General features: G+C 39.5%; 5 protein-coding genes and 3 pseudogenes across 14 annotated transcripts; 3 read left to right on the forward strand and 5 right to left on the reverse strand.

The window, feature by feature from the left end:
• Positions 1-5,587: 5,587 nt before the first annotated feature.
• LOC308518520 (ras-related protein Rab-9A-like) lies at positions 5,588-6,196 on the forward strand (annotated as a pseudogene). Its single transcript has one exon. The product of its transcript is annotated as a ras-related protein Rab-9A-like (transcript).
• Positions 6,197-17,817: 11,621 nt separating this feature from the next.
• LOC308517538 (large ribosomal subunit protein uL1m-like) lies at positions 17,818-18,933 on the forward strand (annotated as a pseudogene). Its single transcript has 2 exons — positions 17,818-18,753; positions 18,846-18,933. The product of its transcript is annotated as a large ribosomal subunit protein uL1m-like (transcript).
• A 15,822-nt stretch (positions 18,934-34,755) lies between these two features.
• On the reverse strand, positions 34,756-49,111 carry CDO1 (cysteine dioxygenase type 1). Its single transcript, XM_081088735.1, has 5 exons — positions 47,845-49,111; positions 44,432-44,509; positions 42,569-42,723; positions 36,537-36,706; positions 34,756-35,651 (listed from the first exon to the last, which is right to left on the reverse strand). Exons 1-5 carry the CDS (start codon positions 48,012-48,014, stop codon positions 35,622-35,624), a joined length of 603 nt encoding a protein of 200 aa, XP_080944861.1. The 5' UTR covers positions 48,015-49,111; the 3' UTR covers positions 34,756-35,621.
• A 396-nt stretch (positions 49,112-49,507) lies between these two features.
• LOC308517543 (H/ACA ribonucleoprotein complex subunit 3) lies at positions 49,508-49,702 on the reverse strand (the record flags this gene model as incomplete). The annotated part of the gene is made up of 1 exon (XM_081088739.1): positions 49,508-49,702. The coding sequence occupies one exon, from the start codon at positions 49,700-49,702 to the stop codon at positions 49,508-49,510; it is 195 nt and encodes a 64-aa protein (XP_080944865.1).
• A 702-nt stretch (positions 49,703-50,404) lies between these two features.
• On the reverse strand, positions 50,405-51,604 carry LOC308517542 (large ribosomal subunit protein eL39-like). Its single transcript, XM_081088738.1, has 2 exons — positions 50,953-51,604; positions 50,405-50,804 (listed from the first exon to the last, which is right to left on the reverse strand). Exon 1 carries the CDS (start codon positions 51,487-51,489, stop codon positions 51,199-51,201), a length of 291 nt encoding a protein of 96 aa, XP_080944864.1. The 5' UTR covers positions 51,490-51,604; the 3' UTR covers positions 50,405-50,804; positions 50,953-51,198.
• Positions 51,605-56,162: 4,558 nt separating this feature from the next.
• ATG12 (autophagy related 12) lies at positions 56,163-67,624 on the reverse strand. Of its 2 annotated transcripts, XM_081088736.1 has the most exons (4): positions 67,315-67,624; positions 62,354-62,490; positions 58,141-58,203; positions 56,163-56,775 (listed from the first exon to the last, which is right to left on the reverse strand). In XM_081088736.1, the coding sequence occupies exons 1-4, from the start codon at positions 67,475-67,477 to the stop codon at positions 56,716-56,718; spliced, it is 423 nt and encodes a 140-aa protein (XP_080944862.1). In that variant the 5' UTR covers positions 67,478-67,624; the 3' UTR covers positions 56,163-56,715. The 2 variants fall into 2 exon arrangements, with proteins under 2 accessions (XP_080944862.1, XP_080944863.1); XM_081088737.1 differs by lacking the exon at positions 58,141-58,203.
• On the forward strand, positions 67,558-120,806 carry AP3S1 (adaptor related protein complex 3 subunit sigma 1). 6 transcript variants are annotated; one of them, XR_013995850.1, is made up of 8 exons: positions 67,558-68,018; positions 88,690-88,781; positions 93,781-93,892; positions 109,546-109,617; positions 110,784-110,891; positions 114,356-114,396; positions 118,743-118,790; positions 120,186-120,806. XR_013995850.1 is itself a non-coding variant. In XM_081088732.1 (7 exons), exons 1-6 carry the CDS (start codon positions 67,950-67,952, stop codon positions 114,389-114,391), a joined length of 489 nt encoding a protein of 162 aa, XP_080944858.1. In that variant the 5' UTR covers positions 67,558-67,949; the 3' UTR covers positions 114,392-114,396; positions 120,186-120,806. The 6 variants fall into 6 exon arrangements, 5 of the variants coding, with proteins under 5 accessions (XP_080944858.1, XP_080944857.1, XP_080944856.1 ...); XM_081088732.1 differs by lacking the exon at positions 118,743-118,790; XM_081088730.1 differs by lacking the exon at positions 114,356-114,396 and having other exon boundaries at positions 67,822-68,018.
• LOC308518069 (cytochrome c-like) lies at positions 97,330-97,738 on the reverse strand (annotated as a pseudogene). The gene has a single exon. The product of its transcript is annotated as a cytochrome c-like (transcript).
• Positions 120,807-144,179: the final 23,373 nt, after the last annotated feature.

The raw sequence follows: 144,179 nt of genomic DNA on the forward strand, positions 1-144,179 counted from the left end.
GGTTCGGGGGAGGGGTCAATCGGGGGAAAAAGGAGGCATATGTAATACTTTAAACAATAATAATAATAAAAAAGAGTAAATGGGCTCTGCTGAGAACTATTGGAGTCTTTCCGGAAATACAATGCACGGTCCGAGTGAACTTAGGGGTTTTCATTTTGGGGTCTTCATTTTGGCTGCTCTGATGCCTTTGTGATTCAGCTCTTAGGTTATAGCTGAATCTGATCTTTGACTTTATATGCTGATTTTTTCCCATGATAATCCTGATGTACTAAAGAAATATATTAATCGTGTCCTCTTTATTCTCAAAAGTGTCCCAGATAGGGTCATAGGTTAAGTGGTCACCCTAAAGATGAGTGATCGCATGATTATACACTGTAGTAATTTCTTCTCCAAATGATCTATACATCAGGATTATACTCAGGATCACAATTTTTTTCAAAGAAAACATAAAAATAGGTGAATAGTAGAGTTCATTCTAAATATTTCTAGATTTTTCTGTCCAACAGAAAACTGAGATGAAGGAAAAAAACTAATATTAAGTACCAATTGTTTACTTTGCCCTATGTTAGACATATTCACATTTACCAAACTTGTTTAATCCTTAAGACAGATAAAATTTCATTTTATGTAAAAAGAATTAGTAAACATTAGGGATGACATAAAGGAGAAAAGATAAGTTTTATACCACAGATAATCTGATGTCAGATTCTTTCATTCCATTTCCAACCACATTGTATGTTGGTTCATACAGCCAACTGGAGTGCCTCTTCCTGCTAACATTATAACATTGCCTTCATACTTGGTTAAGGGACAGAAATATGATAGGGGGAAGAAAGGTTAAATTTAATTCTAAAATATTTAGAAAGCCTTGTTTTGGAGGAAGTGCTGAGTACTATCCCATAGCTTTAGTTAACTGTAAACTCTACCTGACGAATTACTTCTCTAGTTACTAAGGTTTCAATCATTTAATGAGTCATGTTGTTTCCAAGGTTCCAAGGTCCCTTGGTCTGTCTTCTTTTCTCAACCTTTTAGAATATTTTTACGTTTGTTTGATATATAATATACAGGGATTTGGCTATACCTAAGGAAGGAATAGAGAGAAATGCTCTATCTTCCAGTCATAATCTTTTAACCCTTGTTATGTACTCTCAGTGTCCAAATATTTTGAAGTAACTGAGCTCCAGAAAGTTCTACAACCAACGTGGATATGTGGATTCCCATGTCAGCTGGTTCTTTCAACTATTCACATATATTTGAGTTGGTATTTGTGAGCGGGGATTTTGAGAAGCAAACTGACATCCGCTGACTTACCTTGGTCTAAGTTGCTTTTACAAATTGCATTCTGCCAAATCACTTATGGCCTGATTTCTTCCTTTTCCCAAAACATGTGTAACTCTTCAGGCTAAATCCCTAGTCTTTAATCTCCTGAGTATATATTAACTTTTATCCTAATTGGTGAAATAATTTCAGAAAAGCTTGCTTTGGGTTTAGAAGTGAAACTGCTTCCTCTACTCTCAAATCTCATTTCAAATATAAGCTCCATTTATAGAGTTTACCTGTGAGGTGTGGCTGCTGAGTAAATTTCAGGGTGTTACAAGTTCTTTTTCTGGAGATCATAAATCTTGCTATCAGTGATGTGGGTCCTGAAGTAAGGCAGCTCAGGTTGAAGACCTAGAATATATGCCTGGATGCGGTCTAGGGAGATGGCTTTGGAAAAGGGGATCAGAGAAAAGCCCAGGTGATGAGGGTGCTAGCAGATGACAAGGAAAGGTGTGCTTATAGGGGCGAGAGAGCAGAGTAAGTGTAGTCAAAGCCTCAAAAGCTAGAGAAAGGAGGCAACCAAAAGCGGCATATTTCTGAAGGTGAGTCAACGTGACTGACTTTGTCTAACAGGGTGGAGAAAGCCAGATATTTTGTCCTGTATTATGATATTCTGATGAACTATGACTGCAAACTTGATGTCTACAGGGACCAGGGTGATGACATGGTTATAAAAAATACTTACCTTTCTTCTTAGGTTTACTATAATAAAATAAATAACTCTAGCATAATTATAATTAATAAAACCATCTAAAGGCTTCCCATCTCACCCAGTAAGTGACAGACACCCTTCAATAGTTTATAGGACCTCACACCATCTCTACCCTATAATCTCTCTGACCTTTTATCTTATGTACCCTGCTCTAAACCAGATTAACTTTTAAAATCAAATTAGAGAGAGAGAAACATCGATTTGTTGTTCCACTTATTTAGCATTCAATGGTTGTTTCCTGACCAGGGATTAAACCCACAACTTTGGTGTATCAGGATGACACTCTAACCAACTGAACCACCCACCTAGGGCCTAAAAAAGACTAACTTTTGATTGTAGACACTAGATAAACTCCCTGTAGTCTTTCTCTGGAATGTTGCTTCTGGCTAGAATGCTATTCCCTGGGAAGTCTATACAGGGTGGGGCAAAAGTAGGTTTACAGTTGTGAGGATGTATAACACAGTTTATTCTTGATTATTATTTATTAATTATTGTGTTATTTTCCATAGGAACAACTGTAAACCTACTTTTGCCCCATCCTGTATATATTTTAAGAAGTGCATGTATTTATGTATGTATTGACTCTCTCACCCCTTCAGGTGAGTGGACTGAAGTAAAATACTAGTATACCAGCAGGCCAGATTCAGGCTATGGCCAGCCGGTTTTTCATAGATGCCGAGATTCTGTGTTTTTCTCTTTAGAAGTAGTGTGGTTCTTTGGCTAGACTGGCCCTTTGAGATTTGATGCCAGATTTTGTGTGTTCGCCACCCTGAGATTGTGGAGATCATAATAAGAGGCCATAATTTGAGCTTGGTAGTGCTCCCCTACCCAGGGATCCTCTGCAGGGGTTACTGTAAGCGGGTGACCCTTCCATAGAGAGGTTGGGTTCTCGGGATGGTGAGAGGGTATATTGGCACATCTTCTCTGATGGACTGGAATTGACAGTGCAGTTGTCATAAGTCTACTTGGGGTGCTTGCTTGGGGGACTTCTGTCTGGTTCCCCACCATCCGCCAAACAAGCAGAGTGGGAGTCAGACAGGCTTCTGTCATTTCTGTGTGGGTGGTCCGGCCAGGCTGTTAGCTGCTCCAGGCAGCCTCCGGGCCTGTGGTGACAGTTCCAGGAAGGAAGGGATACAGGGATCCTTTGTTCTCTCTGGCCTGAGATGGAACGAAAACTGCAAGACTGGTTTGGACATTAAGCCTTGTTTATTTTTTAATCTTTCCTTCCTATCAAAAGCAGAGAAAGGGAGAAAAAGGTCATTACTTGCTCTGGAAAGTAGCAGTGTGCTCTGTGGCAGTTGCAAAAGGGAAAGTCAATAGAAGAAGGTCAATTTGGGCAAAGATAGGGGTTGGTGGCCTTGTGAGACCTTCAGCCCCTTAGCTGAGATGCTGGTGGGCACCCCCCGGCAGTAGTGTAGGGGTCTTTGAGAACCATGTGAGGAGGGATGCCCTTAGGCATGCTGGCAGGAGATATCCCCACAGAGGCAACAGCAAATGGGAGACCAATGTGGTAGCTAATATTAGCAGTGCTGAGATCCCCCATCATGAATGCTTCCTAATACCACTACAGCTCCTCAAACACTTTGGGGTGAGTTTGAAGGCACTGGGTTTCTGCAGAGCTGGTGCACACAGATCCAGAGAAATACTGCTTTGTCATTAGTATTATGCCTCTATCTTCAAAACTGAAATAACTGTATTGTTTTCTTATTATAATAGTAGTACATGCTTGTAAAAATTTCAGAAAATTCAAAAAAGTTTGAAGAAGATTGTAAAAGCCATTTGAGCCTCTGCTATGCACAGATAGCCATTGTTAACTTGAAAAATAGCTTTCTAAATTTTTAAATATCCAGGGAGCCAGGGGATATTTTATACATACACATGCTATTATAAACACAGACATATTCGTGTATATGTATATATACTTATATAATATATCCATACATATACATATCTAATGATAAAGATAAAATTTTATTCTATCACCTTTCTCTTGGGGCCAGATGTTGGCTCGCACCAAAGCTTCCAGAATCAGGCAGGATAAAGTCTGAAGACCTATTGAGATAGGAGTCTAAGTAATCAATACCACACGTTTAAACCTTCAATAGTCAGCAAAAACTCACAAAAGGCTTACAGGGAACAGATTTCTTGAGAAAGGACTATTTTACATATGAGTTTTATAAGGTGAAACAAATCAGTGTACAAGGGTATAGAAGTACAGAGGCAGATAGGCACATTAAGAAGTAAACCTCAGGGGAGGGTGTTGAACTCTCAAAGGCCTTTGGGTTGGTATTAGTCTTATCCAGGCCTCATCAGATCTAAAGCCAGTTCACCACAGTATTAATATATATTACATTAATATATATTAGCATATAGTATAGCTATGTAATTTTAAAAGAATTCATACCCATTGTTGTGCTGTATAATGTGCTTCCTTAAAAAAAGAAATTATTATGCAAGTTGCTGTGTAATGTGATTTTTTTTTTTTACTGATAAAACTAGTACTGGAGAAGGGGGCTTGTATCTGTGGATGAGCTTCCTAATATTGGAACCAGAATTGGACAGTCCCTCTCCCATGGGCAGGCTGTCCTCTGCATGTGAGGAGGAAGGCGCAGGCTCCCTTTTGGGCAGCTCACTCTCAGAAGGCAGGGAAATGAGGAGTCTATGCTCTTTGTGCCCATTTTCTCCTTCTCAACTCATGGGTCTGATAAATAAGGGAGTGGAAAGCGTTATCTAATGCATGTCCTTCACATGGGAGGAAACGTCAGGAGTGTTTCCCAAACACATTCTTTAGTTTTGTGTTCTATTCACCATTAATCCTGGGGTGCAGCCACCCCTGGGAGGGAAACATTAACAGTTCTGAGATCCCCCATTATGAATGCTTCCTCATTGAATAGCATCCTGGAACCACTGCTGAGACAGTTTTAATTTTGCCTCCAAAATAACTCGATCTTTAGTTCCTAGGGCAGTTAGCCCAGAACAAAATTATATTCTCCGAATTGGATACTTAGTCTAAACCAAAAAGAGTTGGCAAAGACACTGCAGGGACTCAGTGGCATTGAGGAGAGGTAGATACCTCCTTGGTTTGAGCTGGATCCGTTTGCCAGAGTTTATGCCAGTTGTCTGGAGGCCATGGCCTATGAACTTCAAATCAATTGGGAAATAGTTATTGGAAAGATTTTTTTGGACTATGAATTTTCTAGATGGGGGCAGAAATCCATCTATGCATACTTTCTCCTCTCAGAAAAGGACATTGAAGATATTGTTGCTTGACATTGTTCCCTGGGCACTGGGTGGGGGCAACCCCGCCACCTTGTCTAGCCTGCCGGGTCCCCAACCCTCTCACTTTTCTCATTGCACTTGGACAGGCCAGCTGGGAACTCCCAGACGTCCTCTGTGTGGCCAAGAGAAACTTCCTGTGTTCCTACAATGAGGGTGGCACAATGGTGAACTGCTTTCCTCTGTGTCTCAGTAAATCTTCCCAAGAACCCTAGAGATAATGATGATGCTTGAACTGAACAATTAAAGGTTCTGAAATCAAAGATCTTGAGGTTAATAATGGCAGGAAAATCACCACTTTTAAAAATAATTCTTCTTGGGGATGGTGAAGTTGGGAAGAGTTCTCTAATGAATAGATAGGTGACTAATAAATTTGGTACCCAGCTCTTCTATACAATAGGTGTGGAATTTTAAAATAAAGATTTGGAGTTAGATGGACATTTTGTTACCATGTGAATTTGGGACGCGGCTGGTCAAGAGCAGTTTAGAAACCCGAGGACACCACTTTACATCGGTTCTGACGGTTGCCTGCTCACGTTTAGTGTCAATGATTCTCAAAGCTTTCAGAAGTTGAGTAACTGGAAGAAAGAATTTTTTATTACCAGATGTAAAAGAGTCTGAAGGCTTTTCTTTTGTGATTTGGGTAACAGGGTGACATAGGTGATCGGCAAGTATCTGCAGAAGAACCTAAGCCTGATGAAGGAATAATGGGGACTACCTTTACTTTGAAACAAGTGCAAAAGATGCCACGAATGTCACATCTGCCTTTGAGGAAGCCGTTGGAAGACTGCTTGCTACTGAGGATGGGTCAGACCACCTGATTCAGACAGATATGGTCATCTGCACCAAAAGCCCAAGCCTAGCTCATCTCGCTGCTTATCATTATAGAGGCTGCTTGAGCCTTTTAACAAACTCACACATACACACAAGGTGGAGAGAATTAGCGTTTGCAGCAATGGGTCATCTACTCATAAAATTGCACTAACCACACTGCTGCTTCATCAGTGGGTGGGAGAAGGGACGCATCCACTCATGGACAAAACCATTTACTCAATAATGGTGCCTTACATTTATAAATTGTAACGGTTGTCTAATTACATTTAATTTAAATATGTTACAGAGCTAATAAATGAGATGACTAAGACTTTAATTACAACAAAATACTTGAATACTCAAGAAGTTATTGTTTTTTGTCCCTGGGAAAATGGAGAACTACTTTTTATGCATGTATAGTGTGTCCCAAAATTCACGCAAGATTTGCAATTCAATTCAATTGCATATCTTGCGTGAATTTTGGGACACCCTATATATTTCTATGTAAGTAGTGCTCTATTCCTTGTTCAGGGAAAAATTCCTAAAGCAATAATGCTGGATATTAAAGATTAAGATCTGCCCTGGCTGGGTGGCTCAGTTGGTTGAAGCATTGTTCCATATACACATGAAAAAGATTGTGGGTTTGATTCCTGGTCAGGGCACATACAGGAGGCAGACATGCTTCCCTTCCCTTCCCTTCCCTTCCTTCCCCTTCCCCTTCCCCTTCCCCTTCCCCTTCCCCTTCCTCCTCCTCCTCCTCCTCCTCCTCCTCCTCCTCCTCCTCCTCCTCCTCCTCCTCCTCCTCCTCCTCTTCTTCTTCTTCTTCTTCTTCTTCTTCTTCTTCTTCTTCTTCTTCTTCTTCTCTCTCTCTCTCTCTCTCTCTCTCTCTCTCTCTCTTTCTCTCTCTCCCCTTTCCTCTCTAAAATCAATAAACTTATCCTCAGGTGAGGATTAAGAAAAGATTAAAATATAATGCATTTGGGGGAAAAAAGATATTGACACTTGAACATAGTCTAGTAATTTGACCTGGTGGCATCCCAGTCTTATTTGAGGTTCCATTCTTTCCCATCAAGTATATTAAAAACCTTCTAAATTTCCAACTCCCTTTTGAACTCCACATTTCTAGTGTTAAAAAATATTTCAAAAGTAGAAAAATCAGCCTGGCTTGTGTGGTTCAGTGGTTAAGCATCGACCTATAAACCAGGAGGTTGTGGTTCAATTCCAGGTCAGGGCACATACCCAAATTGTGGGTTGATCCCTATTGGGGGGTGTACAGGAGACAGTTGATCAATGATTCTCTAATCATTGATGTTTCTTATCTCTCCCTTCCTCTCTGAAATCAATAAAAAAATATATTTTTTAAAAGGAGCAAAATCATGACATATGTATATATAAAATAAACATGTGCTAGTGATTTTATTTAACTAATTGATTCAATGGAAGAACCAGGCAACTGGATCAAAGGAAAAATCAAAGAAGCACAAATTTTTTTGGAGTAAGGAATGTTGAAATGAATGTGCAAACAAATGCAAAACTGGCTTTTGCACAGGATAGCAGTGTAAGGGTTGTCCCTCACAGAAGGAATCTTTTCCATGTCGATACACAAAAATTACTTTGCATTGCTATCAGTTATTTTCAACTTACAGAGTTGTAAACTAGCTCCCATAGAATCAGAATCAGGTAACTACGAAGAGTGTGTGCTAATCTAGATGTGACATAGTTACATCGTTTCCCATACGTTTTCCCTCACTATCACCCCAATATTGAGTTGACTGTAGGCCCCAGTTAGTTACATAGCATTCACATTCTTATGTATCTTTGCTGCCTTTGCCCATAGAGACTATGTTTACTACCTCTTGCTGCTGGTTCACTAGTCCTGAGAACCCAGCCTTCTAATCTGAGGTAAATGAAGATTACATGGTGAGGAGTGATTCTTGATTGCACAAGCACTGTGAATGCAGGGTTAGCTGCTTCACACGTCACAGTTCATCCTGGATGCAGATCAGCTGGTGCTCCTACCAAGGTCGGGCACTAATAATTGAAACCTCTGTAACACACACACACACACACACACACACACACACACACACACACTCACACACCTCAGATGCATTGCATTATAAAAGCAGTAAAAGTATGATGCTTTAAAAGCATGTCCTTTTTTCCCTAAAACTGGAGACTGCCTCAGCTCCTCCAGCTATTAATCCCTCTAGGGCCCACTGGTGTTCCAAGAAGCCCAGGAGGCCAGAGCATGCTTGCCTGTGTAATCCGAGGACAAGCTGCAGCCTGCACAGCAAAGCCACCCCTGGGGAACAGCACCTTTGCTGAGGACAAGGCCAGTGTCTGCCTGCTCACCAGCCCCTCATGGCTGTTTGCTGAGACCAACCATGGGCCCCACGCATTTGCTGGGTCCTCCTCCATAAAAGACAGACACTGACCTGTGAATAGAGAGACTCCTAATCAGAAGTAACCAGCAAGTCAAAAGTCCTGCGTGGCCTGAGGGAAAGAAGCTCTGGCCCAGGCTGCATCAGTTAAAAGTTAATTGTACAGCTGTTCAGACTGACTGCGTCAAACCTCCACGATCAAAAATCTGGGAGACCTGGCCTCACCTAAAGCTCCATCGAAGACAGCCATTTGGGTACCCAAATTAATTCTACTCCTTATCTATTTCTCCAGGTTTGCTGCAAATGCCTCAATGCCCACACTCACCTGGCTTCCACTCAACCCTCCATACTGCAGTCCCAAGGAGACTAGGCAAGGCAGGCTGAGTGTCTGCAGGCTGTCTCCTGCCTTACTCTACAGCTGGGGACGTACTCCTCCAAATGGGAGGATAATAGGGATAGAGAAAGGCCAGACGCATTCAGGGCTAAATGCTATCGTTTCACAGCCTCCACAGGAAATATAAGAATGGGAAATAACGGCTCACCCAACACAAAGTAATGCCATTGGTTTAAGATGCATTTCTGTTTCATGTATTACCAAGACAGGAAGAAGACGCTGTCCATTAAGCATGTCTACAATCTAATGTAAGATATATCCCAATTAAAAAGCAGTTCAAAATTAAAGAGAGAAAAAAGTAAGCCTTAGAATTAATGAAATATAGTCGTAACCACAATAATTGCTAAACTTTGAGGATAGTTACTGTGCACCAGGCACTGTAAGCTCTTTACTTGAAAGGTCTCATTTGATCCTCACAAGAGCCTCGTGAAGGCAGATACTGTTAATACTATTCTCCCCGTTTTATAGAAGGAAACCCAAATGGCATGAGAGTAGTTCTTAACCAAGGCCACATAGCTATTCAACAGTGGAGACAATTTGTCTGAGTCTAAATCCCTACCCTTGCATCATTTTAGCTCATTCGGAAATTGCAGAAAGTATATAGAAGCAGGAAAAGGTAACTTCTTAAAAACAATAGAAGCAGGTAAAGGTCATTTGTTGTCCTACCAAAATTTCAAAAGACAAAAAATTTCTGATATTTTTAATGGTCAGTATTTTTGAAGCTACAGTTTTTATAAGCACCAAATGGAACTATTAATAAATAGCACCCTGAAATTTCTGTCCAACATTTTGGAATAGTCTTACAATGAGTCTTTTAAAGAAATATGTTTTTATTGATTGTTTTGTTGTGGTTTTTTTTTTAGAGAGAGAGGAATGGGGAGGGATAGAGAGATAGAAACATCAATAATAAGATCATTGATTGGCTGCCTCCTGCATGGCCCCTACTGGGAATAGAGCCCACAACCTGGGTATGTGCCCTGACCAGGAATCGAACCGTGACCTTCTGGTTCATAGGTTGAGGCTCAATCTCTGAGCCACGCTGCCTAAGCCTACAATGAGTCTTTTGATTTACAAAGTTTTTGTTGGGAGTCCCAGCCAATCCTCTCCTTGCTTTGCCCTGTAATGGGTTAATCCAAACCTTCCCACGGTTTTCCCCATTTCCAAAGGGTACTTGAGGTCACCCAGCAGTGTGTTTCTCCTGTCAGTGTCAAGTGCCACTCTTAGACCCTGGACACTGTAACATGATTCTAATGATTTCTTACAGAAAATGATACCAGACCCTTTGAGGCACCATATGGCAAGTAACCAAATGTCATCACAAAAGCATGACTCAGAGTTCTGGGCAGCCAGCAATCTCAGGGGACAAAGCTCGTCTAAGGCCATTGGAGCCCTTGTAACACCAGTGACTAGTTGGAATGGGTATCTCCAGGTCAGAGAACCCAACCCAGAAGATGCCTGGCATTTAAGAATGCAAGTGGGGCTTAAAAGCTTGTGGAAAACAAAGTTGAACTCCTTGCCTGTGGCTATGACATCAGCCATCCACACACACACAGCAAACCCAGACAAATGGAATGCAGATTAACTGTATTTTACAGGAACAAGTTGAAAGCTTTATGCTGGGTTTTTTTCCCCCTTCAACTCACACAGGAGGAAATACCAGTAGGGTGGTGCTTTACATTCATTGTCAGGGCCTCAAAAGACTCCATATGTGATTGGGAATTGTTTTCTTTAGAAATAAAATTGTGGCTGGTATAGGTTTTCTCTAACTGGGAAGGGGGCGAGAGGGACTTGCTACATTCTTAGAGGCTTAAAAGTTTTGAGAGGAATTTTAAATGTTGAGTTTAGATTTTAAAGATGGTATAAAAATCATCTTGTTATAAAAAAAGGTAAGTCATTTGCACTGATAATTCACATCTGGAAAAGATTTTTTTGTAAAATAAGACTTTTATTTCTTAAAATAGTGTTTCTCCCACTGAAGAAATGGACATATTTTGGGGACTTTATGAGAATTTCTTTCTCTGAAAAAGGTTACTATAGTTCTCAAATTGGAGAAACATTGGTCTGGTACATTAAACAAAATTAAAACTATAACACTTATCAGAGGGGTACTAAATTTATTGGAGTGAACACATTATAAATTATATGAATGTCTAATCACTATATCATAGTGATTAGAAGCTAATAATTGTCAACCGTAATTGGAAAAAAACCAAACACTACAACACATAACTATAATTCAGGATGAGTCTGTATTTACCTCAGTTTCTCTGCTGCATGGCTTCTTCCCACCCATTCCCTTAAATGAGATGTCAAATCTTGTGGAATGAATATGCGGTAACTCTCTCAGTGGAAAGACACCCATAGGAGGGCACTAAATGTTTCAGGCATAAATATAGCTCTGAGTAGGAATGCAAAGCACTACACAGATAAGAAGAAAAAAAGTCATTCTTACCCGGAAGCCTGTGGGGAGCGAAGGCGAGACAATGGAACACATGCTCAGAGCCAGCTGGTCGGCTCCTTGGGCTCCTCCGCAGGGCAGAGCATCCTGGGCAAGGTCGGCAGGGAGGTCCTCAGAAGGAGCAGCAATGGGCCTCAAGTGTGGCCAGATAAACAAGGTCTGTTTATAAACAAGGTCTGTTTATCTGGCCATGGAGAGGACTGTTAACAAGGCGCAGGTGAAAATGCGTGTAAAAGTACAAAGCAGGTGCTCCCGATGTGCTTGTTCATTCTGAATCTTTAATTTCAACAGTTTGGCTTGACCGAACTGCCGTTTTGATTTATATTCTCAATAAGCTTTTGTATTTTACTTAAGCTTGCCTTGGGCACAGACCAAATGACCATATTCACATTTGACAAGCTTATAGTGGATATTTACCATCTGCCAGACACATGAGTGATGTGATTTTACAGATGCAACCCCAGTCTCTCCAAAATCCTCCAAACTCCTAGTATCAAACTGTTTACTAACACCCAAATAAAAAATTATAGTCCCAGCCCATATTACCCTGGACGCTCCAAACCCAGAGCCTCTGGGAGGAAACCCCCACTCTCCTACAGTGCTCTGCTCAGTTCTCTGTATGCCACGATGCGAATGCAGCCTCTCCTCCATCGCTCCCCAAAGCACACTCTGTGGGGCTGTTGTGACCTTAAAATGAATTCTGCGGCTTCTCTCGAAAACTGCCTCTGTATTGGAATTCTTATCCCGAACTCCAAGAGTGTCTTTCCATTCCTTACCCTACCTTGAATGCCTGGCCCCAGAAAAATCATGCTGCCTAGAAGGAGAGAAGCCCTCTCAGGCCAGCCTGCTCAGTTTTTCTTCTTTGAAAATCCTCACCCAATGGTATTTTTTCCATTGATTTTTAGAGAGAGTGGAAGAAAGGGAGGAAGAGGAGGGAGAGAGAGAGAGAAAAACATCAATGTGAAACACATTGATTGGCTGCCTCCCACTTGTGCCCTAAGTGGGGACGGGGGATTGAACCTGTAACCAAAGTATGAGGCTTTGAATCAAGGTATAAGCCCTTGACAAGGAATCGAACCCGTGACCATTTGGTCCTCGGGCCGTAGCTCTAACCACTGAGAAAAATTGGCCAGGGACAACCTGCTTGCTATTGGCTCTATATGTAGATTCAAAATGCTGGATACAGATTCATTCTGACGCCTAAATAAAAATTAAGGAGTGTCAGAAATGAGAATTGCCTGACATCTGACATTTTAAGTGTTTCTATTATAAGGTTCTATCGCAGTTACTTCATTTTTGAAAACAAAGTACTGTTTGGGTAAGCACCCTATCAATACTAATTTTGGCTGCTTGTAGAAGTCACTTGATGGGCTTAGTTAAAAACAAAGGAAAAAAACAAAATCTAACATAGATTTAGTCATTATTCCTGCTCATATGACTACACAGTTATGATTAAACATTATTGTAAACAAGCCTTTTAAAATTTACTTTTAAAAGCCATACAGTATGTAGTTAAATTTTGGCAATCGGGGAAATACACACCTACAGAAGGAATGAAAACCAACATTTGCATTTGCTTGCTGTGATGTGAATGTGTATTTGTGGCTTGCTTCGGGAATAATTTCAGCTGCATGTAATGGAAGCCTGACTACAGTGGCTTCGTCGGCAAAGACTCAATTCTTCTCACACGGCATGGAGTTTGGATATAAGCAGCCCCAGTCTGGTATAACAGTTCAACAATCCCATTAGGAATACCAACTTCTTTTTACTTTCCCTTCACCATCCTCTTGATGTGGCTTTAGTTCTCCTGGTTATAGGAAGACAGCTCCACTTGTCCACAGCTTCTTGTCCACATTCCAGGCAGAAGTAAAAAGGCTAGGACATGATGACAAAAGTAAAAAAAAAAGTGCAAGCAAGCCAAGCTTTCCTTTTATGAAGAATTTTTCCTAAAGCCCTCATCCAGCAATTTCTGCTTACTTGCCATTTTTACTCATGGAAGTAAAAATTATGCTGTCGCTGTGACAAACATCCATATCTTTAGAGAATTCTTATGAGTTTATTTGAGCAAAACTAACAACAATTGCTAGGAAGCAAAATCTCAATGGATTGAAGGCAAGAGACATCAAAACAAGGAAATCTCTGGAACTGGATAAAAACTAAAAAGAAGAGAAACATATTTATTTCTTTTACATAATTGGGTATAGGATAGTTAGCAGTTAATAATTAACACAATAACAATAATAATGAGGGGTTCTGTGATCTCAGGTTCTGGTGCAGTGATTGTGACATGAAGGGTCTGGTAAAAGAAAATTACCCTGACATTCCAAAGGTATGTCATCTTAGATGCAAAAAGATAATAGACAGGTTCAGTTAAGGTAAAGATTGACCTTTGTCAGGGCAGATACTGCCCTAGGACATGACTACCTGCCATGACTCACTTTTAGTTAGAAAGTTTTAATTTCAGACCATCCTATGTAGGTTTTTTGGGGGAGGCCTCTAAGTTTGTAAGGCCACCATGCTGGCCTCCCCTGAGCTTGTCAAATTTGGTATGTGGCCCCTTTTTCCTCCACAATGTATCCTGGAAAACAGATGACACTAGTGATTACAAGACACTTCTGTAGACCAGTGTGCACACCAATCAAGTGGGGATCTTATTAAAATACTCTGTCACTTACTTTAAGTCTCATAACCCCTCTGAGCACCGATGGCCTTATATAAAATGGGAATCAATAACTGTCTCTAACCCATGATGAAGTTATTTGAAGGTGAGATAATATATGTTAAGTGCTATGGAAAAACACAGATCAATGGAGTTGGTATTGTCAAGAGAGCAATGTAAAATGGAGCTGAGAGGCCTCTGGGAAGCATTGAGCTAACTCACCGCCCCCCCCCCGCCCCCTGCCGCCCCTTATATGAGCCTGAACTTTTGAACTGAGTTAAACCAAATGGCTACATTCTGATCCAGTTCCTGGAACTGGCTCTGCATCACTGAGCTCTCTATCAAAAAATAAGTTTTTACTTAGCAAAAGGCATAAGCAATTAACCACGTATAGAGCACAGTGTAAGTCTGCTTGCCAGCACCAAATAACAGCTCTTTCAAAGCAACTTACATAATTCTTTTGGAAGCCCCCCTTTTCTGTCTTTATAAATTTGGTTCCCTTCCTCTCCCCTTGGAATATAGTTGGGTTTCTACCAAAATCTGTGTCTCCCGGATTAGCAATTCCTAAAAAGACCTCCCAATAAAGCTTTTGGCCTCTCATTTCTGTCAAAAGTGATTGACGCTGCTTTTCACATAGTAAGAGCTCAGTATACATTAACCACAATCATGATAATACTATCATCAACATTGTTAGATGATGGCTGTGATACTGTGATTTATAATAACATATATGAATTTGGTCTTCCTGCCATACACAGCTCCTAAAACCACGGTAATTTCCTAAGTAATAAGAGAAGTGGGAGCATCTTTTGTGCTTTTGGCCTAGTTCTAGAAGTGAAAGGAGTATCTTTTGTTATTCATAAAGAGCCCCTCAACCGCAGCTTATGAGTTTATGTCAATTAGGTGAATTTTGGAAAGCCCCTAGATGGGGACTGATAGCCAGGGAAACCAACTTGAGATTGGAGGGTTTGAACTCTCAACTCCATCCTCCAACCTCCCGGGAGGGGGCTAGGGCTAGAGGCAGAATTGCCACAGGCCAGTGATTTAATCAATCATGCCTTTGGAATGAAGCCTCCATAAGCATCCCTATAGTATGGAGCTCAGGGTTACTGAGCATCCAGGTTGATGAATATGTGGATGATGAGCCTGGAGAGGACACGGAAGCTGTTTGCCCCTCTCCGCTTGCCTACCTTTTGCATCTTTTACATTCAGCTATTTCTGAGTTGTACCCTTTCATAATAAACTGCTAACCTAAGAAGTCAACATTTTACTGAGTTCTGTGAGTCAGTCTAGCAAATTATCAAGGCTGAGGAGTGGGCTGTAGGAACCTCCAATAGATAGCCAATCATTCAGAGGCTCAAGTAAGGAACTGGACTTGCAATTGATGTCTAAAGTGAGTGGGCAGTCTTATAGGACTGATGCCTTTAAGCTATGGAATCTGAGGCTAACTCCAGGTAGATAGTGTCAGGATTGAGTTAAATTGTAGGACACCAGCAAGTTTGGGAGAATTGGTCAATGTGAGAAAAAACCCCACACATTTTGTGACCAGAAGTGAGGTATTGAGAGTAGTGTGTGTAGAGAAGGAAAACATTAGTTTTCCCTTTCAATAGCCACAAACATTCGTACGTATATCAGTACAGGTCACAGGGAAGTCCACATTGCTCACTCAGGTAGCAAAGTGAAAGGTGCACTGTGGGCAGAGAAGGAACTTTCCTTTACCCCAAAGGATCTTCTGGCTGTTCTAATAATCACATAGACATGAGGCAGATTAGCAAGAGAAAATAACCAAGTTTAATACATACATATGTTTGGGAACTCTGCATACTTGACACAGTCAGAGACACCACCTGCACCAGAGAGGTTTAGGGACAGAAAGGGAACATGGTATATAAGACATTCTGAACTAGGATGAGGGAGGGTGCCTTGGGGACTTCAAAGGGTCATTACAGTATGATAAGAAAAGCAGATGTTTAATAAATAGAAGTTTTTCCTGGCCTACAGACAGGTCAAAGAGGTGATTTCTGATAATCTCCCATTATGGAAAATTCGAGTTCTTCTAGGTAGTCAGGGAAGGGGCAGAAGCTTCCCCTGAGCCCACAGCTCAAATCGCCCTTTGCTCAAAACAATCCATATACCAGAGCAGCACATCTAGTTCTGACCTCTCACCGCACAAAGCTCCTCATTCCTTCTTATATTCATAGAATGATAGAGCTGCCCATCTCTTGCACACCTCCCCTGCCCTACAGATAACACATTTCAGCTCTCTGTATTTAACAGAGTTATTCCACACTTCTAAATCTTTGTACAGGCTCTTCCCTCTTCCTGGAATACTCTTTCTGTCTCTTCAATACTTTACCTAACTTCAACTGATTTTCCTTTTCTCAATAAATACATTGATTTGTTGTCCTATGCATTATCTTTCTCTCTTTTCTTCTTTTTCCTCTTTCTTTCCCTAATATATGTATTTAGCCCCCCCCCTTTTATTTCATTCATTCAGCAAATATTTACTGAATGTCAGTCATGTGTCAGGAAAAACATTGTCTTAAAGTCACTGTCCTCCTGAAACTTATAGTTTAGTGAGGAGGATAGATATAAGTTCCTTCCCCATCCCAAATAAGTACCTAAATATATAACACATCATGTGATGATGACTGCTGTGAAGAAAAATTAGCAGGTAAAGAGATAAAAAGTTGTGACATGGGGAGATATTTTAGTCAGAATAATTTAAATAATTTAAATATATTTATCTTCTTCATAGCCTGTGAATACCTCCAAGTCAGACATAAGATCATTTACCTCTATATCTTTAGTACTTAATGTGACTGAAGCCAAGATGTTTAATATTTGTTGAGTAAAAGAATGAATGAATGAGTAAATGTTAGATTTTAATATAAACCCCAGATGAGAAAACAGACCCCGAGAAGTTTGGTTTTCCCAAGATCAGAGAGCAAGAAATAAAAATCTTATCTCTAAAAACGCTTGCTTCAAGGACAGCGCTGCTTTTACTGTGTCATATTATGCATGCCTAAGACATCTCTATTTTAATAATGTTCCATCTGTTCTTCTTTCAGTGTTGACTAAACTTGGCTACTTGAATGAAATTCTGAGAGCTTGTTTTTCAAGTTGTTTTTTTAAAATTTATTTAGTCTTCATAGAAACTATCACTGTTTACTCCTGAGTAGACAAGGGGCTTCACCAAAGTCCCAATAGTATATTTGTTTACCTGGTCAAGCAGTTAATTGGTCATAAATCACAAAGATCAGAATGTACAGTGGATCCAGGATGAGGAGAGAGTTTTCATTGCAATCCTCTAGGATTCGTTTATACAGGAAAAATACAGATGCGACAACAGTCCTCAAACTTTTTGGCTCAGGACAACTTTACTGTCTTACAAATTATTTAACATCCCAAACAGCTTTTGTTTATGCAAATTATATCTGTTGATATGTGCATCATATTCATTCATATTGGATATTAAAACTAAGTAATTAAAATATGTTAATGCTTAATTTATTTTAAAACAACAATATGTTAACATAAATATCATTTTTTATGAAAAATAACTATTTTTTAAAACAGAATATATATAATGAGAAGAGTGGCATTGTTTTACATTTTTAATGTCTACCTTAATAGAAGAAAGCTAGATCCTCCTACTTGTTTCTACATTCGGTTTGTTGTGATGTCACTCATCAGTTAGCCTCTGGAAAATGCCACCGCATATTCGTAAGAGAATGAGTATAAAAAAGTCAAATGACATCTCCCTATTATAAAAAAAAGGAGTTTGGAACACAATCCCAAATGGTCAATGTGGCAGCAGCCCTCAGGTCCCTTGGTAGAGTCTTGATACCTCAAAGGCAGTCTTCCCAAGATGGCTTATCAGACACCTCTTCATCCTTGTTCTGCGTGTGTTCATGTGCCTAAAAGGCATTTTGCTGCTGCTGCTAGGAAGCCTGAAAAGAAAACAAAGAGAAGGTGCCAAGGAAAAAGCATCAAATGAAAAACGAGATAAGGTAGAAAAAATAAAGTCATACCAGTTTATGGAAAGCAAACCCGAAGATGATGTTTACTTAAAACACTCATACCCAAGGCAGATATACGAGGTGGAGAAAGCTATTCATTTACTTAAGAAATTTCAAATCTGAACTTTACATATCCAAAGCAAAGTTTTTTTTTTATCTTGATTTGACACTGGATATGGCACTGGGGAAGAAGGACAAAGGGGAGCCATTTGCCAGTGTTATTAGCTTGCCACGCCCTTTCTTTCAGAAATCAATAAAGTTGCTGTATTTACAGGGCAGGCATCAGAGAGTAAAATAGCAGAAAAACATGTAGCTGCGTTTTCAGGAGGAACCAATTGGATTCAGAAGATTTTCGGTGATAAAATTAAACCTGACTTTTATGTAGCTGAACCAGAAATAATGTCCGAGCTTAATCCATTAAAGAAGTAAAAGAAAAAAGATTTCCAAAGCTTACTTGAAAATTCTATTGGCCATGACATCCCAAAATGCTTGAGCTATTCAAAACTGGAATTGAAATTAAGGTAGACGAAGAAAGGGAGAACTTTCTCAAGACCAAAATAGCAACTCTAGATATGTCAAGTGACCAGATAGCTGCCAATCTGCACACTGTTATCAGTGAAGTTTGCAGGCACAGACCACAGAATTTGGGAAAGAAACAAGATTTTAATCATGTCATGAGAACAGTGAAACGTGATCAAGGTGTGGTGGCTGTGCAGTATCCTGGGCACACGTCCAGCACCCCTATCATTGCATACATGCCACTCATTCCTTCCCGAGGACCCTTTGTGATATGAGCTTTCCTTATAGTTCAACAAGCAAAGGCTTGTTACTAAAGATGGAGCCATTGTTGCCTAAAGAAGTGGAAACCAAAGAAAGTAGCAGAGAAGCTGCCTAAAAGTGTTTTATTGTGAAATTATTCGTAGTGAATGAAGAAGCAACAGAGAAAATCATAAAACTGTATAATTTCTTTAAAAAAATGTTTGACCTGTGGACTCCATGAAAGATCTTGAGAACTTTGAAAACTGCTAGTTTTACCCAGCCAGTGTGGCTCAGTGGTTGAGTATCGACCATGAATCATGGAGGTCATGGTTCAATTCCCCGTCAGGGCACATGCCCAGGCATGCAGGAGGCAGCTGATCAATGATTCTCTCTGATCATTGATGTTTCTATTTCTCTCTCCCTCTCCTTTCCTCTTTGACATCAATAAAAAAAGAAAACTGCTAGTTTCAAGAGCCATAAATTTATATTTAAAACCCCACAAGGAAATTAAATGAAGCTATGTTTTAAGTTTTTATTCTAAAAATGTATGTATTTTCATATTCCTATAGCAGCGTTCCGCAACTTTTAGTGCATGTACTTAAAAATCATTTAGGAGGCACATTTAAGCTGCTGATTCCAGGCTTCCATCCCCCATTAGTTGTTGATTCACTAAGGTTCAGTTAGGATTTGGGAATGCTTTTAGCAAGTCCAGGCTCCAATTCCTCCACCCCCAGGTCATAATAATTCATGGTGGATTGCTTGAGAAACACTGGTTCTAGAGCAAAAATAAATAAATAATAAATAAAAAGCTTGGGTATTTTTAAAAACTGAAGCACATTTCAATGAGATTAAAATTTTAAAATTGGAAGTGAAAGCAAATATGAATCAGAGGCAGAGACCAAGAAAAGAGAGACCTTTTTCTTGCAATGCACCTGGGCTCCTTCTGTGGTTCTTGCACCAGGACCTGGGAGGACAGACTCTGCCAACCTGCTTCCACGTGGCCCAGGAAAAACTGCTGGGCACCGGGGCACCCAGCTCACCAGGGACACAGCCTGCCCTGCTCTCCTTCCCCGAGGAACGCAGCCTTTACTGGTGCGAAGGGTGGAAACAGAAGGCTCCTCGCTGGCTCTAGATCAAGGAAGGGTCCCAGTCTGCCTGCTTGTCCAGCACAGGGCCACCAGAGCAAAGACCACTGCAACTGCAGTGTCACTCACTCTATCATTTTGACTAAAACCTCAGGGGCAGACAAAGCCAACAGTGGACAAAGAAATGGTCTTGGGCAACCTAGCAGGGAAAAAAGAATGAATAGCAACCAGAACACCCAGAATTGGGTTAGCTTCTATAGTAGTAATTGCTAGAGGAGACAGAAGACAATATAAATTTAATAATAAATCAGCACTCAAAGAGATTCTATTACACCATCCAGGGGACTTTCTGGGCCTAAAAGGGATTATTTTGAAGCTCAGTAATTCAGTGAAAAAATGGAAAAAGAGGAAAGGTGAAACTGATCATCTAATTAATGGTATGATAGTCAAGTAGAAGAGGCATCTCAAATCAAAGGACAACAGTCTGGTTTAAATAAAGACTGAAGTCATCACCTTGAAAAGGTGTACTGAGTTCCAGGTCATCTTAGAAAAATAAGTACTATGCCTATTCCTAGGCATATCTCAAAAAACAGGAATTGGGAGAGGGTGGGAGATAAGAAAGGTAATTGCATTCTAAAGCTGTCATTTAGAGAGTGAGGAAATAAAAACGCCACCAGGTTAAATAGAAAGGCAATAATAACCCTTTGTACCTTGTTTTAAATAATAATACAAAAATATCTATTTTATTAGAAGTAGGAGAAGTTCAAAAATTACCGTGAGCGGAATGGAAAAATAAGAACTTTTAAAATAAGGGCCATTTGCCAGGGGAATTTGGAGTCTCAGCTTTATGCCCAAGGGCTCAGTTTGCTGGCTCTCAGCATCAGAACAGATCAGCCTGAAGTCAGGATACTCATCAGGTCTGCTCAAGTGTGAGAAAAACCTGCTGGAGGGGCAGAGCACACACTATGGAGTCAGGCAGAACTTGCTTCCAATCAGAAGTCTGCCACTTTGCAGTTTGCTCTGGGCCTTTGATATCTTTAGCTGTAAAATGAGGATTAAAAACACAACCTTACAAGGTTGCTGTGAAATGGGGTGAAATAATATGTGACCATGCCCTAGAGCCTGGCATAAGTAGCAGTGCCAGGGGCCAGCTGGGCTCAGCTGGTCAGCCAGGGGCTTTGATTTCCATCCCTTGGTCCCTCTTTTAGCTCTTCCCTATAGGACTTGGGTCTGCAATTCCAAAGCCACCCTCTTATGCTGAGACTTTCCTGGAATTTCACCTCCTGCCTGGAGAGAGACTGGACTGGCTTCTCGGACCTCTTTTACTTGAATCTTTAAAATAGCCGTAGATAAATTTATTCATCAGTTTCTTCGCATTGTGTGAAGTGAAGAGAGGGTAAAGGAACCAAAATGAGATCATTTTATGACTATTCTGAAAAAGTATGTGAAAATTATAAAGTGAAGGAGTCCTACATTTCCAACCTGCAGACAGGCTGGAGCATAGAGAAGGAACTCAGAGATGCCAGTGAAATTGCTCTAGCAGTGGAGTGAAGTGCTTCATATGGAAAAACTTTGTACGTATAATAATAAAAGCATAATATGCAAATCAACCAAATGGCTGAACAGCTGAACGACCATCTGGACGACCTTCCAGATGACCTTCTGGACAAAGCCTGGGCTGCGAAGGCCTACTCTTGCATGAATTTCATGCATCGGGCCTCTAGTTGTCTTTAATGTCTTTAAACAATGTATTTTTTGCCAATACTTTATTATGAAAAATTTCAAACATATAGCCTAAAACAATTCAGCCTGTTTATGATTAATTAGAATTCAATGTTTGCTTACATATATTTTTTTGAGATAAAATACAAAATGTATTTATATTAGTACAAGTTTGGTGTTGTTTTTTTTTTGTATTGATATAACACTATGCTCAAGAGATTTAAGGACAGTAGCTTTATCCTTGCTTAGACTGAAGTGTTGCAGAAGGAGCAGCATTTCCTGGGGCCAGGCTGGGTGATGGCAGCAGGAAGTGGAGTGGAAGAGTCTCACGAGAAAGTAGGACGGATTCGGGGCACAGAATGAGAGCTGCTTGGCCTGGTCTTCTGCCATCTCACCTGGAGATACTGCCTATAATAAATCCAAATAACTTCTCACCAGCCTGCAACTGTAATCTTAGATGACCACATTTCTATTAAATACCTTCATGATGAAGTTCCAGAACCCACTAGTAAGATTTTGGACCCCAGTCCTTGCAAAGAAACCCCTAGGTATTTTTGAGAACATGCAGGATACTGTCTCCTGTGGGTACAGCAAGTCCCCTTGGTTCTTCGCTGCCTAGCCTAATGCTGCTGACCATGATTCTTGGAGATTACTGGCCCTTGGCCCCATCACTGCATCCCCAACTCTGACCTCAGGGAGAGGACTCCACAGCCTCTTTGCAAGCCCAACTCAAACCTTCCCTTGATCCCTCACAGCCCTGCAAAAACTAAGTGGAAATGAACAAGACATCACCGCGGGTTTGGGCACAGTGAAATGGACTTTACATGGTACAGTGCCTCATCATACTGCTGCATGTGGCTCCCCTGAAACTCCAAACTCAGACCTGCTCTGAGGTCCCTTAGGCTGCCTCCTGCTTCCACCTGGAGGAAGCAGCCCTCTCCCCTACAGAAATGCTCAGACGTGCTCCGCATTTTATGCCCTTCTGCTGGGGAAGAAGAGATTTTTCACCCCCTTCTAGTCTGTGCCCCACCTTGTCTTTCCCGCAGCCACAACCTGCCTCTTCTCAGAGTGACTGAGAGGAAACATGCAGTCCCTTCAGCGAAAGCCTGCCAACCCCATCCCTCCCTCTATCTCCTGATGTGATCTGGCCTCTGGCTCCAGCAGGACACACAAAGAAACACAGTCCACCTGCATTACCAGAAGCGTGGCATACTCTGTCTTGAACAACACCGAGAGAAAAAGGCCTACAAAGTCTTGTCAAGCCAGGCCAGTTACCTCCCACCCTTTCTTCTGCAGAGGGAGGTGACTGTGAGGCTGTCTTGTCTCTCCTATAGTCTCTGTAGCTAGTCTCCCATGGGCCCCAGCTTGACCATGCACGCCATCTATCCAGAGAAAAGATCCATTTATTCCAAAGAAACAACAAAGTCTGCAGAGACATAAAATCAATTTTCATGATCACCCAGAGCATTTAGCTTATTTATCTCAACATCTGTATAGAAATAAATGATAGCATCCCAGTTTTCCCAAAAGCGGGGGGGGGGGGGGGGGGGAGGGTCCCTTGATTGTCACTTATGTTATTAAAAGACTGTCTGAAAATATTTTCCAAAATAAAGAGTTATTTTTTTTTTGCAAAAGTAAATTCACAAAGTGCCTACATTTTTAAAAAATCATTATTTTCTCATTTTTTAAAACGTCATCGAAGTTTCTAAAAACACCAAGGCATCCCATAACACTTATTCATCTCCTTACCTGACAAAGATTTGAAGGCTTCTATATTTAACATATGTTTACAGGAGGTATACAACTACTATATTTGTTGATGACGGTGTAAAATTTGAACCTCTGATAAGTGTCTATTGCCTGCCAGGGACCAAAAATGACTATTTTATAAGCTGCCATAATGCAGAAGTGCACATTTTCAGAAGAAGGCAAGGCAAAGTGCAGCTCTCAGCTCCATAGCCTGCAGGGGCTCAGCTAACTCCTGGATGACATCATCCTCTGTTTTTATATTATTTGTCTGTGCTCTTGCTCACAATTCAAACCTTTTTGAGTTAGAAACCCAGTTGCTCCCAGCAGATTCTTACCCTGTGGTTCAGTGGAGTGTAAGTCTATGAATCGGAACTAAGCTTGAAAGAAAATCCCTTTTGAATCAACACAACAGCCGGGATCTTATGAAAGATTGGAAGCTGTATTATTTTATTTCTCTGTGAACCAGATTAATTCCAAGTCTTGGCCAATACCCTACCTGGTGGGAAACTCAATGTTAGTCTTTATTGGAGGGGCTTTCTTCCCCCTCTCAGGGTTACACAAATGTCTGAGAAGCTTATGTGATGCTGAGGAAGTAAGTGCCTCTAGGTCAGTTCACCTTGTAGACACGGATAAGCTTGTTGCTTAAGTCTGCGTGGTCCTTGGAAAGATCCTGCTTTGTGCCAAAGCTGACACCAGTTCTCAGTACAGCCCTCCGAGGTGTACCACAAGTTCACTCTTTTCCAAATACTTCCAAGTCCTTTCCATTCAGCTACCATCCACAAAGGCATCTAGGAGCCTGCCTCCCACCCTACCCAGCCCCTGAACACCTACTATCATCTCTTCCTTTTAAGCCTTTGAAAAGAACAAAACAAGGGGAGGTGGGGTAGAAGAGATTGTTCAGAAGCCCCTGAAATCAGACAGGGAAATATAATCAGAAAAATTTTTTTTTCAATGGCCAGTATTCTTTCTGATTTCTCTAAAGTAGCAAAAGAAAGACACAAATTAGTACTCTTTAAAAAGATGTCTTGCTACAACACACTACAACAAGAATTAGCTGTGGCCCATTGAATGGGCTCTGTTTTGGGGCTGCCCAGCATCTGGGGCATCTGTTATATCAGCAGTTCTCAACCTGTGGATCGCGACCCCTTTGGGAGTCGAATGACCCTTTCACAGGGGTCGCCTAAGACCATCGGAAAACACATATATAATTACATATTGTTTTTTTGATTAATCACTATGCTTTAATTATGTTCAATTTGTAACAATGAAAATACATCCTGCCTATCAGATATTTACCTTATGACTCATAACAGTAGTAAAATTACAGTTATGAAGTAGCAACGAAAATAATTTTATGGTTGGGGGTCACCACAACATGAGGAACTATATTAAAGGGTCGCGGCATTAGGAAGGTTGAGAATCACTGTGTTATATGGTGGTAGATCAAACACAAATTTCTGTAACCTAGAGCAGAAAGTGGCAAGTGCTACAATAAAGTTAAATTTCATGGAAGCCCCAAAATGAAGAGATTCCCTCCCACTGGGAACACTTCTGAAAGGATTTTTGAGCTGGGCCTGAGAGAGGAGTTGCTATTACCCTCAGAAGGCAGGGTACTGGGGCAGAGTGTATTTTAGGCAGGAGACAGGAGAACAAAACCAGTGAAGTGGGAAAGTGTTATTTGGCCAAAGCACCAGGAGGCCTAAGATCTGAATGGAAAATCTGGCTCAGCTGGGGAGGGGGAGGGAGGATTGGATTGAGGAGTGGGGGGTGGAGAGGGGCAGTGGGCAGGAGACATAAGAGGTGTGGTCATAGCAGGAGCTGGAATGTGATTCTAACAGGCTAAATGCAGTCATATAGATTCAGGAGAGGGATTTGAGTAACTCACAATGGCAATGCAAACTCCAACTCCTCAGCCCTATCTTATGCAGGCTGGGGAAGAGTGATGGGATAGGGTTGCTACTAGGACAACAGGTCTGCCAGCTCCTAATAAACCCTGAAGGGAAATTCTTACTCCAATCTCTTAGAGACTATGTCTATTCTCTTTAGAATATGGGAGTATTTGACATCTTTTATTTTTAACCTTATGATTTAGCTAGATTCTGGGACAATGGGAAAGCCTCACTTGCCTCCTATGCACAGAGCTATAATTCTAGTGGAAGAATCTTGACATGGGTTAGAACTGATGGTGGTTTCCTTGGGTGTGTAAAGTCCTCTGTTTTTTGGAGTGATAGGGTGTTTTGTAAGTTTCACCAGTAAGACAAAGAAAAACTGCCCTTGAATTGTTTGAAATAGTGTTATTAGGAATAAAAAGGTGATTTCGTTTCTATGATCTTTGATTCATTTCTTCACTCATTAACTTAACAAATATCTATTGAGCTATTCAGTTCCTATGTAGTAGAAATCTATTGATTTTGTCTGCCTAGCATCTAATCGGCCCCTCCCTATTTCTTCTTATAAGAGATTCTGATTTTCCTTGGTGACCCCTCACACCAACCCATCTGATTTGGTAGGCTGTTTCCACTCCTGACTGCAGAGGCAAACACATGACTTGGGCCAGAGCAAAGATCATACCCTGTTGGCCATAGTGGGTGCATCAGGGATGGGAATGTGATACAATCAGAGCCCTTATTGCTAAATTCCTAACTTCTATGAAAACACTGTGAAGATATAGCCCCTTATTGCACCAAAATTGAAACTAAAATTGTAAGCCTGAAGATATTGGGAGTCATCTTAACACCACAAGGGTAGACTTTAGAGTCAAGAAAGGTGGAGAGCAAGACAGAGTCTTAAAAGATGTTTGAACCCCTCAAGCCACCCTTGCTTGAGAATCTACTGAACTTTATAGTTATATGAACTTGTTTTGGTCAAGCTAGTTTGAGTCACATTTTGTACTTGCAATTGAGTGAGTCCTAATCAAAACAATAATGAACTGGTGCCATGGGGTAGATCTATGAACATAGTCCCTAAGTTTATAACCTGTGCCCTGTCAAATAAGTAGGAATAAAAGCACAGGCCAGACCCAAGCTCTGCTATGACATAATAATTAATTGGATTCACTCAGGAAAAATAAGACTCTTCACTATTCCATTCAGCCTAAGTACTTCTTGAGGAATTTTTTAAACTATGAAGTCAGGAACCAAATGATGGATTTTAGATAGAAAAGCCATAGAGGTACCATTGCACTGGTAACATTGTTGACTTTCTGTTCCTACTTAATAATTTTTTCTCTTTTGCCAAAGGTACAGTGTGTCCTGGGCAGAACCAACATTTATTTGGGTTTTTCCATTACCTACTTGTGTGTCCTAGGGTAAAATATGTCATCTACATGTGCCTAAATGTTCTCATCTCTGAAATGAGGCAGGGAGAAATAATATCCCTGTCTTACCTCAAAGGATTTCTCTGAGGTGACAATAATGTATATCTATATATACAAAAGTAACTTAAAAATTCAGAAGTCCAATAAAAATTAAAAAATAAAAATGTATATTTAAATAGACCAGGCAAACCCTGTCTTTATTTTTTTTAATACATTTTATTGATTTTTTTTTTTTTTACAGAGAGGCAGGGAGAGGGATAGAGAGTTAGAAACATCGATCATGATCAGCTGCCTCCTGCACACCCCTTACTGGGGATGTGCCCACAACCAAGGTACATGCCTTGACAGGAATCGAACCTGGGACTCTTCAGTCCACAGGCCGGCACTCTATCCACTGAGCCAAACCGGTTAGGGCACCTTGTCTTTATTTTGAATTGGTTGAATAGCCTTAGATAAAATGGTATGCTGGCAAATGTTTGACAACAGACTCCCTGGGGAAAGAGAATTACCCTGATCTGTAGCAATGATAGTTTCCCACAGTGTAAGCCCTCTCAATAGGGCCAATTTTAACCTGCCAATCAGCTTGCAAAATTCCTGAACATCACCTCCCATGGGGTTGTATGAACCTGCACTAGCACAACGTTGCTCAGGTATGTTGGTTTACCTTAACCTTACCTGCCTCAATTTCTTCATTTATCAAAAGGCTTGTTTGGCTAAATGCTCACTCAAGTACATTTCATCTTATGATTCCATAATATGATTATTTTATATTTATCAGTTAGACGAATCCTGCATAAACTCATGATTATCCTACAGCTTTTGCTGAAAGGTACATCACAGTGATCTATTTTTGTAATGACAATTCTTCTTGCTATGATATGCCTAGGAGGGATCTTGGCATTGAAGGCTAATCAATCTTCAGTTTCATTAGATTATTTCCTAGTTCTATAATATTTCTACCTGTCATGTGCAAGGAATTTTTCTGGTTGTGCTTTTAGGTAAACATTATACATAGCACTATAGTGTATAGATATAAGTATTTTAAGTAGGTGACCATTTCCTTGAGCTTATATATAGATACAGTGGGGCCTTGACTTACGAGTGTCCAGACTAACGAGTTTTTCGAGATACGAGCCATCTCTCGGCCGATTTTTTGCTTTGAGTTGCGAGCTAAAATTCGGGTTACGAGCCAGCTTCAGACACCCCACCGATAGTTGGCGCAGCGAACGTTACAGTGAACGCCACATCAGCCCAGCATCACGTGTCTCACTTGTTCACTTTTGATTTGACATACGAGTAATTTGAGTTACGAGCTCCATCACGGAACGAATGAATTAAACTCGTAAGTCAAGGCCCCACTGTATCTCTCAGACTGATACAGGCTTAAATCAGTGCTCAGAACCATATTCAGTAGATCTCTGTGTCTCACAGCTTCTTTGCTGTCTCTGTGTGAATTATTAAAAAAATAAACAAATGCCCCTCATTAAGCAACCTCTGAGGCATTCTTTCAAATAGCACATGAAGCTGTCTGCCACATCTTCAACCACCCAAAAAGCTCAGTGATGAAAACAAAAACAGGAACGCATAACTTTTCTACTGAGCACGGGCAGAACTGCAATGTGACCATGACTACATCATTAGTTTTGTCACAAACACATGGACTTTCCCTGGGCTTTCTTGCAAGCAATAACTAATCTCTGTGAGTATTAAGCTTCTGGCAGCCTTGGAGGGCTCACAAAACACGCTTAATTAAGTAATAAGCAGAGTGGAAATGGTTGAATTTAAGTAGAGATGACATCAGGTGATAGATTCTGCACAGAAGGGTTACTCTTCAGCCAGGATGGCTTGCCATGACCTTCTCCCATTACCTCATTTCCTGGGGCTTAGTTATCTTAGTGGTTTCATAATAAAGAAATGATCAACTGACATTTGTGAAATGACATTATGTATGTGGTTATTCATTGCAGAATTGTTTGCAATTGGAAAAGGTTGGAAATCACATCAAAGTCCATCAGTAGAGGACTGGTGAACCGAACTATGGTACGTTCATACCACACAGCCAGCAGGACACAAGAATGCAAAAACTGTTTGTATTCTGATATGGAAAGGTCTCCTCATAAGCATGAAGTTTAGGATGCTACACTTTGTATACACACTGGGAAGGATACACGAGAAAACACAAGAAACTGGTAATACAGGTTTCCTCTAGAGAGGGAAGCTGAGAGCCCGCAGAGAGGAGACTTTTCGCCATATGCCTTCTTACCTATTCCATTTTCTATGATAGGTCTTTCCTATTCCAACACAAGACACCCACACATCATATGTACACTTTCTCCCACGTGTACCTTTTTTAAGGAAAGAACCTTTTTATGGTGGGGAAAAAAATATATATAACATATTTATCATTTTAACCATTCATAAATGTACAATCTGGTGTATCAAATACATTCACAATGTGGTGGGCCCATTACAACTATCTATACCCAAATTATTTTAATCATCTCCAAAAGAAACTCTGCAGCCATTAAGCAAAAACTCCTCCCACCCCTCAACCCCCACTGCCCCAGTAATCACTAGTCTACTTTCTGTCTCTATGGACTATTTTAGGTACCTTGTATAAGTGGAATCTACACTAATAAAAGAGAAACATGGTAATTGGCGTACGACCGCTACCCTTCCCATTGGCTAATCAGGGCAATATGCAAATTAACTGCCAGCCAAGATGGCGGCCGGCAGCCAGGCAGCTTGAAACTAACATGAGACTTGCTTGCTTCAGTGACGGAGGACTCCAACGTTCCCCGCCTGCCACTGCAGGCCTCTGAGCCTGCAGTTTCAAACATTGTAACAAATGTAGATGCTAAACAAAACCCCAGAAACCAGCTTTCAGCCGGCTGGGATCTCAGAGCTGGAGTTGATACAGTTTCGAGAACCAAAACAAACCAGATACCTGCTTTCAGCAGCGGAGGCCTAAGAGCTGGAGCCTCAGAGCTAAAGCTGGCCGAGAATAAAAAAAAAAAGAAAGAAAAAAAGGAGCAGTTGGGAGCTTCAGTCCCAGCCTGAAAACAGCCCTCAGCCCCTCACCCAGACTGGCCAGGCACCCCAGTGGGGACCCCCACCCTGAAGGGTGTGTGACCAGCTGCAAACAGCCATCATCCCCTCATCCAGGCTGGCCAGGCACCCCAGTGGGGACCCCCACCCTGATCCAGGACACCCTTCAGGGCAAACCAGCCGGCCCCCACCCGTGCACCAGGCCTCTATCCTATATAGTAAAAGGGTAATATGCCTCCCAGCACTGGGATCAGCGGAGCTGAGAGGCCTCCTGGCACCGGGATCAGTGTGACAGGGGGCAGTGCCCAAACCCCCTGATTGCCCTGTGGCTCTATGTGTGGCAGGGAGCAGGGCCACAACCTCCCTATCGGCCCTGGTCTGTTCGTGACAGGTGAAGGCACCCCAACCCCCTGATCGGCCCTGCTCTGTGGGTGATAGAGGGCGGCGCCCCCCCCCCCCATGGGCCCTGCTCTGTGTGTGATGGGGTAGAGCCATAACCTCCCCATCGGCCCTGCCCTGAGTGTGACAGTGGCGGCGCCCCAACCCCCTGATCGACCCTGCTCTGTGGGTGATAGAGGGCGGCGCCCCAACCCCCTGATCCGCCCTGCTCTGTGTGTGACAGGGGGCTGTGTGCCAACTCCCCTATCGGCCCTACTCTGTGAGTGACAGGGGGGAGCTCCCCAACCCCCTGATGGGCCCTGCTCTGTGCGTGACAGGGGGTGGCGCCACAACCTCCCCATCGACCCTGCCTTGAGTGTGACAGGGGGCGGTGCCCCAACCCCCCAATCGGCCCTATCCTGAGCGTGACTGAGGGTGGCATCACAACCTCCCAATCCGCTCTGCTCTGTGCATGACAGGGGGCGGCGCCCCAACTCCCCAATTGGCCCTGCTCTGAGCCCAACCAGGGGCTGCACCTAGGGATTGGGCCTGCCCTCTGCCACCCAGGAGCAGGCCTAAGCCAGCAGGTCGTTATCTCCCAAGGGGTCCCAGACTGCGAGAGGGCACAGGCCGGGCTGAGGGACTCCCCACTCCCCCCCGAGTGCACAAATTTTTGTGCACCGGGCCTCTAGTCATATAATATTTGTCCTCTGTATCTGATTTATGTCACTATTCCACATACACTTTTTTAAAAAAGCATCTACTAAGTGGATAAATAATATTATGAAACATTTTTTTCCTGAAATGGTTTTAGAAAGACAGAAAACAGATCTTGTGCAATGTGTGGACGTGCCTTGGACAAAGTAGCAACGGTCTCTGGTGTTTCCTAGAAACCCTGTTGTAACATTTAAAAGATTAACTAGTTGCCCAGCTTGCTAATGCCCTCCTATTTCAGAAAACGAAGTGAAATAGCCACCAGCTACTTCCCATACATCTTGACTCATATACGACAGGGTTCTTTAAATGGGGCACCTAATGGGTTTCAGAAGGTCCAGAAATCTCTTCTGAAATTGTGTGCACATTTGTTGTATGCTAGTCTTTCTGAAGAGAAGTTCTTTAGCATTCAGAGATTGTTAGTCAGAGAAAAAAAGGCTAAACACCACTGCTAAATGGGGTAATTAATGCTGCATCTTCCTATGAAATACACATAAAAGCCCAAATCATTAATTAGTTTGTCTAAGTATATGATTAATGAACCCATACCAAACGATAAGCTTCTGACATAGTCCACAGAAGAAATAAGTCTGTGACTGAAAACTTAAGTATAGACTTCTATACTTAAAAAAAATAACATGGCACACACTTTGGTAGTATGTAGCAGACAACTTAGCATCAAGGGTTTGTTAATACAACTCTTATGTAAGGATACTGAGGGTTTTTCCATTCATTTCATAAATATCCATTGAATAGCCCCTTTGCGTCAAACATGGTCTCAGAGCTCAGGATATAGCAGTAAATGAAACACTGCTTCTACCCCCATGGGGCTTGCATCTTACTGTAGAATGTGAAAAAAGAAATGACAGTTTTCAGATAACCATAAGTGTGCCAGTGAAATTGGATGAAGATAGCCTGGAGATTTTATGTTCAGGTAGAGTAGTTGTGGAATCCCTTTCTGGGTAGATGGCATCTGGGCTGACATTGAAAGGGCAAGAAGAACCAGCCATGGAAAGAGCTTGGAGAAGGACATGCCAGGCAGAGGGAACAGAAGTGCTGAAGCTTGAGCTGTAGGTAAGATGGGAGGTCCTGAGTGCTTAGGGCTCACCACCACCCTTCACTGTTTCCTCACACAGGGCTCATTCCTCCTCTTCTAGTCTCAGCTCCTTATCCTCTTCTTTTACATCCATTCACCTTTAGCAACAAGCATGATTCCAGCCCTCAATGCTCCTTCTCCCTCCTACATCATCCCTTTGAGCCCTTGATGGCTCCACTGCCTTGCCGTATGTGCATACATTTCATCAACCCAAGCATGTGCTGAGCTCCTCGAGGAGAAGGATGCCTGCTTCTCTGTGAACACTGTCATGGGCAGCAGAGAACAGAGCCAGTCGTGATGTCAAGGTGGGCAGGACGGCCAGGACAGCCAGGACCACCAGTGCAGCCATTTAGGTTGAGCCTCACAGGCACAAGGATCCTCAAATCAGATTTGGCCATTACTTGTAACACATAGGGTATGACCACATTTGTGTGTTAAAAGTGCAAGATATTAAACATTTAAATATACCACACATACATAACATATACATATACCATAATATCGTTGTTTAAAGATAGAAAACAAAAATTGGAAGTGGCCTAGGTTTCTCTTACCCTGAAAGGCTTGAGTTTAAAGAGAATGAGTTTTAAAGGAAAGTGGCTTGGAATCAAATTCTAGCTCTATAATTTCTTGGCTGGATAACTTTGGGCAGGTTTTTAATTTATGTTGAACAGGTATAAATATTGGGAATAATTATGTTCAGGATGGATTATAATAAAGGCTTACCCATACTGAATTTAAATGATGAGATATAATTTAGATAAGATTTTTGGAATTTCAGTTGACATTGTGATGGGATGAGACTTTGGGGATCTTGGGATGGGGTGAACCTACTTTGCATGTGGGATAGGCATGGCTCATTTCAAGCAAGTGGGCAAACTGTGGTAGGCAGAATGACCTCACAGAGGTCCTCATCCTAATCCCCAGAACCTATGACTACATGGCAAAAGAGACTCTATAGATAGATTTAGCCCTAAGGTTATAACCTAGAGATGGAGACGTTACTAATCACTTGAGTCCTTCAAAGTACAAGAGAAATAGGTCAGAGTGCTAAGAGATAGAAGAATTAAGGCTGCCTTTGCTGGCTTTGAAGATGGAGGAAAGGGATACCAAGCCACAGCAGTATCTAGAAGGAAAATCCAGTAAAACAGATCTTATCTACTGAGAACTTACAGAAAGAAACGGCCCTGCTGATATCTTGATTTTAGTGCAGTAAAGCTGCTTGACTTCTGAGCTATAGAACTGTAGGAAAATAAAATTTGTATTGCTTTAAGCCACTAAGTTTGTGATGATGTTGCAATAGCAGTAGAAAACCATTACAGTACCTAATTTATAAGGAGGTTCATTTTATTAACAAAAAAAGATGTAAAGAGGTAGATAATTCCTGTGGGGAGCCAATATAGGGTTAAGCCTCGGACTGACCTGTTGGCAAAGTCACAAACAAGTCCCAGCTTAGAGGGCACAGTCCTCTTAGCATAGTTAGGCTTGACCTTATCACGCTCCCTAGATCTTATCTGGGAAGCCAATGGGCTGAGGGAGGTGCAGCAAGTGGCCAAAACAAGTGAAACTCACAAGAACAGTGTAACTATGGTCAAAACAAGTGAAACTCACAAAAACAGTGTAACTATGGTAACCACTACCTTGTTTACCTCTGACTATAAAATAAAGGCTCAGTTTGTCTTGGGATCTCTCTCTGTGGCCTCAACTAGGCACAGGAAGATCCACGGAGACTAAAGAGAGTTAGAGAGTTCTGAAGGCTGTCTCCGTGTAAAACATTCTTCGCCTACTCCGTCCACACCTTTGAGAACCCCTGGACCCCCGGGGCTGAACCCCGGCAAATTCCGAGATGGTATAAATGCAACCAATGACCTATGTAGAACTATCTTCAAAGGACTTTATTTTCTAGAGATAATAAAAACTCCAAGATTATGACAGATAGTCCTAAGAAAATTGCCTAAAGCAGGGGTAGCAAACTCAAATGCATATGTGGGCTTTGCTGGTAACATGCATAAGGGAAATAGGCAAGTTGGATGCTGCTGCAGATTGGAGGAGTGGCCCCACTTAAGGGACAGACCCTAGCCTAGCTGACTGATGGCAATGAAAATGCAATGCAGGTCCAGGATTCTGAGATACTTCAAATTTTCAAGAAGCAGAAATCCACATCTTCTTCTGCTATGAAATCCCGTGTTTACATGTTGGAAAACAATTCACATTTAACTAGACAAGCATACCTTATTACAGGTTTGGTTCCAGACTACCGATATAAAGCGAGTTGTACTAGTAATCTTTTTGCTGGTGGAGGGTCTTGCATTCAGTTTGTAAAAGATGCAACATCTGTGAAGTGCAATAAAGCCAAGTACAATAAAACGAGGTATGCCTTTATAGACCCCCGCACACAATTTTTAGGCAAAATTTTGGTTATGTCTACATTTAGCCCCTCAGGTTAGTATCTCTAGCCAATTACTAAACACATGAAAAGCCCAAAAAAGCAAGCTACTTTTTTGTTGTTTATTTATCGTCACAGGGGAGAGACAGAGAGATAAACATCACTGTGAGAGAGACGTCCATTGGTTGCCTCCTGCATGCACATTGACCAGGCTGGGGATCCAGCCTGCAACCAAAGTTCATGCCCTTGACCAGGAATTGAACTTGAGAGCCTACAGTTTGAGGGCCAGCGCTCTAATCAGTAAGCCAAACACGCTAGGACAAGGTAAGCTATTTTTTAATGCATTTTTGTGGGCTCTCTCATAGTCTTACATCATAAAATCATACTTTGCACTGATTTTGGTAGTTAACCCAAATCTAAGAAACAATGAGTTTTATGAAATTAAAGAGAAGACAACTTCAAAATGTGTTTAAATCCAGTTTTATTAGAATTTGAGACTAGTACAAAGTCTTTGACTATGACCACTGGACACACCAGACATGAGTTTATGTTTTTGGTTTGTTGCGGGTTTGGATACATCTACTTTTCTAAATCCTTTGCCCCTCATTTCATTACCAAATGTCAAAGTACTTTAAGTTCCTCTATCTACAAAACCCTATTGTTTATAGAACAGGAATTTGTAAAATATGATTGAAAAAATAAAATCCACAGATTCCAAAAATTCTCTTCAAATATTAAGAACATACAAAGTATACTAAAGACATCTACATTTAGTTATCCAAGTCACAAGGCAGGCATTTGATGTCTGTAATTTTTATATGTTGTTAATTATAGTTCAGAGACCAAAGTGTTCCCAAAAGCTATAAAACCCTTCACTGACATTCCCAGTATGGTTCCAATAGATTTAGAACAGGGGTGGGAAATACTGGTCAGCGGGTTGTATAAGGCCCGCAAAATCGTTTGGTCTAATGCTAAGGCATTAGAGGTGAATTAATTAAATGTCTGACCAAAATATAGCAATCTAACTTTTAAGTTGATATTTTTATGGCCAGAGGATGATATTATAAATATCCAAATGGCCCTTGGCAGAAAAAAGGTTCCCACTCCTGATTTAGAGAATAACACCAGGAGAGTACTTGATTTGGCCTTTAAAATCACAAGCCCTTTTTTTTTTTTTTTTTTTTCCCCTTTAGTGAGATTTTTCTTCTGTAGTTGCTCAGGGAACTATTTGCTTCCTTAATGCCTTATAATTAGCATCTGCCTCACAGGAGATCTAAGTATTGGCTTTGTAAAGTGTATGACTGAACAGCAAATGGCGGGTGCTCGCTCCTTAGTTGTTCTCCAGTGATCCTGAAGTTGCCTGTAAGAAGGAAAAAAAGAAAGCTCTGTAAAAATCTTCATACCAGACATTTCAGCTTGTCCTAAGTAGCTCTGCTTTCTTATCAGTGGATGGAAACTCAGCTATGCAGTGGAGCCCTATTGTTTTGTTCCTGTCCTAAGAGTAGCTCTTGGGAATCAAAATGCTGAAAACAAAGCAGGGCAATCACCTGAGAAAGTTCTGCCCTGGCTTTTCTCAAAGGCGGTACCTTTGTAAGATCCATGAGAATTACTTTCAGTCTTTACATTCCCCTAAATAGCCAACTTATTTAGCCAGAGGTAGAAGAGTGCCATACCATATTACCATTGGTTGCCTTACTATTTTTAGATGGGAACACCTGTTCCTCAAGGGGAGCATGCTAGTCTACATGATCATCTACTGTCGTTTATTTGTGGTCTGAATAGCATCACTACTGAAAGAAAAGGCAATTTGGCAATCAAAATAGGCATGTTTTTTTATTTGTATAATCGGAATAGGGTCTCAAACTTTGGAAAGGTTAACTCTGCAAGTTATTTGTGTTGTCCCAGCAAATTAGACCTATTAATATTAAGTCACAGCTGAAATTATATCAAATATATTGTACTCTTATTTCTCTAATAAATGAAAACATTTTCTTTAGAAATGAGCATACTTTTGAACTTAATAAATCTTTGCATCTAATTTAGATTTATTTATAAATTGAAAATATAGTCTCCAAAGTTAATGAATTAGGATATAAGGAGCCTTTCCCCTAAGTTAAGGTTCATTTAAATTTCAATTTGAGAATACTTAAAATATTTAAGTAATATCTAGAACAAAAAAAGCAATGAATACAGTGTAATGTTATCAACCCAGAAAACACTAACCAAGGAGAGAAATTATACTTACAAATGGAGTCCTAATTCCAAATTTGCTATGGAATGTCATGGTAACTTTGTTTTTATATCCTGTTCTTTGATCAAAGGTTTGGCATGTATCAAAAGGTGGGCTGTACAAATGAAGGCTCACAGCAGGTTCCGTATGGCTAATATTTTCTACTCGATGTAAGCCAATGGAATCTAAACAACAACCAAGAAGAACAAATGAAGGGTTTTAGAGGATTGCTGTAGGTAAATTTTTTGTCAATCACCTAAGATCATAAATCAATTGGGTACATTAGGAATGGAATTTCTTGTTAAAGAAATGAGGCACATGCACTCTGTTATTTCCTGAAAACATCCTACAATGTCAGTAAAAGACTAAAAAAGGCATCAACATATGTAGAAAAAGAGAAAACATTAATTTTCTCTTTTTAAATTTAAATTTAAAAGAAATTTAAAAGCTTGAATGTACAGTTGACTCTTGAACAACATGGACATTAGGGGTGCCAACTCCCACACCCTATAGTCAAAAATCCACATATAACTTTTGACTCTCTCAAAACTTAAGTTGTGCCCAAGTATCGATGGGGGAATTGGTTCCAGACCCCCCTGTAGATATGCAAATCTGAGGATGCTCTAGTCCCCCACCCCCCTGTATAAAATAGCATTCATCAAAGCATACAGTCAGCACTCCACATCCGTGGACCTCCAACTCGAATTGAAAACATTACAGGTACTTATTGAAAAAAAAAAAAAATCTGGGTATACATGGACCCGTTCAGTTCAAACCTGAATTGTTCATCATTAACTATAGATGAATAGCTTTGCTGGAGAAAGAAAGCTAAATATTCATTCCCACATGGAGATAGCCAAGAAATAAAGTGATTTATATTGTGAAACTCCGCCTCCCCGGCCAAACAGCTCAGGAATTGGCAGCATGGGTATTTCTGAGTATGGGGAAGAAGATGGGGCTAAAAGTACAGGAACTGGTTAAAAGCCTATTTCAGTTTAGAGTCTTACATCCCTTTTACCACTTCTCCCTCCCTCTCCTTCCTTCTGGTAGAAGTCTGAGATCTGGTCTCTAGAAAGAATATAATAGATGAACTCAGGACAGGTGAAAAAGAGGTGACCAAAGTGAAAATTTACATATTGAATGAGAAGAGCCCCACTTTCTTCACCACATAGCTGCCAGAATGCTTCGAGATAGGAATTTTCTTCTCCAGGAAGGAGATGGGAAGCAGTTTCTCAGGGAATCTGATTGGCTCAAGAACAAAGAACAACTGCCACTGGTTGTTCATCAAGAAAAAAGCTCTGCCAGATTAGCCTAGAACGAAGTCCAGTGTTTAGAGCTACCAACTGATATTTTTTGTCCCTGGTTTTTAAATATTAGCACACAGCCAAGGTCACCAGACATTTGAGCAAGCCCCCTAGTATGAAACACAGAGGCCAGAGCAACCTAAAAAGAGCAGCTGGAAACAGACATAATTCAAGAGAAGGCTTAAAAAACAAACTTATCATTAATATCCTTAGAGAGATAAGACAAAATATTATAAAAGGACCAGAGAATGAAAAGAGCTTTTAGAAATAAAAACCCGAATAGAAAGGTTGGAAGAAAAACTAAGGAAGCTGAGGAAGACTCAAAGAACAAAATAACAAAGATAGAAAATAGGAAAGAAAGATAAAGAAAATCAAGAGGAGGTTTAATATCTGAGCAATGGGAATTTCATAAACAGAGCAAAAAAATAAGTCAAAGAAATAACTATACAATATTTGCTTGAATGGAGGGAGAGACATGAGTTTCCAGACTGAAAGAACCCACTGAGTACTCAGCACAATGAATGAAAGTCATGCAACATGGTATATATCACTATAATATTGGAGACAGAGAAAATATAACAAAAGAGATCTCAAAAGTCTCTAGAAAGGAAAAATAGGTTTCATAGAAAGATTCAAGAATCAGAATGACAGTAGATTTTCAACAAGAAGATTGAAAGCATTGGCTGGGTGTCTCAGTTGGTTAGAGCACTGTTCTGATAAGCCAATATTGCAGGTTCAATCCCCAGGTCAGGGTACAAACAAGAATCAACCAATGAATGCATGAATAAGTGGAACAACAAATCAATGTTTCTCTCACTCTCAAATCAATAATAATTTTTTTTAAAACAGAATATGATTATATTTAATGCACAAGTTTGATACAACCAAAAAGTAAAACAGCAGAGTAAAATAGTAACAAAAAACATGGTAGATCATTTGCAATGCATGAGAAATGGTTAACATCTTTAGTTATAAACAAGCTCTTAAAATCCAGTGACACTATAATAATGCAAGGAAGCTGGAAAAATGAAATGAAAAAGTACAAGTGATGATTAAGCAGTGAGCATATATAATTTTGCGGGGCAGTGATGAAGAATAACTACTCTGCAGTGTCAGTGAGCAGAATAAAGACAATGACACTAATAATAATTTTTTAAGACCAAAAACTAAACGATACGGCATTACCTCCATTGTTCTGAGAGAATGTGATTGTCTGGTCAGAATTCCATATCCAGCTAAATTAGCAATCACATTGCAAGGGTTGAATACAGAGATTTTAGATATATAAGGTCTCAAAAAATTCCTTTCTGGAACCCTTTCTCATAGAGCAACTGGAAGATATGCTCCACTAAAACAAAGGCCTGAACCAAGAACAAGGCAGAAATGAGATCAGGAAACAAGGATATTAGCAAAAGAAGATGGCAAAGGAAAAGCCCGGATGATGTGAGGGGACCCCAGGATGACAGTGGAGCCGTGGCCTTGAGATCAACCAATCCAGATTGAAGCTGGTGTAAAGGCCCTGGAGGAGATGTCTCAAAGAAGATTAAAATAAAGAAATAATGACAAGATATATGATTTTGAAAAACTATGCTGAGAAGAAATTTATAGTTAGAAGAGGGTTTGAGGATGAGTCAAGGAAGGAATTTAGTGTAATTAGTGTAGCTAATGTAGGCACCACCCAATTTGGCCTTCTGCTTTATGATCTAGCTCCACGAGGTTGCGTGATAAAGAGCAAAGCCTGGAAGCAGAGGACTTAGGTTCTACTCCCGGCTAGACTACCCTGAAACAACTCACAACTTCTAGAACCCTCAGTTTTTCTCACTTCTAAAAATGGGCCTGATTCTCAGATCCGTAAACTCTTTAATTCTATAGCTTACTTCTTTCATAAGATACTGGCTTAAGCACAATCTTGAACAAAAGTTCAATATTCCTAAGAACTGACTGCCCCTACACAAATTATTTGTTTCTCCAATTGCAAATACATACACCACCCAATGCACGCTGGGCAATCTGTAAGCAAAGGCCCTGCAAAAACTAATTACCTGTCCGTTAGAGAAGTTCCTGAGGCTCATGTCTGATCCCAATTGTTAAGAATTCCAGCATTGTTATTTTTGGTCTTTGCCTCTTTTTCTTTGCCCCCATGGTGCACCCTCTGTCACAGTAATTCTGAACTTGGTGATACTTATGGATGCCAGTTTGATCCTGGCCATATCCATCTTTTTTCTATTACAGTAGGTAACTTGGTCTCCTTGCCCCAATTCTCCCTTTCCTCCACCTTATGTTGCACACTGCTACCATATTGATCAAGATATTTCCCCCCAAAAGTCTGCTCACCAAAGCAAGCTCTTACTTTAGGCTGGTCTTAGAGGCCTAGGACCTGATCTCACTTTACTCTCCCCTACTCCTGTCCATGCCCATTCTTCCTTCTTCCCTCCAGGTAGACCATTCCTGACGAGTTTTTATTTTTCGCAGTGACTATGCCTTCACTCGTGCTCTTCCCTGTACTTAAAACATCCTTCCCACTGACCAGTATCTATCTGCACTCCTCCTGCACCTGTAATAATAAAAGGTTGTAAATATGTGATTTTTTAATCATGTGAGTAATTAGTCTACAGAAATATTTAGCTTATTCCACCCAGTATTTTACCAATTGGCAAAATTTCCCATATAAACATCAGAATTTCCCACTTCTATGGAAAAAGAAGTCAGGATGATCTTGCTGCCCCGTGGCTTGCACACATCAGTCCCCAAGCCTTATTCCCAGCCTGCAGCACTCATCTACCATGTCTGTTTGGCTCCTATACTCTTCGCATTGTAGACTCTTTACCTGTTCTTCAAGATCTATCTAGGTCAGCCGTGGGCAAACTACGGCCCGCGGGCCGGATCCGGTCCGTTTGAAATGAATAAAACTATTGAAAAAAAAGACCGTACCCTTTTATGTAATGATGTTTACTTTGAATTTATATTAGTTCACACAAACACTCCATCCATGCTTTTGTTCCGGCCCTCCGGTCCAGTTTAAGAACCCATTGTGGCCCTCGAGTCAAAAAGTTTGCCCACCCCTGATCTAGGTTCACAAAGACTCTGTGACTTGCTGAAAGTCATTATTCTGAAAGCTTTTTTGCTTTTCTGCGAGTTATATGGGCAACAAACTTGTTCTTGAAAATCTGGTGTGCCTCATATATAGCAACCCTCCAGAGTTTTCTGCTACGTAAGAAACTAACACCTTGTGTTATGTGAACGAGAAGAAAAGCTTCCCACACAGTAGTCTGCAGTCTTATCTGCAGTTTCACTTGCTGCAGTTTCCGTTACTTGCAGTCAACCATGGTCTGAATATATTAAAAGGAAAATTCCAAAAATAAACAATTCATAAGTTTTAAATTATATGTTGCTCTGAGTAGTGTGATAAAAATCTCCCGCTCCATCCCACCCAGATGTGAATTATCTCTTTGTCCAACCTGCTGTATAGGCTCCCTGCCCTTTAGTCACTTAGTAGCTATCTTAGTTATCAGATTTACAGAGAGAGGCCACATTTACATAACTTTTACTACAGTACATTGCTATCATTGTTCTACTTTATCGTTAATCATTGCTTTTACTCTTACTGTGCCTTATTTATAAATTAAACTTAATCCCAGGTATGGGAAAGAAACATAGTATATATAGGGTTCAGTACTAACTACAGTTTCAGATATCCACTCGGGGGCGCGGGGTGAGGGGGTGTCTTAGAACGTTTACCCCTCAGATAATGGGGAACAACTTTGTAATCTGACCTTTCTAAGTGTACTCGGAAACTAATGAACAAATTTAAGCCAGTACCAAGGCCAATATCTGTCTTTAAAGAAGATCCTGCTTTGCCAGAAAAATCTCTATAATATCTTATTATATGTAAGTGAAATAGCATCCAATAAGAGTATGGCCCTTGGAATCAAATTGCTTAGGTTTGAATACTGGCTGCCATTTAAAAGTTGAGTAATGTGGACAAGTTATTTAATCTCCCTATGTGTTGGAATTTCATCTGTAAATGGGAATAAATGATCTCATATAAGCATAACAAGCTTTCTGGGAAGTTATTATCCCCTTTAAGAATACAGATGTTAATCACTGCCTCCCCTAAAAAGCATTTGGCTTTCCATATCACATTCAGGGGAAAGAATGAATTCTTAGTGAGAGATCTATAAATCACTGCTGAATAATGTGCTTTGTAAAGTTTCCCTTGAGAATATGCTTTTAAGTATATGCATTTTAGAAAAATAGGGACTAGCTAGCATTCATAGCTACTTCCAGAACATTGCTTTACATTTTCTTTTTTTAAAATTTGTTTCTTTATTCATTGATTTTAGAGAGACAGAGGAAGGGGAGAGGGCAGAGAAAGAGAGGGAGCGGGAGAGAGAGAGAAACATCAATTTGTTGTTCTACTTATTTATTTCCACCTTGGCCTCACTCCTTCATTAGAAGACTCTACATACATAAATTCATATTCAGCTCTAACTATCCTAAGATTTGGCATGTAAATGACGTTTCAGTCGGCACTAATCTACAAGCATGTGTTTCCAATAAGTGCCTCTAGTCCAGATGCAAAACTTTAAAAAGCAAAACCCACTGCTCTCAGGCCCTTTTCCAAGCATTTGAAATTAGTGACTTTGTGATCCAAGTTCTACTGCACATGTGTAAGTAACCAATATTTCCGATGGGATTTACAGCTTTTTCCCACTTGCCCTTAGGAAAAGGTTTGGATGTTACCGTTGATGTAGGCACACTGGTTTTCCCTCAGGATTCTTTCAGACTTCTTGATCATCTCGTTGGACTTTTTGTCAGGCCAGGCAAACAATGTCTCCTTTAGATTTCCCTGCAGCATCTTCAGAAAGCAGTGGGAGTTGGTGTGGTCATGGATACTGCTATATAGACACAAAAGGACAACTGAACTCAGCAGATGGTCCAGTACCCAGACCTGCAGTAACAGTCAGCCCAGAGCGGAAAGCTGCACACTGTCAATAGGACATCTCCCAGGACAAAATCCATTTCAGCTGAATTTTGAAATGTCATCAATTTATAATTCAACATTGTGCAATATAGAGAAAATGTCTGCCACATCAATGTATATAAGAGGTTTTCATACATACCCCCTACTAAAGAACAGTTAATTATTTTAAACCCTGTTATAATACTACTTTCACGAGAAACACAAAACCAGCAACCTTTTATCTTCTCCAAGATACAGCTTTTAATAACTCAGTTAAGTGACACTAAAACTTGATCATAAAACTACATTCGAGAATTTTTAGGAAGAACAAAAATAATCATCTATAATCATTGCATCACACTGAGAAGATCACTTAACATTTAATGATTTTTCCCAGGCTTTCTCTCTTTTATCCTTCCTTTGAGGGACAAAAGGTATATGTATCTATTGCCACCATCTTAAAATTATATTATAATATATATATAATGTTAACATTTTGCAGATTTAGAGCAGCCGTAGGCAAACTACGGCCCGCGGGCCGGATCCGGCCAGTTTGAAATGAATAAAACTAAAAAAAAAAAAAAGACCGTACCCTTTTATGTAATGATGTTTACTTTGAATTTATATTAGTTCACACAAACACTCCATCCATACTTTTGTTCCAGCCCTCCGGTCCAGTTTAAGAACCCATTGTGGCCCTAGAGTCAAAAAGTTTGCCCACCCCTGATTTAGAGTATCCTACCTATGATTACATCCCAATATTTGCGGGGGAAAGAAAGTAAATTTGATTTGGGAAAATAATATATTCATATAAGCTTATAGTAAATAGTATTTAGGTTATTAAGTAGGATTAGCTGTAGGGATGATTAAAATATATACATATGTACGATAGGAAGAACTTGTTTCCTAAATTCACAGAGCCTAGTCCTACTCTTTATATGTAATCTGCTTTGAAAAAATATTGACTAAGGGAAAAGTGCTCCACTCTATATGAGTATATAAATGTATACTATAAACCTAATTTTCCAAAACCTTATGAACTCCTGTTTCCTTTCTCCCATCAAAAATGGGTCTGGATTATTGTCTCGCCATTCTCAAAAGACTGAGAAGGATCTGTTTAAAGAGATACTAATACTCAATTGGTAATAATGCTGGCAAATGTTTAAACTAAGGATAATTAAGGAACCAAGTTTCAAAGAATTGGTATTAGTTTAAGTTGCCTTATTCTCTATATAAAGAAAGGAAACCATAAACTTGAAGTGAAAAGAAATTGCTTCAATTCATGAATTGTTTTTCTAGTTCCAAATATGGACACTTAGGTCTTTAGTCCCACCATTATTTACACACTTCAAAATACAAAAGTCAAGTTTTAGCACAATCCCATAAAAGTTTGGAGAGAGAATAAGTTAAACTGATTACCACCTATTTGATTTATTACTCATTTTGGGGGCTGGTTTTGATATTCATGGTGTATGCCTAAACCCTTCATGCTAATTTCCATGTGATTTTTTGTTAGGATTAGGGGACAAATAATTATAAAATGAGATTTGTTAGTTCTCTCAAGACTTGTGGCCAGCCTGGCACTGTACACTGCATATTCTGGAATAGACACTCTAATAAAAATCTGTAAATAGTTGTATTACCTGCCATGTCCTTCACCCCAACATAGAATCATCAGATTAAATTTTCCATTTCCTTGATCCACAAGATTTCGGGTGTACCTGAAAGGAATGTATTCAGAAGTTTGAATTTGGTTAATGAAACAAGCACTGGTAAAAATAAGTGTGTCACAAAGTATCATTCATTTACAGATGCTATTATTTCTACCTCTAAGCAACTATGAATGTGGTTTTCTTTTTTTAAAAAAATATTTTTATTGATTTCAGAGAGGAAGGGAGAGGGAGAGAGACAGAAACATCAATGATGAGAGAAAATCATTGATTGGCTGCCTCCTGCGTGTCCCCTACCGGGGACAGAGCTCGCAACCCGGGCATGTGCCCTGACTGGGAATGGAACCATAACCTCCTGGTTCATAGGTAAACACTCAACCATGAGCAACGCCAGCCAGCTGAATGTGGTTTTTAAAATCCAGCACAAACGAAAAGTATTTTTCCCAGTTCATTTTAGACATTTTTATATTTTGAATCGCTGCATTTACAGCTGCTCAGTTTTAATTAATGTCATGGAAAAGTTAACAGGAAATAAATTCCTTTATTCTCCATGTGACTGCCTCAAATTCAAAAAGGTTTCTCACAGAAGGTAATTGCAAAGTGCATTAGTGCGCTAGGCAAGAATGTTGCTATTGTATTGTCATGTGTTTTCCCTGGATAGATAAACCTGAATTTGAGAAACAAGGTTTTATTAAATAGCTGTTCTAGAATTCTCCTTAGTTTTACTATAGCCCAGATACAAACCACATTCAAAAGTACCCTTAATGAAAAGTCCTCCACAAACAGGGTGCGTGTGTGTGTGTGTGTGTGTGTGTGTGTGTGTGTGTGTGTTGGAGTGGGGGGGTGGGCGGGGGTTGATCTAAGTACTAGAACGTAGGACACTATATTAGGAAAGTAGCTAACACTCTAAACCAGTGGTTCTCAACCTTCTGGCCCTTTAAATACAGTTCCTCATGTTGTGACCCAACCATAAAATTATTTTCATTGCTACTTCATTACCGTAATGTTGCTACTGTTATGAATCGTAATGTAAATATCTGATATGCAGGATGGTCTTAGGCGACCCCTGTGAAAGGGTTGTTCGACCACCAAAGGGGTCGCGACCCACAGGTTGAGAACCTCCGACTTAGACTGTCACTTTTAAGGAAAGCAATCTTTACCCCATTTCTGGGGTAGTGTTTGTTCATGTGGTCATCTGTTCACTTAAGTCCTACATGCCTCATCCTCCGCCCCCCAGCTGAAGGCCAGGTGATGGCAGAGCAGGATTAGTAAAGGGAAGTGATTAGTAAATGCTCTTTAGATGTCAGCCATCAACTTTTATGACTTAGCAAGGGGCTGTGCCCTTAATTCACTAAGTAACTCTGGCACCTGGACCAGGACCCTACTTCTCCCTCCACCAGTCTTAGGGCCATGCCTCCTGTTTCTCTGGGGCGTCTAACGGAGAATTCACTGTTTGGTCTACACTGGAACACTCTGTCTTGGCTCTTCTTGCACTGGCTTTCCCAAGGTCAGAGATCAGAATGCCTCAGTGTTGGACTTGCACAGGCAGAAAATACTATCGAATTGATTTCTGCTGTCCCTTATCCCTCCCTCTCTTCCACGGAACACCCACCCATCTATTACCTTAGTGAGCTGTATCTCAGATACCTGTGGAATAGATCAATCCAAGCAGTTGCATTTCAAATGGTTTAGAGTTTGTCAATCAATATAAATTCAGAGCCCCTGGAAATATCCTTGTTCTAAAGATTAAGGGCACTTACAGCCTGGTTAATTAATTTCACTTGATCAAGAATATCTTCAGGCAGAACAAGAAAACTATTATACGCCATATGTCTGCAAAAAGTTTAATAGTGGTTTAGAGTGTGGGCTCTGGAACAATAATGCTAATTTGGATCCTGGTGCCACTTCTTGACATAAGTATGACCTTGCACAGGTAACCCAAACTTTTTATTGCTTATCATTTCTTGCCTGTAAAATAGGGATAAGAATGGTACCAATCTCATAGGGCTGCCGAGGTAAATGAGTTAACCCACATGTAAAGTGACTACAATAGCATCTGACCCGTAACAACCCCTCAATTACTTGGAGCTAATGGCAAAATTAAAAACTAGACCCTGCCCTAGCTGGTTTGGTTCAGTGGATAGAGCGTCGGCCCTCAAACTGAAGTGTCCCAGGGCTCGATTTCAGTCAAGGACACAATGTTTCTTTCTCTCCCCTCTCTCCCACTCTCTCTAAAAATAAATATATAAATAAAAATAAATGGAAAAATATTCTCAGGTGAGGATTAACAACAACAACAATACAACACTAGACTCTGGCAACTTTATTGGCAGGCACAGAAGAAATGAGTTGATAGGAACAAAAGGAATTCCTAGAGACACTGCCGACAAAACTTTACCAAAAGCCCCAAGTATGTTTTGTGAAATGACTAACAGAATCGGCTCCCAGTGAAAGCTTAATCTTTCCTTATTCTTTTCTTTCAAGTATGCCCTTCAACCCAACTAACCATAAAGACTGAAGCGCTAGCTACCTTTCAGAAAGAACCTCTCACTCTTCGGAGTGACTAAATTTCATTCCTGGCCCCAGAGGACTGGTAGAGATTCATTTTTACTTAATCACCAGGCCTCCCAGGGCATCTCACTCCAGCACAGCTGGGAAGCAGCGGCCTTCAATTTACATTCCAGATCCTCAGAATTAAGGATAAGAGAAAGCATATTGCTGGGGGTGGGGAGAAGCGAGAGACAGTCCTTTAATTCGCGAATCGATAGTGGGTTTAAATAAAGTCCTCATCTGGGAAGTTAAACTGGTTTGGGAGAGGGGTCACCACAAACTGAAAACGAGCAGTTGACAACTCCAAGACAGACAAAAAAAAAAAAAAAAAAAAAAAAATGCCTGTTGGCAGGTGCTTGCTCGCAGGCGGCAGAGGGCGAAGTGATGGAGAACCAGCGGCGGGGACTGTGCCTCCACCGCTACCCCCTTCTCCGGACGCTGATGCAGTTCCCCCCTGGGAGCAGCAGCCTCCCTCAGTGCAGCCGGTCGGTTCCCCAGGGCCCTGCATCCGAGGCCGGGGGCAGGAGTGGCGGTTTGGGAGCTGAGAGGTTGACGCGTGAGAAGTCAATAGAAAACGGGCGATATGCGGCTGCCTCCCCTACGCAGGCTCCACCTTCGGCCCAAAGCGCGGAGGGCGAGCCGGCCGGCGGAGGAGGCGCAGCGCTCCTGAAGGCCCCGGGGCGCTGGGGGCGTGGGCACCGGGGCCCGCACTCTCCCGAAGCAAGACCCCCGCCCTTCCCACCTCGCCCGGTTCTCCGCGGACTCCGAGAGTCGCACCCCCGGGCTTGGAGGCCGGCGCCCGCGATCCCCGGCGGGCAGGGCGAGAGCGCACTCACCTGTACTGGTCGTACTTGGCGTACACGGACCACTCGGCGGGGTCGCTCTCGTAGGCTTCCATGACGGCCTGCACCTCCTCCACGTTGACCTCCTCGCTGGCGAAGAGCTGGTGCAGGATGCGGATCAGATCGGTTAGCGTCCGTGGCTTCAGCACCTCGGTCTGCTCCATCCTTTGCAGAGCTGGCGGCACGCCTTTCTCACTGCGGGGCTTCGGCGAAGGCGCTGAGCGAGCCTAGGAACCGGGGACGAGGGACCCGAGCTGCCAGCCAGACAGCTCCACACACACACGCACACACACCCCGCAAACACTGGAGAGCCACAGCTAAAAGAATCCCTGGCCAAGAGACCAAGACACCCACACCGGGGCGGCGTGGACCTGCGACCTAGTAGGACGAGCGCCGCACACAAATCAGGACCGAATCCGCTGGGTTTAGCCTCCCCGGCCCTTTTTAAGCTCTCGGAGTCAGCGGGAATGTACCAATGGCCCTCGGAGGGTGGGGAGAGGCGGGTGCAACCTGAGGAAGGTGGTGGCGACGGAGAGCGTGCGGGCCAGGCTCACGCACCCAGCGCCCGCCCTCCCAGCCATGCAGCCCTCCCGCGAGCCCTTCCCTCGCGAATCCCCGCACTCGCGGTGGGCGGCGCGCAATCCCTCCCTCACGTCAACAGGCTCATTTTGGCCTCCCATTCCCACCCCTTTCCACACGCCCCTCCGCCGGCGTTCCCGGGGAGGTTACTTTTGGCCGCCGGGGTTTCACATCCTGGGACGCAGACCACTGGGCTCGGGAGAGAACGGCTGGGGGTAGATGCTGAAGAAGGAAGGGGCCCTACCCGTCAGAGAGAGCTGAGGAACTGTGAAGAGCTTGTGAAGGTTGAGGATGGATTCCACGTCCAAGATGGAGATCTGTTTTGATCGATTGAAACTATAGGTAATATGCTTTAGGCTAAGGTGAAAAGTCGAAGTCTTCAATTTAAAAAAACAACACCTTCTATTGAATTTATTGGCGTGACATTGGTGTTAGGAGTACAATCCTATAGTACATCATCTGTATATTGTATTGTGTACTCTACTGAAAGTACATTTTGACAAAGGAGACTCGGCGGTCCAGCTAGATTAGCAAGTAGAACGATAGAAGGCCAGGTATCCCTCTTTGATTTTAAAATCAAACATTACCTAAAAATTATTCAGTGGAAAGACCTGATATTTCAATTCATGGTGAAAGGAAATGCTGTGTGTGTGTGTGCGCGCGCTATTTTTTTTTCTCCCAATGCAGTATTTAAAAAGGGTTCTACTAGACTATGGTCGGCAAACTCATTAGTCAACAGAGCCAAATATCAACAGTACGACAATTGAAGTTTCTTTTGAGAGTCAAATTTTTTAAACTTAAACTATATAGGTAGGTACATTGTTTTTTTTTTTTCTCTTTCAAATCATTTTAATAACGTGGCAGTCAAAACACGAAAAGCAGACTCAAACTTGTTTTCTTAAAGGGAGGGTGCTACCATGATTGCTTCCCACAAGCATGATCTAAGGTAATGATGACACCGATTCCAAAGAGCAAGGGTGGTAAGAAGACCTCAAGGCTCACAGACTGAAAAGCTCGGTTTCGGAAAAGTCTCAGAGGGGTCGCCGGTGGCAGGAGAGACATGAAATTGAAGGGACCTTCACAGGACAGGGCGCGGCTGCTGGGTCATCAGCACCTTGAAACGTTTCTTGATGGTGACTCGGTGTCGAGAGTATTTGTCGTCTGGGGAGAACCGAGCAGGATGGGCCGAGCAGGTCTGTTGTCCAATAGGATCAAACTTCTTCAGGGTATAGACCCGGTCTCCCTGTTCATTGAGGTAATACTGGAGAAACATGATCTCGCTGAAGCAGGAGGTTCCAATTCCGTCTGCACTTCTCGGTCTACTCGGTACATTGTTATTAACTTAATTAGGGTACTCCTAAGGCTTAGGAAGAGCCACACTCAAGGGGCTAAAGAGCCGCAGTTTGCCGACCATGGTAGACTAGACTATTTAAATACATTATTTCTAGAAGCAGTGCTTGGAGAACAAGGCAAATTAAGTATGAATGAAAATAAGAAAAATGTGAGGGACAGAAGAAATGCAAGTGTAGATTCCTTTTTTCTCATTAACGGACCCCGGGAATAACTTGGACTCAAGATTATTAAAGGTCTAAACTTCTGGAAGACTAATCTTTTTTCTTTTTCTAGACTTTGCTTTAATGTATGTATATACAGGAGTGGGCAAAAGTAGGTTTACAGTTGAGAGTACACAGAAACTTATGCTTGATTTTTCTATTCATTGGCGTTATAATAATGATTTATTACTTATGATGTATCTTTTAGGTAATGATGGCTGGTAATTTAACCTATTTTTGCCCACCCCTGTATGTATGAGTGTATATGTTATGTACAAATGTACTTGTGCTAACCATGTTCTTCAGAAGTACAAATGACAGCTCAATCACCATTGTTCTGAAAGGACTTTGGGTAGAAAGCATGCCAGAAGCCAACCTTTTGTCATGTGTTGCAATTAGAGGATCTAGTAACTTAATACTTTAGATCCAGAGAGGTAGTTTTACTGTACTCTGCATTGATCAGGGCAATGATTTACACATTCTTAGACAGTCATTGACATGGGGTGGGTATCCAAAGGAGGGAACCAGAAAAGAGGTCTGTAAATATACACCTATCTATCCATTTTTAAAATCATGCACTATATGCCAGCCACTGCTCACAAAACGAAGTCTCTGCCCTCACAGGGTTTATGTTCTAATAGGGGGGAGGGCACAGGTAGACACACCAATATTACATACAGTATACATGAAGTGGACACAAATATTGTATTCTATTTACAATGGAGGAAAACTAAAGCAGGGGGAGGACAGTTGAGGGTGGTGGTATTTTAGAGGGCCTAAGGCAGTGGTCGGCAAACTGTGGCTCGCGAGCCACATGCGGCTCTTTGGCCCCTTGAGTGTGGCTCTTCCACAAAATACCGACTTCTGCGCATGGGCCATGAAGTTTCAATCGCACTGTATGTGTACGCCCGCACGTGGTATTTTGTGGAAGAGCCACACTCAAGGGGCCAAAGAGCCACATGTGGCTCACGAGCCCCGGTTTGCCGACCACTGGCCTAGGGGAACACTTTTTTTTTTTTTGTAAAGCTCTCACACATTTATTAATGAACCAACCTACTATTTCAGGGGGAAAAAATCAACAGTGCAAAATCACAAGTTCATTAATCTTCCAATTAAAATGCCCCAACTGTCCAGACAGTAGCATCTTTTCAATCATTTAAGGGTGTAGGCAACCTGGATACAGCATAAATATGTGAGTCATCTCATGTGTGATTTCTCATAGGCCCAGTTTGGTTCTTCTCCAATGTCTCTTCGAGTTGTACTTGATTTTATTACCAGTTTTCATCCGAATCCATTGAGGAATGGGACGATTCTGCTTTTGTTTCTTGGCCAGGAACCTCTTGATCCTGAAAGTCGGGTGGGAAGACATGGTGAAGGAGAAGCGAATGCGCGCACCTCCATGGCGGAGAGAAGGAAGCAGAAGGACGTATTTAGTGGCACTGATGGGGTGGGGAGGGGAACACTCTTGATGATGATATTGGATCAGGGACTGAAAGATGTGAGACATAGTTTTCTGAGGGAAGTTTCCAAGTAGAGGAAACAGAAGTACAAAAGCCCTAGGATGGGAGCAAGCTTAGTTTTTGAATAACACAGATGAACATGGATATGCATGGCAGGGTTTGCAAGTGGGGACTCATCACAGAAGACCTTGCTAGGTCTTCAGCTTTTGCTGATATGGGAGGTCATTTCATCATGCAGACATTGTACCATCTCACATCATCACAAGAAGGGTGAGAACTGTATTTTGAGGTACCATTCACATATTTCATTACATCATATTGTTATAATTGTTCTATTTTATTATTGTTAAATCTTACTGTATCTAACTTATATGTATGGGTATATCTATGTATGGGAAACTTTATTGTAAGTATGTATGTATGTATAGGAAAAAACAATACCTATAGGGTTCAGTTCTATCCAGGGTTTTAGGAATCTACTGGAGGTCAGGGGTAAGGTGGGGGCTACTCTAGACAGATTGCCTTTATTATTGTTTTTCAAAGTTAAATTATACTTTGAAAGCCATACTTAATTTCATTCACCTAATATATAATGAATTACTAATTAGGTATGTGTAAGGCAAAGCACTAAGTATTATGTGTGTGGGTACCAAATAAAAACCCCAAAATCCTATTTTTAGGGACATTACAATCATGAAAGGGTATTGGACACAATATTTATAAGGTAGTATGCAGCAGTGCTGTAATAGTGGTAGTTCACTGTAACTGTTCTTACAAGACAGAGCATCTCCCCCTTGACTGACATGCCACGATATTCTTAATTTAAAAAATCAATTTGCAATGATTATAAAAATATATTACTCACAATTTGGGTGTTCTTTAATATTTTCAGCTGAAAATTCTCATGAAAAAGGATTTTAAAGTTGGTCAGGGCTGCCACTTAGGGAAAACATTTTTTTATAGACACGAGTGGCTTGCGTCTACAGATGCTTATGGCATACAATGGGTTAAGAAACAGAAAAAACAAGCACATTCAGAGAATAGTGAGTAATCCAGTGTGGGTTGAATACTGATGTAGAGAAGTAGTACTTGTAGGACTAAACGTGCTGTACTGCTTTCTGAATACTTTTCCTCCCATTATGTGGTTTGTAGCTGACTTACTTGTTGCCAGAAGCTTATCCAGTATAATTCTTGAAAAATGAAGCTGTATGAAAGGTGACTGTCACACCCCTTCCCTTGAACAATGCACTTCCCACTTTGAGTTATACACAACTAAACTGCTATATAATTGAAGGCATAGTCTGCGCTTTTCAGTTTTTAACGTGCTTAGAGCAGATATTTAAGGTTCCTTCAGGGTTAAAACTTCTAGAAATTCAGATTCCAGGAAGTATCCAATCTTTTTAAAAAAATATATTTTTATTGATTTCAGAGAGGGAGAGGGAGTGAAACAGCAATGATGAGAGAGAATTATTGATCGGCTAACTCCCTGCACGCACCACGCTGGGGATGGAGCCTGCAACCTGGGCATGTGCCCTGATCAGGAATCAAACTGAGACCTCCTGGTTCAACCACTAAGCCACACCAGCTGGTCAGGTATCCAATCTTATTTTGATTACAGATATTCTTAGCTTAATTTATACCCTAAATATGAGGAACTCATTATGAAGTTCTTGGTGTAGATACCTTCTAAGATGGAAGCATAATATTCTAATAATTACATGCCCTCTGTATGTTGTGGGTCATCTTTGCACAGTAAGATAAAGCATGACATTACTGACAATGATTTTCTCATGAACATAAAAAAAATATAACCCTCTCCCCCCGCCAAATTTAATTACAGTTAACAGTTTAAACCAGACATCTGCAAAAAAATTTGTGAATTGTGTATAAGGTGCCCATCACCCAGCAATTTAGGGGATCCAGGCTTACAAGTAAGTGTTGCAAAGTTAGCACAGAATAATTAATTATTTGGCTAAGGATTAAGAGATTATAGTGTAAAAGAGATAATAGTGTAAATATGGTTTGTAATAGTGTAAAACCCTGTACTATATCTTCAAGGTTATTATGAAAAAAACCCCACAAGGTATATACATATTTAGCTAACCTTAGATTTAATTAATTAATAAATTCTTTAGATTAAAAAGGAACAATTAAATTGATGTCACAAACTCAAACTCAAATAGCTTTGATTATTGTAGTAAATATCCCATCACTTAAAACCTTACTGGCAAATATTAAGTTAAACACATTTTTGCTATTTGTTAAATACATATGTATATAAATACATTCACATTCTTCAGTAACTATTAATGGAGGAAGCTACAGAACAGATCCACATCCAACCTATTTGACTTGAAAATGATAGTACACTTTCCAGCTTCCAACATATATATAAATTTCTTACCTAATCTTACAAGATAAATTTGCACAATTCAACCTGTACTATTCCAGTGTTAACTACTAGCTGTATTAATTTATTACACCGGAACACTGGCATAAGGGGACTTAAGAATTTATTCTTGGACAGAAAATGAGAACTGAACAGCAATTTCATCACTATAAATGGAATTCTTCCTTAGCACCCCCTAATGCTAGTGTATGGCAGATCATTAATCATAAAGTACATTACTTTTGAAAACAAACACTTAAGAGAATTCTTGTACATACTTTAGATTCTGTTTGGACATTCCATTCAATTTATTGGAATGCTTTTTTAATGCTGCATTACAAATATAATACAGAATTTTTAAAAAGTTAAATCTCACCTCAAGCAATTACCAGTCTAATGGCATTAGAAAAAAAGGTACTTTTAGTCATGGCATGAAATACATGTAAAACTAAGGCTTTTGTCCAGTTTTTCTTTGAGCATTTTCAAGTTGAAAAATACATTATAAAAACTCAAAGATGTTGTCACATTTACTTGAGTGCTTTTGACACTGTAAAAGAGACAGAAGACCATTACACCTATAAACATTGGGACTCCAGAATCCTCAAATGTTAGGACTAAAATAGGTGTATACTTCATTTGTCTAAAGTTTTTTTTTCACAATAAGACAATTAAATCTAAACCTTGCATATTCTCTAAAGCAGCCTTCCAGTGTGTCAACATACATGTGCTCTTGGCTAGGTATTTGCTAGAAACAGTCTTCTCCTCCATTAGCATCTGGCAAAGATGGAAAACCAAACTGCTCATTTCTGCCATCTGGGCTGCCCTCTACTGGACTACGTAAGGTATAAAGCCAGCAGGTCAATGAGATTTTCTTTCATAATACTGTAGATATAAATATATACAAGAAAAAGTATATCCCATACCTCAAACTGAACTTCCCAGGAGCAGCACAAAAATAATCTTTTAGTAAACTAAACTGACTTTTACAGTGCTAATTCTACAAGTAAACAATTTCAGTAATTTTAAGAACCGATAAAAAGAGGTTTTATTGCCCTAACCGGTTTGGCTCAGTGGATAGAGCATCGGACTGTGGACTCAAGGGTCCCAGGTTCAATTCTGGTCAAGGGCATGTACCTTGATTGTGGGCACATCCCCAGTTAGGGGTGTGCAGGAGGCAGCTGATCGATGTTTCTCTCTCATCGATGTTCCTAACTCTCTATCCCTCTCCCTTCCTCTCTGTAAAAAATCAATAAAATATATTTTTTTTAAAAAAGAGGTTTTGTTGATTTGTTGATGGCAGCCGTTCTGACAGGTGTGAGGTGGTATCTGTTGTATTAATTTGCATCTCTCTGATGATTAAGGACATTGAGCATTTTTTTCATATGTCTCTTGGCCATCTGTATGACCACTCTGGAGAAGTGTCTATTTAGGTCCTTTGCCCATTTTTTAATTGGTTTGTCTTCCTTTTGTTAAGTTGTACAAGTTCCTTATATATGTTAACCCATCAGATGTATCATTGCCAAATTTATTCTCCTATAGTGGGCTCCATTTTCATTTTGTTGATGGTTCCTTTTGCTGTGCAGAAGCTTTTTATTTTGATGTAGTCCAATTTGTTTATTTTCTCCTTTGTTTCCCCTGCCCTAGGAGATGTATCAGCAAACATATTGCTACAGGAGATGTCTGTGATTTTGCGGTCTGTGGTTTCTTCTAGAATTTTTATGGTTTCAAGACTTACATTTTAAGTCTTTTAACCATTTTTTTTTTGAGTTTGTTCTTGTGTATGGTGTAAGTTGGTAGTCTAATTTCATTTTTTCGCATGTACCTAACTTTCCGAATACAACTTATTGACTAGACTGTCTTGACTCCACTATATGCTCTTGCTTCCTTTGTCAACAAATGACAAGTGCTGGTGAGGATGTAGAGAAAAGGGAACCCTAGTACACTGCTGGTGGGAATGAAGATTGGTGCAGTCATTATGGAAAACAGTATGGAATTTCCTCAAAAATTAAATATGGAACTGCCATTTGACCCAGTAATCCCACTTCTAGGAAAATAGTCTAAGAAACCTAAAAACGCAATAAAAAAGAATATATGCACTCCTATGTTCACAGCACCGCAATTTACAATAGCTAAGATCTGGAAACAACCCAAGTGCCCATCAGTAGATGAGTGGATAAAAAAAACTGTGGTACATTTATACCATGAAATACTATATAGCAGTAAAAAAGAAGGATCTCTTACCCTTTGACACACCATGGAGGGACCTGGAGAGTATTATGCTAAGCAAAATAAGTAAGTCAGAGACAGACAAGTATCACATGATCTCATTCATATGTGGAATCTAGAGAACAAAATAAATTGGTGAATAGCTCCAGAGACATAGAAGCATAGAACAAACAGTCAAGTCTCAGAGGGACGGTGGGGTGGGTAGGAAGAGATTAACCAAAGAACTTATATGCATAACCCATGGATACAGACAATAGTGTGGTGAAGACCTGTGCAGCCAAAAAGGGGTCAATGGGGAAAAAGGGGGACATCTGTAATACTTTCAACAATAAAGATAAATTAAACAAACACACAACAAACAAATATGAGGCTTTATACAATCTTAGTCTCCTTTTCAATATCCTGGAGGCATATCTGGAGCAATAGTTGTAGTACTGTATATACTCTAATGTCAATCTTTCACGATGATTCCTGTATTAATGCAAATCACATTTTTGTGGGTCAACTCTCTGGATTTTTTACATGCATAAACATGGGTCTTAGCAGATAACATGCTGAGATCATATCCACAAGTATCTTGCCATAAGTATCAAACTTTTCAGAGCTGTGTCCTTTGTGAAGATTCATTTTTAGTTATCAAGATCTTTTTCTCTGTCGTTCATCCCCATGCCTGAGATTTGCAGTAATGTAGGACCAGTTTACCATCACTGCCAAAACACTACAAAAAGAAAATAACAGCAACAAACTTAATTCTTTGATGAAAGAAAAAATGGTATACGTATCATAAATATCCTTATACACGTAGGTGTAAATTATCTACAAAGCTATTTCTTTCAAAAGATGCAAGTTGCTATTTTAACACATCAGTAATCATCCTATGTAATAAATAGGTAATATGCAAATTGACCATCACACCCTCACACAAGGGGGCCAAGCCAGCAGGGGAGGGCAGTTGGGGGTGACCAGGCCTGCAGGGGAGGGCAGTTGGGGGCAATCGGGCCAGCAGGGGAGCAGTTAGGGGCGATCAGGCTGGCAGGCAGGTGAGCGGTTGGGAGCCAGCAGTCTTGGATTGTGAGAGGACTGTCCCAGATTGGAGAGGGTGCAGGCTGGGCTGAGGGACACTCCCCCCACCAGTTTACAAATTTCGTGCACTGAGCCTCTAGTAATCTATATGTATGAGCTTAAGTGACCATTAAACTGTTCACCTGGTAGCTATGATGCTCTGACCAGTAGAGGAGGGAGCCTCATGGAATCGGCTGTGGGTTAGAGATTGTAGATGGGGCACTGTCAGCGCTGATTCTGCTTCACCTGTACCTCGGACCCAGAGAGGAGGGAGCCCAATTCCACACGGAATCAGCCATGGGTTAGGTTGCCGCTGGGCACTGTTGGCCCTGAATCTGCTTCACCCGCACCCCGGACCCAGAGAGGAGGGAGCTTGATTCTGGCGTGCGTTACCCGAGAACTGCCCACTCATAATCCGGGACACCTTGGGGGATGTCGGAGAGCTGGTTTCAGGTTGATCCCTGCAGGCCAGGCCGAGGACCCCACCAGTGCAGAATCTGTGCACCAGGCCTCTAGTACTGAATAAAAGCTGTCCTTTAAACATCATAGGCATGGATGGGCTTACATATTTTAATCTTGCCCTTTCTCTATATCTCTTAACTGTAATGTATATACTGTTTTCTACTAGCGGTGCTAATGTGTACACTATAATAATTTTTGTCATGAAACTGTTAGTATGTTGAATACAGTCATTTTTATGTAGACTTCTTTTAAATTTCTTGGAAGCAAATCTGGATTACTAATTATATAAACAATGTAAAAGAAACAAATTAGGCAAAAAAGAAGGCCTTATTTTCTGGACTTCTGTTTGTATTATTCATTCCTTAATTTTTTAATCACTGACTAATTTATTGAGGTAGTAAATGTTCAAGGTGTTAAGAGATATAACAGAAAACAATAAAGTAATATTTTTTCCTGAGAGGCAATTAAGAATAGCATCTCTTAAAATAATGATGTTAATTAATAATACTATTCACAGATGTGCATCTTTTATTAAAAAAATAAAGCAGTTATGTTTTACCTCATAGAGGGTTCCAACTTCCTGGTCAGGGGAAGGGGCAAATGACTGATTCACATAAATAAACTGCAAAAGAAAAAAAAAAAAAGGCAATTCATTTTTAATGGTATCCTGATTAATCTGTATTTTTCTGGGGTTCAATCAGCCAGCTCTTTCAAATTCTTTGTCTTCAGAATTGAAAGAAATTTCCTTAACCTCTTTTTCCTACTTCTCATAAATCAGTCAACTAATGAGATCTTTATGAAGATTAGTTCCTACCTGGAGGAATAAAACCAGATTTTTTGCTTCTAGAGCAGTGGTTCCTACTTATTAAAACTAATAATCTTTAAATGTTTTTACAAATAGCTTTTGAAGATTTATTCAAGAAATTATTAAAAGTATTACTTTTTCCAACTACTCATTTTATTTTATTTTATTTTTTTATTTTTATTTTTTTTTATATTTTATTGATTTTTGACAGAGAGGAAGGGAGAGAGATAGAGAGTCAGAAACATCGATGAGAGAGAAACATCGATCAGCTGCCTCCTGCACATCTCCCACTGGGGATGTGCCCGCAACCCAGGTACATGCCCTTGACCGGAATCGAACCTGGGACCCTTCAGTCTGCAGGCCGACGCTCTATCCACTGAGCCAAACCGGTTTCGGCCCAACTACTCATTTTAAAGACAGAATTTTTCCTAACAAAACTTCATACACAGTATAAAATCAGGAAATCTCTGAGATAGTGTGAGCATTTTTCTTGGGTAATAACATACAGTTGGATTTTTTTTTACCTTTACCACCACTGAAAACTCATAAAAGTACTGAACTCCAGGCTGGGTGCCACTACTGTAAAGTCACTTGTATCTAAATAAGATGGTAACATAATGAAACCTAATGTTCTTATAACCTTGTTCTTTAAAGGATTCATTGTTCAATGTTCCAGTTTAGTCTGTTTTCATTAAAACTCTCTAATACATGTATCCTCTGCTTTTTGAAAGTTCATGTTATGAATGACCTACATTAGTACCTGTTTTAACTGAGAAACCCTAAGAGGATTTTCACTTTTATGAAGAAAGCAAAAATAACATTCAGCATGTTTTGCAGTGAGCCATTATAGAAACGGTGAGATTAGCCCTGCCGCCAATCTCTTTCAGTGGGAACTACACTCTGCATCTTGGCAGTAAGCCAGCATAGCTTTGGACTGTGTCTGTAAGCGTCTGTGCTTTATCTCAATTTTATACATCTGTTAGCAAGATGTGACCTAAAATATCAGAATGCCTAAAAGAGCTCATAAGGGTGTTATGCTTAGCATAAAACTGGATATAATTAAGTGTATTATGGTTTGGTGGGTTATTTGAGGGGATCTTGGTATGCACAAAATTTTTTCACATAAATTAATGGTAATTACTTTTTTGTTTTATGCCATTTTGGCTTAGAAAAGATTTCATAGGAATGTTCTTCTTTTATATAGTGGGGGGAACCTGTACTTAAAAAAATTACTGCAGATACAAAAGGACAGTGTCTTAGTAGCTTTTGATAATTTTCCTTTTAGAAAATAAAACATTATTTTCAGGTAACATATCAATTTACCTTTGTCTATAGTCAAATTCTAAGACTAAAATTTCCTGGACTTAATATAGCCTTTAAAACCCAATAATATCAGAATAGTTGGTTGATCCTTTGTCTATAGTCAAATTCTAAGACTAAAGTTTCCTGGACTTAATATAGCCTTTAAAACCCAATAATATCAGACTAAACAGTTGGTTGATAGACACTATTTGGGTCACCAACTGTAATAAAAACAAATAAGGACTACATTTCTCCCTTGAGTGATTCAGTGTGGTAATTAAAAACAGAGGCTCTACTGAGACAGATCCAGGTTTAAGTTCTGGCTCTAAACACAAATACCTTTTCTCAGCTGGTTTCCTTATTTATAATACGGAAAATAATAGCACCTATACTTCTTGGAGCTGCTGGGAAACATAAAATGAGATAGCACAAGTGCCTGGTATATGTACTCAATATACATTAGTTTTAATTATTTAAAAAGTTCATGTATAAATATCAATTAATGGTTAAGGCTGAGTAATACTCTTAACAAAAACTTCATAAAGTTAGAAATCAGTGTGCATTTAAATGTGAATTTCTATAATCTATATACTGGTATTTAAAAGCCTAAGTGACCAAACAACCAAACAACTGGTTGCTATGACATGCACTGACCACCAGGGAGCAGACACTCAATGTAGGCGCTGCCCCGATGGTCAGTGTGCTCCCACAGTCAACCTCCCGCAGCCCGCCCCCCCGCTGGACGGCCAGCCAACCTCCTGCAGCCCCTCCTCCCCGGACAGCCAACCTCATGAGGCCCTCTTTCCCTGGCCAACCTTCTGGCCCCGATTGCAGGCCAGGCCGAGGGACCCCACCTGTGCATGAATTTGTGCACTGGGCCTCTAGTACAGATATAAGACTCTGTCTTTAGATCCTAGCAGTTTAACTGTGAATGAACATAGATATTTTATTCTTCTGGTACATTTTAAATGAGAAGGGCTCTTGATGACAGTTTTTAGTTCAACAAACATACACTATCTATTATGTGGTAGGAATTTCCCAAGGTGTGGAACTGTGAAGATTAATATGACTCCCATTAATAAGTTTTCAATCTACTGGAGAGGCAGACATATGCAGATAAGACTACAGATGAAAAAAGTGCATCTGACAAAGTGTGTAGTACACAACAGATGTGGCATTAATTTAATCTAGCAAAAACATCAGGGAAAGCCTTCTCTAAGAGATAATAAATAGGATTTAACTAGGTGGAAGAATAATTAGGACTTTGTAGCTAAAAGTAAGATGGTTTTAGTGTTAAGGGGATAGTAGAGTAAATGTAGCAGAACTATAAAAATTCATTACAATTTATAACAGGAGTCAGGAACTGAAAGTGACTATAATTTTTTTTAAAAAAAAGCAATTCAGCTAGTTTAAAATTCCATGGAAGTAACAATTTCAAAATGTAATCTTGCTAATAAATGCTAGAATTTGGGAAGATAGTTATTTTAGTTTTAAAGAATAATGATTTTGTTTTCAATCCTCACCAAGGATACTTTTACCATTGGTTTTTAAAGAGTGGAAAAGGGTGAGGGAGAAACATCGATGTGAGAGAGACAGATTGATTGGTTGCCTCCTGCACTGTCCCAGGGATCGAAACCTGCAACCTAGGTATATGCCCTTGACTGTAAATCAAACCTGACATCCTTCGGTCCATGGGCTGAAGCTCTAACCACTGAACAACTCTATCTAGGCAAGGTCTTCTGCTCCTGAGGTTTTAGCTCCAATATGCATGTGAATGACACTATAACCTTCTTGCCCATCTCTGACAATTAAATTCTATATGGCACTGTAATAACACAGATGCTTTTCTCACTCTGATTACAGAGGGAGATGTTCAGCTGCAAAACTCAAATATTTCCACACTTTTTCTAAACATCTTCCTTTGGAGGAATCCCAGGCTCTATATGCTATTCTTCCTCAAATTACTTCTAGTGATTGATCTATCTTATACTTACTCTTGCAACTATGTTCATTTTGTGAGAGGTACTTAAAGCCAAACTACTAGATCAGTATTAATATTGCCCAAGATGTGATCTGCCCATAAAGGTGTCTGCTATATTAATCAAAATGCAACAATATTCCAAATACAAGTAGATATTTAAATTTCTGTAGCTGAATGCCAAGTTAAAAACCAGTGTCATTTAAAATATTAATCTTTCCAACTGCTACCGTGAAGTGTTTAACATCTACTAATATGAAATAAGAGTATCTCTTAGTTCTTCCATAACATATGGCAAGGACATATTGCTTACCTTAATAGGAACACAAAGGAAACAACATTAATATCAAAACAAATTATAAAACCTAAATATTTCCGTATGTTCCCTGACAGATCTTTCTGCGTGGGCATTCAGTGACTTTTTTGAGAAAAACCACCTCAGTGGTAAAAAAAAAAAAAAAAAAATCAGTTCACATTGTAAATGTAAATCTAAAATTCATTTCACTTCAGAGTTCCCCAGAGAATCCTTCAATAAAGTACAGAAATCCCACCAACAAAAGAAATAAAAGAACATTACTGAAGTAAAAATATATGGCTCCATATGTATTTCTATATACAACAGTTATTCATTATTGCCTAGTAACCATTATAGGTAATTGAGGGAAATAGTCAGCACTGGTTTCATACCAACTGTTCTGAAGCCACAAGTTTAAGGAACTTTTTGATGAAGTCAATGAGTCCTTGGATGGTTCGGGTTCGCTCTACAGCCCACTTCTTTGTTTTCATTATAGGGGTGTCTCCCACAGCCTTTAGCAGGATATCAACTGTAAAAGGAAAAAAAAATTAACAATTACACTACAACATACAATGACTTTAGAAAAGTTAAACCTTTAATCTACACATAGTACATATGTTGGATACTGGAGGTATGTCTAAGATATACAAATGTTAGGTTGTAAGATTCTTTTTCGTCATTTTTCTCCCCCCTCTGATTCTACAGTCTCAGAAAGGACTCTCCATGAAATATAATTTTAAATTTTATTTTAATAATAATAAAATAGAAATGGTCAATAAATATGTAAAAATATATAAAATGTCGCTGGGCTGGTGTAGCTCAGTGACTGAGCGTCAACCCATGCACCAAGAGATCACTGGTTCAATTCCTGGTCAGGGCACATGCCCAGATTGCGGGCTCGATCCCCAATGGGGGGTGTGCAGGAAACAGTCGATGGATGTTGACATTTCTCTTTCATTCATGTTTCTATCTCTCTCTCCTTCTCCCTTCTGCTCTCTCTAAAACCAATAAAAATGTATTTTATGTATATATTTATGTATACACACACACACATATATATATAATGTCAGGGCTTTTTACAACCAACCAAATTAGCAAAAATTAGAATAATAATACTGTAGATGACACTACTGTTGGGAATAAAAAAATGGCACACCCTTTCTGGAGAACAATATGGTAATACATTACCAAATACTTAAGATATGCTTTGATCCAATAATCCTAATATATATCAAGAGCTAGGTGCCGTCACGACCGAACGGGCGACCAGTCACCATGAAGTGCCTCTTGGTCCTCCCCCTGACCCTGAGCCCCTCACCATGAGGCGGGGGCTGGCGGTGGGGCGGGACTGGGGACTGTTGAGCTGCGGTGGCGGGGCTGGGGCTGCTTCTGCTTCGCAGGGTGGCTGTGAGCTTAGAGGAGCAGTCACCTGGGCGGCCAGCGGTGAGCTTCACAGGGCAGCAGCAAGCTTCACGGAGCAGTCGAGGGGTGGGGGGGGGAGCCTCGCAGAGTAGTCGAGGGGCTGCGAGCACCACGGAGTGCCCTGGAGCGGGGAGCTTCACGTAGCATTGCAGGGCGGCAGAGACCATGCGACTGAGGCCAGGCTAGGCCCAGGGGCCCTAACCGCGCACGATTTCGTGCACGCTGGGTCTCTAGTACTAATAATAATAGTACTAGGAATCTAGTCTCATAAAATATGAGATGTAAAAGATGCACTTAGAAGGATTTCACCTTTGTTGAAACATTTATTTTTATAGAAAAAAAAATACCTGGCAAATCTAAATATTCAACAATGGTATTTAGAGGGGATTGGTTGAAAAATGATATTATTGTCTATAATAGAATTTATATAATTCCATAAAGAGTACACACTCTGAAGTCCCTGGGTTCCAAATCCTGGCTCTGCTACTTGCTATGTATATATTCCTGGATAAATTCTTTAATGTTTCTGTGCCACAGTTTTTCCTTTTATAAAATGAGGACAATAGCATCTACCTCATAAGGTTGTTTTGAGGATTAAATAAGTTAATACATGTAAAGCGTTTAGAACAGTATCAGCTCCTAACTCATACTTTTTGAACCTTAAGATTTTAAGTTGCCATTAAAGAAAACATGCTATAAAAGCATATTTAACAGCATGAAGAAGTTATCAAAATGTACTAATATAAAACAGCATGTATAACACCTCAATTTCATTAAAACCATCACAAACACATATTCATGTAAATGTGGAATGTGCACCAAAATGCTATTTCTCAGTAGTGACATTATAGGTGATTAATATTTGGTTTTACTGGTACTTTTTGTAACCGCCAAGTTTTCTATAATAACATTGCTAATAAAGAAACATAATAATTATTGGGGAAAAAACAACTAGGGGCCAAAAAGTTTCAATTAGAGAAAGGTTTCAATAATCCAAAATACAAACACAACCTATGAATCTGCCTCCTGAAGTTACTATACTTAAAAGGATGTGTGTGAACACGCAATACAATATACAGATGTAGTATAGAACTGTACACATGATACCTGTATTATTTTATTAATCAATTTCACCCCAATACACTCAATAAAAAGGGGAAAAAAGTCTCTATCAAAAACAACACTGAAAGCAAAATAGTGTACTGCTGCCCCCTAAAGTTAATTCTAGTATATTACATCTCTCTTGTCCCAGTCTTTGGTGTTAAAAATTGGGATCCAATGGAGTCAGAGGTTAATTTATTCAAGTTTACCCTGGGAATGAAGGCACCTGGAACACATAATGCACACTGTATTCTTCTTGAAAAAGTTTACCTTCCTTCCTCCACTTAAACTCTAGCTTCAGTTATCCAGGAAACAGAGATGAATTGAAAGATAAATGAGGGGATTTTGAGTAACTCACCTTCTATGCCCTCTTCAATCTCCTGAGGCTATCAATAACTCAGTTGCAACTGAGCATTTCAAGAAAGTGAAGGAGAAAATATTATGAGCTGTACTACTGCAGGAAAAAAGAAAAATTGGAAGGGATAGGAGCTAGAGGACACATTTATTTAAATTGTAACTACATTTTCTTTTAATTTCTAAAGGTGATTTGCTTTACAGTTCTCAATCCTAGCTATGCATTAGGAGCAACGGGGGGAACAAATTTAATTTACAAGAATACAGAATGTTTGGAAGCAGGGTCTTGGCACAGGTATGTTCTAAAGCTCCCTGAGGTGGTCCTAATGTGAGGCCAGGACCAACAACCCCGGTTTGCTGCAACAATCTTTGTTCTTCTGTAGATTAAACCAGAAGTGAAGCATATGCAACAGCTAAGCTTCTTTCCTCAGAAGAGGTCCTCAAAAAAGGATGACAATGTCAGGGTAGAAATCCAATAGCTAGAAACTAAGTTTTATAACATCAAAGAGGCAAACTCAAATGCTCATGGGAGCCAGAAAAAGAACCAATTTTTAAATGACGGCTTAAAAAATATATATATATATATTTTGGAACCAAGAGACCATGCCATATAACCCCAGGCTGTATCCCTGTTGCAGGTCACTCATCTTTAGCCACTGTTTTTGCAAAGCTATCCTCAGGGAGTAGTAGTACACTTTTGACTGAGACTGTTAGAGCTTCAAACAAGCCCTTTGAAAGTCTGTTCCTGCTTATTTTTTTTTTATTTTTTTTATTTTATTTTTTTAATATATTTTATTGATTTTTTACAGAGAGGAAGGGAGAGAGATAGAGAGTTAGAAACATCGATCAGCTGCCTCCTGCACATTCCCCACTGGGGATATGCCCGCAACCCAGGTACATGCCCTTGACCGGAATCGAACCCGGGACCCTTCAGTCCGCAGGCCGACGCTCTATCCACTGAGCCAAACCGGTTTCAGCTGTTCCTGCTTATAATAAAAATGGAAGAAAAAGAGGAACAAAACTCGGTAAAACTCATGGAATTCTTCTCAAGAAAGATTCTAGTGGTTATCTATAAAAATAATCAAAGGTTTGTTTCTCCAGATCCCAAATCCAATCCACTTGTCTTCATTCCCTTTGCCACTGCCGCATTCCAGCCACCACTCACTTGGATGACTGCAGAACCTTCCTACTCGTCCCTCTGCCTGTCCTATTCCTTCAACAATCTGCATCCAAAGTGAGCTTTCAAACTGTAAACCTGGGGACTTCGTTCCTCGGTTTAAAATGCATCGGTGCGGCTGCACTGTCCTTGGGCAAGAATTTCATCTTTTCCCAAGTCTGATCAGGACTATGCTAAAAACATTTCATGAAAGCCTCAGCGTCATCGTATTTTTAGTCACAGCTCCCTCACTAAAATCCAGTGGATACCTTCATTTAACACACAGGTGACTTCATTCTCTGTCTTCCATGTGGGTACGAGCTCAAACCTCATGTTTCAGGGACACCGGGTAGCAGCCGTGGACAAACTACGGCCCGTTTGAAATGAATAAAACTATTGGAAAAAAAATTAAAAAAAGGTTTGTTTCTCCAGTAGTGCGTCATGTGGGGACAAGAAGAGATTCCCCCCAAATGGAGAAGCAGGCTAACTTGGGCCCCCGGGGAGCAGGGCCGGAGGAAACAGCTACCTCCCGCGGCAGAAGAAAATGACGTTCGACTCCGGGCTGTGAGGTCACTGAGCAGAAACCCTGCCAATACCTGGGCTAAGCCTCCGGACTGGCAAAACGTGTCTGCGGCCCCGGGCCGACCTTTCTGCATTATAGGTGCCGACTTGCTGCTTTTTCTCATAAGCTACTCTACACAGAGTGCTGCTCCAGGGCAAGCCAACTTAGGAATGTCTGGATTTTACCATGGCAAACGAATTCTCAAGCGATGACGGGGTGGATGACAGCTAGTTCACACAATGACATGACTCACAAGGGTTCCAAAATGGCTTGTGTGTTTTTTAGAAAGGCGATGCCTGTGCCTTTAGTATTCCTTTAAACATTCTTCATTTTGGGTAAAATTTCAGTTTTTTGGTTCAAGAAGTGAATTCACACGCAATTTGGTATTTTAAACAAAACAAACCCCTGCGAACTAACTAGTTGGAAGGCGTGAACTAGCCCTATCATCTTCAATCATTATTCTATTTAGCTACCGGGCTAAGTACCTGGAGCTCCCGAGATCCCCCTCCGCTCCCACCTTGAGAAAGTCTGAGGTCAGGCCAGGGCCGCACCACACGGCCAAGCGTCCAGCAACGGCCTCTGGCAAGGCCCTCCACAGGAAGGTCTTCAAAGCCGAGACGCACAGGTCCCTTCCTAACCGTTAAAAACCACGCCGGGCACGGGCCTTCCTCTCAATGTTGCTTCTTCATTGGCCGCCATCCCCAGTGGGAAGCGACCTACACCTCCCGCCTCTGCCCAGAAACCACTCTCCAAATTACTTTTTTTCTTGGTGTCGCCGGCAGGTTCCTCCGTTCCCGGGGAGACTGCGGCGGAAGAAGGGGGCTCCGGCGTGGCTGTTCCTGGGGAGACGTCCGCAGGGCCTTCGCCGTCCGCCGCACCCGAAGGAGGGAGCGGGAGCACGGCCTCCGGCTGCTCAGCCATCTTGTTCGGGGGGAGGCGAGATAGGAAGTGGGGGCTCAGCGTGCAGTGGGCGGGCTTTGCGCCAGGAAGTCGTCAGGCTGGCGACGGCGAAAGGGGACCCAACTCTGCAGTGAGAGCTGGGGTTGCCGGCTACCTTCTATGTCGAGCCTGTCGTAGAAGCCTGCCCATTAATACCGCGACTGCTGTTTTTCCACAGCTACCGCCTCGGGTAGGGGACGACGGTCTGCGTCGCCACAGACCCCGGAGCGCGCAGGAGCCCCTCCGGCCAGTGGGCGTGGCCTGGAGTGTTTCCGCTTCCCTCCGCCCCGGCCCCGCCCACTCCCGCCCAGGGCCCGCCCCGCGGCTCGGGGGCGCGCGCGCGCGTGCGGGAGGGGGCGGGTTGGGAAGGATCGCCGGCGAGATCCCGAGGCGAGGCTCGCGCGCCCGCCCCCGCCCTGGCCCCCAGCGCCCACCCGGTCCGCCCGGCTCAGCCATGATCAAGGCGATCCTCATCTTCAACAACCACGGGAAGCCGCGGCTCTCCAAGTTCTACCAGCCGTACGTGAGTATCCCGCCGCCGCCGATGCGGGCGAGGGGGAGTTGTGGGCTGCAGGCAGCGCCCTCAGGGCGACTCCCTCAGGCACGCGCGGCCCTTCTCGCGCCCCGGCTGCCTCCAGCTCCCGGGTGGTCAGCCTCCCTCCCGGTGGGTGTGAGCGGGTGCCCACCTCCCGCCGCGCTCGCATCCTCCGACGTGGCTCTGCCTGGGTGGCTCCTCCGCCCGTCTGTTGCCTGAGTGGTTCCCGGCGGCGCGGGCGAGGCCCGGGAGACTTCCCGGCGCGGGCCCTCGCGGGTCGGGGCTGCAGCCCACCTGCGCCCGCGAGCCCACCTGCGCGCCTGTCTCCCCGACACCCGCGCCAGCCTGCGAGGAAGACGGCGGAGCTCGCTGGTCTCGCAGCCCCACCTGCCCGACTCCCAGCCTTTCCTGGGGGACTTCTTTCTCCTCCGTGGACAGGCGGGCTGGGGCTTTCCTCTCACCCTGCAGAACTTAGCTTCCTGCGCGCTGGGAACCGCACGCTTTGGGCAGTCTCTCTCCTCTCTCCCCTCTATGTGGTGATACGTGGTCCACTGCCCAGTTTGACTTCCACGTGTCTCTTTGTTAAAGAAAAAAAGATAAGTGAGGAACTAACACTTTCATGGGGCTTTTCTCTTAGTGGCTGCAAATTGTTTAATTATTATTTAAATTAATTATTATTGACGTTTGTGGGTGACCGGCCAGACCTGTGATTCTGTACTTGGAGGTCAGGATTTTAGCTGCTGGTTTGGTGTCTCTCTAATTTGTAAGAGAATTTGTCCTCATTTATAGTTTTTCCTCCACTTATGAAGAAGAGTAATGTTTATAAAAACGCTTTTAGAAGTGTAAATATTGTTTAAAAATGCAGGAGATCTTAAGGTAGGAAAGATACTAGTAAGTAATTTAGTAACGATGGAGGGAGGGTTCAGTGCCCATCTGAGGGCAAAATTCGCTGTTTAGATAAAACACAAAGTTGGGCTTTCATCGGTATGGTTTATGTAAAGATATAAATATTGTGCAGTATTGGGGCTGTTTGCTTATAGCCAGAAATGAACCTTCAGTTAAATATTTAAATTGAGCCAAGGCTAACACTTTTATGCAGGTTAGTCCCAGATAGAAATCATTCCTGCCATTAGAAATTAAATGTGAAAATGTCACTTTGCCTAAAATGATAATGCAGTCTGTGGAGGTGTTAGTTGACGTGAGAAATCTTGAGCTTATTCCTCATTTCCTTAGTTTTGCTGTTGCTAGCGATAAAGAATATTTTCTACTACTGTGTGGCTTGAGTATAATGCAACTTAAATGCTAATGCTTTATTTAAGAATTCTACATCATTCCTTGATCCAGGATAAAATTCTAGTTGATCCTTCTGGGTTTAAAAAACATGACTTTAACTTTACAGTGTTACCCATTTGCCTAAAATATAGTACTAGTCTTTATTGAAGGAACTTTCTCTTAACCATTTTGCTTGTGCCATTCATTCACAGTATAAAAAAAGTATGTTCCAGCGATGAAAGAGAATTCAAACATTTGTTTTTTCATGTCTACACTTAGTAATTAAGCAATATTAAAAGTAGGTTTCTTGCCTAATCCACAATATCAGTGTAACCGTTCTTGCAGTTTATAATTTAACCATCTACAGAAAAATGAATTTCATTTGGAAATGCAGGAATACATCTTTCTCTTGTCTAGCAATGGGAATAGAATATGTTTTACCTTTAACCCAGGAGGTCGCAGTGAGGATTAATGTGGGAAGAGGAGGTTCTGGCAGCAGTGACAGCTATGGTGTCATTTGGCCATTGGGTAAATGACAGTGTTCTTGGGGTCAGGGGGCCGAGAGGTGTATAAAGAAGGATCTAGTGGTCACTGGCCATGTAGAAGTAGGGATGCCAGAGCTGTTTTTGTGTATTAGTCTTTTATAAATTGAGTTTTGCCAACTGTATTTTTGTCATTCAGAAAATAATGGAAGGTTATTTATTTGTTTATATATTTGCTTCCTTCACTAGACCATAACCTATTTGAGGGCAGAAATCTTTTTCACTCATTTATTTCAGTCAGTTTGTTAACAAATTTTTATTTTATGCCTACCAAGTGCAGGCAGTGTTTTAAAATCTGAAGATGAACAAACATAACTTCTATTCTTTCTGGGGTTGGAGATACACAAAACTAATAAGTAGTTATTAGTGATGTGGAAAAAATAAAGCAGGACAGGGTGACAGGGAGTGCAAGGATGATAATTTAAAATAGGATAGGCAGGCCCTGGCCTGTGTAGCTCAGTTGGTTGGGCAGTATTCCCGTGCACCTACAGGTTGCTGGTTCAATTCCTGGGCAGGGCACAAACCCAGGTTTCAGGCTCAATTCCCAGGAGATGGCGTGAGGAGGCAGTCGATTGATGTTATACACTCACATTGATGTTTTTCTCTTCTTCCTTCCTCCCGCTCTAAAAATCAATGAACTATTTAAAAAGAAAAAAAAAATAGGGTAGGCAGGTAAGTTCTCACTGAGAAGGAGACATTTGGGCAAAGACTTGAAGGAGGTAAGAAAGCCCGCTTGCGGATATCTGGGGAAAGATCATTCCAAGCCGAGGAAGCAGGAGATGCAATGGCCCTGAAAAGGCAATGCCTATTTGAAGCACCTGCCTAAATGTTAAAGAATACCAGGAAACCTGGCATGGCAAGAGCAGAATGTGTACCAATAAGGGAGGAGTAGTTGGAAATGGGTGTATTTGTATAGGGCAGGGGTGGGCAAACTTTTTGACTCGAGGGCCACAATGGGTTCTTAAACTGGACCGGAGGGCTGGAACAAAAGCATGGATGGAGTGTTTGTGTGAACTAATATAAATTCAAAGTAAACATCATTACATAAAAGGGTACGGTCTTTTTTTTTTTTTTTTTTTTTTAGTTTTAGTTTTATTCATTTCAAACGGGCTCAGCCAGCGGGCCGTAGTATGCCCACGGCTGGTATAAGGAGTCAGAGTTTATTCTATCCTCACTGCTTGAAATATTCTTTTCTTCCATTGCCAATTGTCTAGATTCAACCCTTTGTTCCAGGCCTAACTCAGATATCACTTAACCATTCCCTGAAGCCTCTTTGTTCTTAGGATTTTACATTATATTTATTTCAGTCTAATATTCTGTTTCTCAGCCTAGAATTCCTTTGGGGCATTCTATAGATTCCCTGAGGCAGGTTTTAGATTTATTTGTGTCACCCTCAGCAATCAATAATGAGTCTTGAATATACTAGTAGAGACCTCTCAATAAATCTTTGCTAAATGTTTCCTAGTTTGGGATAGAGTTTGGGTTAAAAGTGACCTCCTAAATTTCCTTCCAGTTCTTAAAATTTAGTCCTTCATTGATGAGAGGCTCCCAAAATCCATGCCTTTACAACAAAAGTAGTGATGGAATAGCTGTTACATCAACTGTTTCTGTTTTAAGTTGAAAGAAATTTCTAAGAAGTGCACATCCAATAAGATTGACAGTTTGTGTTTAGTTTATTAAGCAATATTTAGGGGTGTGGTGGGTTAACAGTTTCATATCCTGATAGAGTACTGAGATTTGAATTCAGTAATAATGGTTTAACACTGAGCAATTTGAAAAGTACTTAACAACCCACTTCCCCTACTGCATTGGATTTTCATTCCTCACTTTTCCTCTCAGATAACAATTTATATGTTCATCTTTACCCTTTAATAGTGCAGATTTCCATTTCCTGCTGTAATAAATTTTTAGATTTGATTGTGCCTCCAAGCTGCTATTATGTGTGAGACACATGGAGTCACATGCATATTTGGCTAAACTGAAGTTTTTGGTTCATTCTGCAAGAGTCAGACATTAAGAAGTCAAGGGTAGACTCAGAATAAATTCTCTTTTGTTTTTGCCTTCTATATCCTTAAGCTATGACTGTACAAGTTCAAATGTTTTTAGTCTTTTAATATTTGCCTGGCAATAGTTGTGTGTTACTATAAATGACTAATGAGACTAATATTTCTTAAAGCAGATATATTTTTACATAGCCATCAGTCAAGAAAAAAAAAAACACCTGTTTATGGTTCCTGTGTTTTTAATGAACCATGGTATATCCTTCGGTGAATCACTTTAATAAAGTAAAAAATGTTTTCCTTTTATATGAATTATCTTAGTTATTTCCACAGATTTAAAAGATTTTATATGTAGCCCTGGCTGGGTGGCTCAGTTGGTTGGAGAGTCATCCAGTACACCAAAAGGTTGTTGGTTCAATTCCTGATCAGGGCACATACCTAGGTTTCTGGACTCTCTCTATCTCTCTCTCTTCCTCCCTCCATGACTCCCTTTCTCTCTCAAATTAATAAAAACATATCCTTGGGTAAGGATTAAAAAAAAAAGATTGTGTATGTTTGCATATGTATACTCATGATCAAGCTTACATACACATACGCAAGTACAAACAGGAAAGTTTTCAAATGGTTACATATACAAGTTGCCTCAATTTTCATATAAACTGTATCTGATTATTCAGTTGTTTGGCAACCATATGCAGATCCTAGAAGGAACTCTAAGATTGTTCTTTTCATTTTTGAGTTTATTTACATAACAGATATAAAGTATTGAAAGTATGTATAACTTTTTCTTTTAAAAAATCTTTAAGAAAGATGCGTCCGTTTTTACTGATGTCTTTTTTAGTGGCTGTTAAGACAGTGTTTCAGATGGGATGGTTAAAATTATTTTTATGATCAAGATAGAATTGTCAGCAATTCTAAGTATTAATTAAGGTGTTAACACATATTATATATTTTTATTATAATCTTTTTTAGTAGAAACAGACATACAGATACAGAGGGGAAGGAATTGAGCCCGAAACCTGAGCAGGTGCCCTGACCTGGAAACAAACCGGCAACCTTTGTATGACCCAACCAGCTGAGTCACACTGGCCAAGGCAACACATATTATATAAACACATAGTATTTGAGCTGCTTTATTAAGAAGATAATCCCAAGTGATTTGGTTTCTTTTCACATTAGTTAGGATGCTTTTGGATACATAAATTGAGTTTTATGTAGTCTGACTCAAATTTTGCTTTAAAAGAACTGTTAGTATACATAATAGGAAGTGCAGAGTAATAGACAGATTCCACAATTACTTGATTTAGCAAATCAGTGACTTCATTATAGATCCAATTTCTTACTCTGTCTTGCTCTTCACAAAGTTGATATCCAAAAACTGATTTCCTCCTTGAAGTCAGTGGTAATCAATTCAGTCCATAAGGAGTGATGGTTCCTGCAGTGCTAGAATATATCTTTCCCTTCAGTCTGGTTAGTCCTACCCAAGACCAATAATAGCTTACACTAATCAGGATCTACCCTTGGAACTGAGGATGAGGATGGAAGCATGAATAAAATTGGTGTCGCCCTGACCAGTTTGGCTCAGTGGCTAGAGCGTCGGCCTGTGGACTGAGGAGTCCCAGGTTCGATTCCACCTTGGTTGTGGGCACATCCCCGGTGGGGGTTGTGCAGGAGGCAGCTGATGGATGTTTCTCTCTCATGGATGTTTCTAACTCTCTATCCCTCTCTGTAAAAAATCAATAAAATATGTTTAAAAAAATAAAATTGGTATTATGTTGGAAAGGTGAAAGAGAAGAATGGACGTTGGGTATGCAAACAGGTGTCCACTATTCTCGCTGTATTAGCTCATGTTATTTCTTTTGAATAAATATTAATGTTTTCTTCTCTGTAATTTTAGATTGCTTCTGAGGTTGTTAATATCAGGAATGGTCCTTGAAATTTGTGATTCTGAACATGTCACACAAAATATCTTAGTTCGAGGTATTCTTATATCAAAGGATCATTGAAAATTTCCATTCTAATATGATCACAGTTTTTATAGGTAGTATGCTTGAAGACTTCCTTTTAAAAAAATTAAGATTAAACCTATCGAAAATTAAAGGAAGAATTAAAATACTTAAAATTACAGTGATTCTTGGCTTTAGGGGGAGGATTATAAATTGGGCAATGGGATAGGTCATTCCTTGGACTTTATAAACAGAGAAAGGCCTTGTTTAGGGTGTTTATATTTATACTAGAGGCCCGGTGCACAAAAATTTGTGCACTGGGGGGGGGTGTCCCTCAGCGCGGCCTGTGCCCTCTCACAGTCTGGGACCCCTCGGGAGATAACGACCTGCTGGCTTAGGCCTGCTCCCTGGTGGCAGAGGGCAGGCCCAATCCCTAGGTGCAGCCCCTGGTCGGGCTCAGAGCAGGGCCGATTGGGGAGTTGGGGCGCCGCCCTGTCATGCACAGAGCAGGGAGATTGGGAGGTTGTGATGCCACCCTCAGTCACGCTCAGGGTAGGGCCAATTGGGGGGTTGGGGCACCGTCCCCTGTCACACTCAAGGCAGGGTCAATGGGGAGGTTGCGGCGCCACCCCCTGTCACGCACAGAGCAGGGCCAATCAAGGGGTTGGGGCGCTGCCCCCGTCACACACAGAACAGGGCCATCAGGGGGTTGGGGCACCACCCTCTATCACCCACAGAGCAGGGCCGATCAGGGAGTTGGGGCGCTGCCCTCTATCACCCACAGAGCAGGGCTGATCAGGGGGTTGGGGCGCCGCCACTGTCACACTCAGGGCAGGGCCGATGGGGAGGTTATGGCTCTACCCCATCACACACAGAGCAGGGCCCGGGGGGGGGGGGGGTTGGGGAGCTCCCCCCATCAGGCACAGAGCATGGCTGCTCAGGGGGTTGGGGCCCCGCCCCCTGTCACACACAGAGCCACAGGGCGATCAGGGGGTTTGGGCGCTGCCCCCTGTCACGCTGATCCCGGTGCTGGGAGGCATATTACCCTTTTACTATATAGGGTAGAGGCCTGGTGCATGGGTGGGGCCGGCTGGTTTGCCCTGACGGGTGTCCTGGATCAGGGTGGGGGTCCCCACTGGGGTGCCTGGCCAGTCTGGGTGAGGGGCTGAGGGCTGTTTTCAGGCTGGGAGTGACTGAAGTTCCCAACCGCTCCTTTTTCTCTTTTTTTCTTTTTTATTCTGGGCCAGCTTTACCTTGAGGCTTGGCTCCAGCTCTTAGGCCTCCGCAGCTGAAAGTAGGTTTCTGGCCTTTGCTTACAATGTTGCGAATCTGCTGGCTGAAGTCTGGCGGTATTTGTTACAATGTTTCTTAAACTGCCCGCTCAGAGGCCTGCAGCAGCAGGCGGGGAACGTTGGTTTCCTCCAACTATGATCCTCCGTCACTGAGGCAAGCAAGCCTCATGTTAGTTTCAAGCTGCCTGGCTGCCGGCCGCCATCTTGGCTGACAGTTAATTTGCATATCTCGCTGATTAGCCAATGAAAAGGGTAGCGGTCGTATGCCAATTACCATGTTTCTCTTTTATTAGTGTAGATTTCTTTAGCAAAGTTGTTGATTGTTAAAGTATTTATTGTTTTAAGTTTTTATTGAATTTATTGGCTAATAAAATTATATAGGTTTCAAGTGTACAATTCTATAATTCATCATCTGTATATTGTACTGTTGTGTTCTCCATCCCAAGTCAGGTCTCCTTCCATGAGCATTTGTTTTATTTTTTAAATGTATTCTTTTTTGTGATAATGTAGAAAATATTGAAGTATTAAGATCTGAAAGGTCATCCTTGATTTCATTTCTACAGATAGCTATTAACATTTAGTTATATTTTCTCCACTCTTTAGATTTCCTTTCAGAATGTCCTAATGAAGAGTATATACTTTTTAGACATTAGTATCACAAAATGAATGCATCAAAGCTATTGCTGGATTTATTAAAAATTTGTGGCTTTAAGATAACCAGATTTGTTAATGTCTGGGTACTCTATTGTTAGAATCTTTAAAAATACTTTAATATAGCCCTAGCCGGTTTGGCTCAGTGGATAGAGCATCAGCCTGTGGACTGAAGGGTCCCAGGTTCGATTCTGGTCAAGGGCACATGCCCAGGTTGCTAGCTCAATCCCAAGTAGGGGGGTGTGCAGGAGGCAGCTAATCAATGATTCTTTCTCATCATTGATATTTCTATATCTCCTCCCTTCTTCTCTGAAATCAGTAAAAATATTTTTTTAAGAAATAACTTTAAATAATACTTCAATAAATGTTAATAGCACTTTAATAATTTGCTTTTTTTTGTATCTGTGTATATCTTTCTTTTTTACAAAACTGAACTCATATATGTAAACTGAGTGTATTAGGGCCCTACCCTTTTCTGATCCTGAAGGGAAGTATTTGCTAATTTTTGTTGGAAAGTAAGAATTTATTCTTGTCTTTAGCACTTGTAGTTGTCTTTGTACATGTGGGTTATGGAATTCTTATCTGCTGCTGATAAGCCAAGGTGATTCTGAGTTGTAGACCAAAGAGGAACCAGTCCCTTTCAAGCATATCTATATATATAAAAGCGTAAGTGACCGGAATGACTGGAACGACCAGTTGCTATGATGTGCACTGACCACCAGGGGGCAGATGCTCAAGCAGGAGCTGCCCCTTGGTGGTCAGTGCGCTCCCACAGCCAATCTCCCATAGCCGACCAACCTCCCCTGGTCCCTCCCTGTGGCTGGCCAACCTCCCATGGTCCCTCCCCCGCACCGGCAGGCCCTGGCCAGCAGCTGGCAGGAAGGCCCAGGCCAGTAGCCAGCAGGAAGGTCCCGGTTGGCAGCCGGCAACAGGCAGGAAGGCTCTGGATGGCAGCTGGAAGGCCCTGATCGGCCTTGATTGTGGGCCAGGCCTAAGGACCCACCCATGCACCAATTTCTTGCACAGGGCCTCTAATTGTTATATAAAACTCACATTTCTTGCCTATTCTGCCCGTTCAGCCTTCCCCTTACCAAATCCTTTGACTGCGGGAAGAATAAAAGACATCATTCTATTTAATAGAGTATTAAGTTCTTAAGACTCCCAAGGAGGCACTTATGGACAGTCTCTTAAGAAGAGAAGTGGTCTTGTTGCATATTACCTGACCTGAGCATTACACTCCCTTTTCTCTTTTCATATTTTTTCAACAAATATTTGTGTTTGTATGGCCTTGTTTTAAGCACTCGTAATATTGTGCTAAGTAAAATAGATGTTATCCCTGTCTTGTGAGTTTATATTCTAGTGATAGAAGACAGACAGTAAACAAATTATGTAAGGTTGTGATTAGTCTATGAAAGAAGAAAAATGAAACAGTGTAATGGGATAAAGTATGATGGGGGAGAGGCTGGGGTCAGTGGGCTCCCACAAGGGGAGCACTGCTCAGCCAGAAGCTGGACTAACGACTGGGGAGTGCAGCGGCTGTAGCGGCATTGCTAAGGCCCCGCTAAGGATGTCCGACTGCTGGCTGTGGGGAGTGGGCCTAAGCCATCAGTCATTCATCCCCCAAAGGCTCCCGGACTGCGAGAGGGCTCAGGCCAGGCTGAGGGACCCCCCACCCTGAGTACACGAATCTCGTGCACTGGACCTCTAGTATTAGATAAGATCATCAGGGAAAACTTTGTGAACCTGACATTTGAAAAGAGAACTGAATGAGGTAAAGGAGTGTATGAGAATACCTGAGAAGAAAATGTATGGGGCATGAAAAGGTACAGGATCCCTCAAATCGGAGCAAATTTGGTGTGTTGAGGAATAGCAAGAAGGCAAGCTGAGTGATTACAGGAAAGAGTGGTAAGAGATGAGGTCTGAGAGAAAGACAGGGTCAGATTGGGCCTGCATGCCAAATCATGCAGCCCCTTCTTCAGACCTTTCAGTCTGATGACATTATCCCCAACACTCTACAAGAAAAGATACTTCTTCTTGAATCTTACTTGTATTTTGCACAATTGAACAGTGCCTCTGGCCTCTGCAGGAGAGGCAGTGATGCTGTCTCTGCTCAGTTATTTTCTTTTCCACCTAGTTATCTTAGGCTCTGGAAAGGTATGAATAAAGGTAAAAGTGAGTGCTCCAATTCTCTGAAGCCTCTGTACGGAGTCCAATGATCAAGCTGGCTCCATTTCCTAAGACACTTGTAAATAGCACAAGTCAAGAGGAAAATAATTTATTTTTCCTAGACATCTCACATTCTTAATTAGAGGGATGCAGAGGTTATGTGAAGCCCACTAGACCAGTTCTATTATTACTAAGAAGCATTTCCATCTTTCCTGCCTTGGATGAAATCTGGTGTTAATTACAGGAATCAGTAGCTGTCAGTCATTGTTCTCTTTGTTGCCCAGGAAGAAAGGGCTCCTTGCCAGTCTGCCAGAACCATTGATCATTTTGATTCCTGTGTGCTACATAAGTGAGAAAAATTGTTAGTTCATCCCACCACATATATGTCTTGCTATTTCTTGTCATTAATGTATCTTAGTGTGATTGTTTCAAATAATTTTTTGCAGAGGTAAAATATATATAACAGAATTTACCATTTTAAGTGTACAGTCCTGTGGCAATAAGTACATTCACATTGTGTACAATATCATCATCATCTATCTCCAGAACTTTTTCATCTTCCCCATTTGAAAATTTGGAAGAGTATGTAGCTAAAGGAACTGTAGAACATTCTAGAGATTGTTCTCAGCTATTCTTTGTATTTCCTCAGACTGAATTGCCTCTTTTATTTTTATTCTCAAATACTCCAATGTTTAAATTATCAGAGTCTTATTTAGGAATGAACTTCCTTCTTATTACAAAATGCAATATCCTCCACTATTATTTCTGAGAATATATCTATAGGGAGACTTTTTTAGGAAAGAGTGTAGCTATAAAACTTGCCCCAGCTTTTTCTTTTTAAAGAATTACCTAATTTTATTGTATTCACCATTGTGCAGCCATTACCATAATTTAAGTTTAGAACATTTTCATCAATCCAAATTAAACCTAGCCTGGCTGGTGTTGCTAAGTGGTTGAGCTTCAACCTGTGAGTCAGGAGGTCCCTGTTGGATTCCCATTCAGGACACATGTCTGGGTTGCAGGTTCAGTCCCCAGTAGGGGGCGTGTAGGAGGCAGCCTGTCATTGATTCTCATTATTGATGTTTCTTCTCTCTCTGCCTCTCCCTTCTTCTCTGAAATAAATAAAAGTATATTAAAAATTAAAAATAAATAAAACGTAGTACCTATTAACAGTCAATCTGCAACCCCCACTCCCCACAGCTGTTGGCAACCACTAATCTATTTTCTGTGCCTATAGATTTGCCTATTCTAGACATTTCATATAAATGGAATCATGAAATATGTAGTCTTTTGTGACTGGCTTCTTAGCATGATACTTTCAGGAGGCATCCATGTTGTAGCATATACCAATACTTCTTTTTATGGCCAAATATTTCATTATATAGATATACCACATTTTGTTATGGGTGTTTGGGTTGTTTCTACTTTTTGGCTACTATGAATAATTCTGCTATGACATTCATGTGAACTCATATGAAATTTTTATGTGAAAATATGTTTTTATTTCTCTTGGGTATATATATCTAGAAGTGCAATTGCTAGGCCATATGGAAACTCTGTGTTTAATTGTTCAAAAAACTGCTGGATTATTTTCCAAAGTGACTGTGCCATTTTACATTACCATCTGCCATGTATGAGAGTTTCAATTTCTCCATATTCTCATTAATTCTTGCTATTGTCTGTCTTTTTTATTCTAGCCATCCTGGTGGATGTCAAGTAACATGTCATTGTGAATTTGATTTGTATTTTTGTAATGACAGGTGATGTTGAGCATCTTTTCAAGTGATTATTGCTATTTCCATATCTTCTTTGAAGAAAAGTCTAGCCAAATCCTTTGTCTATTTTTAAGTTGTGTTTTTATTATTATCATTGAGTTGTAAGAGTTCTTTATGTATTTGGGATGCAAATCTCTTATCAGATATATGATTTGCAAATATTTTGTTCCCATTCTGTGGGTTGTTTTCACTCTCCTGTTGATATCATTTGCAGCACAAAGATTTTACATTTTGATGTCATCTACTTTATCTCTTTTTTTTCTTTGCTCATGCTTTTGGTGTTATATCTAAGAAATCTTTGTCTTATCCAAGGTCATAAAGATTAATTACTGTTAGTTTTAGTTTTTACATTTAGGTCTGTGATCCATTTTGAGTTTTTGTATAGTATGAGGTAGGGATCTAACTTCATTCTTTTGCATATCCAGTTTTCCCAGCACCATTTGTTGAAAAGACTATTCTTTTCCCCATTGAATTGTCTTGGAACCTTGCTTCAACTTTTGGAATTTAAGAATAGCCCCATCCTGATCACGTGAAGTGAGGCCTACCCACATACACCAAGTCTCTAGCCAGACTTCCTACCTGGGAGAGGCCTGGCAAAAAAATCACATTTGTGGATTTTTCCTGATTCCTCATTGTTGGAGTGCTTTGAAGCTTAATCTTCAGACTTCTATTCTTTTTAATGCACAAAGAACTAATTATTTCCCATGTGATTTTTGTTTTCCTGATTTTAATCTTTTGCTCAAATTTTTCTTTATGCCTCAAATGTCATGCAACTTTACTCTATTTTTTGTATTTCTGAATTCTACCTATTCTTTATGGACCTTTCTAAATATATGTCACTTTTAAAATGATAACCTTGCTGCTGAAAGTCTTTGTTCCCCTTTAGTTCTTATGACATTATTTGTACTATTCATATGTCAGGGATTGCCCTCTAATTTTGATAATAAAGACATCTATTTCTTTTTTCGTATATAAAGGCAATATATAGAACATTAAATAAAAGTTTAAAAAATAGTTATATTCATGTTTTATTTCTTGTATTAAGCTTTGAGAAAGGATCTGTTTCTTTTCATCTTGGTAATCCTTTATATTCTAAAAAAATTCTTCTCTGAGTGTACATGGGAGGGAGGGATAAGGATAATGACTTATTTACTGTTGGATTAAGAGGGAAGTTTTGGTTCTGACATTGCCTTTTATGACATGCTGTAGAGCAGCATTTGCCAACCTTTTCAGACCTCACAGATCACCAGTGGTCCACAGACCACCAGTTGGCGACTGCTGCCCTAGAGGCCCGGTGCATGGATTCGTGCACTGGTGGGGTCCCTCGGCCTGGCCTGTGGGGATCAAGCTAAAACCAGCTCTCATCCCCGAGGGGTCCCGGATTGCAAGAAGGCGGTTCTCGGGTGATGCACCCCAAAATCGGGCTCCCTCCTCTCTGGTTCTGGATGAGTCACCCGAGAACCGCTGCTGCCAAGTCACTGCAGCTCAGCAGCTCCTGCGTTGAGTGTCTGCCCCCTGGTGGTCAGTGTGCATCATAGCTACCAGTCAGAGCATTTGCCCCTAGTGGTCATTGCTCACCATAGCTACCAGCCAGTCGGCCGGTCGCTTAGGCTTTTATATATATACATAAGGTCAGGAAAGGAACATAGGAAAAGAGAAAGTTTTACTAGTGGGTTACTGAATTTTTTAAATTTATTTTTCATTAATGCATTAAGAAGTATTTATAATATAGCCTTTTGTAACTAGTTGTCTTTAGACTGATGTAATCTAGGAATTGTGACTAACTGAAATATATCTCTTTTGACTTAGATTATGAAACAGTCGTAGGAAATCCGATCACCCTGCATTTTGATTCCCAGTTTTATAGCATTGCTCCATACCTTTTAGTTTCCAGTATTGCTATCAAAAAGCCGGTAATAATTCTGAGTACTTATTCTTTGCATGTGATCTGTTTTTACTGTCCAGACTGCATGTAAACTCTTGTTTGCAGTTTCTAAAGTTTCACAGGTCCTTGCTATCAGTCAATTTTCATCAGTTGTGCTGGGTACTTGATGGGCCCTTTTATTCTGAAAAACTCTTGTCCTCCTTGCTTGAAAAATTTATCAGTTTTCTGTGTTCTCTTTTTGAAACTTTTATTCAGCATTCCTCGGCTCTGTCCTACTTTTTTAATCCTTTCTCTTCTGTTTTCTATCTTTTACCCTTTGATTCTATTTTCTGGATGTTTTTCTCAAGTTTATTTTTCAGTGTTTCTCATGAGTATTAAAATTTCTCCTTGTATTTTTAATTTTCACAAGCTCCTATTTGATCTCTGAATGTAACTGTTTACTAGTGTGCCTTTCTTTTCTTGTTTCATAGTTGTATTACCTTTCTTATCTCTCTGATATTAATGGTATATATTTTAAAATTTTCTTCTCCCTACTTGGTTTGTTTCCTCTGAGTTGCTTCCCTCCTCCCTGCTATTTCGTCCTTAGTTTTTATGTTAGATGTCCAATATCCTTGGTTGTCTGCTCTTATCTAAGGTTAGGATACTAAAAGCTAATTGCAAGCTCTGAATCCATGATTAGAAGTTGTCTGTATGAGCTTTACTTGAGTTGATCAGGCAGTTTTAGCTAGTATAAGAATTGTAATTGGTGTAACAACAATCCCCCAAATCTTAGTGGCTTAACACAATAAAAGTTTATTTCTTACTCACATAAAGTCCAGTATTGGTCATCCTGATCAGATAGAACCTTCCATGTGAGCATTTGTCTGTCATTCTTAAGAAGGAATCAAGAGACCTTCTGCATCTAGCCAACATGAAAGATTGTGCAGGAATTTTTATGAATAAGGCTCATATTTTTAACTACTACATCGTATTGTTTTTACTTCATTACCGCTGTGTGTGTGTGTGTGTAAGATAACCTAGATATTTGATAAGATAAAGGGATGTGGATCCTATCTTTTAGATTACATATTCACTTATTCAGTACACTTTTATTGGTTACTCTATGCCAGCCACTTGTTGAGAATTTCAGATTCAAAGAATACCTGGAGGAGCTCAGAGTCTGGTAGAATTAAGATATGCACAAAGGAAATTTGAACACTTCTTATAAGCGTATAACAGGAATAGAAATAATGCCAAGGAAGCAATGAAGAAGAAGGAACTAATTTTTCCTGAGAAAGTAAAAAAGAACTTCATAGAGTTATCATGTTTTAGCTAAGCCTTAAAAGGATGTTGTTAGAGAATGGAGTGAGGATGTAGGAAAATAGGAAGGGAGTAAATGGCGAGAACTTCAGTATGGTTGGAGAAGATTGTATAGGGAAGAAGAAATAGATGAATTTTGAGACATAAGTCTCAGTTAGATTTTGGAGGGTGTTTTATGGCATGGTAGGGAGTTTGGACTTTATCTTAGATCAAATGAAAGGGCTTTAAGAAAGTAGGTAAAAATGCTGTTTTTTTAGGAAGTAATTCTGGTGGCTTGTAGGATGGAGTAGAGAGAGGTGACAGAGTGAACATTTAGGTGGTTCTTACAGTATTCTGAGTAAGAATAAGAATCTGAGTTGAGGTAATGTCTTTGAATCCGGCTTTCCTATTTCTGAAATAGAATTAACAGTTTGTGGTGACTGAATGTACATGTGAATTGAAAGGAAAGGAACCTTAAAGATTTTTGCCTCAAGAGTCTGGTGAATGGTGATGTTATTAACTGCGATTAGAATATAGTAAGAAAAATTGGTTTCAGAAAAAAATATAATGTTTTTAGTCTTCAAAATGTGGGTTTTAATATGACTTTATAGCTATAAGTGGAGTGTATAGTTGGAAGCTGGAAGTACTATCCCAATTCAGAAAAGAATGTTGCCTTCTTTTAGGCACTGGAGATATGGGAGAATTAAAGATTCAGGAGATAATAACATGGTTGAAACCACAAGAGTAGATAAGGTCATCCAAGGGCCACCATTTAGCTCTAGATCAGTGGTTCTCAACCTTCCTAATGCTGCAACCCTTTAATACACTTCCTCATGTTGTGGTGACCCCCAATTTCATTGTTACAAATTGAACATAATTATAGCATAGTGATTAGTCATAAAAACAATATGTAATTATATATGTGTTTTCTGATGGTCTTAGGTGACCCCTGTGAAAGGGTCGTTCAACCCCCAAAGGGGTCACGACCCACAGATTGAGAACCACTGCTCTAGATGAAGACTAGAAGGAGGTGACAATAAAGCAAACATCATAAAGGAAAAGGGCAACTGTCTTACACATGGCTCCCCCCTTTCAACTTTTTAATGAAATATTGAATAGGTACAAAAGAATATTTATATAATAAATATCTGTAAAATGTGATAAGTAGTGCCCTAATTACTATGCATTCACCACCCTTTTTTCAGAAAAATTGCCAATAACTTTGAAGTCTTTCTGTATTTCTCTTTTATTTCATCCTGTTTCCTCTCTATAACTACTATTTTGAATTTTTAAAATAATATTATGTTTTTGTTTTGCCACATATTTTTGTCTTTAGACAATTTATTGTTTAGTCTTGCATGTTTTTGAACTAAAAATAGAATGATGGTGTTTATAGTCTTCTGTGACTTAATTTAAAAAAACACACCAATTCAACATTTCTAAGATCACCATTGGCATTATATCTACTGTAGTCATTAATTTTCATTGCTGTGAGTATTCCATGCACAAATAAACCACAGTTTATTTATACATTCTACGATTAGTGGACGTTTACATTGTAGTTTTCTTACTGTTACAAACAGTGCTGCTATAAGCAGTCTTGCAAACATCTTTTATAATTTCTCTAGGACATAACTAGGAGTTGAATAACATTGTCCTAGGGTACTTGCATGTTTAGCTTTACTAGGTAATGCTGATCTGTTTTCAGAAGGGGTCGTACCAATTTACAGTTCTTCTAGTATTGTATAAGTACTTTGTTGTTATGCATTCTTGACAATACTTGATATTATTAGACATATTTACATGTCTTCATCAATAGTATGGGTACTTGATGATGTGATTATAGTTTAAATTAGCAGGGGATTCCCCCCCCCCCCCCCCTTTCTCTTTTGTTCCTGTGAGAACATGAGCATCTTACATAGTTTATTCTTTATTCTGGTTTCCATTTTTCTTTTTAAATTACATTTATTGGGACATTAGTTAATAGGATCTTATAAGTTTCAAGTGTACATTTTTATGATACATGATCTGTATATTGCACCCTAGCTGGGTAGCTTAGTTGGTCAGAGCATCATCCCAATATGCCAAGGTTGAAGGTTTGATCCCCAGTTAGGGCACATACAAGAACCCATTTTCTGTTCTGATAACATATAAAGTTGAGTAAGATGGATGGCCTCTTACCTCAATTTGCATTTAGTTAAGCTTACTTAATTAGAAGCTCCAGACTTTGTTCCATCAAAAAATAGATTAGCTATATGAATTATTTATAACTTCTCTATTTCAGTTTACTCATTTATAAAACAGTGGACTTTAACTATTTAATATCTAGTGTCCCTTTTACTAATGTCTATAATTCCCTTGTCTAATATTTTTCTTGTTGGTCTTGAAACTTAGAAATAAGGTAGTTATATTGTAGTGGTAAACTATAAAGCATTGATTTTTGTTTTGTTTTGTTTTTCATAAGAAAATGTTGGGTTCTGTTTCTGTGAGATGTGATATGTAAGTTCTTAAAGGAACTATCAGATGAATTTCCCAACAAATATCACTATCTTGCATTTTAAAAATTATTTTTATTGATAATTTTTTTATTCCTCAATTACAGTTGACAGAAAATATTGTTAGTTTCAGGTGTACAACATAGTAATTAGACATTTATATAACTTACAAGGTGATCACCCCAATAAATCTAGTACCCATCTGACATGATACATAGTTATTACAATATTATTTATTATTATTTTAAATCCTCACCTGAGCTTATGCTTTTTATTGACTGTTTTGTAACTAGCAATTTGTACTTCTGAATCTCTTACCCTTTTTTACCCATTCCTCTAACCTCCCTCCATCTGATAGCCATCAAAACGTTCTCTGTATCTATGAATTTGTTTCATTTGTTCATTTATTTTGTTTTTTGAAATTTCACATATAAGTAAAATCATATGGTATTTGTCTTTCTGTGGCTGACTTATTTCACTTAGCATAATATGCTCTAGGTCCATCCATGTTGTTGCAGATGTCAAGATTTCATTAATTTTTATGGCTGAGTAATATTTCGTTGTATATATGTACCCTTCCTTTCTTTTTTATCCATTCATCTATTGGTGGATACTTAAGTTGCTTCCATATCTTGGCTATTGTAAATAATGCTGCAGTGAACATAAGGATTTTTCTGTCTTTTTGAATTAGTGCTTTGAATTTCTTTGGATAAATACCAAGAAGTGAAATTGATGGGTTTTTCTTTGTCTCTTGTTATAACCTTTGTTTTAAAGTCTATTTTGTCTGGTATAAGTGTTGCTACTCCAGCTGTTTGTTTTTTTCAATTTCCATTTCCAAAAAATTTATTTTTTCATCTCTTTATTTTCTGTCTCTGTGTGTCTTTCCATCTGAAGTGAGTCTCTTTAGGCAACATATGTAAGGGTCTTGGTTACTTATCCGCTCAGCTACCCTATGTCTTTTGATTGGAGCATTTAATCCATTTACTTTTAAAGTAATTGTTGGTAGATATGAACTTGTTGACGTTTTATTATTCATGATTTTGATTTTTCCTTTCTTCTTAAAGACATCCCTTTAACATTTCTTGTAACACTGGTTTGGTAGTGATGAATTTCTTTAGCTTTTTTTGTTTGGGAAGCTCTTTTTCTGTCCTTTGATTCTAAATGATAGCTTTGCTGGGTAGAATAATATTGGTTGTAGTCCCTTGCTTTTCATCACTTTGAATACATTACGCTTATCCTTTCTGGCCTGAAATGTTTCTTTTAAGAAATCAGCTGACAGTCTTATAGTTAGGTAACTATCTGTCTTTCTCTTGCTGCTGTTTAGAGTCTCTCTTTGTCTTTAACCTTTGGCATTTTAGTTATGATGTGTCTTAGTGTGGGCCTCTTTGGGTTCATCTTGTTTAGGACTCTGTGCTTCCTGGGCTTATATGTCTATTTCCTTTGCCAGGCTATGGAAGTTTTCAGTCATTAGTTCTTCAGATAGGTTTTCAATCCCTGGCTCTCTCTCTTCTCCTCCTGGTACTCCTATGATGCAAATGTTGGTGTGCTTTAAGTTGTCCCAGAGGCCCCTGAAACAATACTTGTTTTTTTTGTTTTATTTTGTTTTTGGGTTCTTTCTGCTATACTGATTAGGTGTTTTCTCCTACCTTATCTTCCAAATTGCTGATTCAGTCCTTTGATTCATCTAATATACTGTTGATTTTCTCTAATGTATTCTTCATTTCAGTTATTGTATTGTTCATTTCTGACCGTTCTTTTTTATCTTTTCTTTCTCCATTTTTATGTTTCCTGTCTCTTTGTTGATCTCACTGAGATAATTGAGCATACTTATAACCAGTGTTTTGAACTCTGCATCTGGTAGATTGTCTCCATTTTGTTTAGTTCTATTTCTGGAGTTGTGTTCTGTTCTTTCATTTGGGACATGTTTCTTTATTCCCCTGTGTTTGTTTCTGTGTGTTAGGTAGAGCTGCCATGTTTCTTGGTCTTGATAGAGTGACCTTATGGACTAAGTGTCGTGAGGGGCCCAGTGAGCCAGTCGTGTAGGTTGTGTGTCCCTCCTGTTGTAGTTGAGCCTTGATTACTGTTGGCACATCAATGGGAGAGATTGACCCTCAGGCTGATTGGTTGTGAGGATTGGCTCTGACCACAGTGGAGGAGCTGTTGTGCAGAGGTTGGCCCTACAGAGCAGGATTTGCTTTAGGATTCTGACGCCTGCAAAGTCTGCACTTCGAGCCTGTCCCAACCTTTAAAGTTGTTGGGAGGGACTCTGGTGCAGGCCAAAGTTAGCTGTTGGCTTTGCCCTATGTGGGCTACTTGGTATGAGCTGCAAAGTGATCTACAGATAGTTGCCCCTTGACTGGGTTTGGAGGTGCCTGGGAGAGGCTAAGGTGACTGAGGCTGGCTACCACTATTGTCAGGCTTGGGGCTGCTTTGCAAGAGACACAGGGCACAGTAAGGACAGATGCTGCTTTGGAGTTTGTAAATCTTTAAGAGATTTTGGGAAAGCCTGAAGCATGAGCCAAGACAGGCTGTTTGTATGGAAAAGCCACTGGGAGCAGCTTGGGTGTACTTGCAAGTTGGGTGAGGTGGGGTCTCAGGGAATCACCAGGGTTGGGTTAACTCTGTTAGCTAGGTGGATGGAGGCTCAGATGCAGCACCCACCTGCGAGTGCAGGCTGGGTTGAGGGAGGGATCAACAAAGGAACAGTGTTCTCTGCCAGCACTTCTGTCTGGGCAAAAGCTGCCCCTCCACCCCTCATTCTGAAGCCAGATAAATCAGTCTTCTCCGTATGTCCCTGGAACCTTTTGAGCTGCCTCCCCACAGCGAGTGAATCTGTCAGCAAGTAAGTCTGTTTGCCAGCCCTTTAAGACAAATGCTTGGAACTCCAGCAACCCTCCATATTACTCAGCCACAATCCCTCTGGTTTTTATAGTCAGAAGTTATGGGGACTTCTCTTCCCAACCCTGGAATCCTGGTCTGGGGAGCCTAGTGTGGAGCTGGGACCCCTTGCTTCTCAGGTGGCACCTAAGCAGCCAAGATATCCCTCTCGATTTTTAGCCACCACATGTGTGTGTGGGACCAGCCCATTTGGCATCTTTACCTCCCGCCCCCTTGACTCCATGTGGCTTCTTCAGTATATCCTTAGTTATGGAACTTCAGTATATCCTTAGCTAGTCTTCAGAAGGTTCTCAATGATGGTTTTCCTATAGTTTCTTTGTAATTTTGATGTGGTCGTGGGAGGAGACGAGCACAGCGTTTACTACTCCACCATCTTAACCAGAAACCCATTTTTAAAAATTTTAAATGCTGTTAAACCTACAAATCCAATCCTAACATATATGAATTATTCTTTCTCAGAGTGAAGATACACAACAGCAAATCATCAGGGAGACATTCCATTTGGTATCTAAGAGAGATGAAAATGTTTGTAATTTCTTAGAAGGAGGATTGTAAGTAAAGCATTTCATAGACAATTCTAATCTTTGTATGTTTAGAATATATACTGTTTAATCTGTTTATGGTAAAAGTTTTTTTAATTTTAATTAATTTGATCAGGTGAATTAATTGCCACCTATGTTAGCTATAAATCTAACTTAAAGAATTTTTTAGCCTGACTGGCATGGCTCAGTGATTGAGCGTCAACCTATGAACCAGGAGATCACGGTTGAATTTCCGGTCAGGGCCCTTGCCTGGTTTGCGGGCTTAGTACCCCATGTGGGGTATGCAGGAGGCAGCCAATCAATGATTCTCTCTCATCATTGATGTTTCTATCTCTCTCTTTTTCTCTGAAATCAATAACAATATACTTTAAAATTTTTTTTAAAGATATGCAATCTTGTTTGTTCTTTTTAAGAATTTTATAAAAGTACTAGTAGCCCTGCACATGAATCCATGTGCTAGTAGCTCACTGCTGCCCTCCAGTAGCTCTCTGCCCGCTGCCCCGCCGCCTCATAGCTTGCTGCCCTGCCCCCTCCTGTAGCTCTCCACCCACTGCCCTGCCTTTCTGTAGCTCCCTCTGCCCCCCACTCCCATAGCTTGCTGCCCTGCCCCCTCCTGTAGCTCGCTGCCACCCTCCTGTAGTTCTCCAACCACTGCCCCACCCTCCTGTAGCTCCCTCCACCCCCTTGCCACTCCCCTCATAGCTTGCTGCCCTGCCCCCTCCTGTAGCTCTCTGCCCGCTTGTATCTCACTGCCCCACCCTCCTGCTGATCCCTGATCCGGTCCTTACACGATTGGTCGTTAACGCTTCACAGTGTAACAACCATTTGCATATTACATCTTTATTATATAGGATTTTATATAAGGCAATATATGTATATGGTGAAAATTTGAACATTATAAGGAAGTATAAAATGTAAAATGTAAATTAGTCTCTCTGAATTTTAGTCCTCCTTCCCAATTTCTTGTGTGTCATTCTAGAAAATTAATTTTGCATTGACTAACATATAAAAGTGTGATCTTAAGATCAAACTATGTATGCTAGTTTGCATATTTCTTGTTTTCACTTAGTAATTTGAAAAGCTTTGCCATATAAACGTACCTAGAGCAACTTCATTCTTTGTAATGACTACAGGCTATTCCTTAGAGCAGCGGTTCTCAACCTGTGGGTCGCTACCCCTTTGGGGGTCAAACGACCCTTTCACAGGGGTTGCCTAAGACCATCGGAAAACACATATATAATTACATATTGTTTTTGTGATTAATCACTATGCTTTAATTATGTTCAATTTGTAACAATGGAATTGGGGGTCACCACAACATGAGGAACTGTATTAAAGGGTTGCGGCATTAGGAAGGTTGAGAACCACTGCCTTAGAGTGAATAGATCTGTTCATTAAATTTTAGATTACATACTTTATTTTATTATTACAAACAAGACTGAAGTCTGCTTTTTAAATCTATGACTGTGTATATGTATAGGCATTTCTGTATATAGATTAGAATTCAGCTAATATATTTTTCTATTTTAAATGAAAAACTAAGAATTACTTACACTTTGTAGTGTTACATGTCACACATACTGCAACAAAAATAACTTTAAAAAATAAAATTACTTATAATTAGCTTGCTAACTATTATAAATACTTTTAAATTAATGGGGTTCATGAAAATAATGTGCTCTCAAATAGTTTTATAAATGTTCCCCCATGTTTATATCATTGATTTCTTTTTTAAAAAAAATATATTTTATTGATTTTTTACAGAGAGGAAGGGAGAGGGATAGAGAGTTAGAAACATCGATTAATGAGAAACATCGATAAGCTGCCTCCTGAACACTCCCCACTGGGTATGTGCCCGCAACCAAGGTACATGCCCTTGACCGGAATCGAACCTGGGACCCTTCAGTCCGCAGGCCTCGCTTTTCCACTGAGCCAAACTGGTTAGGGCTATCATTGATTTCTTATTAAGAAATGTCCTCATTGATAATTCAAAAACTGAACTTTAACTGAGTCCCACTGTAAATAATCACAGGTTTAGTCAAAGAAGCCTACACTTTTGTATTTTAAGGTACATAGTGCATATTATGAAAAATAGGATAATAGAGCCGAAACCGGTTTGGCTCAGTGGATAGAGCGTCGGCCTGTGGACTGAAAGGTCCCAGGTTCGATTCCGGTCAAGGGCATGTACCTGGGTTGCAGGCACATCCCCAGTGGGAGATGTGCAGGAGGCAGCTGATCAATGTTTCTCTCCCATCGATGTTTCTAACTTTCTAACTCTCTATCTCTCTCCCTTCCTCTCTGTAAAAAATCAATAAAATATATTTTTTTTAAAAAAATAGGATAATAGAGAAGTCATTCTTATCTGAACATAATTACTTTTTACCATGTAGAAAGTTTACTTTTATTTCATAAAAGGTTATATCATGCTGCCCTTAAATTGATAAATATTTGTAAATTTTGCTATTAACTTATCGCTATCAATTTAATAGTTGAGACAGGTACACCTGGTTTCTGTTTTTATATTTTAATTGTATTTTTTTATTTCTCTTACACCTTTATAATTTAATGTCTTTGCCATCACTATTACTTTCTGTCATATCAGTCTCTTAATCTCTTATCCTATAAGAAACTACCACCCACCATAGTGCACTGCATGTGATAGACATGCAAAAACTTGATTGATCTAATCAGGCACTGTTTCAACTATAAATTATGGCCTGACTTTGTGACCAACCTTATAAAAAGTAGGTAGCAAATATTGCATCAGAGATGAGAATACACATCTGGTTTAGTCCTAGTTTTGTCACTAACACGCTGGCTTTTTTGGTCAGGTAACTTAAAATCTTCTATCGCAGTTTTTATCTGGTATTTGGACTAAGAAGATTTCTAAAATTCTGTGGTTTTATATAGTGTATTGCATTCCATATAAGAATTTGTATCAGTATTTATCTGTATTGTACTGTAGTTTAAAGATTAAATTATATTTTTAAAGATAAATATATACTTGCCATATTAATATATTTTCTTTCTTTTAATAACATTCATAACCATTTTTAACAACATTAATAGTCATTTAATAACACCAAAAGTTTGGTCTTTTCTTAAAAACAGCCAAACAGAAGTTTAAGACAACTGCAAATTGCTGATTTCTGATGAAGTGAAACCTGCTGCTTGTGCTCTTTTTGTGTCTTTCATGGAACAATTGCAATAATTTACACTAATAAAAGAGAAAGATGCAAATTGCTGTACCTTTGTGACACCCACCAGCCAATCAGGAGTGAGTATGCAAATTAACCCAACAAAGATGGTGGGTTAAGTTGCATACACAGGCACTGAGTGGCCTGGGGCAGGGCAGGACGCTTGCACCATGGCAACAACACAGGCTTTCCACACTGCCCCAGCCACTCCTGGCCTCTGGGCAGCGGGGGAAGGCAAAAAGACAGCTTCGGGCCGGAACCAAGGCAGAAAGGCGGCTCTGGCCAGAGTGAAGGTGGTACCAGCAGCCAGGGGAAGGAAGGCCTATTCTTGCATGAATCTTCGTGCATTGGGCCTCAAGTAACCTATAAAAATAATGTCAGATAATCTTTAAAGTATACATATTTTCTAATTGAATCTTTTCTATAAACATATCTAGCATAGTTAAAAAATTTTTGTCAAAAATTATTTCTCCTTTTGCTATTAGAGAACATAAGATAAATTGTTTCTATAGAACTTATAAATTCAGTATTACTTTTTAAATTTATTTACCCATTTTATTTTATTTTTTTGTTAATCCTCATCCCAAGGATATTTTTTCATTGAATTTTTAGAGAGAGTGGAAGGGAGAGGGAGAGACAGAGAGAGAGAAACATCGATGTGGGAGAGTCACATCCATTGGTTGCCTGACCGGGACCAGGGATCGAGCCTGCAACTGAGGTATGTGCCCTTGACCAAAATTGAACCCACAACTCTTCAGTCCATGGGCTGATGCTCTATCCACTGAGCCAAATTGGCTAGGGTTTCAGTGTTATTTTACTGAGTAAGTAATATATGCCATTTTCCCTTTTTTGAGTGTTCAGTTAGCTTTTATGTTAGTGTTAGAGGGTCTTTTGAGAAGATGAATAAACTAATTATTGTAAACTTAACTATGATAGTTAAACTATACTTAGAAAAATGTAAGATGTTTGGAAAGATTATTTATAAAATGCTGTAATTCTAACAAATATAAATAAAAACATTTGATGAAAGAATTGAGTATCTCTTAGCTCAATTGTTGTTGTTTTGCATTTATATTTCAAAACAAAATGTGTTTTTGGAGATTTTGTTAGGAAATCTGTCCAACTTAAGAAGAAATGTCATTCTTTTTTTTTTCTCCCCTCATTTCTAATCAGTCTTAAGCTTGTGACTTATGTAATTAAATTTAGTAAGCACTTTCAAATGCCCTGTCATCTGATTTCTGCCCTCTTTCTGACCTCATTGCTTACTAATCTTTCTTTGTCTATAGACCGTCTTTCTCTTCCCTGAACATCCATACTTTGTTCTTGATGAAATGGCCTTTTTATTAGTTGTTACTCTGCCTGAAATGCTCTTCTCTAAATTCTGTCATTGCTGCCTCATTATTATTAGATCTTGGCCTAAATATCACTCTTAACATCTAATCTGAAGTAATGAACCCATCAATATGGTATCATCTTATTTTGATTCTCTATGTAGTGCTTTCCACTCTGATAATGTTTGTTTATTGCTCCTTATCCACTATCAGTGTCTGACACATAGTATATACTCAGCAGATAGTTTAATGAATGAATGAATTAAAATGAAGCAGCAACATCTTTTACTTGACATTTTTTAAGAAAACAACCACCTTAATTTACTCAGTCTGATACAAGATCACTTGAATGCTATGCCAGTAAATGTTACCTTTTATTTTATAAAATGTTTTTAAGTAAATTATCAGTTTGCTTGAGCTAATGAAAATGTTTTTCATTTTCTTCTTATAATTTCCCAATTGTTTTGTTTTGTCATTTAGATTAATTGGAGGATCTGACAACAAACTAATTTATAGACATTATGCAACGTTATATTTTGTCTTCTGTGTGGATTCTTCAGAAAGTGAACTTGGCATTTTAGATCTAATTCAAGTAAGTTAACATTTGCCTCTATTTAAATAACAATTTTGCCATTTACATTTTAAAAAATGTGTATGTTACAAATTTTCTAAAATGATGTTTCGTTTAGTAAAAAATGAAGCATTCCATAGTAGTATTGGGTGGGTAAAAGAGGGAGGAAGGATGTAAAAACACGTAGACTAACTTAATCTGATTAAGACTAATCACAACTAATTTCATCACGCTCCTTTTTTCTTGTTCATGTAAGTCACCATAAGAAGCCCAAGAGTCATGAATCTCTTACCATGTGTATCCAGATTTGACCCCAAAACCCACTCCTCTCTGTCTCTTGAAAATCTTTCATAATGTCCCTTGAGCTCAAGGTCAGTCATCAGGAAATTTCTCTTTATCTTCAACCTCTTCTGTAACATTGCCTCTCATGCTTTCTTTATAACATTGATCCTGGAGGTCTTCCCTTGCTTCTCTTCTCATTGCTTTTTCCAGATCATTATCTCTTCTAAAACATCTCCAAACTTTATCTCACGTTATTAAACTATACCACCTTCTGCCCATCCTGTTGCAATAATCTTTTATTCCCACCTTCCATTCATTGGAGATTCTATGAAAAACTTTCAAGGGTCTGAGATTTTATCCTACTTGCAAGCTAATAAGTTAACTATCACAGTTTCATGGATGTTGGCAGAAGAGGAGAGATTTCTGGGCCAGAAACAAAGGACTATTACTAGCAGCAAAAGCAGTAGCCAAAGTAAAAGCATTTGCTTACACTGGGTCCTCAAGTCCCAGTTTCCAAAGTGTGACTTGAAAAGGGCCATGTGATACCTGCATACACAGTAGATTGAATGATAGCAGAGGAACCACAACCTTAGGGAACTTGAATCTTTGATAGTGGGCACTAAGCATGTCTGCCCTTGAAGTGGAGGAAGATAATATATTCTAAAGGTAAACCTACCCTTTGCTTTGGAGAGAGACATTCTCCATTTTTTCTAAGGCTGTTTGCTAGACAAGGTTGCTTGAAAAGGTAGTCCACAGTAAAGACAGTCAGTAACTCTGCTCACATTATGTACAGAAATGAAGAATTATTCACTGCCTCCACTTCAATACTGCTTGTGATTTCAGTGTTCATGTGGATAATTCTTTCAGTACACTGGTGTCTTCAAACATTGGAATTCCTCTTCTCTAATAAATTTTGCCCTTTACCCTATCTCACTACTTACTTCTTGATCTTGTCTTTATTCAAACTTCAGTTCCTCCATCATTTCAACTTAACAGTTTGCACTCTCTGCCACCTCTTACCTTTCATATCACAATTTCTATTACTCCTACAAATCTTTGAGCCTGTTGGGATCTTAAGTCTTTTAAACCTATTTTATTTTCACTGTCCCTGATCCTTCTGATGTCTAACTTTCCTTACCCAGCTTAAATTCTATAGTCATCATGATAATCATAGCCTTGTATATAGTGCTCAATTGCTTCCTTGTACCTATACATTTCAACATACAAAGAGGGGGGAAAAAACATAACCATACTTACTGTGGCTTTACTTTAAATTCATAATCCCTAATCTCCAAGAGTCCTTAATGCTACTCAGTCCATTCACTGGTCCATACTCTAGGCAACTACTGATAACACTCTCCTTTCTCCTTAAACCTCTAGCACTTCTAGCATCTTGCTTTCTAGTTCACTGAGAAAATTGAAGCAATCAGAGGAGAACATCTGTGTCCATGTGCTCTGTTCTCTCTTCTATGAGAGGTGAACTCACTGTACTCCTAGCTAAAGCCAATTCACCCACTTATATACTAATTTTCTCCTCGTTGCTATAGCAGTTCTTCCTCTTTCTTCTGTGTCATTTTCCCTCTCTTTTATTTATTTCTTGATCTATGATTTTTTTTAAATTATTTTAAGCCTTATGATCACAAAATTCACAATTTTGTGTTGATAATCTATTCTCTACTTTAATCCTTCTAGTAAGTTGGCAACAGCACCATTACCAATCACAAATATATAAAGTAATTCTATAGTTGTTTTTGAATAACTGGTTCAAGACAATCCTGAATTATAACTTAGTCTGACTTAAAGAATTCATAAGCAAAGTTTGCTACTATATATTGTCATGTTGAAAATTTTTTATGTTAATCCTCACCCGAGGGTATTTTTCCATTGACTTTTATTTTTTTAGAGACAGTGGAAGGGAGGGGGAGAGACAGAGAGAAAGAAACATCTATGCCAGCGGTTCTCAACCTGTGGGTCGCGACCCCTTTGGGGGTCGAACGACCCTTTCACAGGGGTCGCCTAAAACCATTGGAAAACACATATATAATTACATATTGTTTTTGTGATTAATCACTATGCTTTAATTATGTTTAATTTGTAACAATGAAAATACATCCTGCATATCAGATATTTACATTACGATTCATAACAGTAGCAAAATTACAGTTATGAAGTAGCAACAAAAATAATTTTATGGTTGGTAGTCACCACAACATGAGGAACTGTATTAAAGGTTCGCAGCATTATGCCTGGCTGGTTTGGCTCAGTGGATAGAGTGTCAGCCTGGGGACTGAAGGGTCCCAGGTTCGATTCCGGTCAAGGGCATGTACCTTGGTTGTGGCAGCTGATTGATGCTTCTCTCTCATCAATATTTCTAACTCTCTATCCTTTGCCCTTCCTCTCTGTAAAAAAATCAATAAATATATATTTTTTTAAAAAAAAAGGTTCACAGCATTAGGAAGGTTGAGAACCACTGATCTATATGAAAGAGACACATCGATTGGTTGCCTCCTGTACACGCCCTCCCCAAGCGGAGGATCAAGCTTGGAACTGAGGTACATGCCCTTGACTGGATTTGGACCAGGGACCCTTCAGTCTTAGGGCTGACAGTCTTTCCACTGAGCCAAACTGACTAGGGCTCATGCTGAATTTTAAAAGCATCTGACCCTATAGATCATCTATAAAATGTGAGAAGTGTTAAGTGTTCTTTATTTGATATTATACATAAGTAACACTGAAATGCCTTTTATTAAGTAAAAGGCAACTCTCTAGATAAAGGCAACAGTTTAGATAGGGAATTTTAATTGAATTGGCATAGTTAGGACCAAAATGATAAAATGGACATTGCCAGCATATCTTGCTAATGAGCACAACTTGAAATACAAGCAAGTCTTGCTGGTCTAAGAAATAAAAAAGGGATTTCCTCAGAATTTAAACATATTAATACACCAGTTGTAGAAATCTAAGTATAAAGCCAATCCCCTACAGGGTTTTTTATGGCATTCACCATCTCTGTGAAAAGTTAAACATTATGAATCAAGGCCAATCATATTTTTGGAAGCGGAAAACAATGATAGCACTTGCTGAACCAAAATTACCATCAAGTTTCAAAATGCTGATTATATTAATTTAACCACATGCCAATCTTATTTAAATCAGAACTACCCAAAAGAAATGCTTTACCAGCTATTCATGATCTGATTCCTGGTGTATAAGATCAATTTAAATATGGTACAAATAAAAAATGTCATAAGACGTTTGTTGTAATAAGGCAGTAGCCACCTATTACTCACTAGTAGCTTTTTTTTGAGATAAGCTACCAAGTCTGCCCTTTCTGCACTCCTCTTAATGCCAGCGAAGATCATTTTTTGTTCCAGGGATATACTTCTTGGGATTCTCCAAATACTCCGTCTCTCCCCAGGTGATGCCTTTGTTCTTATTGGCAGAAAATTTAGGGATCCGACCTTTCTTTCACCCAAATAGACCATGGAGATTTGGCCCAGTCTTGTGCTTGCCTCCCTTTCCCATAGTATGGCACCAGGCACACTTTTGAACAAAAATCTTCTTGCCCTTTTCAACATCATTCATTTTTAAATTGCTCTTTGGTCGCATGTTACACAGAGGTTCCCACTCACCAAGCCAGATGTCCTCCTTTCTAAGTCCGAGGACATGCCCCATCTGTGCCTACGTATCCATATTGGTGCAACTGAACTTGCTCCCATTTTTCCTCTATTTTTAGATCATTCCCACTAGCCCATAATATTTTCTCCCATCTTAAAAAAAAAGACCTCTTTCTACTTCCTTCTCCAGACACTGCCTCATTTCCCCCCACCCCTTACAGCAAAAACACTTTTAAGATGTCTGTATAAAATGTCTCAATTTTTTCTTTTTGTCTGGAACACACTTTAATCAGGTTTTCAGCTCTATAGTTGCTGATCAGTTTCATCAGTCCTTTATTTGATTAAGATTGTTGATCACTCTCTTCATGAAATTTTTCTTCGCTTGGCTTGTAGGATACCTTACTTGCCTGGTTTTCACCCTACTTCTATAGTTGCTTTATTTTGGTTTTATGACCTCTCCCATCTCTTTGGCAAATCCTGTTGGATATACAGAATATAACCACTTATTACACTCTGCATTGCCACTACATTGATCCAAGCTACCACTAGCTCTTGCTGGATTATAACAGTAGTTTCCTGACTGGTCTTTCTGCTTCCACTGTCTTTTCCCTTTGGTCTTAGCTCAGTAAAACAGCCAAAGTGATACTATCGAAATATGTCACATCTTACACTCTTCCATTCTGAATTCTTCAATGGTCTTTCTTCTCACTCAGAGTAAAGGAAAAGCCAAATTCCTTACAAATGACCCATGAGGCCCCACATAATTTGACTCCCCTCCCCATACCCTGCTAATTATCTTACTTCGTCTTCTACTCCTTTTCCTTTTTCTCTACCCACACTGACCTCCTTGCTGTTCCTCAAACATACTGGCATGCTTCTACATCAGAGCATGTGTGCTTGCTGATCTTTCTGCCTAAATTGTTCTTCCTTTTGATATTTCCATGGTTGGCTCCATTCTTTCAGGTCTTGACCCATATGTTACCTTCTCAATATGTATTCTGTAGCCCTTTTCTTTCATATTTTCTAACCCCTTTTCTGCTGTATTATTTTCCTTAGTACCTATCACTATTTAGTATACCATATATTTGACTGACTTTATCTTGTCTATTGTCATTTATCCTTACAAGAATATAAGCTCTGTGATGGTCAGGATTTTTGTTTATTTTGTTCACTTATTTATCCCTAGTGTGTACAAAGGTCCAGGTACGTAGTAGATTCTCAATAGGTAACTGTTGAATGAATGCATGTAGTATTGAATGCTTAATATTTGCCATTTTTTTATAAAATAAGTGACAGCAAAACCCAAAGGTTAATTAAGAGAAGAGTTAGTTAGAAAGATAAAATATAGTGGTTGCTATGTAACGTATTAACTAACAGTAAAAAAAAATGTAGTTGCTATAAATAATTTTATTGAGTTAAGATTATCATGAGGGAATACTCATGCATGAGTCAGTCACTTTAAAAACATCGAGTGAACAAAGATGGAAAGAAGTAGCTTATTGTTTCTGCTTCTTTCATGAAACAGCTGTTCAGAACTTATTTAGAACTGATTTTCTTGCTTTGTCCAACCTCTAGTTTTGAGAAAGGCAAGTGATATGTAAAAAGTAAGTGTGGAAAATTATAAACCAAGAGAGTTTAGGTCAAAATCTCTTGGTTTTGCATGTTCTTTAGAAAGCAGATTGAGAAAACTTATTAAACATCAACATATAATTACTAAATATATGTTTAATTTTGGTATTTTGAATATTAAAAAGGACCATTCAAATGATCGTGGACGCATATTTTTATGCAAAGATTTCATGCTTCTAAGACATGCATGCTGTCCCAGATTTGACTTTATATCTTATATAAAATCTGAGAAAGGCATTGAATTGAATTAAAATTGAATAATCAGCTTCTGTTTTCTCTTGTTCCTTTTTTAATTCTTTATAAGTTGGGGAAAAAGTAACCTTATTTTGTATCTGATGTGTACTATTTTAGTGTGATATTGACTGCCAAATAAGCAAATTTCAGAGTTGATAGCTAGCTTTTTTTAGAGTCCTTTCTGTTGTAGCATATCTTCATTGGGAATGTTAAAATATTTACAGAGTGAGAATAGAAGCTCATTAAATATTAATGTTGGTTGTTTGAGTTATTTATAAGCAGTCATATTGTCCTCAATTAATTTGTTATGCCAAACTAATGGAGGCATAAAAATTCACTAGGTGATTTCAAATTCTGTAATTGTTTTCTGGACCCCATTTAGCAATTAAATCACCATCAGTCTTGTTCAGTTGTAGTTTAGAAATAATTGATAACTAACAGCTAAACTTTTCTATAGATATAGAAAGATAAGTTTTGGTTATGTTAGAATAAACATACAAACTAGAGCTCCATGTATAGCATTTGTTATTACTATGGTACCAAGTGTGTTAGACTAGCTTTTGTGAAATTATTTTAGTTACTGGAGGAGGGGGTCCCTCACAGTCCAGGAGCCCTCAGGGGCGGGAGGCGACCTGGCGATCAAGGGAAGGCGACGCCCCCATCACACCTCTGCTGCAGCCGCCATCCGAGGCTTGCCTGCACCTTGGGCCAGCCCTGGGCAGCTGTGGGGCTGAGGGGACTAGGGGACTCCAGTGGCAGGGTGCCGGCAGGGCTGAGGGGACTGGGTTCTGCCATCTTGTGGCTGTGGGTGCTGCCATCTTTCAGGGCGGGGTAGTCAATTAGCATAGTCTCTCCTTATTGGCTGTGGGCACCACCATCTTTGTGATGGTGTGAGGGTCAATTAGTATATTCCCTCTTTATTAGATAGGATGGCTGCTAATACTAATTTAGTATGAAATTGAGCATATCAGTTAATCTTTATAGACCTTGACTTTTTTTATCTGTAAACTATGCCTGTTTCAATTTGCTGTCTACAGAACTCATGAGATTGTCTGAAAGATCAGTGAATAAAAGCAAGCTAATAGTGGTTAAAGTCATTCAGACTCCACTTTGTACTGGTATATAACTTGGGACAAGTTGTTTAACCTCTTTGATCATATTTTTTTTTTTTTTTTTTTGCAAAATGGGGGTAATGATAATACCAACTCATAGAATAAGTACACGTATTAAAAAAGATATTGTATCCCTGGCTGGTGTGGCTCCGTTGGTAGGAGCGTCATCCTGTACATTGAATCTCAGGTTCGATTCCCAGTCAGGGCACATATCTAGGTTGTGGTTCAGTCCCTGGCTCTAGTCGGTATGCCGACTAGATGTTTCTTTCTCTCTCCTTTTCTCTTTCTCTGTCTCTGTCTCCTTTCTCTAAAAATCAAAGAACATGTCTTCAGGTGAGGATTAAAAAAATGATATTGTACATGAAGCTCGTGGAAAAAATGACTGACATAATTGTCAGTCATTTTTAGCTAACATCATTAAAGCATATACTTTTAAGGAAGTCATATAAAATATTATTTTATTAGTATACAAATTGAATTCAGATAAGAAGTCCTTTTATCTTTTTCACTTTTATAAGAATTTGTGAATCTTTTTATTCTACATATGTGTGTGATGGCTTTGGATAAATTCTACATGATGATAGAGTTATATGATAAGAAATAGACTTAGTTTGTAAGCCAAGAATACTTAGGTGGAGAAAGATCACCTAATCTTCCCAGTATCGCGTAGGAAATTGTGCTGAGGTAGGTGCTACCTAACATAGAATGGTGTGCCAGTGGAGGCCTTGCCCCACCCACCCCACATTATTATTCTGGAGGCTTGAAAACACCCTTGTCAGTGAGGTGACACATATACACTACTTAAGCTTTAGGTTGTATAGGTTCAGTTGCCACCTGTTTTTAAGTGTAATCTGGGAAACTCAGCTGATTAGCATGTGGGAGGTTGCAGCTTTCTTATTGGGCGGTTGTAGGATGGGGGTGTGGATATAACCCTGATCCCATGGGAAGGTGAGTTCTGGTGCAGTTCCTCCTGCTGGCAGAAGAGGGAGCACTGGCCCAGTTGGTTTATTTTCCAGGTAATCCAGAATGAGTGCCCAAGATCATTTTAGGAAAATTCTGCTTGCTACACTATACTATATTACCAGAGTATTAAAAATTTTCATGTTCAGTAAGATTTGTCATATATATATATATATATATATATATATATATATATATGAAACTAAACAATGTTTCTGTAAACAATTGAATTAGAGACTGTTAGACTGATTCAGCATTTCTAAGATTTTTTTTCTTATCTTTTTTTCTTGTTGAGAAGTCTAATTTTCAATAATTAGAAATGTAAACTTTACTTTTCTGTTATTTGCATTGCTACTTCTTCATGATACATCCTGGAATCAAATTGATGATACTTGCTTTTGGAGTTTACATGTTTTGTTGACATCTCAACAGTTCTCTTGGGAGGCATCATAGTGTGAAATTGGTGTTTGGAGTCCTATAGTATGGATTTGACTGTTGACTCTGTCATCTAACAGTTAAATGACTTTGAGCAAATTACTTAACCTTATCCATCCTGAATATTCTTATCTGTAGGGGCTGATATTCATACCTACCTTGCCAGCATTGTAAGAATTAGAGCTAATATATGTGAAGCTGGTGGCATAGAGCCTAGACTGTAGTAGACATTGTTATTATTCACTTAATAGTGGTGAAGGAAGTATTTTGGAACTCAGGTACTTAAGGTCAGAATTTTGGAGCTGGAAGCAACTTAAAATTTAATTGTTATCCTTCAAAATATGTTTGAGAGAGAGGAAACAACTTATAGTGTTTCTCTTTAAGGTGAATTCTTTATTTCCTAGTGTAGAATGGTAGGTTTTCAGGAAGGAATTGGATGTAGAGCAGAAGAGTTCCCTCTGAGCTTGGTTATTCAAGTTTTGGGGTTCCTTAAATTTTTATTTTTTAGAAATTAATTTAGATTTACAAAAGAATGGCAAATATAATACAAATAATTCTTCCCTATCCTATCTTCATCCAGATTCCCCAAATTTAACATCGTCCATATAACCAAAGCACAGTGATCAAAATCAGGAAGTTAACACTGATACTATTGTCTAACCTGAAGACATTATACAAAATTTGCCAACTGTCCCATTAATATAATGGTTTTTTTTTCATTCAGAGTTCAATTCAGGTAATATTGCATTTAATTTTCATGTCTCCTTTACTCTGCAGTAGTTCTTCGATTTTTGTCTTTTATTCATGTCTTTCATGCCTTGATTCTTTGAAGAGTACTGGCCAGTTATTTTGTAGAATATTCTTCAGTTTGGATTTGTTTGATATTTCTTAATAATTAAATCATGTTACGTATTTTTGGCAAGAATACCATAGAAGTGATGTTACTTCCTTTTTAATGCATCATATCAGGAGGTACATGATATCATTTTTGTCCCATTACTTGTGATATTTATTCTGATTTCTTGGTTAAAATAGTACCTGTCAGGTTTACTGTAAACTTCCATTGTCCCTTCGTGCTTAAAAGTATTTTTTAGGGAGTAATTTAGAGACTACATAAATACTCTTTTCCTAATCATGTTTTTGGTCATTAATTTAACTTCTTTTTTAAAAAAAAATATATTTTATTGATTTTTTACAGAGAGGAAGGGAGAGAGATATAGAGTTAGAAACATCGATGAGAGAGAAACATCGATCAGCTGCCTCCTGCACATCTCCCACTAGGGATGTGCCCGCAACCAAGGTACATGCCCCTGACCGGAATCGAACCTGGGACCTTTCAGTCCGCAGGCCGACGCTCTATCCACTGAGCCAAACCAGTTTTGGCTCTTCCCTAGCTTATTGGTATATTTTTAGTGGCATATTTTATTCTTGTTTTGAATGAAACCAATTATCTCTCTGGAACAGCGTTTCTCAACATGTGGGTCACGACCCCTTTGGGGGTCGAATGACCCTTTCACAGGGGGTCACCTAAGACCATCGGAAAACATATATATAATTACATATTGTTTTTGTGATTAATCACTATGCTTTAATTATGTTCAATTTGTAACAATGAAATTGGGGGTCACCACAACATGAGGAGCTGTATGTATTAAAGGGTCGTGGCATTAGGAAGGTTGAGAACCACTGCTCTAGAATATCTTGCTGCTAAGAAAATATTTTTTTTTAGACCATTTGCCAGTCTATTTGTATTAAGTTTATTCCTACTATTCTTGGGCTTAAAACCTTTTCTATCTTATAACTTGTTAGTTTTACATTTATGTACTTCATTTAATATTATAGCTTAAAAACAGTAGGATAAAGTCCTCCTAAAATTTAACAGAAGTCCCCAAACTCAGAAAGAAATTTTATATATAGTATTATAGTACTAGCTAATGTATATATAGTACTTTTTTTAGTGAGACACTGTTCGCAGCCCTTTATATTTATTCATTTAATCACTAAAACAACTCTATGGGATAGGTGCCATGAATATGCCCAAATGAAGAAACTGAGACTTAGAGTTAAATCGCTGTTTTGTTTAAACTAGGTATTATTAAAATGAAAGAAAATGTAAAACACAATTCTCTTAGTAAATTAAAAATAATTTTTCTTCCACTAGTCTTTGAATTCCTTGAAGCCATAGATTAATGAGTAGCTATTTAGTAAATAATTATTATATTGAAATTGACTTTAAACTTTATATTATTTTAAAAATGAAACACAAGAGGGTGCTATTTACTATTCACTACTAGTGTTTTGCTTTTAAAAAAATATTTGTCCTTGTGAAATAGAGTGCAGTAGCAACTTTATTATTATTATTATTTTTTGTTCTGGCTAGAACCATTAATTTATTTTCTTATATTTTTTACTTCAGCTTATAAATTATTAGTTTTGTATTGGCCTTCTCCGTGTAACAGATTGGCAGTGTGTATCTATTTGGGGGGCACTAGATTTCTAATTATATTAAGTAATTTTGCTAAATGAAAAGAAAAGTAATGGAAATTTTTTTAAAAAATCTTTATTGTTGAAAGTATTAGATATGTCCCCTTTTTTCTCCCACTGACCCCTTTATTGCCTGCCCCTGCCCTCCCACCCCATACCTCCAACACCGTACTGTCTGTGTCCATGTGTTATTCATATTGGAAAGTTTTTTGGTTTTTTTGTTTTTTATTCTCTCTCTTTTTTTTTAATTAAATCTTTATTGTTCAGATTATTACATTTGTTCCTCTTTTTTCCCCCCCATAACTCCCCTCCTCCCAGTTCCCGCCCCACCCTCCGCCCTCACTCCCCACCCACTGTCCTCATCCATAGGTGCACGATTTTTGTCCAGTCTCTTCCCGCATCTCCCACACCCCTTTCCCCCACAAGAATAGTCAGTCCATTCCCTTTCTATGTCCCTGATTCTATTATAATCACCAGTTCATTCTGTTCATCAGATTATTTATTCACTTGATCCTTAGAGTCACTTGTTGATAGATGCATATTTGTTGTTCATAATTTGTATCTTTACCTTTTTCTTCCTCTTCCTCTTCTTAAAGGATACCTTTCAGCATTTCATATAATACTGGTTTGGTGGTGATGAACTCCTTTAGCTTTTCCTTATCTGTGAAGCTCTTTATCTGACCTTCAATTCTGAATGATAGCTTTGCTGGATAAAGTAATCTTGGTTGTAGGTTCTTGGTATTCATCACTTTGAATATTTCTTGCCACTCCCTTCTGGCCTGCAAAGTTTCTGTTGAGAAATCAGCTGACAGTCGTATGGGTATTCCCTTGTAGGTAACTGAGTTTCTTTCTCTTGCTGTTTTTAAGATTCTCTCTTTATCTTTTGCTCTTGGCATTTTAATGATGATGTGTCTTGGTGTGGTCCTCTTTGGATTCCTTTTGTTTGGGGTTCTCCGCGCTTCTTGGACCTGTAAGTCCATTTCTTTCACCAGGTGGGGGAAGTTTTCTGTCATTATTTCTTCAAATAGGTTTTCAATATCTTGCTCTCCCTCATCTTCTGGCACCCCTATAATTCTGATGTTGGTACGCTTGAAGCTGTCCCAGAGGCTCCTTACACTATCCTCGCATTTTTGGATTCTTTTTTCATTTTGCTTTTCCGGTTGGGTGTTTTTTGCTTCCTCGCATTTCAAATCATTGACCTGATTCTTGTGCTCCTCTGGTCTACTGTCGGGAGTCTGTATAATATTCGTTATTTCAGTCCGTGTATGCTTAATTTCTAGTTGGTTCCCCACCATAACATCGAGGGTCTCATTAGTTTTCTTGTAGATCTCATTAAGTTTATCGGCGGCTTCTAAACAGTTCTTGAGAGACCTTAAAAGTGTGGTTCTGAACTCTATATCTTCCATTGACAATTTTGTCCTGTTTCTTTGTCTCCACATTTTGTTATGCTTTCTTGGTGCACCCCCTAGTGGTCTTTGTGCGCAGTCTTATAGTTAATCCTTGATTGTTGTAGCTAATGCCAGGGAGGGTTTGACCTCCAGGCCAAGTGGCTGTGAATATCTGGAAAGTTTTTTGAAGAGGGTCTTTGATTTCTTTAAAGCCAAATTTGACATTTGAGTTCATTAAGTCTTAGGAATTATTTTCCTAAATTAAGAATATGTAATTATGACATTTTACTGAAGACCAGTTGTAGCAAGAAACCTGCTATTTAGAATTTACTCTTTGTCCCATTGGATCACCTCTGAATAGGGTGTCCATACATTTCAATATGCTAGGAACAGTCCTGCTCACATCTGTTGTTGCAAGCTGTTGTTTTATTACAATAACATTGCATCTATTATTATAACATAACTAGAGGCCTGGTGAATTAAATTCATGCATGGGTACGGTCCGTAGGCCTGGCCGGTGATTGAAGCACGAGCGTCTGGAGTGGAAGGGCAGGTTCCAGCTGACCTCTGGGCCCTGGGCAGCACCTGGGCACCCGCTCACACCCACCTTAGCCTGGCGCCGCCCACTCACCTGCTTCACTATCCCGCTGCAGTCCCGCTCTCGTCGGACCTATCACTACCAGCAGTGCCTCCACTGCCACTTGCTGCCAGTACCACATTGCCAGTGACCGCCATATTCTGTGCTGCCCCTGGTAGTCAGCGCAAGTCATAGTGAGCGGTTGAATTCCTGGTCTCCTGGTTGAACTCCTGGTCTCCCAGTTAAACTCCCGGTCGAACGAGCGCCCAATGGGACAATTTGCATATTAGGCTTTTATTATATCCTATATAATAAGAGAGAAATATGCAAATTAGGCTGGGACATCATGACCAACTCAGAGCAAGCCCCTGGCCCCAATTACACACACCACACAAAAGGGCTGGGGGCACGGCTCAGAACCCCCACCCCCACCCCCTCAGCCCTGGTGCGGCCCAACCCTGAGGCTACTCCTACCAGGGATTTGATGGCAGGCACACTGCGCTGCCTGCCCTGGGAGCAACACCCCCAGTGGACCCACAGACTTGCCCAGCGGGGCGTGCTCTGAGCTGCCGTGGCCAGACTGTGGCTAGGGCTGCTCCCCACAAGCCGTCAGTAGGACACCCCCTGAGAGCTCCCAGACTGTGAGAGGGGGCAGGCTGGGCTGAGGGACACCCACCCAGTGAACAAATTCCATGCACCGAGCCTCTAGTAGGATAATAATAATTAATGGCTGCTCTTTTTCACTCTTAATACTGCCCCCCGCCCCCAATTTGGATGATAAATTGAATAGTTTACTCTGTCTGTGAAAGCTGCCATTGAGAAAGGTAGTGGGAATAGGAAATACAAATAGGTAGAATTTTAGAAATTGTTTGTATCAGAGGTCCCAAGGTCATCTGAATGATTTACTAGGATTCACAGGACTCAGAAGTTGCTAGGCTCATGATGAGGGTTTATTGTGAAAGGATACAGAGTAAAATCATGAAAAGGAAAAGTCTGATGGAACCAGGTGCAATCTTCCAGGTGTCCCTTCCCACTGGAGTCACACAGATGTGCTTAATTCCCCCAGAAGTGATATATGATGATATGTGCAAAGTGTTCCCAACCAGGGAAGCTCATCTTAGCCTGGGTGTCCAGAATTTTTATTGGGGCAGTCATATAGGTATGTAGCACCTGTGTGACTGACCTTGATTATTAAGTTCCTGAACCTCAGAGAAAAAGAGATGTTTGCCATAAATCATATTGGTAGCATAAACTGCTCTTACTGTACAGTGTGGCCCAAGTCCACAGGCCCATTAAACACTCTTGTCAGACAGAATTTTCCAAGGGCTTGGTTCCCAGGAGCTAGCTGAGGGCTAGTCTGAAATCAGATCATTTCGGGGAATGTGTAGGTTTCAGCAAGCCATGTTGGCTGAGTTAATCCTTTCTCATATGTGGTCATAGAAGGTATTCAAGCCAGAGTTTGAACCCAGGAAGTCTGATTCCAAAGACTCGGTTCTTTCCCTAACTAATATTTAGAGATCTTTTATACTGATTTGCTAATTGGAAATTACTGGTTACATTAGATGTGATAGTGACTTGGACTATGCCCATCTATCCTGATAAAATTCTTCTTTTTAAAAAATATGGTTTTTTGCCCTAACCGGTTTGGCTCAGTGGATAGAGCGTCGGCCTGTGGACTGAAGGGTCCCGGGTTCGGTTCTGGTCAAGGGCATGCACTTTGGTTGTGGGCACATCCCCAGTGGGGGGTGTGCAGGAGGCAGCTGATCGATGTTTCTCTCTTATCGGTGTTTCTGGTTCTCTATCCCTCCCTCTTCCTCTCTGTAAAAATCAATAAAATATATTTTTAAAAAATATATGTTTTTTATTGATTTGAGAAAGAGAGAGACTTCAGTACGAGGGAGAAATATCAATTGGTTGCCTCCCACACACACACCTTACCAGAGATTGAATCCACAACCTGGGCATGTGCCCTGACTGGGAATCAAAACAGTGACCTTTTGGTTCATGGGACTATGCTCAACCAACTGAGCCACACAAGCCAAGGCCCGATAAAATACTAATAAGCTTTCTTTTTCCTCACATGAGGATAGGGAGCTTGATTTGAGTATTTTCCAGTGCTTTGTAGGTAAAAGGTGCTAAGAATTTCTAATTCTTTTTTGTTTTTTTTAATATATTTTATTGATTTTTTACAGAGAGGAAGGGAGAGAGATAGAGAGTTAGAAACATCGATGATAGAGAAACATCGATCAGCTGCCTCCTGCACATCTCCTACTGGGGATGTGCCCGTAACCCAGGTACATGCCCTTGACCGGAATCGAACCTGGGACCTTTCAGTCCACAGGCCGACGCTCTATCCACTGAGCCAAACCGGTTTCGGCAAAAGAATTTCTAATTCTTATTTTCAGCAAAGTTGTTTTATATATTAATGTATTGAAAAGTAGTTTACATGAAGAATAGTTTATAATTACTTACTTTGCACTTAATATAATGTTTTAATTAAAAACAGATATCCTATATAATAAAGAAGTAATATGCAAATTGACCAACATGCCCTCACAAGATGGCCGCCCCCATGTTGTCACAAGATGGCCAGCAGGGGAGGACAGTAGAGGGTAATTGGGCCAGCAAGAGAGGGCAGTTGGGGCGATCAGGCTGGCAGGGGAGGGGGTGATCAGGCTAGCAGGCAGGCAAGCGGTTGGTAGCCAGCAGTCCCGGATTGTGAGAGGGTTTTAAATTGGCAGTCAGGCATCCCCCGAGTGTTCCCAGATTGGAGAGGGTCCAGGCTGAGCTGAGGGTCACACACACCCCTCCTGTGCACGAATTTCATGCACCGGGCCTCTAGTGTAATAATAGATTTATAAAAGTTTTTGTCACAAGATTGTCTGCCTTGTAGATAATAGATTTGAATGAACTTACACAGTTCTCAAAAGCTTTTAACTTTTTCCTTTTTCCTTAGGTATTTGTGGAAACATTAGACAAGTGTTTTGAAAATGTCTGTGAACTGGATTTAATTTTCCATGTAGACAAGGTACTACTTCTATATTGTTAAATCTTCTAAGCTTTTAGTTTGTGTGTGGGGGGGAGGTTGGGGGTTAAAGGGGGGGATGAGGACACATTTGTAATACCTTAACTAATAAAAAAAAAAAAATCTTCTAAGCTTTTTACCTGAGAAAAATGTTGTTTTATTTGCCAAAGTAAAAATGGATTTAGTGAATAAGGCTATTTTTATTCTCTTCCTAGGATTGTGTGAATGGAGGAAATTACATTTAACTGGATTTTTAAGGATTAGTAGATATTTTTCACAGACAGAAAAGGAGAGGTGGCTCTTTTTTGGAAGTTTGATTGCTAAGTGGGAGATCAAAAACAAAGAAATCAATTTAGGAATCTGTTGCAGTAGTCCAGAAAGAAATGAACTAAGACAGTATAGTAAGGATGAAAGAGAGTAGAGTAGTACCCTGATAGCCTATTGAAAGCTGGAGGTAAGAGAAGGGAAGAATGACTGAGTTTTCTAATCAGTATTATTGGGTATTGGTAATACAGAATTTAGAAGAAAGAGATTCCACTTTTACTATATATAGATTTTTTTCTGTATTAAGTTTATGTTAATTTGAGTTATTAAGCCATTGAATAAAATAGTCTGAAATAAGTGGCATAAATTTTTAGCAAAAAAGTGATTTTAAAAAATTACCTTACCTTCGGCCTGGTCGGTGTGGCTCAGTTGAGCGTTGACCTGTGAACCAAGAGGTTGCAGTTCGTTTCCCAGTCAGGGCACATGCCCAGGTTGTGGGGTGTACAGGAGATAGCTGATCGGTGATTCTCTCTCATCATTGATGTTTCTATCTCTCACTTCTTCTCTCTAACAAAATCATTAGGTAGCTAATATTTATTGGTCATTTACTTTGTTTTGGGTACTTCCATGGATGACCTCATTTAATTTTTTCAGCAATCTATGAAGGAGATACTATTATTATCTCAGTTTTATAGCCCATTAAAATAAGACTTAAAGAGGTTATATATAACTACCTAAAACTTCACAGTAGTGATGAAAGTGGGTTTTAAGCCTTCATTCCAAATTATTTTATTATACAGCTCATAAAGTAGACACAGCAGTATTTAAACCAAAAACTACTGGAATTATGAAATGTTTTTGTAGTGAGTTTTCTCTATAGGTGTGTATTACTTTTTTCCCTTTAGGTTCACAATATTCTTGCAGAAATGGTGATGGGGGGAATGGTATTGGAGACCAACATGAATGAGATTGTTACACAAATTGATGCACAAAATAAACTGGAGAAATCTGAGGTAAGAACGGAAAGTGCTCTAGTTAGTGAAGGTGGTAAACATGGTCATAAATTATGCATGATTTATAGTTTTCACTGTTTGTCCTTTAGTATCACCTTTAGGTACAATTGGTATACTTGTCCAGTTTTTAAGTGGGATATACATATTGTAGTATGCCAGATGTTCTGTGGCTACTACCCACCAAGTAGTTGTGCATCCTTCTTTTAGCCATGGTCATACCTGCCTTGGGTAATTAACACAATTCCAAATTCTTACTGCTTAAAAATGAAATTATTTACTTAAAAATGGAATATTAGCTTTCTAAAACATTAGTCAGTAATTATCAAGGACATCTTAGAACTTATATTTTAAAGATATATAAGTTGAGCATTATAAAACTATTTCTGGAAGAGGAGAGAAAAGGCAATGGAATTCTCATGAGGAAATAATAAGTTATAATAGGTGCTTAGCAAGCCTGAGTACATATTGAAAAGGGAAATTCAGTGCCTTAATCTTTTAATTCTGGATCTTACCCAAAGGTTACTGACCAGTTTGCTAAATCATATATTTTATTCGTTGATACATATATTCATGGCTTTTATTGCATTCTATAAAGGAAAGATTTGGTTAGTTATGCAGTGCTAACTTTGTGCTGTTAGGTTAGGTGAATGGGGACCAGCCAGCACTTTAGCATTGTATAAAACCCTACTGTAGATTTAGTGACTCCTCCCACATGTACTAGGCTGAATATTAGTGACAGGTGCTTTAGCAGAGCCACTCCAGTTCACATTATTTTGGTTATTTATTACTGTAGCAGAAGTTTAGATAGATAACATCTTAATATCTCATTCAGTGATATGTATGTTTGAGGATACTCTTACCTTTGGTATTAATAGTCATAACTCAGATTAGGAAAATATATTTTAAAATTATTAGGACAAGTTCAGATGTTTGATTGGTATAAAGTATTATAAAAGCAACAAGATATTAAAACTGTTAGCATTAATTTACAACAGGTGAGTTCTGAAGAATTATTATTTTATTGGTACTTTAAAGGATCAGTTTAATACAAATAAATACTATGCTCATTAGAACTGAATAAAACACAGGATGATGGATAAATCTGAAATCTGAGGGTTAGAAACAGTTGAAACTTTGATAAAAACATTTTCCAGTGTTTTATTTAAAATTTCTTCTTATCTCAAATTACCATCCCTATTGGTTTTCCAAAGGAGAGACTTATAATAGTGAAGAGCTTAAAATTATGGCTCTTTTAAATAACTATGTATTTTGTGTGTTCTATAGCCAATTTTTCAAGTATTGTTTTTGAAAGGGGAAAATATAAACTAGATTAAACTAGGACAAGGATAACAATTCAGAATATTATTTAGTGTGGTTGGTTTGCAATATATAATGTATAATAAAAGATTTACTATAAACTCTAAGCTGTAGTTTTTTAAAGTCTTAAAATTATAATTTGAAAATTTCTTTTTACACACAATCTGGTTTATTGGCTCATTTTACATGCACACCAAATATATATGCAAATATAAATATTTCAATGTACAAATTTACATGGGACTCACAAATCACCCCCTTGTCTTTCATCCAGCACCCAAACCTGTGCTCTATCCCGGCTCCACTTTGGGATGAAGTTCACAGGGGGCTGGCACTAGAGGGTAGGAATCTGGAGGAGGGAGAGGTCCTGCTCCCCTTTCTTCACAGGTACCTCCGAAAGGTCCTGTCCTTTCTCAGTGGCACCATAGGACAGAAGGCTAAATACCTCCACTCCCTCTCTGCCGCAACTCAAATCCCAGATGTCTTCTCTAATCCATCTCGCCAATTTATATCATCTGTTAAACTTTTCATTACAAAACGATGGTTACAGATTTTAAATGCCAAGAGACAGACAGTGACACAATCCATTAATCACTATAAAATGAATGGATGTGATAATTTGTCAATTCTGTGTAATGATCTGTAAAAATATATAGACTTCTTTTCTGGAATTTTCACATTGAAAATTTCCAGGTATTTAAACTCCTTTCCATTAGTGGTGTCCTTTTCTTTTTTTTTTTTCTCCTTAGTGTGTGATGTATGTAATATTGACAAAAGTCATAAAAGACCTATAATAATTGCATAATGGATATTTGGTTTTTGGTTATTCAGTGATATTTTTTTAAGCAGTTTTTTAATTTATAAAGAGCAGTGAAATGCAGAATTTACATTTTTGATAGAAAGTTATAAGAATATTATACTATTTTAAATAGTTCTGAATATTAGTGAATACTCCCATTTTTCATCCACTAATAATCTTTTAATATATAGTTAGTTGTTAACTGCTACCACATTAGTTTTGTTTTGTTTTTTGTCTCCTTTATAAGAAAGTATATTTTAAATCTGATTGGGGATAAAACCCAACATATGTTCAGTAAGTGTTTCTCTATATGTGATGTCTGCTAATATTTAGTTATAAAAAAGTCAAAGTGAGGCTATTTAGTCCTGATCATATTTTAAGAAATTGTGTTGAAATATAATGTTGACTTTTTGTAATTTTTCAGTAATTTTCATATATTTTAAGTATCTTTGGAAGTCTACCAGCTTTATTTTAGACACACTGAAATGTCAGAAATTTTCATGTGAGTTCTATTTCCAGGTTACTTAAATTGGTTATATCTACCAAACATATGAATGCAGAATAACACAAAATTACTAATTTAATTAAGATCTATTATGTAAACAAAAACTTACCATGAAAGGCTTAATTAAAATTCAGAGTATCATAATTGATGACAAGATCTGGTTATCTTTTTTTTAAAGTTAATTTGAGTGATATGTAGAATAGCATTTATCTTTTAAAAATCAGCCTGGGTTTAATTTAAGATAAGCTCTTAAAATATAACGTAGATCTATCTAGGTGCCTTTACTTTGTCAGATTTCAAAGATTTTATTATTTTGGGTTAATGGTAGTATCAATCAAAAGAGAACAATCAAAAGTGAACCAATTTCATTCCCAAAACCTAGACAGGTAGGAGCAAAGATCACCCAGATCTTTAACCATGTGTACGCAATAAGCTTCTGTAGACACAAACAGCGGACCTTTTTAATCAAATTCAAAATATCGTGGCAATTAACTGGTTAAAGAGAGAAGAAGCAAAGATATGCTTTCAGTGTATTTTCAGCTATCCTGCTTTGATAGAAAAATGGTTTGCTTGTAACATTGGGATCTTGTGAAAGGAGGGGTTAAGCTGGGCAGTTGGTGGGATTTGGGAAGAGTCTAAAAGGCACCCAGGAAGCTGCCTAGGAATGAAAGGACTCCCTGTGGGTGGAGGATGGGTTGGGGAGACTTGTTAGTATTTATGTATTTCATGTTATTTTTAAGATGAAAAATGACTCTGATTTTAGTTACTACTTTTTTAAAGTTAGTCCTCTTTTTTTTCCGAACATCCTGATCTTTCTAGCTCTTTCCATTCTTCTCTTTACAGACCTTTATCTTTCAATCTCCCAGACAGGACAGGTAGACAAGGTATTGCTGACTTTGAGAAAAATGTACTTTAACAAAAGGGAAAGCAAAATGATGTCAAAGGCAATTAATTATGTAGGCCAGACTCAAAAATTCTTTGTGTTAATGAACCCATATAGTCCCTGTAGCCTATTTTTCATTCTAGTTTCTCCTTGTAGTTTCCTCATCTTTTATTGGACTTAGTGTATTTTTCTAGTATATCATCAATGTCATTTTTGTTCTTTTTTGTCTGCCTGCATTGTGAAAGGAAAGATTAAGTTTTTTGTTATTATTTTTAAACATTGTCATTTAACTGACAAATTACATTTTGTAGAAATGACAATTTATTTGGTATGTTAAATTTAGAATTTATTTTGAGCATCATGTGGCAGAACCAATCTTACTTTAACACTCATAGATTTTTTCCCCTCATCTTTCTAAATTAGGATTCTAACACAAAATTGCCTTCTGGGTTTTAGAAACTGTGAATTTAAAACCCAAAAGCTGAGCCTTCAAAGTTTTGCATACAAAGTAGGAAGCAGTGAAGGCTTAGAACGGTGACTGTTAAATAGTACTGCAATTCCAAAGTTTTAACAGAATTGCTTTTACTAGTTTTGACTAATAGGTACATATTAAAAGTAGCCAATAAAAAACAAGATCAGAAATTATTAAAATTGAATTAAATGTTCTAAAAAGTGGAATTAAATATATTTACCAAAATAAAGTGGATTTCTACTGTAGGAACCTTCTAACATCCAAACATGTCGTAATAAGACAAAAAATATTATAAACTTTGAGTGTTTTTGCAAAGCATATTGGCAAATATTAGAAATGTTTTTAATAGACTCCTAGCTTTATGAAACTAAATTTTCTCTGAAAAAAATTTTTTATACCATAAGTTAACTGTTTGAATTACTTTTTAAACATTTCTCTGTAGATGAGCAACAACTTTTTTGTACAAAGCCATTTCAGGAAAAATGAAAATGTTTATAGGACCCCATTTAAAAACTTCAAAATAAAAATACTTTATTGAGCCCCATGAAGGAAAAAAATCTATCAACTTAACAAGTTAGATTACCTACTTTATAATCAGGAAAATCTCATTGAGAATATGGCATAGCTATTTAGCTGCTAAATTATTGCTTTCTGGATGTGTTTGAGAAGCAGCATCAGAGAGATGATTTTCTAAGATCTTATCCCAGGATCATAGGCTATATCATGAAGCTGGGTGTACCACATTTGGTCCCTAGATCCATATTACTTTATCCTTGCAATAGAAAATAAATAAATCATTCTGTTGATCCAAATCACTGCCAATGTTCCAGTTTTTAATTTATATTAAATTGCTATTTTCTAACAAAGAACCATCAACCACTTGGGTCTTTTAACTTCCATACCTAGAACTAGTAATTAGCTTTTTTACTTTTTAAAATCAAGTTTCTATTTTTAAAGAGTATAGAATAAGAAAAGGGACTTAAGTAACAGATGTTGGGAAGTCAACCTGTGAGTTGGTTCTGCCCCTCTATGTTGACATGCAGTCATTCTGTTCTACAAAATTACAGTGGGGACCCCTGAAGTCAAAACTAGTTATATTAAATCCATGAATGGCATTAGTCTACTATATTATTTTCACACAGGCACTTCCTGTGCTAGAAATTAAACTATAAGTGAAGATCATATAAAATATTCTAATATTGAAAAAATTTTTAATAAAATACCATATTCTTACTCACTAGAGGATTGTCATCAGTATTTCTCATCTCTTTGTTTATAATTGCAGTATTAAAGCACTGCCCTTAAAGCAAAGAGCAAGCCTCTTATAAGTTCCCAGATTAAAAGTTATTTTACCATACATTCAGAAATAAAATATTGGCATTTTCTATTCCATTCAAAACATGTTTAAAAATCTGCCATTATTTTGTTAATGATTTTGAGTCTGAAATCATTTAATATTGTGTTTATTAATGTTGATGTTCTTTCACTTTGCTGTTAGGTCAAAATTTTGACTGTGCATATACCAACTTCCAGCAGGAAGGGTGGGTAAAGGTTTTAGTATGTACAAGTTATTCCAACTACCATCTTCTTATGCTATATTTCAGGCTTAAAAAATATTTTAAGATGGTAGGTTGGTATTTTATGTCTTAGATAAAATAAATATTTAGATTCTTTCCTTTCCCCTTCAAGAAAGTTAATTGCTATTGCATGAGGAAAAGGGAGCTTTCAGATTTTTTAAAAATATATTTTAGTAATGCTGCTTTTTTAGTTTTGCTTGCACATATTTTGTTTATTTTTGGGTCTGGCAATTTAAAAACAAAATTTAAAAAAATCATATCCATCCATTATTATCTTTGTGATTCCAGTGCTTGAAATTTCCAAGAGTATGTCTGTATAAGTCTTCTATCTGTTTGGCCTCATTTTGGTATACTTGCAGACTTCATTTTGTTTTCTTTCTCTTAATTCTGTTAATTTATTTAATCTCATGGGAGAGAAAACATGACCATTCTTTTATATACTGTACTTCATTCCTTCATCTAATTCATACTCTTAACAGCTTTGGGTTCATATATTTGTTTTTGTTAGTGGAATTGCTGCAGTTTACGTGCCATGGTGGTGCTCAAGTAAAATAACATAGATGGAAACAAGTTATTTCTCCAGTAGGATTTCATTCCTTTTTTTTTCTGCTTGTGTCAACTATGTAATCCTAAATCTTTAAGAACTATGTTGTACTGTCATTTTACATTTTAAATTGTATTAATTACTAAGAAGTCAGGTAAACTTCATTTCTATAAATTTGAGTGTAAGTTTTCTTGTTGCTTTGAATATATCTTTACTGAGAAGAAAACTAAGATGAAAATTATATTTCAGTGTTGGCAAATTGATTTTCTAATGGCAAATTATGATTTATTCTTTAATAAAATGTTTCAGACTTCACTTTCATGGAAGTCTGAAAATGAAATTGATTTTATAGCAGTTAGGATGTTGACTACCTGGTAACATGAAGTTTGTTTTTTTTAAGCCCTAAGTTTTTGTATATAAACATTAACAGCTCATATAAGCATCTACTTAGTAATCAACAGTCCTTCTTGTATTTTTCCTTAACATTTTGTATTCTGTAGAATCTGCTTTCTTAAAATGTTTCTTTAATTAAAACCTAATTGACATACACATCACAATTTTAAAATTTTGTACCATTTAAATTCATGACATTCTACACAAAAGTATTGAACATGCTTGAGAAATAATTTGATTCTCTTAATCCATTTGCGTGTTCTGAGTAGTTATCATCCTTTGCATGTCTATGGCTTGCTGCTTATGTTTAAAAGAATTGTAATTTGTTGTACTTAGAAACTTCTTTTGGTTTTACATAATAAGAACTTGGCACAAATACACTATTTAAATCTATTGCTCTATTGATTTTATATATTCTCATTAGTAGCCAACTGTTGACACCATCTTTGGTCACAAAGAAATTACTTAATCTAATGAAACCTAACAGACTGCATTTTTATTCTCATTTTCTCTGCTTAAGTTAAGTTTAGCTGTTCATGATATAGAGTATTATGGAAAAGAAGGCTTCTTGACAATTATATTTAGTTTAATACTGAAAACAATTACTTTAACTATTTATAATATAAATCATAGCATCCAGTAAAATACACACATATTTACCTTTTCTCTTTTTCACAAAATCCTCTAATAATTTATACCTTTAAAAATATTTATATTTAAATATCTTAATCAATACTTTTCTATAGCCTAGTCATCATTTGTACCCTGTATAGAAATTTCAAAGTAACAATAGTGGCAAATTGGTTTGTTATTTAGAAAAATTATAAAATTTATTCTACCTGGAAAAATGATACTAGTTCCAGGATATCTGTGATTTTGTAAAATAATTTTTGTGCCCTTGGCAGACAACATCCTGTTAAAAGGAAGAGAGCCTATAACATGGGAAAGCTATTTGAACTTAATTATTCTTTGATTCTCTTGAAATGATCAGCTTAAAGACCCTTTTCAATATGATTTATGCTACCCTAAGTAATGTTCATATATATCTTTGTCTTTGGGGGCAATGGGAGAAAAGTAAATTGTAACAAAATCTGCATTACTTCAGGTAGGTATAAATGTAGAGGTCAATAAAATTTTTAATAATACATCAAAACAACTAATCCCTATTAAATTATAGAAATTGAAGACCCCGCTCTAGTAAGTCTCTAATTGCGAATGGAGTGTTTCGTCCATATCACCCTTAGCATTGCCTGTGTAAACCACCTCTATTAATACTACTTTACTGATTTTATTTCCAATTCTGACTTGATAATCCATGGCTTTTATTTCATTGCTTAACAATGTTTGTATCCTTTATTCAGCAAATAGTTTACACTGGCCTATTTTGTATCAGTCAAGATTTTTCTCAGGTAACAGCTTTATTATTATTTTTTTAATTAACAAAAGAGGTAGGATTACATAAGAAAAATGAGCTAAAATTACAAAACGGGACTTTAAAACTAGTGTCTCTAATAACATGAACATTGCTTCTTATATAGGAGTGGGCTAAATTAGGTTTACAGTTGTAAGCAAAGTAGAGTTTATTCTTATATTATTATTATTTAGTTATTATTTGTATTATTTTCCATACAAACAACTGTAAACCTACTGTTGCCAACCCCTGTATATATGTAATCTAATCAAAGTTGAAGATTTGTTTTTGTTACTTAATTGTCATCTTTGTGCAAGACAATGTATGGCACAGAATTGAGATGTTTGTTGGCTTTATTATATAGCATGACTAAAAACTGATGAAATTGAATTGGTATATAAATTAATCCTTAAAAATACAAATACTGTTATTGTAGCTACTTGAGAAAAATGATATGTGTTCATTTTTCTTTTATTTTTAAGCACATTTTCTTTCAAAATTACTTCACAAAATTATAAATTTTCCTACTAAGATAAAAGCCAAATATTGTACAATAATGGTACTGAGAATTTTAAATTTTATTTATAAATTTTAAATTTTATATATGCTATCTTTTACATTTATGCTATTCTTTAAATTTGTATTTTGTAAACTAAACATATGTTGTTGAATCCACTTGTTATGACAGAATATTTTTAATTGTTATATCTTTACTAATGCATCAAAGGTTGGAATGATCCTCTTGTTGCAGTTTCATTTTTCGGCAGACCTGTTCTCTTTGGATTGGGGCTTTACTTTAAAAGCCTGATTTTTTTTAAGTGTCCTAGAACTTTCTTTAAGTTTAGAATAGCCTCCATAATTTAATATATATATATATATATATATTGTTTTAAGGCATTAGCCTTAAGTAAAAAAACTAAACAAGTATGATCTATTACTTTTCATTTTTATTTCACAGCATGTATTGATAATAAATGTCATTTTAAAAGCAAAACCCCCGAATATATCATGATTGTTATGAGATGTTTAATAAAGAACTAATGTAAAATAATATGCTTCATGCTTATATGTCAGTTATATCAAGATATTAGGTAGAGATCCAGCTTTTAGTCATTTGAATATTATGTGTAATATACAAGTGGTACAGTTTAATTTGTGTTTAAATCTTTACATTATCATCGCATGTATTCACTGTATTTTTTAATGTGTCAACTGTTTTCTCTTTATAGATTAGTATTTCAATGTAACCATCCCATATCAATTCAAACTTACCATCTGGTCTCTAGCTTGTTATATGAAAATCTTTTATTATTGTCCTCCATTCTTAGTGTTTTTTGGTGAGCTACACCTGAGTTGTACATCTTCTTTTTCTTTTATTTGCTTTTGTATACAGGCTGGCTTAGCGGGAGCTCCAGCCCGTGCTGTTTCAGCTGTAAAGAATATGAATCTTCCTGAGATCCCAAGAAATATTAACATTGGTGACATCAGTATAAAAGTGCCAAACCTGCCCTCTTTTAAATAAAAAAAATTTAAAAGGCCACTCCCAGGTAAAATCCAGGGGGAAAAGTCATCTAAGTTTACCATGCAGTTGTTTACCAAAAATAGAGGAGAGTCTTACCTTTTGCTCTTGGATTTAAGTCAAGGTACTGTATAGAAGTTGTGTAAACTCAGTATGGCGGTTCAATGTTGTTTTTCTTGTTCAGTGATTTTAAAGAAATTGAGTAGTTTCAGTGTGATTTTTTTAAACAATTTCTTTTCTAAACTGCATTCCTATGCCCACCTAAGGCATGGTTCTATGTATTGGCAACAATAGTATTTCAAAAAGTGTTTGAAACATTTCTTTAAATTATGTACTACTCAAAATGTTGCTGGAGTTTTGTATGGATCACAAGTATAGCATTCCTTAATTCTTTCTGTTATTTGTCACAATTGTTATTTAAAGAATCAAGTATGTATTGCATGAAAACATTATGACCTTTTCCTCTTAGTTTAAATAAACTCCAAGGTAACTGGACTCTTAAAGCACCTTTCTGTTCGCCTGATATCTACTTTAGCAATAATTTTTTTATGACCCTCTTACTCAACAAAGTAAATAAAAGTGTATTTTATCACTGTTAAGCAGCTGTTAATGACAATGTGTTAAATTTATACTTATGTCTTTAATACAGTCAGACCTCAGTTCTCAAGCATCTCCCATCTCGAACAATTCAATTCTTGACCAAGTTATTCACGGAAAAAATGTCTCGGTTGTCAAACAAAACTTCAGTTCTCAACTGGACAACCCTTTCATGCGAATACCTGTATAATCAGTCACGTGTTTCTCAGGTGGCAAACAAAGGAGAGAATATGCAAGTTTGAGTCAGTTTACCACTAAACCTCACATTGTTAACATCTCAGGAAATTGTGCTATGAATATTTTTTGTTTTCTTTTGTTGCTGCTTATTATTATTAAATACTTACAGTAAGTCCCCATGGGTCCTAGGAGGTTAGTGATAGCAGCAAAATGAAAAGGAAAGTTGTGAGAACAATGATAGAGCTTAAAAAAAAATAATAATTGTATGATCTGGCTACTGAAAATGGCATGGCAAAATTGACGATTAGCACAATTTTAAACTGCTAAGAGTATGAAAGTGCTCAAAAAACAATGCAACTGAGAAAGGTTAAAATGGAATCATTTGGGGGTCTGGAATGAATGAATTCAATTTACATTATTTCTAATGAGGGGGGGAATGATTCAGTTTTCAAACAAATCGCTTCCGGCATGAATTAAGTTCAAGAACTGCAGTCCCAATGTATTCGGAAACTCACTGAATTATTCTAAAGCTCAATTATTTCACAATCAAAAGTAGTGTATCTCGTAACACATTGTCTAGGATGAGTTCTGGAATGGGACATGACATCTTTTTCTAAAAATTGTAGAATCCATTTTATACATAAAGGTTTAAACCTGTGTCTGCATTCTTCTTGCTCAGATATTGAAAAATAATTTTAGCAAATACTTAGTTTCTTTTGAACACAAAACCCTTTGGAACTCCTCTTGATCAGCCCATCCCAAAGTCAAAGCTATACTATTTTCCTAAGTCCTAACATTCGTATTCTGATTTCTCATAATTGGCCCACATTTTCTTATTTGGTCTTACCTTGTGAACAGTGTGTGGGGTTCCTCTTCCAATTAGACCAAGGTTTTCCTTACAGTTCTAGTCTTCCCTCCCCAAATGTTCTCTGAAACATTTTGTTAGATTTGTGGGATGTAAGAAAAGTCACTTTATTTTTTTCTAAATAAAATTAATCTGTCTCTAAGCCTCTTCCTGTTGAGGCAACAGGAAATTCAGTCGGTGATTATTTCCATCAGTTCACAGATGTGTAAAATTCTTAGAGGATGGTTATACAAAGCAACATTCGGGGAGATCCCTGGTCTACAGTTATTCGACAAATGTTTAAGTGCCTGCTGTACCAGGTGAGTAAGTCCCCGTTCTCATGGAGCTATATACAGTACCACACACAGTGCCTGGCACCCTGGCAGTATTTCCTCCTTTCTCTTTTTTCTTTCTTTTTTTTGGGGGGGCGGGGGGGGGGGGGCAGTGTGTGTGGGGATTATGGGAAGATTAAGTTTTGTTTGTTAAGGATGTGCCCTTATTAGGGAAACCTCTGGGCAAGATCATACTTAAAACTAAAGAAACAATCAAAAGGGTTTATTTCCATTATATTCTATGAAATACAATGTTCAAACAACCAATCAACATTCCTCCTCTTCCCCTTCCTTTTTCCTTTAGTAAATACTTACTGAGCATCAGCTATGTGCCAGGCTTGTTCTAGGTACTTGGATATAGCAGGGAACAAAATAGTTTATATTATAGCATAAATTTAAATGGCCACGAACAAACAAATATATAATATGTCAGGTGATGATAAGTACTGTGGAGATAGATAAAGCTGGAGAAAAGGGTATAGGGAGTAACGAGTTAGGCAGTGAGTTGGACTGTTACTGTGACCCATAGATTGGGTAGGGGAAGGCATCACTGATGAAGTAATATTTGAATAAAAACCTGGAAGTAGTAAGAAGGGAGTTGTGGAGATTTGTGGGGCAAGAGTAATCCAGACAGAGGAAATAGCATTGGCAAGGCCCAGATGTGTAAGGGCATGCTTGAGATGTTTGAAAAACATCAAGGAGCCATAGCAGAAAGGGCAAAAGGGAGAGTGAGTTATTTGATGGCCCTAATTATAAATCATTTACACTGTTTATTCATGAATGGTGCAAAATAAGGGATACTATTTAAAAATATATTTTTGATTTCAGAGAAGAAGGGAGAGGGAGAGAGAGAGAAACATCAGTGATGAAAGAGAATCATTGATTGGCACGCCCCCCACAGAGGATAGCGCCTGCAACCCAGGCATGTGCCCTGACTGGGAATCAAACGTGATCTGCTGGTTCATAGGTCGGCATTTAACCATTGAGCCACGCCAGCCAGGCTATTAAATAACTCTTAAAGCCTTTTAATATTTGGGGAATTAACAAGTCAGAAACTTCCAGTTAAACATTGATTATTAAGCACATTTATGTTTATGTTCTCTCAGACCACACTGAAGTGAATGACGGTAAAGAATTTTTAAATAATATAAATCCAAAAGGTCAAAAAAAAAAAATCAGAGAGATGATAACAGGTGTATAATTTTGGAAACTAGAAAACATAAATGAGAGGTATATAATTGAGGTAGCTGAAATTTAAGTTGGCAGTAGAATAACTGTGGAAGCATGTGGATTTGCACTGCGGAACCCTGAAGATTTTAGGAATTGGAGGTACAAGTGAAAGTGGGAGAATTACCTAGAGCGCTATCTATCCCATTCACCATATCACAAACCTTAGCAATTGCCTTAGCCTTTTATTCTCCCCTACAGGAAACTACAGGTATAAGCACAGTTGAGGACAGGGGAACTGAACTAGGAGCCAGGTGATTACCCTAAATATACATTCTCATTGGTGCTTTGTCCCCACAGCACCCAGATTGTTGGCAGTCAGGCTTATACCCTATTCTCAGCAGGAAATCGTAGCCTATTCTTCCACAGGGAAATTCGCCCAAGAGAAAAGACCTACAATTAATGATGTTTTAAATTTTCTTACTGATATGGGCTATCCATATCATCCTTCACTAGAGCTCTTTTGTTGAAAAGCCTCTCCCATGCACACATAGCTTGCAGACTGGTTTTTAGGGCCTCACATATGAGCATGCAGCACAGATCATCAAACACTTGAGGAGAGCTGCTGATTTGAAAGATAGAGACCTACATAAAGCATAATGAAACTAACAGGAAAGACCTTAAAAAACTAAAAGTAGTCATTACTAGTCCCACTGTATCAGACACCCTTTGTGTATCACTTCAGAAACCTCAGTCCAGACATTGCTGCAGTAACTAACTCTTCATGGTCAACTACAACTGGACCTTGCCATGTTTTTGGCTCTAGCTACAACTTTCTGTTCCCTGCCCTGGACTTCTGTGCCACCCAATTGGAATGTAGTAACCTTGACACTCCAATGCACAACTTGGAGTTGAGGGAAAATCAACTCCAATCTGAGACCCGTGAATTGAATAGGCATTTCTCCTTTTTGTACCTTAGAGTTCTGAGAATATTTCAAAAAGATTTCTCAGGAAGTCCTCTGGGATTGAGAGCCAGTTATCTGCATCCTCTTTTTACTTTTAAATGTTAAACTTTGTCTCCATTTAGTGCCCATCTTCTACACTTTCCTGGGATTACATTCTTCTCAAAATTGCCTGTGTATAAGCCTGCTTTCGAGGCTCTGCTTTTAGGGAACCCAGGCTAAGGTCAAGAATAGGAGCAAGGAAGGAACATTTGGGGAACAAGATGAAGCTCTTGGGCATATTTTTAAGTAGTATAACATGGAATATTTAATGAAGGAATGGATGAGAAAGTTGAGAGGATTCCCAGAAAGTAGGAAAAAAAAAGACAAATAGATGGATAAGAAAAGAAAAGGGGCTCGACTGGCATGGCTCAGGGGTTGAACATCAACCTAGGAACCAGAAGGTCACTGGTTCAATTCCTGGTCAGGGCACATGCCCAGGCTGTGGGCTTGATCCCCATGGTGGGGCGTGCCAGAGGTAGTCGATCAATGATTCTCATCATCGATGTTTCTATCTCTCTCTCCCTCTCCTTTCTCTCTGAAATCAATAAAAATATTTTTTTAAAAAAGGTAAAATTAGAGGATCACTCTCTGTCCAGTAGGTAATTCACTCTCTGACCAGTTCCAGAAGAGGAAGAAAAAGAAAATGTAGGGGAGATAATTATAAAAAAATTTTGTTTTGAAGATTATGTAGATCATAAGAATATGAGTTCCCAGATTGGAGGCCCCATTGGGTATTTAGCCAGTTCAGTAGTGGCTGTCTTCTTAAGGCCAGGACTTATGGTAGGAAATGGTGTTATAGATCTGGGTGCCCTAATAACAATGGGGATGATGAGATCCTGAAATAATAGGTACCAGCTTGTGGCACTTAACTGGCAGGAGCAAAGTGGGTAAATAATGAACTAACTGCAAGGTCAGGGTGGCAGCCTCAGTTCCTGATCTGCAGAAAGCTATAGAGATGGTTAATGGAACCCTAGGCACCAGATAGATGGCCAACCAGTAAAGGCATTGCCCAATCTTATAATCAGAAATAAAATTTTAAAAAAATGGATAATCAGGAGGCTGAGAGCAGCCATCACAATAAAATGTTATGAACTCTTGTTCAGTTTCTGTTACTGAGCCAGTTCTCAGACTCAGAACTCATTGATTGACAGAAAGAGGAAGGACCCTGCACACCACAGCAAGTGCATGTTAATTATTTTCCCACTGCTCTAAGGAGACGGGTAAGCATACACTGGGAAATAGTAAATACCCAATATTTTGAGGATTATTAGGCATAGTTTCCAAGTTGGCGTTGATGACTAGAGACCAAACATTATGCCCATTTGTCCCTATTAGAGTGCATATAGGAGTGCCAAGAAGGTTACTATAACATTCCAACTGGGGTGGCAGAGAAGTCCAGGGCAGGGAGCAGGAAGTTGTAGCTAGAGCCAAAAACATGGCAAGGTCCAGTTTGTATTAGAGTGGGAGCATAAGGGGGCTGAATAATAAATTCAGTCTTGGCCCCATCTAGCTCAGCGAGTCTACTGGGTCCACAGGTCCACCTAGAGGTAATTTTCCTCATCACTCAATATATCTGTGAGTGTTTGGGGGAAATTCTATAGTGGTTCCTTTGCCTATGAGATAAGAAATATTGTAGAGAGGAAGGTTAAGTGGAAGCTTAGAAATTGTCCCCATACTGTCAGCCACAGAAATAAGTATATAGCAATATGCATCTTGGGGAGGAGAAAAATATTAGTGCCACACTTGAACACCTAAAAGATGCTAGAATAGTGGTCTCCATCACATCCCCATTTAATTGGCCAGTCTGTTCCCTAGAGTTGGATCCTGGAGGATGACAGTGGACTGCCCCAAATTTTACTAAGTTGTAACTCCACTTGTAGCTGCTGTGCCTGATATGGTATCTTTGAGCAGATCAACAAGGTAGACTCAGGCAGTAGCTAATGGCTTGATTGTTAACCAAAGACCTAGAAGAAGAAAGATTAGAAGATCAGGAACAAGAAAGTTTAGGGAAGAGGCATGTGGGTAGATCTATATGAATGAACATGAAAATATGAAGGTTTTTGAATCAATTGGATGTTACTCATCAGCAAAGACACCACCAAGTAGAATGACTCAGCAAAGTGTTAATGTGGCTGTTATTGGCCACTGCAGTGTTTGGCACAATGGGAATTTGAATGAAGTAGCTAGGAATGGAGGATACCCATGGTCCAACAGCATGGGCCTTCTACTCATCAAGGCTGATTTAGCTACTGCTTGTGTCAAATACAGGGTGGGGCAAAAGTAGGTTTACAGTTGTTTGTATGGGTAAATTATCTTAATGAACTAACTGCAATGTCAGGGTGGCAGCCTCAGTTCCACAATTAATAAATAATAATACAAGGATAAACTATTTTTGTGTACTTACAACTGTAAACCTACTTTTGCTCCACCTTGTATTTTATCTACCAATAACAGAGATCAATGGTGAGCCCCTGATACAGTACCTTCCCTTGAGAAAACCAAGCAGCCACTTGGTGGCAAGTAAGTTTGGACCCCTTCCATCTTAGAAAGGGTAATGAATTAATCCTTACTGGAATTGATACAATTTGGGTATGAACTTTTCTTTCCTGGCTGCATAGCCATAGCCAACATCACTATTCAAGCACCTATCTGGGATCCTACATAGCATCACAAAGGGCTTCATAGCAAAAGGGGTGCAGCAGTGAATTCAGAACAGAGAGATCAACTGATCTTGTCATTTGCTGCCCAACTCGGAAGCTGCTAGACTGATAGAGCAATATAATATCTTTCAAAAAGGCACACATGATGATAGATACCCTGTGAAGATGGGGAACATTCTCCAGGATGTAACATACCAACCCTTATATAGCGCTCTGTTTCCAACAGGTGGACATTAAGCAGTAGAGTAGAAGTACTCCGCTCACATAACTCCCAGTGACCCATGTAGGGGAGTTTGTGCTTCCTGTCCTCACAACTCTAGGATTTATAGGTGTAGAGGACTTGGTTCCCAGAAATGAAATGCTTCCTTCAGGGGCACACCATGAATTATCTTAACCTTTAATGTACAGCTGCCCTCCAGTCATTTCAAGCTCCTCATATCAAAAAAACAGTTGACAAAGAAAAGAATCTCCATCTTTTATCCCTCCACATCTCATTGAAATCTAACCCAAAAAGTGTCTTTCAGAGCTAAAAAAAAAAAAAAAAAAAAAAAAATAGCTATCATGCTAACTAGTTGGGAAATAGATATCATTAGGACCTTGCTGCTGGGCCTCCAGGTGCTGACTTAACTCAGACTCCAAAATCAGAAGTTAAAATAGTGTATTGTGTGTGTGTGGGGGGCGGGGGGGTGGTGGGTTGGGGGGAAGAAGGGGAGGATCAAACTGAAGAATAACCTATTGCAAGTGAAGAAGAGGTGAAGATACCTCTTAAACTACTATTCATGTAAGATCACAGATTTTGGAAGATATAATTTCTATATTAGAACTAGAGGCCTGGTGCATGAGATTTGTGCACTGGCAGGGAGGGTCCTCAGCCTGGCCTGTGCCCTCTCACAGTCTGGGAGCCCTTGGAGGATGTCCAACTGACAGCTTAGACATCCTCAACGCTGCCATGGAGGCAGGATAGGCTCCTGCCACCACTGCTGTGCTCATCAGCCGTTAGCCTGGCTTCTGGCTGAGCACCGCTCCCCCTGTGGGAGCGCACTGACCACCAGGGGGCAGCTCCTGCATTGAGCATCTGCCCCCTGGTTGTCAGTGTGCATCATAGCAACTGGTCATTGTGACATTCAGTTGATTTGCATATTGGCCTTTTATTATATAGGATTACCTTCTGTAATAGATTTCTCCCTACGAATTGATAGAGAGTGATGTCAGATCATGTCGATGTAGAATGTTTCTACTTTCCCCTTTTTAAACAACTAATTAGTCATCCAACCACGAACAAAAGTGCCTCATTGGGAAATGAGGGACCCAACAACCTACACTAAGGTAGCTGAGAGGACTCTCACCTAACTGTGCTTTCAAAAATAGACTAACACACCTGGTAAGGGCTGAGGGTCAGAGGGTGTTAGTGAACCTGCCCTATCCCTGCTCACCTCAGTAGGAGGAAAAACCTGGAGAGTGTTTGTTCAGATTCAGGCAAGAGAGAATTTGTAGAAGTCCAGCCTGCCTGAGGGAAGATTTCAGCACACCATCAGAGTGCAAAAGATAAGAATTTGTGCACAGTGGAGAGGGAGACTGGCAGAGCCCTACATCACCAGCACCACCCACCACCACCCCGTGACAATGCATGGGGCTAAGCTGTCAAGTGTTGTGGAAAGCTGTGAGTGAATGTCTAGCTATCTGTTTTGTGGGTTGTGACTGGAGAAATCTGTTTCTCTCTAGCAGCACCCAGAGTACTGAAGTGGAACCTCCATGACTTGGGGGATGGAGGAGAAAGGGAAGGAAGCAGATAAGAATATCAAAGGGAATTGAATAAGTGGTTCCTAATGACTGCTTCAGGACTTAAGCAGGAAGTTCACCCACAAGTATCCCACTTGAGAATCTCCCCACTGGGTCCATGGGCTCCCACATCACCTGAGGTTGCTAAACTCACACCTCTCTTGACTTTGTAGAGGATCTTTGTGAGTGCTTCCAAGTGCAGCAGTGAGAGCAATTCTGGGGTGCTCAGAAAAATTCTGGTGAGCAAGGGAGAAATCACGAACTGGAGCTATAGTGCCACTTTCTGGGAAACAAATGAAAGGTTTCCAGCAGTCAGCCTAGTTATAAGAACTAAAAAAGATGTAAAAGCTTGAGAAGTCTGCCACAAGAGGCAGCAAGAGTGGGACAGGTCTGCCCATTCAAAAGCTGAGGAAACCCCAAACATAGCAATACCAATGATCACTACTCATGGGAAAACAACCATAGAGATTTAAGGAGGTGTCTGCCGCTTCAAAATACAAGGAACATGTGAAATCAAAATATGTCACCCCCAAAAGATATAATTCTCCAACAACTGAGCGCAAAGCTGCAGAATACTGCAATTTAGCTGATAAAGAATTTAGAATAGCTGTTTTGAGGAGATTTTAGTGAATTACAAGAAAACTCAAAGATAAATAATATTAGGGGGAAAAGTACATGAACAAACAAAATGAACTCTTTACTAAAGAGATAGAAATTATTTTTAAAAGAACCAAAGAACAACTCTGAAGTTGAAGTATTCATTGACTGAGATGAATACTACAACAAAGACCATCTGAAGTAAAACAGAGCGAATAGAAGACAGAATAAGTGACAGAGGATAGGAATTTAGAAATAACAAGTGAACAAAGAAAAAGAACAATAACAACAAAAAAGAGAACAAATAAAAGAAAGCCACAGTGATCTAAGGCTTAATCAAAAGGGAAAGTATTAGAATAATTGGGGTTCCAGAAGGAGATAAGAGAGAGAAGGGGACAGAGAGTTTATTTTTAAAAAGTAATAGCTGAAAACTTCCCAAACCTGGGGAAAGATTTTGACATCTAAGGTCATGAAGCTGATGAGTCACCAACTTCAAAAGGTAGGCATAAACAGAGAAAAAAAATAATGGAAATACAGAACAACTGGAAAGCAATTGATAAGATGGCAGTAATAAGTCCTTTCATATCAGTAGTTACTATAAATGTAAATGGATTGAATTCACCAATCAAAAGGCACAAAGTTGCTGAATAGATAAAACAAGACCCACTATATGCTTCCTACAAGAGAACAACTTTAGTTTTAAGGACATACATAAACTCAAAGTAAAGGGATGGAAAAAATATTCCATGCAAGTAGAAACCAAAAGAAAGCTGGGGTGGCCATACTTGCATCAAACAAAATAGACTTTAATCCAAAAATGGTAGCAAGAGACAATGAATGCCATTGTATAAGGATAAAGGGGCTAATACACCAAGATATATAAGATATAATCATAAACATATATGTGCCTAGTATCTGAATATATTAGGCAAATACTAGCAGATCTGAAGGGAGACAGAGACAATGTAGTAATAGTAGGGGACTTCAGCCATGGAGAGATAGATCATCCAGGCAGAAAGTCAACAGGGAAACACTGGAATTGAATCATACTTTAGAGCAAATGAACTGAACCGAGATATATAGACCATCCCATCCAACTGCAGCAGAATACATGTTCTTCTGAAGTGCACACAGAATAGTCTCCAGAATAGACCATGTGATAGGACCAAAAAACAAGCTTAGCAAATTTAAGAAGATTAAAATTGTACCAAATATATTTTCCTACTAGAAAAGATGAAGCTAGAAGTCAGTAACGAGGAAAACTAGAAAATCTACAAATATGTGAAAATTAAACAATGCACTTCTGAACAACCAATGGGTCAAATAAAAAGTAAGGAAAATAAAAAATATCTTGAAACAAATGAAAATGGAAACAACATAGGAAAACCTATGGGATGCTGCAAAAGCAGTTGTGAGACAGAACTTTATAAAAATAAGTGCAAACATTAAGAAATTAGAAAGATCTAAAATAGCATATTTTTACATCTCAAGGAACTAGAAAAAAAAATTAAGCTCAAAGTTAGCAGAAGGAAAGAAATAATACCAGAGTAGAAATAAATGAAATAGAGACCAGAAAAACAAGAGAAAAGATCAACAAAACTGAGAGCTAGCTTTTTGAAAAAATAAAGAAAATTGGTAAACCTTTAGCTAGAACCAAGGAAAAAGAAAGAAGACTCAAAAATGAAAGGGGAGACATTGCAACTGATACTACAAAAAAACCCATAGGATTATAAGAGACTACTATGAACAAGTATATGATAACAAATTAGACGATCAGATAAATCCCAGAAACACAACCTACCAAGACTGAATCAGTAATAAATAGAAAATAAAAACCAATAACAAGTAACAAGATTGAATCAGTTATCAAGACATCTCAACACAGGAAACCTCAGGATCAGGTGGTTTCACTGGTAAATTCTAAAAATTTGATGAACAATGCAAGTCCTCAAAATCTTCCAAAAAATTGAAGAGGAGGGAACATTTCCAAAGGCACTCTACAAGGCCAGCATTATCCTGATACCAAACCCAGATAAGGACACTACAAGGAAAGAGAACTATATATCAATACTCCTGATAACTATAGATGAGAAATTCTCAATAAAATATTAGCAAACAATTCAAGAACATATAAAAAAGATTATAAGCATGATGTGCTGGAGGGTGGGGGAATAGGAGATATGTTGCTTAAATGTGCAAACTTGTAACTTATCTACACTAATAAAAGAGAAACATGGTAATTGGCATACGACCGCTACCCTTTTCATTGGCTAATCAGCGAGATATGCAAATTAACTGTCAGCCAAGATGGCGGCCGGCAGCCAGGCAGCTTGAAACTAACATGAGGCTTGCTTGCCTCAGTGACGGAGGAAACCAATGTTCCCCGCCTGCTGCTGCAGGCCTCTGAGCGGGCAGTTTAAGAAACTCTGTAACAAATACCGCCAGACTTCAGCCAGCAGATTTGCAACATTGTAAGCAAAGGCCAGAAACCTACTTTCAGCTGCGGAGGCCTAAGAGCTGGAGCCAAGCCTCAAAGCTAAAGCTGGCCCAGAATAAAAAAAGAAAAAAAAGAAAAAAAGGAGCAGTTGGGAGCTTCAGTCACCCCCAGCCTGAAAACAGCCCTCAGCCCCTCACCCAGACTGGCCAGGCACCCCAGTGGGGACCCCCACCCTGAAGGGTGTGTGACCAGCTGCAAACAGTCATCATCCCCTCACCCAGGCTGGCCAGGCACCCCAGTGGGAACCCCCACCCTGATCCAGGACACCCGTCAGGGCAAACCAGCCGGCCCCACCCTTGCACCAGGCCTCTACCCTATATAGTAAAAGGGTAATATGCCTCCCAGCACCGGGATCAGCGGAGCCATGAGGCCTCCCGGCACCGGGATCAGCATGACAGGGGGCAGCGCCCAAACCCCCTGATCGCCCTGCAGCTCTGTGTGTGACAGGGGGTGGGGCCACAACCTCCCTATCCACCCTGCTCTGTTCGTGACAGGGGAAGGCGCCCCAACACCCTGATCAGCTCTGCTCTGTGCCTGATAGGGGGGAGCTCCCCAACGCCCCCCCCCCCACAACGGGCCCTGCTCTGTGTGTGACGGGGTAGAGCCATAACCTCCCCATCGGCCCTGCCCTGAGTGTGAGAGTGGCGGCGCCCCAACCCCCTGATCGGCCCTGCTCTGTGTGTGATGGGGGCAGCGCCCCAACCCCCTGATTGGCCCTGCTCTGTGCATGACAGAGTACAGAGCCCCAACCCCCCTGATGGGCCCTGCTCTGTGAGTGACAGGGGGCAGTGCCCCAACCCCCTGATTGGCCCTGCTCTGTGTGTGACAGGGTGGCGCCGCAACATCCCCATCGACCCTGCCTTGAGTGTGACTGGACGGTGCCCCAACCCACCAATTGGCCCTACCCTGATTGTGACTGAGGGTGGCATCACAACCTCCCAATCTCCCTGCTCTGTGCATGACAGGGGGTGGCGCCCCAACTCCCTAATCAGCCCTGCTCTGAGCCCGACCAGGGGCTGCACCTAGGGATTGGGCCTGCCCTCTGCCACCCGGGAGCAGGCCTAAGCCAGCAGGTCGTTATCTCCCGAGGGGTCCCAGGCTGCGAGAGGGCACAGGCCAGGCTGAGGGACCCCCCACTACCCCCCGAGTGCACAAATTTTTGTGCACCGGGCCTCTAGTACATAAATAAGTCCTAGAGATGTAATGCACAGTATGGTGATTATAGACAACACTACCTATAATAATAAAAGTGTAATATGCTAATTAGACCAGACAGCCAAAAGACCTTCAAGATATCATTCCGGACATCCTTCCGGATGAAGCTGCAGTGGCCCCGGCCGAGGCAGAGGTGGTTAGGGGAGATCAGGCAGGCAGGCAAGCAGTTAGGGGCATCAGGCAGGCAGGTGAGCAGTTAGGGGTGATCAGGCAGGCAGGTGAGCAGTTAGAGGTGATCAGGCAGGCAGGCAGGCGAGCTGTTAGGAGCCTGTGGTCCCAGATTTCAAGAGCGATGTCTGACTGCCGGTTTAGGCCTGTGGTATTGGGCCTAAACCAGCAGTTGACATCCCCCAAGGGATCTTAGATTGTGAGAGGGTGCAGGCTGGGCTGAGGGACCCCTCTGCCCTCCCCACCCCCCATGCACAAATTTCATGCACCGGGCCTCTAGTGGTATTATAAACATCAAACTTGCTAAAAGACTGGATCTTAATTATTTCCCCCTCCAAAAATGAAATGAGAATTATGTGCTGTGATAGAGGTGCTAGCTCTAATGGCAACCATACTGCAATATTTAATGTATCAAATCAACATGCTGTATACCTTAAACTTACACAATGTTATATGTCAAATATATTTTAGTTAAAAAAAAAAGAGAGGCCCTGACCGGTTTGGCTCAGTGGATAGAGTGTCAGCCTGCGGACTGAGGAGTCCTAGGTTCGATTCCAGTCAAGGGCATGTACCTTGGTTGCAGGCACATCCCCCGTCGGGGGTGTGCAGGAGGCAGCTGATCAGTGTTTCTCTTTCATCGATGTTTCTAGCTCTCTATCCCTCTCCCTTCCTCTCTGTAAAAAAAATCAATAAAATATATTTAAAAAAAAAAGAGAGAGAGAGAATTGATATGACTGGAAAATGTAAACAGAAACACATAAACGTTTCCTATTTCAATCGATACCTTAACCATTCCATTCACTTTGAGCCCATAATAAAATCTATGACAGGGCTTGAAAGAATCCCATGCACCGTGTGTTCCAGGATTATTTTTTGCGTGACCTCTAGAATCAAATGGCCTGATTCTAATCCTGGCCTGGTCCTTTGTTAAGCCAAATAATCCCGTAAGCCTTGGTTTTCTAATGTATAAGTGGGAATACCAATGTTGCTTACCTCATAGAATTACTGTGATGACTACATGAACTAATCCATATAATGTGCTTAGCATAGCGCCAAACACTAGGTCAGCACTTAATAAAATGGTCACTTAAAAAAAAGTATGTGTCTTTGCCATAGAGGGAAATGCATACATGCAAATACAGAAGGGTCCTGACTGGTTAGCAAAGAATATATTTTACTTTAAAGGGCTTGTTCTTCTTGGAAAAATGCCCTTCTGGAAACTTCTTTTAGACACCTTCCTTAACTATTCAAGCTCCTGAAGGTTTGTTTCCTAGGATCTCTCTTCATTAGGACTTCAACCTGCCCCGGGGTTCGGGGTAGATATTGCAACACAGAAATTAAGATCAGAGTATTTTCCACAGTAAAGCTCTCTTAGTTTCAGAAGGCAGGAATTCTAATTATTATGTTTAAAACCTTCTTTGTAATGTAGCTTTCACTTCCTGGAGTTTATTTTTATAGGTGCTTTTCTGTTCCTGTGAAAGTAGGAGAGACAATAATACCCAAACTGTAAAACCATTCATTCTGAAATTAACAATAAATGTGATATTTTTTCCAAAGACCTCCCCCAAAACATGAAAGATAAAATAGATTATTTTCACAACCCACCCTTGGACACTAAGTACCACCACTTGCTCTATGTGTCACCGCCCACCCCCACTCCAGTGAGCTGGCCCTGTGACTGTGGCCTGTGCCTCCCTCAGAGAATTGCCCCAGTTCGCTTTAATTAGATATTATTTCCTAAACATCTGGTATGTTTTATATGAGTTATTTGTAGAAAAACAAAAGCTGATTACTGACTATTCCTTCTTCCCTTAAGCTATTTTCTAGTGCCCTATAGTGGAATATTTAGAATTAGGGACTGGTAAAATTATGTTTAGAGTGAAAAAAAAAAACCCTCCTAAATGGCTTTATAGTGTGGAAGTCATTATCTTTTCAGTTTTCAGTGGGCCAGTGCTATCTGTGTCCCACTCATAAGATTTTCAAATGTACCTTAAGTCTGACTGTAGTAAAATCTAACAACCTACCGTAAAGCAGCTCATTTTAGATGACTAGATGAGCTACATACGTTGTAGTCTGGCAGTTTAAAACAAGTTGCAGGTGTGGTAGTTTAGTTCCCCGAGAGCAGCAGCCTGGAATAAGCCACTGTGTGTCAAGGAGATTCTTGCACATTTCACCAATCACTGCTTTCAGATTTATTAATAAGCTTTTTAAAATGCAGCTGTCACTTATGATGCACTGCTATGCTCTGAATATGTGTCCCTCCAAATTTCATATGTTGGAATCTAACCCCCAAGGTAAAGTTATTAGGAGTTAGGGCCTTTGAGAGGTGATTGGTCATGAGGTAGAGCCCTTATAAATGGGCTCAGTGCCTCTATAAAAGAGCTTCCCTAGAGCTTGCTTGTCTCTTCCAACATATGATGATACAACAAGAAGTCTGCAACCTGGAAGAGGGTTGGACTTCAGCCTCCAGGACTGTGAGACATAAATTTCTGTTGTTTATAAGCTACCCAGTCTGTGTATTTGTTATAGCAGCCCAAATGGACTAAAACACAAATCTAATTCACAAGAACTTGTGAATATTTTATGCTGGGTAGGAAAGGCATAGTTTTGGACCATACGACATCATAAAGGAGCACAAGCCTGCAGAAGGGCTTCAGAAGAGATGAATACAATCTGAACACAGCTGACAAAGAGGCAACTGGAGCTTAGTTTCTCAGCCTCGGCACTGTTGACACCTGGGGCTGGGTAATTCATTGTGGGGGCTGTCCTGTGCATTGTAGAGTGATTAGCAGTAGCATCCCTAGTCTCTACCCACTCTATGCCAGCACTGGCCTACCTCCCAGTTATAATAGCAAAACTATTTCTAGACATTGGCCAATGTCCCCTGGGTTGCAAAATCACCCTCAGTTGAGAACCATTGAAATAGAGAATTCAGAATTCCTGGGGAAAACTTTGCACTGTCTATATTTTGTTGAGGCAATGACACCACCTATGAGCTGCTCAGAAGCATTTATCAAATGCTGTCAGGAGGCTGACATTTAAAGTTAACTCAATGGGTCCCAATCTTCCTTTCTTAAGATCTAGTCTATTCCCTGAACTGTAGTGTTTTTCAAGATACTCAGGAGATTATGCAATCAATCTAGTGGGCACTAACCAGCATTTTCTTTAAAAAATGAAATAATGGCCCAGCTGGTATGGCTCAGTGGTTGAGTGTCTACCTATGAACCAGGAGGTCACAATTTGTTTTCTGGTGAGGGTACATGCCAGATTGCAGGCTTGATCCCCAGTAGGGGGCATGCAGGAGGCAGCTGATCAGTGATTCTCACTATTGATGTTTCTGTCTTTCTCTACCTCTCCCTTTCTCTCTCTCTGAAATCAGTAAAAAAAAAAAAAAAGAAAAGAAAAGAAAAAAGAATTAATGGAGTAGAATAAAACAGTACAGAAAATATTAGAGTATACTTTGTAGAGTAAATATAGACTTGCAAAACTTTTGATTGTTTGGGTGTATACAATTGTGGATGCTTGTTCATCTTAGATATTGATATAAAATGTATTACTTACAAGAGTTGGCCATTAAAAGAGTTTGAGAATTCCTACTGTATTTTAACATATCCTCTGGATATACACTTTTCTCCTAATGTGCAATGTATTAGTTTCTCATTGCTGTTGTAGCAAATTACCACAAATTAAGTGGCTTTTACCTTAAAACATGCAAGTTTATTCTCTTACAGTTCTGGAGGTGAGAAATCCAAAATCATTTTACTGCACAAAAGTCAAAGTGTTGACAGGACAAGGACCTCAGTCCTATAGCTTCAAGGAACTGAATTCTGCCAACAACCAGTGAGCTTAGAAGAGCATTGTGAATCGCAGATGAGATAGCAGCCCAGGCTGACATGTTGACTGCAGCCTTGTGAGATCCCGAATAGAGTACTCAGCCAAGCTGTGCCTGGATTCCATGGAAACTGTGAGTTAATAAATAGGTGTTGTTTTAAGTCCCTAAGATTGTGGTAATTTCTTATGCCACAATAGAAAACTAATACAGGCATTCAAGGGAATGACTAGAGCAAAAATCTAAACTATGCTGATTTAGTATATTGATATTAAGTTATTTTATGCAATGACATGGAATAATCTCAAATGCATTTTTGCTAAGTGAAATAAGCTAGAGCCAAAGGGCTGCTTACTATAAGATTCTATTTATACAACATTTTGGAGAAGGCCAAACTATAGCAATGAAGAATAGGTCAGTGGATAACAAAAACTGGAGATAGTGGGAGAGGTTGATGACAAAGGGCAAGAGGAGGGAATTGATGGGAGGGAATTGATTCATAACAGTAGCAAAATTACAGTTATGAAGTAGCAACGAAAATAATTTTATGGTTGGGGGTCACCACAACATGAGGAACTGTATTAAAGGGTCTCGGCATTAGGAAGGTTGAGAACCCCTGGTCTAGAAGAAGCAAAAAGGAAAGAAGTGCCATAGCCTAGAGCAGTGATGGCGAACCTTTTGAGCTCGGCGTGTCAGCATTTTGAAAAACCCTAACTTAACTCTGGTGCTGTGTCACATATAGAAATTTTTTGATATTTGCAACCATAGTAAAACAAAGACTTACATTTTTTATATTTATTTTATATATTTAAATGCCATTTAACAAAGAAAAATCAACCAAAAAAATGAGTTCGCGTGTCACCTCTAACACACTTGTCATAGGTTCACCATCTCTGCCCTAGAGGCAATGAGCACACTCAGCATCCAGATCTTGGATTCTAAATGCCATTCTTCAGTAAAGGGAAACAGGGCTCTCTCATTCTAGGGTGGAGCATCTTAAGGTGCCAGAAAGTAAAGGAGCACTCACAAAACAAGACAATGGGTACATATCAAAAGGACCCAAGAGCCAACTGAAAGAACTCTCAATGGCCATAGCTTAAAACAATTTGAGGGACAAAATAAATAACATAGTATTGGATTATAATCCAAAGTATAAAGTAAATACCTCTGAGTCCTTACTGACACAAGTAAATGAGTAGGTAAATAATAAATAATCGACAAATCTGTACAAAAGAATTTCAAACAATTTATGTAGGTTCTATACTCTCAACTTGATAGAGCATAACTCTCTATCCCTTAAGTATAGACTTTGCATAACAATGTCCACGCAAACAGTACCATATAGAAAGAGGAACAAGAGTGGAGAAATCTGACAAACACTGCTTCACCCTACAGTTAAGGTTAACCTTGTCAGGGATGAGTCATGTTGATAGCATGTACCCTGGTATGCTGTGGTAAGAATGGCCCTTTACCTTTGGAATCTTTCTTCCAAGAACCCTAACCCCAATCATGAGAAAAAATGAGAAAAACCCAAACTGAGGACCACTCTGCAAAGTTACCTGACCTGTCATCAAAATCAAGAAAATCCTGAGAAACTGTCAAAAATCTAGAGGAGCCTAAGGGGAAATGATGACAATGCAATGTGGTGTCTTGTTGAGATCTGGGGACAGAAAAAGGACATCAGATAAAAAATAAAATTCAACTAAAGTATGGACTTCAGTTATTAACAATGTTTGTTTCATTTGTTTGGATAAATTTAGCACACTAATGTAAGATTAACAGTGGGGACAACTGGATAGTTGTTATAAGGGAACCCTTTGTGCTACTCTTGGAATTTTTCTGTAAATATAACACTACTAGAGGCCCAGTGCACAAATCTGTGCACTGGTGGAGTCCCTCAGCCTGGCCTGTGTGGATCGGGCTGAAACTGGCTCTCCAACATCCCCCGAGGGGTCCCAGATTACAAGGGGGTGTAGGCCAGACCAAGGGACCCCACTGGTATAGGATTGGGGCCAGGGAGGGCTCCAGGGTGTGTCCGGCCTGTCTAGCTCATTCCCAATCAGCTGAACACCAGCAGCAAACTAACCTACCTGTCAAAGAGTCTGCCCCCTTGTGGTCAGTGCACATCATAGCGACTTGTAGAATGGTCGAACGAATGGTTGGACACTTAGCATATTAGGCTTTTATTATATAGGGTTCTAAAATTTTTAATATTTAAAAGAACATTTTTAAAATCTGAAAGCATGTATAATATGATTTTCTTCCCTCCTTTCCCCCCTTCCTCCCTCCCTTCCTCCCTTCCTTTCTTCCTTCCTTCCTTCCTTCCTTCCTTCCTTCCTTCCTTCCTTCTTTCTTTCCACCCACCCATACATCCATCTGTTCTTCCATCAATTCTCTCTATATATACATAGAGAGATGTATGTATATCTGTAATGCTGACCACCACATTTTAAGGACTCCTGTATATGACTCTTGGAATTTGTGGTAATTTTCTCAACTGCTTGAATTATTTTGAATAATTATGTTCTTTCTATTAAAGTATTTAAGACACTATGTTTTTTTTTTACATGAAGATGGAGAAAAAGTGCTAACTATCAAGATCTTTTTATCTTGATAATATTCTAGTTATGATAGGAACCAACATACTGTTTCATTTTGTAGGGATTTGTGGGATAAAATTTGGTCCAAAAGAATGTTTACTAAATTACCATAATCAATCAGTATATTTATATACAATTAAAAAAGATGTTCTCATTTTTTCCCCCCTGTGGGAACTCCGAGAGAGAGAGAGAGAGAGAGAGAGAGAGAGAGAGAGAGAGAGAGAGAAAAGGACCTTGATTGTGTGATTTTGCTGTTAAGATATATAAGATATTTTACAGTTAGCCACTGCAGGAAGGAGGAATGCTCAAGTGTTCTCACCTTGGCTCCGGAGAGCTCAGTTCATTTGTAGCCAAGAAGTAAAGCATGTCTAAGAGCACACAATGGATTTAAGCCATAGTAGAGCTCTGCCTAATGTCAGAGGTGGGTCTGGCTCAATACAAATAATTGTTATTTCAGATGAATGTAATTGCAATAAGAGGTTAGTTATGAATAAAAGAAAAGAAGACAAAACATGAGAAGAATCATTCTATTCTTTTTTCTCCCTATCCCTCAAAGCAGAAAAGATGGCCTAATCTCTCAATTTCTGATTTAATGTTAGTTGGAAGTCGGTCCTAAAACCTTATAATTTTTAAAAATATATCTTTATTGTTGAAAGTGTTACACATGCCTTCTTCCCCTCCCCATTCCCCCCCTTTACCCTGGCACCTAAAACCTTATAATTTTAAAAAAATCTTTATTGTTGAAAACCTTATAATTTTAACATTGGAAGAAATATCCAAAATCACTGAGTCCACTTCCATCTTGTTACAGATGAAGAACAGATAATCTGTGTGCTTATATGTGTATGTGTGTGTGTGTGTGTGTGTGTGTGTGTGTGTGTTTTAATTTTTTTATTTCAGAGAGGAAGGGAGAGGGAGAGATAGAAACATTGATGATGAGAGAGAATCATTGATCGGCTGCCTCCTTCATGCCCCCTACAGGGGATCAAGCCCATAACCCAGGCATGTGCCCTGACAGGGAATTGAACAGTGACCTCCTGGTTCATAGGTCAACACACAACCACTGAGCCACACAGGTTGGGCCTGTGTGCTCAGTTATAAGAAAACCTGATAAACCCAATTCTGCTTACAAAACAGATATATCAGGAGGTGGGCATTAAATTTACAAATGTCCCAATGTAGTATTCCATTAAATGTGCTCCCCATATGTTTTAAAAGTATGACTCAACTTATAAAAATGGAAGTCACACACAACCTTTAGGAACTTATCTAAATTTAGCAAATGCATATTACTGGAATGTCTTCCGTGTGCAAGTAGAAATGGCCCCCATCTCTGCTGTGAAGTAATATGTGACCTTAGAGAAAACTCCATTTATCTTGGAAACTGACATTCCTCTTTAAATATACAAAACAGGTTGCAACAGTTTTTAGAAATGATCAGAGTCCAGTGACAAGCAACAAAACCCGTGGTCTGAGTCTCACTCCCATTTCCTGGTGTCTTCATCTTCCTCCCCGTTTGTCTTCCCATCATTGCTGTTCTGTGTACCAAGCCAAGAGCCCAAAAACATCTGACTAAAATAAGTCAAGTGTTCACATATGTTGATTTCCAAAAAAGCCAACCAAAACAGAAATGAACTAAAAAGGACAAAATATTAAAAATTCTTCTAAATCATTTACTTTTCAATGGGCCTCCATTTTAGATTTCTAGTATATGGTGAGTATGTAATATTAATACTTTAATTCATCCAGATTACTGGGTTGTAGTTTTCAGGAAGTCATACATGTTTGTCTTATTAGAGGAGTATGTTAAAATTTTACTAGCAAGGGGAATGTTAAAGCCTAAGTATCATCAACACACTATTCTAAGGCTCCACCCTGAAGAAGGTATTTGGCTGTAGACAATTACAGGCTGTCAGAGTTCTTAGAGAATTTGTAAGGCCTACAGACCAGCTCTAGGAATAGGAATAAAATGAAAAGGAAACAATTTAATCCTTTATTTATATCAGAAAAGCAGTTGTGTGCAAGTCAAGGTGATTATTTGTAAAGGGATCGTCGTTGGGGCAGAAATGATAAAAGTAAAACTTTACTTATACCACACCAGTGTTACCCCTGAGCAATTATGGCAACGAAAGGATCCAGACAAAGCCAACAGGAAATACGTGGAGAGTAAATTCAAATGTATGTGAAACACCTGGATCTATTTCTAAGTAATTGATGTTTAAAATTTGTTTCTAGTTCTTTCTGAAGCTCCTGTCTTCCAGGCTCACAGAATCTGCAGTGGCAGCATTTATCTTTTTGAGTGTGTCCAAGTTTAAGGTTTGAAGTAATTATGAAGAACATCTGACTAGGAGAAAAACAAAACCCAATTAAGAAAACAACTTGTGAAAAGGGGAGAAAAGTCAAGGTGAATTTAGGTTTCTCAAAAGGCTGTGTTTCTGACTAGAGGAAATAAAACATTTGCCATTTGGCTTCATGGGATCCCAGGGTGGGCCCAGAGACAGAGGGAACAGATGCTGGAGCTTCTTCCTGGATTGTGTGGCCAGATTATATCCCTTAGAATTCCCAGATGTAATTCTCTGAGAGGTCAGAATTTGTCCATGTCCTCTCAGTTTTATGAACATTCTCATGCAGAGGTAATAATGCTAAGGCTGTGCTCTCTCCTAGTGTAAATGTGGCTAAAAATTGCACCATGTTCCTGGCAGGCCCTGTGTCCCAATATGTCCCGTGGCAAATTCCACCACTTCTGGGAAGACCTGCTCCTGCTTGTGTTTCAGCCTTGCTCATTCCCTCCCTCTTCCTGTCAGTCAGGCCTGCTTTCCTTACCATGCAGAGAACCCTCCCTTGGCTTCTATTGGAAAGGGTCAGGGCACAGCTAACATTTATGGGTCTGGCCCACATCCACATGCTCTAAGGAAACTAGAAATCTTGACAGTCTTGAGGGAAGTTAATGAAACACAAACGAACCACCCTAACATTTTACAACCAAGAAAGGGACTCACAGAAACCAAATGTAAAATGAATTAAAATGTCAAGATTGAGACTTAAAAAAATTGCCAGAGAACATTGACATCATATGTGGAAACATAGGGATCTGTTTGAATTGTTTAGAAAGAGCCCACAATCTGAGAGAGATGCTCACATCCAAATGTTTCGAGCAATGTGCACGCTGGAACAGGGAGAAGAGGAGCAAGGAGATGTGAATTGCTAGCCCGAGCATTTCATAGCCATTCAGCTCACAGAAGAGCTTCTGGACTGATAGGAATCTTTAATTCAAGTTTAGCTGGTTCTTTAAAAATATATATGTATTTTTATTGGTTTCAGAGGGGAAGGGAGAGGGAAAAATAGAAACATTGATAATGAGAGAACCATCAATCAGCTGCCTCCTGCATGCCCCCCACTGGGGATCAAGCCCAAAAACCAGACATGTGCCCTGACTGGGAATCGAACCATGACCTCCTGGTTCATAGGCCGACACTCAACCACTGAGCCACACTGGCCGGGCTAAGCTGTTTCTTAAAATAACAACTTATATGAGGAATATTGCACTTAATTAAGTTTCAGTTGCTTATATAAGCTCTTTTAAGTGACCTAATCTTTTTAAGTAGACTATAAATTGCAGAAGATCAGAGACGGAGCCTTAAGACTCCTGTTTCCTCAGGCAGTGCCAAGGCCACTTAAGCAACAAGTAGTAGATGTAAAATACAGTTAGTCATGAAACTAAAAGAGCCCTAAATAAAAATATTCTTCTCCAACCCCTAATTGAAGTAGGTACATTATTTAGCTCTCCAGAAAAGAATTCTCTCTCCCCTTCTTATACCTTTCTGGAAATAAGAGGGCATTTTCAGTCAGGGACTTTAGCAATCCTTTAGACTAGTGGTTGGCAAACCGAGGCTCACGAACCACATGTGGCTCTTTGGCCCCTAAAGTGTGGCTCTTCCACAAAATACCACGTGCGGGCGTGCATGTACAGTGAGAAGTTGACTTAAAACTTTAAGTTTATTAAGTTAATTTTAGGGAACGTTGTGGAATGAAGGAAGAAGTAGTGTCGAGGATTGAGAAAGGTATGTTGAGATGGTTTGGACATATAGAGAGGATAGACGAAACAAGTATACAAGACGAGTGTGGATGGGAGAGTTGAAAGGGGTCAACCTCAGCGAGCGTACCTCAATCAGATTGAGGACGTTTTTAGCAAAGGCAAGCTCAGGAGTACCCTAATTAAGTAAATAACAATGTACCTACCTATATAGTTTAAGTTTAAAAAATTTGGCTCTCAAAAGAAATTTCAATCGTTGTACTGTTGATATTTGGCTCTGTTGACTAATGAGTTTGCCGACCACTGGTTTAAGGCTTCCATAACTTTAGGCTGCCCTGGTAAGTCCTGCCCTCTGTCTCTTGAGTTCCA

Source organism: Myotis nattereri, assembly GCF_964212035.1.
Source record: "Myotis nattereri genome assembly, chromosome: 4".
NCBI lineage: Eukaryota > Metazoa > Chordata > Mammalia > Chiroptera > Vespertilionidae > Myotis > Myotis nattereri.

Bases quoted from the DNA above. Each gene is read 5' to 3' on its own strand.
- CDO1 (XM_081088735.1), bottom strand. From the start codon at position 48,014: ATGGAGCAGACCGAGGTGCTGAAGCCACGGACGCTAACCGATCTGATC. The intron at 42,724-44,431 runs GTAATACAACTA...GTGTCTATATAG, and splicing joins TGGGGTGAAGGACATGGCAG to CAGTATCCATGACCACACCA. The intron at 36,707-42,568 runs GTAACATCCAAA...GTTGTTGTTTAG, and splicing joins CCAGTGTGCCTACATCAACG to ATTCCATTGGCTTACATCGA.
- LOC308517542 (XM_081088738.1), bottom strand. From the start codon at position 51,489: ATGTCTCACATCTTTCAGTCCCTGATCCAATATCATCATCAAGAGTGT.
- ATG12 (XM_081088736.1), bottom strand. From the start codon at position 67,477: ATGGCTGAGCAGCCGGAGGCCGTGCTCCCGCTCCCTCCTTCGGGTGCG. The intron at 62,491-67,314 runs GTAATTTGGAGA...TTCCTTTTACAG, and splicing joins CGGCGACACCAAGAAAAAAA to TTGATATCCTGCTAAAGGCT. The intron at 58,204-62,353 runs GTATGAAACCAG...TTTCTTTTGCAG, and splicing joins TTGTGGCTTCAGAACAGTTG to TTTATTTATGTGAATCAGTC.
- AP3S1 (XM_081088730.1), top strand. From the start codon at position 67,950: ATGATCAAGGCGATCCTCATCTTCAACAACCACGGGAAGCCGCGGCTC. The intron at 109,618-110,783 runs GTACTACTTCTA...TTTTCCCTTTAG, and splicing joins TAATTTTCCATGTAGACAAG to GTTCACAATATTCTTGCAGA. The intron at 118,791-120,185 runs GTAACAGCTTTA...TTTTGTATACAG, and splicing joins TCAGTCAAGATTTTTCTCAG to GCTGGCTTAGCGGGAGCTCC.